General features: G+C 29.1%; 1 protein-coding gene across 1 annotated transcript; it reads right to left on the minus strand.

Annotated features, from left to right (window-relative positions):
* Positions 1 to 122,786: 122,786 nt before the first annotated feature.
* On the minus strand, positions 122,787 to 125,257 carry LOC143199878 (uncharacterized). The gene is made up of 3 exons (XM_076410001.1): positions 124,573 to 125,257; positions 123,793 to 124,288; positions 122,787 to 123,690 (listed from the first exon to the last, which is right to left on the minus strand). The coding sequence occupies exons 1-3, from the start codon at positions 125,071 to 125,073 to the stop codon at positions 122,825 to 122,827; spliced, it is 1,863 nt and encodes a 620-aa protein (XP_076266116.1). The 5' UTR covers positions 125,074 to 125,257; the 3' UTR covers positions 122,787 to 122,824.
* Positions 125,258 to 144,179: the final 18,922 nt, after the last annotated feature.

The raw sequence follows: 144,179 nt of genomic DNA on the forward strand, positions 1-144,179 counted from the left end.
TGACATTGCTTTATAGCGGTTGCCCTTTCGGTTTACAATATGAATTTAATTATTTTTGTCCCAAACAATGTATTCTCAGTGGACCTAAAGTGTAGTGAATACGTGTTTACGTGACCAGACAAAAGGACTGCATCTCATTTTTATTAGTGTTTAAAATTATTTCATCTTATTTTACAACAGTCCTTTTGAAATTCATTTATAGTATTTATAGTAAAAAACTAGTGCTAAAATAACGTAAGTGAAAAATGAAGTGCGTGAAATAAACAATGTATTTATTTTATTTTTTTTATCCTCTGGAAGTAAATTAAATAAAATATTAAAATATTAAAAAATGGCAAACCATAGCGATTCAACCAAATCACCTGCACACTTTGATATAAGATTAGAACAAACAGCAATAACGCAAACTCCACCATCAGAATGGACTACAGTCATTAACAAAAAACGATTGAGAAGTCCAGAAGAAGAAATCGCGAGGAAACAAACAAGAATCAGTGACTATTGGTTGCAGAAACCGATAGAGACAAAAACAGTTTTAGCAACCTGTCGGAAGAAATTGAAGAGAACATACAACCAAGCCCTGAAAAAGTTGTTCCCAAACCACCACCAATAACAGTCTATAAGGTAGGATTAATAAAAAACATCCATGACTTATTGAAAACCATTACTACGAACTACACAATTAAAACAGTGAGCTATGAAACAATTAAAATCCAATTGTTCGAAGCGGATCACTTTAAAGTTCTTATAAAAGAATTAGATGAAAGAAACACCCAATACCATACATTCAGGCCAAAATCCGAGAGAACATTTAAATTCGTATTAAAAGGATTACATCACGGGACGGACTTTAACACCATCAAGGTAGCACTAGCTGAAAAAGGCCACGAGGTCGTAAATATTCACAATATACGACATCACACGACAAAAAAACCTCTGCCTATGTTTTATATAGACATAAAACCTAATGGAAATAATAAGGCGGTGTATGAAATCACCAAACTGGAAAATAATATTATTAAATGCGAACCACCACATATAAAAAGAATAAAAAGAAGTATACCACAATGCACAAGGTGTCAAGCGCACGGGCACACAAAGACTTACTGTCGCAAATCATATAGATGCGTAAAATGTGCAGGAGAACATAAGACAGGAGATTGTACTCGTAAAGTTCGCGATGAAAAAGTGAAATGTGTTAACTGTAACGGAAATCATCCAGCGAACTACAAGGGTTGCGCAGTTCACAAGCAACTACAGCAGAAACTCTATCCTGCCTTAAGGGAAAAAAGGCATCAACAAAAACAATCCACTACTACCAATCTACCACTACCTACCAGAACAAGTCAACCAGACATAACTTATGCCCAAATAGTTGAAAATGGTTCAGCACAAAAACGAGAGACAATATCTCAACCTACTGAAACTAGCAACATCTCAAGATTAGAAAATATGATGGCCAAACTAATGGATCAAATGAGTACGATGCTTGGTCTACTCACAACCGTCGTAAGCAAACTTGCCTAATGCCTGAAACCAATAGTTACAAAATCGCCGTCTGGAATGCCAATGGGCTCCAACAACACGCCAGGGAACTAAAAATGTTCGTAAATGAACAAAATATTGACATTATGATGGTTTCCGAAACACACTTTACGGACAAGAATTATCTGAAAGTTCCTAAATATAAGCTTTATCATACAGATCACCCTGATGATAAAGCACATGGAGGTACAGCCATAATAATTCGAGATGATATAAAGCATTTCGAAAAAGAAAAATTCCGCAAAGACTACCTGCAAGCCACCAGTATAACCATAGAGGAAGCCCATGGACCATTAACAATTTCTGCGATTTATTGCCCACCCAAACATAACAACAAGGCAGAACAATTTCAAGAATTCTTCAGTACGTTAGGTAATAGATTTATAGCAGGAGGAGATTATAATGCAAAACATTTAATGTGGGGTTCAAGAATAATAACCTCAAAAGGTAAAGAACTGCTCAAAGCCATAAGGAAAGATAATTTACAACATATCTCCACTGGTGAACCAACATATTGGCCTTCAGACAGAAATAAAAAACCAGATACAATAGATTTCTGTATTACAAAAAATATTGATCCAAAAAAGTGTCAGGCAGAATCATGTTTCGACCTGTCTTCTGATCATTCACCAATAATAGTAACAATTTCTTCAAAAATTACCATCAAAGATAAACCCCCTTCTCTGTGCAATAATAGAACTAACTGGCCCTCATTTAGAGAAAACTTAGACCAAAATATCTCTCTAAACTTACCGTTACAAACTGAAATGGATATAGAAATAGCAGCAATAAATCTTACAAAAAATATACAGGAGGCAGCATATTCCGCGACTCCCAACAGTGAAACATTTCCAAGAAAAAATACACATATATCATGTACAATACAGAAAAAGATAGCAGAAAAAAGAAAGTTACGACGAAATTGGCAACAGCAAAGGACTGAAGAGAATAAAAGAAAATTTAATAGGGCCATAAAAGAGCTGAGAGATCTAATTCAAATTGAACAAAACCAAGGCATTCAAGAATACCTAGAAAACTTGACATCAACTGAGGCTACAGACTATTCGTTGTGGAAAGCAACAAAAAAGCTTAGGAGATCCCAGCAGCATAACCCACCTATTAAAACAAGCGAAAATAATTGGGCGAGAAGCAATAAAGAGAAGGCCGACATTTTCTCAAAACACTTAAAAAAAGTTTTTAAACCTTTCCAGTCTCAGCTACATAAAGATGACGAAAATAAAATTACTAGCTTTCTAGATTCGCCATTTCAAATGGATTTACCGCACGAGAAATTAACGGTCAAAAAAGTTAAACATACAATAATGAGAGAGATTAATATTAAAAAAGCTCCTGGTTATGACTTAATTACTGGCAAAATTTTAAAAGAATTATCAGAAAAGGCTATAAAACTATTAACATATATATTTAATGCTATGCTACGAATTAATTACTTCCCTAGTATCTGGAAAGTAGCTAAAATATTAATGATACTTAAACCAGGAAAAATACCAGAAGATGTGACCTCCTACCGACCTATAAGTTTATTACCAATAATCTCGAAAGTTTTCGAGAAATTATACATAAAAAAACTAAACTATATAATAGAAAAAAGAAAAATTATTCCAGAACATCAGTTTGGCTTTCGCAATAAGCATGGGACTATAGAACAAGTGCATAGACTTGTAAACCAAATAAACGCTGACCTAAATGCCAAAAGATATTGTTCGGCTGCTTTCCTAGACATATCTCAGGCTTTTGACAAAGTATGGCATACGGGCTTGCAGGTTAAACTAAAGAAACTTCTCCCTCATCCGGACTATCAGCTACTGAAATCGTATCTCACTGACAGACATTTTATTGTAAATCAAGGCGATGAACATACCGAATTAAATCCCATATATTCAGGAGTTCCGCAAGGTAGTGTACTGGGTCCAGTACTGTATCTTCTGTATACGGCTGATCTGCCCACCACAAAAATAACTACTGTGGCAACATATGCAGATGATACAGCAATCTTAGCATCCCATGAAGATCCAGTCACAGCATCAATAAACCTACAAACCCACCTGGAGCAAATAAAATTATGGTTGAAGACATGGCGCATTAAAGCCAATGAATCAAAATCCACGCATATAACGTTTACCCTGCGTAGAAGAACATGTCCACCAGTAAATATCAATCATCGTCAACTCCCCCAAGCAGAGCATGTTAAATATCTTGGTATGCATTTAGATCGACGCCTAACCTGGAAGAAGCACATACTCTCTAAACGGAAACAACTAGGACTAAAATTATATCAAATGTATTGGCTCATTGGGCGCAAATCCAAGTTAGCATTAGATAACAAGGTATTGCTGTATGAGTCTATACTCAAGCCCATTTGGACATATGGAATTCAACTATGGGGTACCGCTAGCAAATCTAATATATCCATCATTCAACGGTTCCAAAATAAGGTGTTGCGTGCCATTGTTGATGCTCCGTACTATATTTCAAATAAAGTGATACAACGCGATATTCCTCTAGAACATGTAACGAGTGTAATCCAACGTGTTTGTGTGAAGTACTTCGAAAGAGTGTCAGTGCATCCCAATGTACTCGCTAATCAGCTAAATATGCGACGTGATAGTGAAGTGCGTAGACTAAAACGTTTAACACCACCTGATCTGATTACTGGACATATGTAGAGTTTAGAATAAGCATTAGAATAAGTCTAATTAATTAAGTTAATATTTTATACAGAAGATTGCTTAATGAAGTGATTTTCTACATGCCGTGTATATATAATATAAACAGAAGAAATACTTATTGCCAATAGGGCAGATTGTGGACTCACGAAGAGTAATTAAAAAAAAAAAAACAATGTATTCTGCCATTTAATTTTATTAGGTAATGTTAATCACATATTTTGACGATGTCTTATTGTTATTATTACTACTGAGTTTAATTGACCGATTTGTATCTAAATATTAATAGGGATACCATTGTTTGATTGTCTTGTTTGAAGTTTAATAAAAGAAGAACGATTTAGATATAACAAAAAACTTTGCGCGGTGACGATAAAGTTTTATTTTGTCTACATTGTTCAGAGAAAATTCATAATCATATTGATATTATTGCATTTGTCTTTAGCTTGTTCTTTTATTTCCTGTATACAAATTTCTTGATAAAACTCGATTTTCTTACCGCATTTGCCCTATCTGCAAAATAGTTAATATTTCTTTATCTTCTCATATATTTTAATCAAATGTTAATATATATTCTGAACAATAACACATGCACATAAAGCTTTCACATTCTGTAACACAATTTATTACAATTAAAGTATATTAATCATACACTAGCCTATAATTGCCTCGTCTTTCACCACCCTGTCTTAATTATTGTCATCATTGAGTCATAAACCTACATTCATAAAGTTTTATTGAATAACTTTCACTTTCAGCATCACTACTCAAGTAAATAACTAAGCTGCATTTTTTTTTCAATATCTGAAAAACTGTTTATGATTCCAAAATGCCTATTTTCATAAATCAAGATAGTTCTGGTTTGAATATCCTTCTCAACTTACATGTTTATCGTAATAATTTTGTGCAATACATCATACCAACTCAGTTTTCTCAAGCTCTTGGGTTGCACACTGCATATTTGATAGTGAGGAAGGTATAATACCCTGTGGTCATAACTTTCAGCAATCGATTCTATTATTTATCTTTTCTCAGGTTAATTTCTGAACAAGTAAATTACATACAATTCAACTAAATATTTCATTAGTATTTACCAAGTAACAATTTCAAATAGTTTGTGTATAATAACATTGTGTCTTCCAAACTTAATTTGTGTATTTTAAGCCATTCCTTAATTGGGGCCTTTGTTGGTGCACTTGTCCTAACGGCCGTCCACAATGGCCTAACGCTATTGACAAGGCGGCACAATAGTGCAGAAGTCTAAAGGGAGAGCTTTAATATAGTCTTTTTTTAGAATTTAATATAGTCTTTTTTATTGTAATCGTATTGACAATAACATATAAATTTATATTAAATACAAGCATTGTTATAACCTAACAAATATAATAATAATTTATGGAATTATTTTTAATCATGTAATGATATATATACACCTACACGTACATTTATATCATCATCCTCAGATCAATTGTTGGATCGGTTAAAATTGAGATTTTTCCGTCAGTTATGGTTTTCCCAGAAAGATCACATATTTTATTTCATTAACGAACAACCATTTTGTTTACCTAATTGTTTACCTTGAATATCTAATATAATGACAGCGGCTCTTAACGCTAACTCATGAATGGTTAAACATCATGAATTTAGAGAGAATGCTTTCATAGATCTGAAATAAAATTTTCGAATCTAAGAGTGTAAACATAATTCGACTGATATCCTTTTTTGTATCGATTACCTTAAACATAAATAAGAATATATTTTAAGGAATTTTATATTACATGCATTTATTTATTTACTAATTTATATATATTTAAAATTTAGTAACAATTAAGCATTATTATATCAAAATCAGCTGACAGCACGAGACAATATACCAACGTTTTTAGATGTTTCTAAATTATATATTACTCTATCTATAGGCACTCAATTGCGAAAGCATCCATAGCCATTGAGCTAATTTTTTCATAAACAAATATTTTAATGTACTCTGTATACCGTAAAATGTCTTTGGGTTCATATAGTAATTACAATTATGCATATTTGTAAATATTTGTATTTATTGTCTGAGTGTGAAACGAACTTACAACTTTAGACAGACACATATTGACAATCATGTCACTGCTATTTTGAATTGACTACATGTTTCTTGCTGTAAATTTTCTTAGCCTTTTCTTCATACATATGGTAAAAAGTTTTATTTGGTAAAATTTTAATAAAATTTGGGTAACGCAAAAATTGTAATTTTGAAATTTATTTTAATAATAGTTTTGCAAATTTAAATGGCGTATAAAATTACAATACTTTATCGAGAATTTTTACCAAATCCTTACTTAGACATATTTTAACATATTTAATTATATTTACTGTCTATTTATCTTCGCAACATGCTTTCTTAAACTAGGTCTCTGTACTTTCTTTAATTTGGCTTCATTGAAAGTATTTGAGATCATATACTAAATGTATGTCAATATTATTTGAAAAGTTCCAAACTCCTGTATGCCATATCATTTTTATATATTATCATTTACAATACTATTTTCAGAATATCGTGTTTAAAACATTCTTTATACTTGGGGAATACTGTATATGTAGTTTTATTAATTTTTGTAGGAATATCAATATTTATGAGAAAGTTGAGCATATTAATATCATTCTGCTTTCTGCGATTTTCAATAATTTTATCAAATATATAGTTAAAAGCGTACGTAGTATTACACTAAAATTATATTAAAAATATGTAAAATTAGGTAATATAGATGCAATATATATCGATATTTTTGAAAAAGTTTAGCACATAAACCTCATTGTTCTCTGGTCGATTTTCGACAATTTCTGAGAATTTTAATAGTTTTTAGTTGCTTTTTCTGCGTCTGTTCAGTAAAACTACTTACACATTTAAATATTGCACTTATAATAGTGAAATAAATTATTTTGACTTTTCCTCGTTCAAGTCAATGCTTTGCCTAAGTGAATACCGACGTCTAATCATAATGGTGCGCGTTTTCCGCGTACTTATTATTTGTGTTCTCTGTGTCTTGTTAAAATATATATTTGGTGAAGCCTTATTTTATTGGGCGGCAATGGAATTATTCGTACTTTCAATAGCTAAAAGATTTTAAATATTACACGATGTCTATCATTTATTTTTTTGTTATTTGTATTTTGAGATTTGTAATTAAAGTAGTAAAAGTAAACTAAAAAAAGGTAGCTAGTACTAACAAAACACTTTAGGTACACAATTTTAAGATACAAATGGACGTGTATACAGTATATATGTATATACGAGCTACCAAAAGTTTAATTATGCCTAGCTAACAGTAATTACATAAAAAAAAATTAAATTATATAACATATACTCGCAATTTGATCTAAAATCCTGATTTGTTATGTCGCGTACTTATTTTTTTTTCCTTTTCAATAATTTTCATAAATATTTTTCCGACCACGTCCTTGAGGCTTATTTTCTTAATAACTTCTACTAATTTTACTATTCCCTTTCTACAACACCGGAGCAGCTGTTGTCTTCTTCTATCCTGACGGTATCCTCTTCGATAGGCAAAATTGCGTGAGCAGAACATGAAACCGTCGAAGTAATGTTCCCACAGGCCTTCATCATTTCTTCTATTGACTTATTAGTGTGTGTTTATTGTCAGCATATTTTTAATTGAGTTAGATTTCTGTATTTCGTTCCGTTAGGTTATTTATATCCAAAATTATTTACTCTTTTATAATAAATGGTTTTGTGATATACTCATTAAAAACAAATAACAATATATCCATCTTGGTCTAGTGCAGATGCCATTCTTATTAATATTCCATTAAAATTATATTAGTCCGACAAGTTTTGAAACATAAAAGGCCTCGAACTATTGTTTTCATTTTTAATGCATTTTTGCTGGAAAACCTTAAATAAATAACCCTAATATAAAAACTTATAAAACTTTCAATATTTACTGAAATCGACAGTTTTCTTTTTGTTGGATAACGCATTCAAAATAGGTATTGATTCGCTCTAATTGATTATTTATTCACTGATGACTACAGCAGACACAGAAATTAGTAATAATATTAATATTTCTATTATCTGTTCTTTATTATTTTGTATAATAATTTGTCAGGAATAGTGTAATGTAAATAATGTAAAACTTCTGAAACGCAAACGAGCTCTTTTTCCAGATTTATAGATTCTCTTGAAACTCTTGTATGTATTACATTTGAACATATGTTTTTGTCAGCTTTCGGAACAATTATTGAAATCAATTTCTGAGATGGCCTTCGAGCTATCTTTGATTTCTTCAATAAACTCAAAACTATACTCACAAAAATATTTTTTTGAACTTAGAGAAAGTCCAATAGTGTTCAAACAGAGAAAGTCGGTGATTACAAAATGATATGTATGGAATATTTAGAAAAGAGACTCGGTATTGTAATACTCTATATGGAACAGTGCACAAATAGTATTAATTGTTAATAGTTTAACTTAGTCTTAAGGAATTATTAATAAATACTATCGATAATTTAGTAGTGTAATAGAAATATTTGTTTAGTTCGTAAAGCATTGACTTGGCCGACGATAAGTCAAAATGATTTATTTCACTATTATAAGTGCAATATTTAAATGTGTAAGTAGTTTTACTTGACAAACTCAGAAAAAGCAACAAAAACAATCATTGAATCATAAACCTACTTTCATAAAGTCTTATTGAACTACTGTCACGTTCAGCATCACTACTCAAGTAAATAACTAAACTGTTCTTTGTCTAGTTGTTCTGCAATGTATCTGATCGAACTCGTTCGAATCAAATACGTTATTATCGACACTGCCTATTTTTGTAAATCTAGATAGTTCTGGTTTGAAGATCCTTCTCGACCTAAATTTTTATCGCAACAATCCTTTGCAATGCATTACACTAACTAAGTTTTCTCACGCTCTTGAGCATTATCACTGCATATTTGATAGTGCACAAGAATAGTTTCTCGTTGGTTAATTTAAAGGTTATTATATTGTTATTATTTTCTGAGATATTTTAGCAATCTCTCTAAATTCATGATGTTTAACCATTCATGAGTTAGTATTAAGAGCCGCTGTCATTATATTAGATATTCAAGGTAAACAATTCAAAGAAAATGGTTGTTCGTTAATGAAATAAAATATTTGATCTTTCTGGGAAAACCTAAGATAAATTATTATTATATTTGTTATTTTATAAAAATACTTGTATTTATTATAAATTTATATATTACTGTCAATACGATTACAATAAAAAATAAAGACTATATTAAAGCTCTCCCGTTAGACTTTTGCACCATTGTTCCGCCTTGTCCATAGCGTTAGGCCATTGGCTATTTGGATTTTGATTAGGATCATTCTTTGCCACTGATTGTTGATTACAACATAAATCTTGTAAGCTCGTCAGGTTCGCGCCCTCATTTCCTACAAAACAGTTATTGTGACAAATAATTTGGTTTACCTCATTTGTATTTGTTCCAGGTTGAACTTCTGGGTAGGTTATAAAATATCTACAAGTATCTTGTTGCTTCATTGTGTCGGCTTGTTTATTCCATTGGGCATTTGAACATCTGAAAAATGGATTTTTATTAGTGTCAACCTCACCTACTGTTTCTTGAGGGCTAGCAATCTTATCATTTGCAATGCCTGAACCTGAAATAAACTCATATGGGCTTGGAAATGTCTGCTGCTTCTGATAATTAACATATGTATTCTCAGAAATCATGATGTTGGTGCCATCATTTCCTACGAAATAATTTTTATTATCGCAAATATTTATATTTTCTATATTAGGTACTGGTCCATTTTGATATTGGTCTTGACTATGCATCATGTAGGGTTTCGCTGGAACACAAACTGATTTTATAAGGTTATTTTGTTCAATAGGAGATCTAGCCTGAAATCTGGCTTCATTTTTAGAGATTCTTCGTTTGTTTTGAAACCAAATTTTTATAGATTTCAGAGGCACATTGAATTCTCTAGCCAATTGTTCTTTTCTAATATCTCCTATATACTTATTCTTCCTAAATTCTTCTTCCAAGATCTGCGTTTGAAACTTCGTATACTTTGTGCGTGTTTTTTTTGCTTTCCTAAAAATCAAATAATCTTCCATCCTAAACTCTTCGTCTTCGGCCATATTCGTCGAATTATAACACAAATATATCAACTTGTATATTAGGCAAGGCGCTGTATCGAACTATATCCATTTCCATCTGAAGTCTCCTTTTATCGGTCTAATTGTGTACCATCGAAACCACACCCACAAAACCCAACACCGCCTACCCACCACCCTTAAACTGTAATTATTTTAACGGGTTATTAATATTTATTACTATTGACATTGCTTTATAGCGGTTGCCCTTTCGGTTTACAATATGAATTTAATTATTTTTGTCCCAAACAATGTATTCTGCCATTTAATTTTATTAGGTAATGTTAATCACATATTTTGACGATGTCTTATTGTTATTATTACTACTGAGTTTAATTGACCGATTTGTATCTAAATATTAATAGGGATACCATTGTTTGATTGTCTTGTTTGAAGTTTAATAAAAGAAGAACGATTTAGATATAACAAAAAGCTTTGCGCGGTGACGATAAAGTTTTATTTTGTTTACATTGTTCAGAGAAAATTCATAATCATATTGATATTATTGCATTTGTCTTTAGCTTGTTCTTTTATTTCCTGTATACAAATTTCTTGATAAAACTCGATTTTCTTACCGCATTTGCCCTATCTGCAAAATAGTTAATATTTCTTTATCTTCTCATATATTTTAATCAAATGTTAATATATATTCTGAACAATAACACATGCACATAAAGCTTTCACATTCTGTAACACAATTTATTACAATTAAAGTATATTAATCATACACTAGCCTATAATTGCCTCTTCTTTCACCACCCTGTGTTAATTATTGTCATCATTGAGTCATAAACCTACATTCATAAAGTTTTATTGAATAACTTTCACTTTCAGCATCACTACTCAAGTAAATAACTAAGCTGCATTTTTTTTTCAATATCTGAAAAACTGTTTATGATTCCAAAATGCCTATTTTCATAAATCAAGATAGTTCTGGTTTGAATATCCTTCTCAACTTACATGTTTATCGTAATAATTTTGTGCAATACATCATACCAACTCAGTTTTCTCACGCTCTTGGGTTGCACACTGCATATTTGATAGTGAGGAAGGTATAATACCCTGTGGTCATAACTTTCAGCAATCGATTCTATTATTTATCTTTTCTCAGGTTAATTTCTGAACAAGTAAATTACATACAATTCAACTAAATATTTCATTAGTATTTACCAAGTAACAATTTCAAATAGTTTGTGTATAATAACATTGTGTCTTCCAAACTTAATTTGTGTATTTTAAGCCATTCCTTAATTGGGGCCTTTGTTGGTGCACTTGTCCTAACGGCCGTCCACAATGGCCTAACGCTATTGACAAGGCGGCACAATAGTGCAGAAGTCTAAAGGGAGAGCTTTAATATAGTCTTTTTTTAGAATTTAATATAGTCTTTTTTATTGTAATCGTATTGACAATAACATATAAATTTATATTAAATACAAGCATTGTTATAACATAACAAATATAATAATAATTTATGGAATTATTTTTAATCATGTAATGATATATATACACCTACACGTACATTTATATCATCATCCTCAGATCAATTGTTGGATCGGTTAAAATATCAAAAATTGAGATTTTTCTGTCAGTTATGGTTTTCCCAGAAAGATCACATATTTTATTTCATTAACGAACAACCATTTTGTTTACCTAATTGTTTACCTTGAATATCTAATATAATGACAGCGGCTCTTAACACTAACTCATGAATGGTTAAACATCATGAATTTAGAGAGAATGCTTTCATAGATCTGAAATAAAATTTTCGAATCTAAGAGTGTAAACATAATTCGACTGATATCCTTTTATGTATCGATTACCTTAAACATAAATAAGAATATATTTTAAGGAATTTTATATTACATGCATTTATTTATTTACTAATTTATATATATTTAAAATTTGGTAACAATTATGCATTATTATATCAAAATCAGCTGACAGCACGAGACAATATACCAACGTTTTTAGATGTTTCTAAATTATATATTACTCTATCTATAGGCACTCAATTGCGAAAGCATCCATAGCCATTGAGCTAATTTTTTCATAAACAAATATTTTAATGTACTCTGTATACCGTAAAATGTCTTTGGGTTCATATAGTAATTACAATTATGCATATTTGTAAATATTTGTATTTATTGTCTGAGTGTGAAACGAACTTACAACTTTAGACAGACACATATTGACAATCATGTCACTGCTATTTTGAATTGACTACATGTTTCTTGCTGTAAATTTTCTTAGCCTTTTCTTCATATATATGGTAAAAAGTTTTATTTGGTAAAATTTTAATAAAATTTGGGTAACGCAAAAATTGTAATTTTGAAATTTATTTTAATAATAGTTTTGCAAATTTAAATGGCGTATAAAATTACAATACTTTATCGAGAATTTTTACCAAATCCTTACTTAGACATATTTTAACATATTTAATTATATTTACTGTCTATTTATCTTCGCAACATGCTTTCTTAAACTAGGTCTCTGTACTTTCTTTAATTTGGCTTCATTGAAAGTATTTGAGATCATATACTAAATGTATGTCAATATTATTTGAAAAGTTCCAAATTCCTGTATGCCATATCATTTTTATATATTATCGTTTACAATACTATTTTCAGAATATCGTGTTTAAAACATTCTTTATACTTGGGGAATACTGTATATGTAGTTTTATTAATTTTTGTAGGAATATCAATATTTATGAGAAAGTTGAGCATATTAATATCATTCTGCTTTCTGCGATTTTCAATAATTTTATCAAATATATAGTTAAAAGCGTACGTAGTATTACACTAAAATTATATTAAAAATATGTAAAATTAGGTAATATAGATGCAATATATATCGATATTTTTGAAAAAGTTTAGCACATAAACCTCATTGTTCTCTGGTCGATTTTCGACAATTTCTGAGAATTTTAATAGTTTTTAGTTGCTTTTTCCGCGTCTGTTCAGTAAAACTACTTACACATTTAAATATTGCACTTATAATAGTGAAATAAATTATTTTGACTTTTCCTCGTTCAAGTCAATGCTTTGCCTAAGTGAATACCGACGTCTAATCATAATGGTGCGCGTTTTCCGCGTACTTATTATTTGTGTTCTCTGTGTCTTGTTAAAATATATATTTGGAGAAGCCTTATTTTATTGGGCGGCAATGGAATTATTCGTACTTTCAATAGCTAAAACATTTTAAATATTACACGATGTCTATCATTTATTTTTTTGTTATTTGTATTTTGAGATTTGTAATTAAAGTAGTAAAAGTAAACTAAAAAAAGGTAACTAGTACTAACAAAACACTTTAGGTACACAATTTTAAGATACAAATGGACGTGTACACAGTATATATGTATATACGGGCTACCAAAAGTTTAATTATGCCTAGCTAACAGTAATTACATAAAAAAAATTATTAAATTATATAACATATACTCGCAATTTGATCTAAAATCCTGATTTGTTATGTCGCGTACTTATTTTTTTTTCCTTTTCAATAATTTTCATAAATATTTTTCCGACCACGTTCTTGAGGCTTATTTTCTTAATAACTTCTACTAATTTTACTATTCCCTTTCTACAACACCGGAGCAGCTGTTGTCTTCTTCTATCCTGACGGTATCCTCTTCGATAGGCAAAATTGCGTGAGCAGAACATGAAACCGTCGAAGTAATGTTCCCACAGGCCTTCATCATTTCTTCTATTGACTTATTAGTGTGTGTTTATTGTCAGCATATTTTTAATTGAGTTAGATTTCTGTATTTCGTTCCGTTAGGTTATTTATATCCAAAATTATTTACTCTTTTATAATAAATGGTTTTGTGATATACTCATTAAAAACAAATAACAATATATCCATCTTGGTCTAGTGCAGATGCCATTCTTATTAATATTAAATTAAAATTATATTAGTCCGACAAGTATTGAAACATAAAAGGCCTCGAACTATTGTTTTCATTTTTAATGCATTTTTGCTGGAAAACCTTAAATAAATAACCCTAATATAAAAACTTATAAAACTTTCAATATTTACTGAAATCGATTGTTTTCTTTTTGTTGGATAACGCATTCAAAATAGGTATTGATTCGCTCTAATTGATTATTTATTCACTGATGACTACAGCAGACACAGAAATTAGTAATAATATTAATATTTCTATTATCTGTTCTTTATTATTTTGTATAATAATTTGTCAGGAATAGTGTAATGTAAATAATGTAAAACTTCTGAAACGCAAACGAGCTCTTTTTCCAGATTTATAGATTCTCTTGAAACTCTTGTATGTATTACATTTGAACATATGTTTTTGTCAGCTTTCGGAAAAATTATTGAAATCAATTTCTGAGATGGCCTTCGAGCTATCTTTGATTTCTTCAATAAACTCAAAACTATACCCACAAAAATATTTTTTTGAACTTAGAGAAAGTCCAATAGTGTTCAAACAGAGAAAGTCGGTGATTACAAAATGATATGTATGGAATATTTAGAAAAGAGACTCGGTATTGTAATACTCTATATGGAACAGTGCACAAATAGTATTAATTGTTAATAGTTTAACTTAGTCTTAAGGAATTATTAATAAATACTATCGATAATTTAGTAGTGTAATAGAAATATTTGTTTAGTTCGTAAAGCATTGACTTGGCCGACGATAAGTCAAAATGATTTATTTCACTATTATAAGTGCAATATTTAAATGTGTAAGTAGTTTTACTTGACAAACTCAGAAAAAGCAACAAAAACAATCATTGAATCATAAACCTACTTTCATAAAGTCTTATTGAACTACTGTCACGTTCAGCATCACTACTCAAGTAAATAACTAAACTGTTCTTTGTCTAGTTGTTCTGCAATGTATCTGATCGAACTCGTTCGAATCAAATACGTTATTATCGACACTGCCTATTTTTGTAAATCTAGATAGTTCTGGTTTGAAGATCCTTCTCGACCTAAATTTTTATTGCAATAATCCTTTGCAATGCATTACACTAACTAAGTTTTCTCACGTTCTTGAGCATTATCACTGCATATTTGATAGTGCACAAGAATAGTTTCTCGTTGGTTAATTTAAAGGTTATTATATTGTTATTATTTTCTGAGATATTTTAGCAATCTCTCTAAATTCATGATGTTTAACCATTCATGAGTTAGTATTAAGAGCCGCTGTCATTATATTAGATATTCAAGGTAAACAATTCAAAGAAAATGGTTGTTCGTTAATGAAATAAAATATTTGATCTTTCTGGGAAAATCTAACATAAATTATTATTATATTTGTTATTTTATAAAAATACTTGTATTTAATATAAATTTATATATTACTGTCAATACGATTACAATAAAAAATAAAGACTATATTAAAGCTCTCCCGTTAGACTTTTGCACCATTGTTCCGCCTTGTCCATAGCGTTAGGCCATTGGCTATTTGGATTTTGATTAGGATCATTCTTTGCCACTGATTGTTGATTACAACATAATTCTTGTAAGCTCGTCAGGTTCGCGCCATCATTTCCTACAAAACAGTTATTGTGACTAATAATTTGGTTTACCTCATTTGTATTTGTTCCAGGTTGAACTTCTGGGTAGGTTATAAAATATCTACAAGTATCTTGTTGCTTCATTATGTCGGCTTGTTTATTCCATTGGGCATTTGAACATCTGAAAAATGGATTTTTATTAGTGTCAACCTCACCTACTGTTTCTTGAGGGCTAGCAATCTTATCATTTGCAATGCCTGAACCTGAAATAAACTCATATGGGCTTGGAAATGTCTGCTGCTTCTGATAATTAACATATGTATTCTCAGAAATCATGATGTTGGTGCCATCATTTCCTACGAAATAATTTTTATTATCGCAAATATTTATATTTTCTATATTAGGTACTGGTCCATTTTGATATTGGTCTTGACTATGAATCATGTAGGGTTTCGCTGGAACACAAACTGATTTTATAAGGTTATTTTGTTCAATAGGAGATCTAGCCTGAAATCTGGCTTCATTTTTAGAGATTCTTCGTTTGTTTTGAAACCAAATTTTTATAGATTTCAGAGGCACATTGAATTCTTTAGCCAATTGTTCTTTTCTAATATCTCCTATATACTTATTCTTCCTAAATTCTTCTTCCAAGATCTGCGTTTGAAACTTCGTATACTTTGTGCGTGTTTTTTTTGCTTTCCTAAAAATCAAATAATCTTCTATCCTAAACTCTTCGTCTTCGGCCATATTCGTCGAATTATAACACAAATATATCAACTTGTATATTAGGCAAGGCGCTGTATCGAACTATATCCATTTCCATCTGAAGTCTCCTTTTATCGGTCTAATTGTGTACCATCGAAACCACACCCACAAAACCCAACACCGCCTACCCACCACCCTTAAACTGTAATTATTTTAACGGGTTATTAATATTTATTACTATTGACATTGCTTTATAGCGGTTGCCCTTTCGGTTTACAATATGAATTTAATTATTTTTGTCCCAAACAATGTATTCTGCCATTTAATTTTATTAGGTAATGTTAATCACATATTTTGACGATGTCTTATTGTTATTATTACTACTGAGTTTAATTGACCGATTTGTATCTAAATATTAATAGGGATACCATTGTTTGATTGTCTTGTTTGAAGTTTAATAAAAGAAGAACGATTTAGATATAACAAAAAGCTTTGCGCGGTGACGATAAAGTTTTATTTTGTTTACATTGTTCAGAGAAAATTCATAATCATATTGATATTATTGCATTTGTCTTTAGCTTGTTCTTTTATTTCCTGTATACAAATTTCTTGATAAAACTCGATTTTCTTACCGCATTTGCCATATCTGCAAAATAGTTAATATTTCTTTATCTTCTCATATATTTTAATCAAATGTTAATATATATTCTGAACAATAACACATGCACATAAAGCTTTCACATTCTGTAACACAATTTATTACAATTAAAGTATATTAATCATACACTAGCCTATAATTGCCTCTTCTTTCACCACCCTGTGTTAATTATTGTCATCATTGAGTCATAAACCTACATTCATAAAGTTTTATTGAATAACTTTCACTTTCAGCATCACTACTCAAGTAAATAACTAAGCTGCATTTTTTTTTCAATATCTGAAAAACTGTTTATGATTCCAAAATGCCTATTTTCATAAATCAAGATAGTTCTGGTTTGAATATCCTTCTCAACTTACATGTTTATCGTAATAATTTTGCGCAATACATCATACCAACTCAGTTTTCTCACGCTCTTGGGTTGCACACTGCATATTTGATAGTGAGGAAGGTATAATACCCTGTGGTCATAACTTTCAGCAAGCGATTCTATTATTTATCTTTTCTCAGGCTAATTTCTGAACAAGTAAATTACATACAATTCAACTAAATATTTCATTAGTATTTACCAAGTACCAATTTCAAATAGTTTGTGTATAATAACATTGTGTCTTCCAAACTTAATTTGTGTATTTTAAGCCATTCCTTAATTGGGGCCTTTGTTGGTGCACTTGTCCTAACGGCCGTCCAAAATGGCCTAACGCTATGGACAAATCGGCACAATAGTGCAGAAGTCTAAAGGGAGAGCTTTAATATAGTCTTTTTTTAGAATTTAATATAGTCTTTTTTTATTGTAATCGTATTGACAATAACATATAAATTTATATTAAATACAAGCATTTTTATAACATAACAAATATAATAATAATTTATGGAATTATTTTTAATCATGTAATGATATATATACACCTACACGTACATTTATATCATCATCCTCAGATCAATTGTTGGATCGGTTAAAATATCAAAAATTGAGATTTTTCCGTCAGTTATGGTTTTCCCAGAATGATCACATATTTTATTTCATTAACGAACAACCATTTTGTTTACCTAATTGTTTACCTTGAATATCTAATATAATGACAGCGGCTCTTAACACTAACTCATGAATGGTTAAACATCATGAATTTAGAGAGAATGCTTTCATAGATCTGAAATGAAATTTTCGAATCTAAGAGTGTAAACATAATTCGACTGATATCCTTTTATGTATCGATTACCTTAAACATAAATAAGAATATATTTTAAGGAATTTTATATTACATGCATTTATTTATTTACTAATTTATATATATTTAAAATTTAGTAACAATTAAGCATTATTATATCAAAATCAGCTGACAGCACGAGACAATATACCAACGTTTTTAGATGTTTCTAAATTATATATTACTCTATCTATAGGCACTCAATTGCGAAAGCATCCATAGCCATTGAGCTAATTTTTTCATAAACAAATATTTTAATGTACTCTGTATACCGTAAAATGTCTTTGGGTTCATATAGTAATTACAATTATGCATATTTGTAAATATTTGTATTTATTGTCTGAGTGTGAAACGAACTTACAACTTTAGACAGACACATATTGACAATCATGTCACTGCTATTTTAAATTGACTACATGTTTCTTGCTGTAAATTTTCTTAGCCTTTTCTTCATACATATGGTAAAAAGTTTTATTTGGTAAAATTTTAATAAAATTTGGGTAACGCAAAAATTGTAATTTTGAAATTTATTTTAATAATAGTTTTGCAAATTTAAATGGCGTATAAAATTACAATACTTTATCGAGAATTTTTACCAAATACTTACTTAGACATATTTTAACATATTTAATTATATTTACTGTCTATTTATCTTCGCAACATGCTTTCTTAAAGTAGGTCTCTGTACTTTCTTTAATTTGGCTTCATTGAAAGTATTTGAGATCATATACTAAATGTATGTCAATATTATTTGAAAAGTTCCAAACTCCTGTATGCCATATCATTTTTATATATTATCATTTACAATACTATTTTCAGAATATCGTGTTTAAAGCATTCTTTATACTTGGGGAATACTGTATATGTAGTTTTATTAATTTTTGTAGGAATATCAATATTTATGAGAAAGTTGAGCATATTAATATCATTCTGCTTTCTGCGATTTTCAATAATTTTATCAAATATATAGTTAAAAGCGTACGTAGTATTACACTAAAATTATATTAAAAATATGTAAAATTAGGTAATATAGATGCAATATATATCGATATTTTTGAAAAAGTTTAGCACATAAACCTCATTGTTCTCTGGTCGATTTTCGACAATTTCTGAGAATTTTAATAGTTTTTAGTTGCTTTTTCTGCGTCTGTTCAGTAAAACTACTTACACATTTAAATATTGCACTTATAATAGTGAAATAAATTATTTTGACTTTTCCTCGTTCAAGTCAATGCTTTGCCTAAGTGAATACCGACGTCTAATCATAATGGTGCGCGTTTTCCGCGTACTTATTATTTGTGTTCTCTGTGTCTTGTTAAAATATATATTTGGTGAAGCCTTATTTTATTGGGCGGCAATGGAATTATTCGTACTTTCAATAGCTAAAACATTTTAAATATTACACGATGTCTATCATTTATTTTTTTGTTATTTGTATTTTGAGATTTGTAATTAAAGTAGTAAAAGTAAACTAAAAAAAGGTAGCTAGTACTAACAAAACACTTTAGGTACACAATTTTAAGATACAAATGGACGTGTATACAGTATATATGTATATACGAGCTACCAAAAGTTTAATTATGCCTAGCTAACAGTAATTACATAAAAAAAAAATTAAATTATATAACATATACTCGCAATTTGATCTAAAATCCTGATTTGTTATGTCGCGTACTTATTTTTTTTTCCTTTTCAATAATTTTCATAAATATTTTTCCGACCAGGTTCTTGAGGCTTATTTTCTTAATAACTTCTACTAATTTTACTATTCCCTTTCTACAACACCGGAGCAGCTGTTGTCTTCTTCTATCCTGACGGTATCCTCTTCGATAGGCAAAATTGCGTGAGCAGAACATGAAACCGTCGAAGTAATGTTCCCACAGGCCTTCATCATTTCTTCTATTGACTTATTAGTGTGTGTTTATTGTCAGCATATTTTTAATTGAGTTAGATTTCTGTATTTCGTTCCGTTAGGTTATTTATATCCAAAATTATTTACTCTTTTATAATAAATGGTTTTGTGATATACTCATTAAAAACAAATAACAATATATCCATCTTGGTCTAGTGCAGATGCCATTCTTATTAATATTCCATTAAAATTATATTAGTCCGACAAGTTTTGAAACATAAAAGGCCTCGAACTATTGTTTTCATTTTTAATGCATTTTTGCTGGAAAACCTTAAATAAATAACCCTAATATAAAAACTTATAAAACTTTCAATATTTACTGAAATCGACAGTTTTCTTTTTGTTGGATAACGCATTCAAAATAGGTATTGATTCGCTCTAATTGATTATTTATTCACTGATGACTACAGCAGACACAGAAATTAGTAATAATATTAATATTTCTATTATCTGTTCTTTATTATTTTGTATAATAATTTGTCAGGAATAGTGTAATGTAAATAATGTAAAACTTCTGAAACGCAAACGAGCTCTTTTTCCAGATTTATAGATTCTCTTGAAACTCTTGTATGTATTACATTTGAACATATGTTTTTGTCAGCTTTCGGAACAATTATTGAAATCAATTTCTGAGATGGCCTTCGAGCTATCTTTGATTTCTTCAATAAACTCAAAACTATACTCACAAAAATATTTTTTTGAACTTAGAGAAAGTCCAATAGTGTTCAAACAGAGAAAGTCGGTGATTACAAAATGATATGTATGGAATATTTAGAAAAGAGACTCGGTATTGTAATACTCTATATGGAACAGTGCACAAATAGTATTAATTGTTAATAGTTTAACTTAGTCTTAAGGAATTATTAATAAATACTATCGATAATTTAGTAGTGTAATAGAAATATTTGTTTAGTTCGTAAAGCATTGACTTGGCCGACGATAAGTCAAAATGATTTATTTCACTATTATAAGTGCAATATTTAAATGTGTAAGTAGTTTTACTTGACAAACTCAGAAAAAGCAACAAAAACAATCATTGAATCATAAACCTACTTTCATAAAGTCTTATTGAACTACTGTCACGTTCAGCATCACTACTCAAGTAAATAACTAAACTGTTCTTTGTCTAGTTGTTCTGCAATGTATCTGATCGAACTCGTTCGAATCAAATACGTTATTATCGACACTGCCTATTTTTGTAAATCTAGATAGTTCTGGTTTGAAGATCCTTCTCGACCTAAATTTTTATCGCAACAATCCTTTGCAATGCATTACACTAACTAAGTTTTCTCACGCTCTTGAGCATTATCACTGCATATTTGATAGTGCACAAGAATAGTTTCTCGTTGGTTAATTTAAAGGTTATTATATTGTTATTATTTTCTGAGATATTTTAGCAATCTCTCTAAATTCATGATGTTTAACCATTCATGAGTTAGTATTAAGAGCCGCTGTCATTATATTAGATATTCAAGGTAAACAATTCAAAGAAAATGGTTGTTCGTTAATGAAATAAAATATTTGATCTTTCTGGGAAAATCTAACATAAATTATTATTATATTTGTTATTTTATAAAAATACTTGTATTTAATATAAATTTATATATTACTGTCAATACGATTACAATAAAAAATAAAGACTATATTAAAGCTCTCCCGTTAGACTTTTGCACCATTGTTCCGCCTTGTCCATAGCGTTAGGCCATTGGCTATTTGGATTTTGATTAGGATCATTCTTTGCCACTGATTGTTGATTACAACATAATTCTTGTAAGCTCGTCAGGTTCGCGCCATCATTTCCTACAAAACAGTTATTGTGACTAATAATTTGGTTTACCTCATTTGTATTTGTTCCAGGTTGAACTTCTGGGTAGGTTATAAAATATCTACAAGTATCTTGTTGCTTCATTATGTCGGCTTGTTTATTCCATTGGGCATTTGAACATCTGAAAAATGGATTTTTATTAGTGTCAACCTCACCTACTGTTTCTTGAGGGCTAGCAATCTTATCATTTGCAATGCCTGAACCTGAAATAAACTCATATGGGCTTGGAAATGTCTGCTGCTTCTGATAATTAACATATGTATTCTCAGAAATCATGATGTTGGTGCCATCATTTCCTACGAAATAATTTTTATTATCGCAAATATTTATATTTTCTATATTAGGTACTGGTCCATTTTGATATTGGTCTTGACTATGCATCATGTAGGGTTTCGCTGGAACACAAACTGATTTTATAAGGTTATTTTGTTCAATAGGAGATCTAGCCTGAAATCTGGCTTCATTTTTAGAGATTCTTCGTTTGTTTTGAAACCAAATTTTTATAGATTTCAGAGGCACATTGAATTCTCTAGCCAATTGTTCTTTTCTAATATCTCCTATATACTTATTCTTCCTAAATTCTTCTTCCAAGATCTGCGTTTGAAACTTCGTATACTTTGTGCGTGTTTTTTTTGCTTTCCTAAAAATCAAATAATCTTCCATCCTAAACTCTTCGTCTTCGGCCATATTCGTCGAATTATAACACAAATATATCAACTTGTATATTAGGCAAGGCGCTGTATCGAACTATATCCATTTCCATCTGAAGTCTCCTTTTATCGGTCTAATTGTGTACCATCGAAACCACACCCACAAAACCCAACACCGCCTACCCACCACCCTTAAACTGTAATTATTTTAACGGGTTATTAATATTTATTACTATTGACATTGCTTTATAGCGGTTGCCCTTTCGGTTTACAATATGAATTTAATTATTTTTGTCCCAAACAATGTATTCTGCCATTTAATTTTATTAGGTAATGTTAATCACATATTTTGACGATGTCTTATTGTTATTATTACTACTGAGTTTAATTGACCGATTTGTATCTAAATATTAATAGGGATACCATTGTTTGATTGTCTTGTTTGAAGTTTAATAAAAGAAGAACGATTTAGATATAACAAAAAGCTTTGCGCGGTGACGATAAAGTTTTATTTTGTTTACATTGTTCAGAGAAAATTCATAATCATATTGATATTATTGCATTTGTCTTTAGCTTGTTCTTTTATTTCCTGTATACAAATTTCTTGATAAAACTCGATTTTCTTACCGCATTTGCCATATCTGCAAAATAGTTAATATTTCTTTATCTTCTCATATATTTTAATCAAATGTTAATATATATTCTGAACAATAACACATGCACATAAAGCTTTCACATTCTGTAACACAATTTATTACAATTAAAGTATATTAATCATACACTAGCCTATAATTGCCTCTTCTTTCACCACCCTGTGTTAATTATTGTCATCATTGAGTCATAAACCTACATTCATAAAGTTTTATTGAATAACTTTCACTTTCAGCATCACTACTCAAGTAAATAACTAAGCTGCATTTTTTTTTCAATATCTGAAAAACTGTTTATGATTCCAAAATGCCTATTTTCATAAATCAAGATAGTTCTGGTTTGAATATCCTTCTCAACTTACATGTTTATCGTAATAATTTTGCGCAATACATCATACCAACTCAGTTTTCTCACGCTCTTGGGTTGCACACTGCATATTTGATAGTGAGGAAGGTATAATACCCTGTGGTCATAACTTTCAGCAAGCGATTCTATTATTTATCTTTTCTCAGGCTAATTTCTGAACAAGTAAATTACATACAATTCAACTAAATATTTCATTAGTATTTACCAAGTACCAATTTCAAATAGTTTGTGTATAATAACATTGTGTCTTCCAAACTTAATTTGTGTATTTTAAGCCATTCCTTAATTGGGGCCTTTGTTGGTGCACTTGTCCTAACGGCCGTCCAAAATGGCCTAACGCTATGGACAAATCGGCACAATAGTGCAGAAGTCTAAAGGGAGAGCTTTAATATAGTCTTTTTTTAGAATTTAATATAGTCTTTTTTTATTGTAATCGTATTGACAATAACATATAAATTTATATTAAATACAAGCATTTTTATAACATAACAAATATAATAATAATTTATGGAATTATTTTTAATCATGTAATGATATATATACACCTACACGTACATTTATATCATCATCCTCAGATCAATTGTTGGATCGGTTAAAATATCAAAAATTGAGATTTTTCCGTCAGTTATGGTTTTCCCAGAATGATCACATATTTTATTTCATTAACGAACAACCATTTTGTTTACCTAATTGTTTACCTTGAATATCTAATATAATGACAGCGGCTCTTAACACTAACTCATGAATGGTTAAACATCATGAATTTAGAGAGAATGCTTTCATAGATCTGAAATAAAATTTTCGAATCTAAGAGTGTAAACATAATTCGACTGATATCCTTTTATGTATCGATTACCTTAAACATAAATAAGAATATATTTTAAGGAATTTTATATTACATGCATTTATTTATTTACTAATTTATATATATTTAAAATTTAGTAACAATTAAGCATTATTATATCAAAATCAGCTGACAGCACGAGACAATATACCAACGTTTTTAGATGTTTCTAAATTATATATTACTCTATCTATAGGCACTCAATTGCGAAAGCATCCATAGCCATTGAGCTAATTTTTTCATAAACAAATATTTTAATGTACTCTGTATACCGTAAAATGTCTTTGGGTTCATATAGTAATTACAATTATGCATATTTGTAAATATTTGTATTTATTGTCTGAGTGTGAAACGAACTTACAACTTTAGACAGACACATATTGACAATCATGTCACTGCTATTTTGAATTGACTACATGTTTCTTGCTGTAAATTTTCTTAGCCTTTTCTTCATATATATGGTAAAAAGTTTTATTTGGTAAAATTTTAATAAAATTTGGGTAACGCAAAAATTGTAATTTTGAAATTTATTTTAATAATAGTTTTGCAAATTTAAATGGCGTATAAAATTACAATACTTTATCGAGAATTTTTACCAAATCCTTACTTAGACATATTTTAACATATTTAATTATATTTACTGTCTATTTATCTTCGCAACATGCTTTCTTAAACTAGGTCTCTGTACTTTCTTTAATTTGGCTTCATTGAAAGTATTTGAGATCATATACTAAATGTATGTCAATATTATTTGAAAAGTTCCAAATTCCTGTATGCCATATCATTTTTATATATTATCGTTTACAATACTATTTTCAGAATATCGTGTTTAAAACATTCTTTATACTTGGGGAATACTGTATATGTAGTTTTATTAATTTTTGTAGGAATATCAATATTTATGAGAAAGTTGAGCATATTAATATCATTCTGCTTTCTGCGATTTTCAATAATTTTATCAAATATATAGTTAAAAGCGTACGTAGTATTACACTAAAATTATATTAAAAATATGTAAAATTAGGTAATATAGATGCAATATATATCGATATTTTTGAAAAAGTTTAGCACATAAACCTCATTGTTCTCTGGTCGATTTTCGACAATTTCTGAGAATTTTAATAGTTTTTAGTTGCTTTTTCTGCGTCTGTTCAGTAAAACTACTTACACATTTAAATATTGCACTTATAATAGTGAAATAAATTATTTTGACTTTTCCTCGTTCAAGTCAATGCTTTGCCTAAGTGAATACCGACGTCTAATCATAATGGTGCGCGTTTTCCGCGTACTTATTATTTGTGTTCTCTGTGTCTTGTTAAAATATATATTTGGTGAAGCCTTATTTTATTGGGCGGCAATGGAATTATTCGTACTTTCAATAGCTAAAACATTTTAAATATTACACGATGTCTATCATTTATTTTTTTGTTATTTGTATTTTGAGATTTGTAATTAAAGTAGTAAAAGTAAACTAAAAAAAGGTAGCTAGTACTAACAAAACACTTTAGGTACACAATTTTAAGATACAAATGGACGTGTATACAGTATATATGTATATACGAGCTACCAAAAGTTTAATTATGCCTAGCTAACAGTAATTACATAAAAAAAAAATTAAATTATATAACATATACTCGCAATTTGATCTAAAATCCTGATTTGTTATGTCGCGTACTTATTTTTTTTTCCTTTTCAATAATTTTCATAAATATTTTTCCGACCAGGTTCTTGAGGCTTATTTTCTTAATAACTTCTACTAATTTTACTATTCCCTTTCTACAACACCGGAGCAGCTGTTGTCTTCTTCTATCCTGACGGTATCCTCTTCGATAGGCAAAATTGCGTGAGCAGAACATGAAACCGTCGAAGTAATGTTCCCACAGGCCTTCATCATTTCTTCTATTGACTTATTAGTGTGTGTTTATTGTCAGCATATTTTTAATTGAGTTAGATTTCTGTATTTCGTTCCGTTAGGTTATTTATATCCAAAATTATTTACTCTTTTATAATAAATGGTTTTGTGATATACTCATTAAAAACAAATAACAATATATCCATCTTGGTCTAGTGCAGATGCCATTCTTATTAATATTCCATTAAAATTATATTAGTCCGACAAGTTTTGAAACATAAAAGGCCTCGAACTATTGTTTTCATTTTTAATGCATTTTTGCTGGAAAACCTTAAATAAATAACCCTAATATAAAAACTTATAAAACTTTCAATATTTACTGAAATCGACAGTTTTCTTTTTGTTGGATAACGCATTCAAAATAGGTATTGATTCGCTCTAATTGATTATTTATTCACTGATGACTACAGCAGACACAGAAATTAGTAATAATATTAATATTTCTATTATCTGTTCTTTATTATTTTGTATAATAATTTGTCAGGAATAGTGTAATGTAAATAATGTAAAACTTCTGAAACGCAAACGAGCTCTTTTTCCAGATTTATAGATTCTCTTGAAACTCTTGTATGTATTACATTTGAACATATGTTTTTGTCAGCTTTCGGAACAATTATTGAAATCAATTTCTGAGATGGCCTTCGAGCTATCTTTGATTTCTTCAATAAACTCAAAACTATACTCACAAAAATATTTTTTTGAACTTAGAGAAAGTCCAATAGTGTTCAAACAGAGAAAGTCGGTGATTACAAAATGATATGTATGGAATATTTAGAAAAGAGACTCGGTATTGTAATACTCTATATGGAACAGTGCACAAATAGTATTAATTGTTAATAGTTTAACTTAGTCTTAAGGAATTATTAATAAATACTATCGATAATTTAGTAGTGTAATAGAAATATTTGTTTAGTTCGTAAAGCATTGACTTGGCCGACGATAAGTCAAAATGATTTATTTCACTATTATAAGTGCAATATTTAAATGTGTAAGTAGTTTTACTTGACAAACTCAGAAAAAGCAACAAAAACAATCATTGAATCATAAACCTACTTTCATAAAGTCTTATTGAACTACTGTCACGTTCAGCATCACTACTCAAGTAAATAACTAAACTGTTCTTTGTCTAGTTGTTCTGCAATGTATCTGATCGAACTCGTTCGAATCAAATACGTTATTATCGACACTGCCTATTTTTGTAAATCTAGATAGTTCTGGTTTGAAGATCCTTCTCGACCTAAATTTTTATCGCAACAATCCTTTGCAATGCATTACACTAACTAAGTTTTCTCACGCTCTTGAGCATTATCACTGCATATTTGATAGTGCACAAGAATAGTTTCTCGTTGGTTAATTTAAAGGTTATTATATTGTTATTATTTTCTGAGATATTTTAGCAATCTCTCTAAATTCATGATGTTTAACCATTCATGAGTTAGTATTAAGAGCCGCTGTCATTATATTAGATATTCAAGGTAAACAATTCAAAGAAAATGGTTGTTCGTTAATGAAATAAAATATTTGATCTTTCTGGGAAAACCTAAGATAAATTATTATTATATTTGTTATTTTATAAAAATACTTGTATTTATTATAAATTTATATATTACTGTCAATACGATTACAATAAAAAATAAAGACTATATTAAAGCTCTCCCGTTAGACTTTTGCACCATTGTTCCGCCTTGTCCATAGCGTTAGGCCATTGGCTATTTGGATTTTGATTAGGATCATTCTTTGCCACTGATTGTTGATTACAACATAAATCTTGTAAGCTCGTCAGGTTCGCGCCCTCATTTCCTACAAAACAGTTATTGTGACAAATAATTTGGTTTACCTCATTTGTATTTGTTCCAGGTTGAACTTCTGGGTAGGTTATAAAATATCTACAAGTATCTTGTTGCTTCATTGTGTCGGCTTGTTTATTCCATTGGGCATTTGAACATCTGAAAAATGGATTTTTATTAGTGTCAACCTCACCTACTGTTTCTTGAGGGCTAGCAATCTTATCATTTGCAATGCCTGAACCTGAAATAAACTCATATGGGCTTGGAACTGTCTGCTGCTTCTGATAATTAACATATGTATTCTCAGAAATCATGATGTTGGTGCCATCATTTCCTACGAAATAATTTTTATTATCGCAAATATTTATATTTTCTATATTAGGTACTGGTCCATTTTGATATTGGTCTTGACTATGCATCATGTAGGGTTTCGCTGGAACACAAACTGATTTTATAAGGTTATTTTGTTCAATAGGAGATCTAGCCTGAAATCTGGCTTCATTTTTAGAGATTCTTCGTTTGTTTTGAAACCAAATTTTTATAGATTTCAGAGGCACATTGAATTCTCTAGCCAATTGTTCTTTTCTAATATCTCCTATATACTTATTCTTCCTAAATTCTTCTTCCAAGATCTGCGTTTGAAACTTCGTATACTTTGTGCGTGTTTTTTTTGCTTTCCTAAAAATCAAATAATCCTCCATCCTAAACTCTTCGTCTTCGGCCATATTCGTCGAATTATAACACAAATATATCAACTTGTATATTAGGCAAGGCGCTGTATCGAACTATATCCATTTCCATCTGAAGTCTCCTTTTATCGGTCTAATTGCGTACCATCGAAACCACACCCACAAAACCCAACACCGCCTACCCACCACCCTTAAACTGTAATTATTTTAACGGGTTATTAATATTTATTACTATTGACATTGCTTTATAGCGGTTGCCCTTTCGGTTTACAATATGAATTTAATTATTTTTGTCCCAAACAATGTATTCTGCCATTTAATTTTATTAGGTAATGTTAATCACATATTTTGACGATGTCTTATTGTTATTATTACTACTGAGTTTAATTGACCGATTTGTATCTAAATATTAATAGGGATACCATTGTTTGATTGTCTTGTTTGAAGTTTAATAAAAGAAGAACGATTTAGATATAACAAAAAACTTTGCGCGGTGACGATAAAGTTTTATTTTGTTTACATTGTTCAGAGAAAATTCATAATCATATTGATATTATTGCATTTGTCTTTAGCTTGTTCTTTTATTTCCTGTATACAAATTTCTTGATAAAACTCGATTTTCTTACCGCATTTGCCCTATCTGCAAAATAGTTAATATTTCTTTATCTTCTCATATATTTTAATCAAATGTTAATATATATTCTGAACAATAACACATGCACATAAAGCTTTCACATTCTGTAACACAATTTATTACAATTAAAGTATATTAATCATACACTAGCCTATAATTGCCTCGTCTTTCACCACCCTGTCTTAATTATTGTCATCATTGAGTCATAAACCTACATTCATAAAGTTTTATTGAATAACTTTCACTTTCAGCATCACTACTCAAGTAAATAACTAAGCTGCATTTTTTTTTTCAATATCTGAAAAACTGTTTATGATTCCAAAATGCCTATTTTCATAAATCAAGATAGTTCTGGTTTGAATATCCTTCTCAACTTACATGTTTATCGTAATAATTTTGTGCAATACATCATACCAACTCAGTTTTCTCACGCTCTTGGGTTGCACACTGCATATTTGATAGTGAGGAAGGTATAATACCCTGTGGTCATAACTTTCAGCAATCGATTCTATTATTTATCTTTTCTCAGGTTAATTTCTGACAAGTAAATTACATACAATTCAACTAAATATTTCATTAGTATTTACCAAGTAACAATTTCAAATAGTTTGTGTATAATAACATTGTGTCTTCCAAACTTAATTTGTGTATTTTAAGCCATTCCTTAATTGGGGCCTTTGTTGGTGCACTTGTCCTAACGGCCGTCCACAATGGCCTAACGCTATTGACAAGGCGGCACAATAGTGCAGAAGTCTAAAGGGAGAGCTTTAATATAGTCTTTTTTTAGAATTTAATATAGTCTTTTTTATTGTAATCGTATTGACAATAACATATAAATTTATATTAAATACAAGCATTGTTATAACATAACAAATATAATAATAATTTATGGAATTATTTTTAATCATGTAATGATATATATACACCTACACGTACATTTATATCATCATCCTCAGATCAATTGTTGGATCGGTTAAAATATCAAAAATTGAGATTTTTCCGTCAGTTATGGTTTTCCCAGAAAGATCACATATTTTATTTCATTAACGAACAACCATTTTGTTTACCTAATTGTTTACCTTGAATATCTAATATAATGACAGCGGCTCTTAACACTAACTCATGAATGGTTAAACATCATGAATTTAGAGAGAATGCTTTCATAGATCTGAAATAAAATTTTCGAATCTAAGAGTGTAAACATAATTCGACTGATATCCTTTTATGTATCGATTACCTTAAACATAAATAAGAATATATTTTAAGGAATTTTATATTACATGCATTTATTTATTTACTAATTTATATATATTTAAAATTTAGTAACAATTATGCATTATTATATCAAAATCAGCTGACAGCACGAGACAATATACCAACGTTTTTAGATGTTTCTAAATTATATATTACTCTATCTATAGGCACTCAATTGCGAAAGCATCCATAGCCATTGAGCTAATTTTTTCATAAACAAATATTTTAATGTACTCTGTATACCGTAAAATGTCTTTGGGTTCATATAGTAATTACAATTATGCATATTTGTAAATATTTGTATTTATTGTCTGAGTGTGAAACGAACTTACAACTTTAGACAGACACATATTGACAATCATGTCACTGCTATTTTGAATTGACTACATGTTTCTTGCTGTAAATTTTCTTAGCCTTTTCTTCATATATATGGTAAAAAGTTTTATTTGGTAAAATTTTAATAAAATTTGGGTAACGCAAAAATTGTAATTTTGAAATTTATTTTAATAATAGTTTTGCAAATTTAAATGGCGTATAAAATTACAATACTTTATCGAGAATTTTTACCAAATCCTTACTTAGACATATTTTAACATATTTAATTATATTTACTGTCTATTTATCTTCGCAACATGCTTTCTTAAACTAGGTCTCTGTACTTTCTTTAATTTGGCTTCATTGAAAGTATTTGAGATCATATACTAAATGTATGTCAATATTATTTGAAAAGTTCCAAATTCCTGTATGCCATATCATTTTTATATATTATCGTTTACAATACTATTTTCAGAATATCGTGTTTAAAACATTCTTTATACTTGGGGAATACTGTATATGTAGTTTTATTAATTTTTGTAGGAATATCAATATTTATGAGAAAGTTGAGCATATTAATATCATTCTGCTTTCTGCGATTTTCAATAATTTTATCAAATATATAGTTAAAAGCGTACGTAGTATTACACTAAAATTATATTAAAAATATGTAAAATTAGGTAATATAGATGCAATATATATCGATATTTTTGAAAAAGTTTAGCACATAAACCTCATTGTTCTCTGGTCGATTTTCGACAATTTCTGAGAATTTTAATAGTTTTTAGTTGCTTTTTCCGCGTCTGTTCAGTAAAACTACTTACACATTTAAATATTGCACTTATAATAGTGAAATAAATTATTTTGACTTTTCCTCGTTCAAGTCAATGCTTTGCCTAAGTGAATACCGACGTCTAATCATAATGGTGCGCGTTTTCCGCGTACTTATTATTTGTGTTCTCTGTGTCTTGTTAAAATATATATTTGGAGAAGCCTTATTTTATTGGGCGGCAATGGAATTATTCGTACTTTCAATAGCTAAAACATTTTAAATATTACACGATGTCTATCATTTATTTTTTTGTTATTTGTATTTTGAGATTTGTAATTAAAGTAGTAAAAGTAAACTAAAAAAAGGTAACTAGTACTAACAAAACACTTTAGGTACACAATTTTAAGATACAAATGGACGTGTACACAGTATATATGTATATACGGGCTACCAAAAGTTTAATTATGCCTAGCTAACAGTAATTACATAAAAAAAATTATTAAATTATATAACATATACTCGCAATTTGATCTAAAATCCTGATTTGTTATGTCGCGTACTTATTTTTTTTTCCTTTTCAATAATTTTCATAAATATTTTTCCGACCACGTTCTTGAGGCTTATTTTCTTAATAACTTCTACTAATTTTACTATTCCCTTTCTACAACACCGGAGCAGCTGTTGTCTTCTTCTATCCTGACGGTATCCTCTTCGATAGGCAAAATTGCGTGAGCAGAACATGAAACCGTCGAAGTAATGTTCCCACAGGCCTTCATCATTTCTTCTATTGACTTATTAGTGTGTGTTTATTGTCAGCATATTTTTAATTGAGTTAGATTTCTGTATTTCGTTCCGTTAGGTTATTTATATCCAAAATTATTTACTCTTTTATAATAAATGGTTTTGTGATATACTCATTAAAAACAAATAACAATATATCCATCTTGGTCTAGTGCAGATGCCATTCTTATTAATATTAAATTAAAATTATATTAGTCCGACAAGTATTGAAACATAAAAGGCCTCGAACTATTGTTTTCATTTTTAATGCATTTTTGCTGGAAAACCTTAAATAAATAACCCTAATATAAAAACTTATAAAACTTTCAATATTTACTGAAATCGATTGTTTTCTTTTTGTTGGATAACGCATTCAAAATAGGTATTGATTCGCTCTAATTGATTATTTATTCACTGATGACTACAGCAGACACAGAAATTAGTAATAATATTAATATTTCTATTATCTGTTCTTTATTATTTTGTATAATAATTTGTCAGGAATAGTGTAATGTAAATAATGTAAAACTTCTGAAACGCAAACGAGCTCTTTTTCCAGATTTATAGATTCTCTTGAAACTCTTGTATGTATTACATTTGAACATATGTTTTTGTCAGCTTTCGGAAAAATTATTGAAATCAATTTCTGAGATGGCCTTCGAGCTATCTTTGATTTCTTCAATAAACTCAAAACTATACCCACAAAAATATTTTTTTGAACTTAGAGAAAGTCCAATAGTGTTCAAACAGAGAAAGTCGGTGATTACAAAATGATATGTATGGAATATTTAGAAAGGAGACTCGGTATTGTAATACTCTATATGGAACAGTGCACAAATAGTATTAATTGTTAATAGTTTAACTTAGTCTTAAGGAATTATTAATAAATACTATCGATAATTTAGTAGTGTAATAGAAATATTTGTTTAGTTCGTAAAGCATTGACTTGGCCGACGAAAAGTCAAAATGATTTATTTCACTATTATAAGTGCAATATTTAAAGGTGTAAGTAGTTTTACTTAACAAACTCAGAAAAAGCAACAAAAACAATCATTGAATCATAAACCTACTTTCATAAAGTCTTATTGAACTACTGTCACGTTCAGCATCACTACTCAAGTAAATAACTAAACTGTTCTTTGTCTAGTTGTTCTGCAATGTATCTGATCGAACTCGTTCGAATCAAATACGTTATTATCGACATTGCCTATTTTCGTAAATCTAGATAGTTCTGGTTTGAAGATCCTTCTCGACCTAAATTTTTATTGCAATAATCCTTTGCAATGCATTACACTAACTAAGTTTTCTCACGTTCTTGAGCATTATCACTGCATATTTGATAGTGCACAAGAATAGTTGCTCGTTGGTTAATTTAAAGGTTATTATATTGTTATTATTTTCTGAGATATTTTAGCAATCTCTCTAAATTCATGATGTTTAACCATTCATGAGTTAGTATTAAGAGCCGCTGTCATTATATTAGATATTCAAGGTAAACAATTCAAAGAAAATGGTTGTTCGTTAATGAAATAAAATATTTGATCTTTCTGGGAAAATCTAACATAAATTATTATTATATTTGTTATTTTATAAAAATACTTGTATTTAATATAAATTTATATATTACTGTCAATACGATTACAATAAAAAATAAAGACTATATTAAAGCTCTCCCGTTAGACTTTTGCACCATTGTTCCGCCTTGTCCATAGCGTTAGGCCATTGGCTATTTGGATTTTGATTAGGATCATTCTTTGCCACTGATTGTTGATTACAACATAATTCTTGTAAGCTCGTCAGGTTCGCGCCATCATTTCCTACAAAACAGTTATTGTGACTAATAATTTGGTTTACCTCATTTGTATTTGTTCCAGGTTGAACTTCTGGGTAGGTTATAAAATATCTACAAGTATCTTGTTGCTTCATTATGTCGGCTTGTTTATTCCATTGGGCATTTGAACATCTGAAAAATGGATTTTTATTAGTGTCAACCTCACCTACTGTTTCTTGAGGGCTAGCAATCTTATCATTTGCAATGCCTGAACCTGAAATAAACTCATATGGGCTTGGAAATGTCTGCTGCTTCTGATAATTAACATATGTATTCTCAGAAATCATGATGTTGGTGCCATCATTTCCTACGAAATAATTTTTATTATCGCAAATATTTATATTTTCTATATTAGGTACTGGTCCATTTTGATATTGGTCTTGACTATGAATCATGTAGGGTTTCGCTGGAACACAAACTGATTTTATAAGGTTATTTTGTTCAATAGGAGATCTAGCCTGAAATCTGGCTTCATTTTTAGAGATTCTTCGTTTGTTTTGAAACCAAATTTTTATAGATTTCAGAGGCACATTGAATTCTTTAGCCAATTGTTCTTTTCTAATATCTCCTATATACTTATTCTTCCTAAATTCTTCTTCCAAGATCTGCGTTTGAAACTTCGTATACTTTGTGCGTGTTTTTTTTGCTTTCCTAAAAATCAAATAATCTTCTATCCTAAACTCTTCGTCTTCGGCCATATTCGTCGAATTATAACACAAATATATCAACTTGTATATTAGGCAAGGCGCTGTATCGAACTATATCCATTTCCATCTGAAGTCTCCTTTTATCGGTCTAATTGTGTACCATCGAAACCACACCCACAAAACCCAACACCGCCTACCCACCACCCTTAAACTGTAATTATTTTAACGGGTTATTAATATTTATTACTATTGACATTGCTTTATAGCGGTTGCCCTTTCGGTTTACAATATGAATTTAATTATTTTTGTCCCAAACAATGTATTCTGCCATTTAATTTTATTAGGTAATGTTAATCACATATTTTGACGATGTCTTATTGTTATTATTACTACTGAGTTTAATTGACCGATTTGTATCTAAATATTAATAGGGATACCATTGTTTGATTGTCTTGTTTGAAGTTTAATAAAAGAAGAACGATTTAGATATAACAAAAAGCTTTGCGCGGTGACGATAAAGTTTTATTTTGTTTACATTGTTCAGAGAAAATTCATAATCATATTGATATTATTGCATTTGTCTTTAGCTTGTTCTTTTATTTCCTGTATACAAATTTCTTGATAAAACTCGATTTTCTTACCGCATTTGCCATATCTGCAAAATAGTTAATATTTCTTTATCTTCTCATATATTTTAATCAAATGTTAATATATATTCTGAACAATAACACATGCACATAAAGCTTTCACATTCTGTAACACAATTTATTACAATTAAAGTATATTAATCATACACTAGCCTATAATTGCCTCGTCTTTCACCACCCTGTCTTAATTATTGTCATCATTGAGTCATAAACCTACATTCATAAAGTTTTATTGAATAACTTTCACTTTCAGCATCACTACTCAAGTAAATAACTAAGCTGCATTTTTTTTTTCAATATCTGAAAAACTGTTTATGATTCCAAAATGCCTATTTTCATAAATCAAGATAGTTCTGGTTTGAATATCCTTCTCAACTTACATGTTTATCGTAATAATTTTGTGCAATACATCATACCAACTCAGTTTTCTCACGCTCTTGGGTTGCACACTGCATATTTGATAGTGAGGAAGGTATAATACCCTGTGGTCATAACTTTCAGCAATCGATTCTATTATTTATCTTTTCTCAGGTTAATTTCTGACAAGTAAATTACATACAATTCAACTAAATATTTCATTAGTATTTACCAAGTAACAATTTCAAATAGTTTGTGTATAATAACATTGTGTCTTCCAAACTTAATTTGTGTATTTTAAGCCATTCCTTAATTGGGGCCTTTGTTGGTGCACTTGTCCTAACGGCCGTCCACAATGGCCTAACGCTATTGACAAGGCGGCACAATAGTGCAGAAGTCTAAAGGGAGAGCTTTAATATAGTCTTTTTTTAGAATTTAATATAGTCTTTTTTATTGTAATCGTATTGACAATAACATATAAATTTATATTAAATACAAGCATTGTTATAACATAACAAATATAATAATAATTTATGGAATTATTTTTAATCATGTAATGATATATATACACCTACACGTACATTTATATCATCATCCTCAGATCAATTGTTGGATCGGTTAAAATATCAAAAATTGAGATTTTTCCGTCAGTTATGGTTTTCCCAGAAAGATCACATATTTTATTTCATTAACGAACAACCATTTTGTTTACCTAATTGTTTACCTTGAATATCTAATATAATGACAGCGGCTCTTAACACTAACTCATGAATGGTTAAACATCATGAATTTAGAGAGAATGCTTTCATAGATCTGAAATAAAATTTTCGAATCTAAGAGTGTAAACATAATTCGACTGATATCCTTTTATGTATCGATTACCTTAAACATAAATAAGAATATATTTTAAGGAATTTTATATTACATGCATTTATTTATTTACTAATTTATATATATTTAAAATTTAGTAACAATTATGCATTATTATATCAAAATCAGCTGACAGCACGAGACAATATACCAACGTTTTTAGATGTTTCTAAATTATATATTACTCTATCTATAGGCACTCAATTGCGAAAGCATCCATAGCCATTGAGCTAATTTTTTCATAAACAAATATTTTAATGTACTCTGTATACCGTAAAATGTCTTTGGGTTCATATAGTAATTACAATTATGCATATTTGTAAATATTTGTATTTATTGTCTGAGTGTGAAACGAACTTACAACTTTAGACAGACACATATTGACAATCATGTCACTGCTATTTTGAATTGACTACATGTTTCTTGCTGTAAATTTTCTTAGCCTTTTCTTCATATATATGGTAAAAAGTTTTATTTGGTAAAATTTTAATAAAATTTGGGTAACGCAAAAATTGTAATTTTGAAATTTATTTTAATAATAGTTTTGCAAATTTAAATGGCGTATAAAATTACAATACTTTATCGAGAATTTTTACCAAATCCTTACTTAGACATATTTTAACATATTTAATTATATTTACTGTCTATTTATCTTCGCAACATGCTTTCTTAAACTAGGTCTCTGTACTTTCTTTAATTTGGCTTCATTGAAAGTATTTGAGATCATATACTAAATGTATGTCAATATTATTTGAAAAGTTCCAAATTCCTGTATGCCATATCATTTTTATATATTATCGTTTACAATACTATTTTCAGAATATCGTGTTTAAAACATTCTTTATACTTGGGGAATACTGTATATGTAGTTTTATTAATTTTTGTAGGAATATCAATATTTATGAGAAAGTTGAGCATATTAATATCATTCTGCTTTCTGCGATTTTCAATAATTTTATCAAATATATAGTTAAAAGCGTACGTAGTATTACACTAAAATTATATTAAAAATATGTAAAATTAGGTAATATAGATGCAATATATATCGATATTTTTGAAAAAGTTTAGCACATAAACCTCATTGTTCTCTGGTCGATTTTCGACAATTTCTGAGAATTTTAATAGTTTTTAGTTGCTTTTTCCGCGTCTGTTCAGTAAAACTACTTACACATTTAAATATTGCACTTATAATAGTGAAATAAATTATTTTGACTTTTCCTCGTTCAAGTCAATGCTTTGCCTAAGTGAATACCGACGTCTAATCATAATGGTGCGCGTTTTCCGCGTACTTATTATTTGTGTTCTCTGTGTCTTGTTAAAATATATATTTGGAGAAGCCTTATTTTATTGGGCGGCAATGGAATTATTCGTACTTTCAATAGCTAAAACATTTTAAATATTACACGATGTCTATCATTTATTTTTTTGTTATTTGTATTTTGAGATTTGTAATTAAAGTAGTAAAAGTAAACTAAAAAAAGGTAACTAGTACTAACAAAACACTTTAGGTACACAATTTTAAGATACAAATGGACGTGTACACAGTATATATGTATATACGGGCTACCAAAAGTTTAATTATGCCTAGCTAACAGTAATTACATAAAAAAAATTATTAAATTATATAACATATACTCGCAATTTGATCTAAAATCCTGATTTGTTATGTCGCGTACTTATTTTTTTTTCCTTTTCAATAATTTTCATAAATATTTTTCCGACCACGTTCTTGAGGCTTATTTTCTTAATAACTTCTACTAATTTTACTATTCCCTTTCTACAACACCGGAGCAGCTGTTGTCTTCTTCTATCCTGACGGTATCCTCTTCGATAGGCAAAATTGCGTGAGCAGAACATGAAACCGTCGAAGTAATGTTCCCACAGGCCTTCATCATTTCTTCTATTGACTTATTAGTGTGTGTTTATTGTCAGCATATTTTTAATTGAGTTAGATTTCTGTATTTCGTTCCGTTAGGTTATTTATATCCAAAATTATTTACTCTTTTATAATAAATGGTTTTGTGATATACTCATTAAAAACAAATAACAATATATCCATCTTGGTCTAGTGCAGATGCCATTCTTATTAATATTAAATTAAAATTATATTAGTCCGACAAGTATTGAAACATAAAAGGCCTCGAACTATTGTTTTCATTTTTAATGCATTTTTGCTGGAAAACCTTAAATAAATAACCCTAATATAAAAACTTATAAAACTTTCAATATTTACTGAAATCGATTGTTTTCTTTTTGTTGGATAACGCATTCAAAATAGGTATTGATTCGCTCTAATTGATTATTTATTCACTGATGACTACAGCAGACACAGAAATTAGTAATAATATTAATATTTCTATTATCTGTTCTTTATTATTTTGTATAATAATTTGTCAGGAATAGTGTAATGTAAATAATGTAAAACTTCTGAAACGCAAACGAGCTCTTTTTCCAGATTTATAGATTCTCTTGAAACTCTTGTATGTATTACATTTGAACATATGTTTTTGTCAGCTTTCGGAAAAATTATTGAAATCAATTTCTGAGATGGCCTTCGAGCTATCTTTGATTTCTTCAATAAACTCAAAACTATACCCACAAAAATATTTTTTTGAACTTAGAGAAAGTCCAATAGTGTTCAAACAGAGAAAGTCGGTGATTACAAAATGATATGTATGGAATATTTAGAAAGGAGACTCGGTATTGTAATACTCTATATGGAACAGTGCACAAATAGTATTAATTGTTAATAGTTTAACTTAGTCTTAAGGAATTATTAATAAATACTATCGATAATTTAGTAGTGTAATAGAAATATTTGTTTAGTTCGTAAAGCATTGACTTGGCCGACGAAAAGTCAAAATGATTTATTTCACTATTATAAGTGCAATATTTAAAGGTGTAAGTAGTTTTACTTAACAAACTCAGAAAAAGCAACAAAAACAATCATTGAATCATAAACCTACTTTCATAAAGTCTTATTGAACTACTGTCACGTTCAGCATCACTACTCAAGTAAATAACTAAACTGTTCTTTGTCTAGTTGTTCTGCAATGTATCTGATCGAACTCGTTCGAATCAAATACGTTATTATCGACATTGCCTATTTTCGTAAATCTAGATAGTTCTGGTTTGAAGATCCTTCTCGACCTAAATTTTTATTGCAATAATCCTTTGCAATGCATTACACTAACTAAGTTTTCTCACGTTCTTGAGCATTATCACTGCATATTTGATAGTGCACAAGAATAGTTTCTCGTTGGTTAATTTAAAGGTTATTATATTGTTATTATTTTCTGAGATATTTTAGCAATCTCTCTAAATTCATGATGTTTAACCATTCATGAGTTAGTATTAAGAGCCGCTGTCATTATATTAGATATTCAAGGTAAACAATTCAAAGAAAATGGTTGTTCGTTAATGAAATAAAATATTTGATCTTTCTGGGAAAATCTAACATAAATTATTATTATATTTGTTATTTTATAAAAATACTTGTATTTAATATAAATTTATATATTACTGTCAATACGATTACAATAAAAAATAAAGACTATATTAAAGCTCTCCCGTTAGACTTTTGCACCATTGTTCCGCCTTGTCCATAGCGTTAGGCCATTGGCTATTTGGATTTTGATTAGGATCATTCTTTGCCACTGATTGTTGATTACAACATAATTCTTGTAAGCTCGTCAGGTTCGCGCCATCATTTCCTACAAAACAGTTATTGTGACTAATAATTTGGTTTACCTCATTTGTATTTGTTCCAGGTTGAACTTCTGGGTAGGTTATAAAATATCTACAAGTATCTTGTTGCTTCATTATGTCGGCTTGTTTATTCCATTGGGCATTTGAACATCTGAAAAATGGATTTTTATTAGTGTCAACCTCACCTACTGTTTCTTGAGGGCTAGCAATCTTATCATTTGCAATGCCTGAACCTGAAATAAACTCATATGGGCTTGGAAATGTCTGCTGCTTCTGATAATTAACATATGTATTCTCAGAAATCATGATGTTGGTGCCATCATTTCCTACGAAATAATTTTTATTATCGCAAATATTTATATTTTCTATATTAGGTACTGGTCCATTTTGATATTGGTCTTGACTATGAATCATGTAGGGTTTCGCTGGAACACAAACTGATTTTATAAGGTTATTTTGTTCAATAGGAGATCTAGCCTGAAATCTGGCTTCATTTTTAGAGATTCTTCGTTTGTTTTGAAACCAAATTTTTATAGATTTCAGAGGCACATTGAATTCTTTAGCCAATTGTTCTTTTCTAATATCTCCTATATACTTATTCTTCCTAAATTCTTCTTCCAAGATCTGCGTTTGAAACTTCGTATACTTTGTGCGTGTTTTTTTTGCTTTCCTAAAAATCAAATAATCTTCTATCCTAAACTCTTCGTCTTCGGCCATATTCGTCGAATTATAACACAAATATATCAACTTGTATATTAGGCAAGGCGCTGTATCGAACTATATCCATTTCCATCTGAAGTCTCCTTTTATCGGTCTAATTGTGTACCATCGAAACCACACCCACAAAACCCAACACCGCCTACCCACCACCCTTAAACTGTAATTATTTTAACGGGTTATTAATATTTATTACTATTGACATTGCTTTATAGCGGTTGCCCTTTCGGTTTACAATATGAATTTAATTATTTTTGTCCCAAACAATGTATTCTGCCATTTAATTTTATTAGGTAATGTTAATCACATATTTTGACGATGTCTTATTGTTATTATTACTACTGAGTTTAATTGACCGATTTGTATCTAAATATTAATAGGGATACCATTGTTTGATTGTCTTGTTTGAAGTTTAATAAAAGAAGAACGATTTAGATATAACAAAAAGCTTTGCGCGGTGACGATAAAGTTTTATTTTGTTTACATTGTTCAGAGAAAATTCATAATCATATTGATATTATTGCATTTGTCTTTAGCTTGTTCTTTTATTTCCTGTATACAAATTTCTTGATAAAACTCGATTTTCTTACCGCATTTGCCATATCTGCAAAATAGTTAATATTTCTTTATCTTCTCATATATTTTAATCAAATGTTAATATATATTCTGAACAATAACACATGCACATAAAGCTTTCACATTCTGTAACACAATTTATTACAATTAAAGTATATTAATCATACACTAGCCTATAATTGCCTCTTCTTTCACCACCCTGTGTTAATTATTGTCATCATTGAGTCATAAACCTACATTCATAAAGTTTTATTGAATAACTTTCACTTTCAGCATCACTACTCAAGTAAATAACTAAGCTGCATTTTTTTTTCAATATCTGAAAAACTGTTTATGATTCCAAAATGCCTATTTTCATAAATCAAGATAGTTCTGGTTTGAATATCCTTCTCAACTTACATGTTTATCGTAATAATTTTGCGCAATACATCATACCAACTCAGTTTTCTCACGCTCTTGGGTTGCACACTGCATATTTGATAGTGAGGAAGGTATAATACCCTGTGGTCATAACTTTCAGCAAGCGATTCTATTATTTATCTTTTCTCAGGCTAATTTCTGAACAAGTAAATTACATACAATTCAACTAAATATTTCATTAGTATTTACCAAGTACCAATTTCAAATAGTTTGTGTATAATAACATTGTGTCTTCCAAACTTAATTTGTGTATTTTAAGCCATTCCTTAATTGGGGCCTTTGTTGGTGCACTTGTCCTAACGGCCGTCCAAAATGGCCTAACGCTATGGACAAATCGGCACAATAGTGCAGAAGTCTAAAGGGAGAGCTTTAATATAGTCTTTTTTTAGAATTTAATATAGTCTTTTTTTATTGTAATCGTATTGACAATAACATATAAATTTATATTAAATACAAGCATTTTTATAACATAACAAATATAATAATAATTTATGGAATTATTTTTAATCATGTAATGATATATATACACCTACACGTACATTTATATCATCATCCTCAGATCAATTGTTGGATCGGTTAAAATATCAAAAATTGAGATTTTTCCGTCAGTTATGGTTTTCCCAGAATGATCACATATTTTATTTCATTAACGAACAACCATTTTGTTTACCTAATTGTTTACCTTGAATATCTAATATAATGACAGCGGCTCTTAACACTAACTCATGAATGGTTAAACATCATGAATTTAGAGAGAATGCATTCATAGATCTGAAATAAAATTTTCGAATCTAAGAGTGTAAACATAATTCGACTGATACCCTTTTATGTATCGATTACCTTAAACATAAATAAGAATATATTTTAAGGAATTTTATATTACATGCATTTATTTATTTACTAATTTATATATATTTAAAATTTAGTAACAATTAAGCATTATTATATCAAAATCAGCTGACAGCACGAGACAATATACCAACGTTTTTAGATGTTTCTAAATTATATATTACTCTATCTATAGGCACTCAATTGCGAAAGCATCCATAGCCATTGAGCTAATTTTTTCATAAACAAATATTTTAATGTACTCTGTATACCGTAAAATGTCTTTGGGTTCATATAGTAATTACAATTATGCATATTTGTAAATATTTGTATTTATTGTCTGAGTGTGAAACGAACTTACAACTTTAGACAGACACATATTGACAATCATGTCACTGCTATTTTGAATTGACTACATGTTTCTTGCTGTAAATTTTCTTAGCCTTTTCTTCATACATATGGTAAAAAGTTTTATTTGGTAAAATTTTAATAAAATTTGGGTAACGCAAAAATTGTAATTTTGAAATTTATTTTAATAATAGTTTTGCAAATTTAAATGGCGTATAAAATTACAATACTTTATCGAGAATTTTTACCAAATCCTTACTTAGACATATTTTAACATATTTAATTATATTTACTGTCTATTTATCTTCGCAACATGCTTTCTTAAACTAGGTCTCTGTACTTTCTTTAATTTGGCTTCATTGAAAGTATTTGAGATCATATACTAAATGTATGTCAATATTATTTGAAAAGTTCCAAACTCCTGTATGCCATATCATTTTTATATATTATCATTTACAATACTATTTTCAGAATATCGTGTTTAAAACATTCTTTATACTTGGGGAATACTGTATATGTAGTTTTATTAATTTTTTTAGGAATATCAATATTTATGAGAAAGTTGAGCATATTAATATCATTCTGCTTTCTGCGATTTTCAATAATTTTATCAAATATATAGTTAAAAGCGTACGTAGTATTACACTAAAATTATATTAAAAATATGTAAAATTAGGTAATATAGATGCAATATATATCGATATTTTTGAAAAAGTTTAGCACATAAACCTCATTGTTCTCTGGTCGATTTTCGACAATTTCTGAGAATTTTAATAGTTTTTAGTTGCTTTTTCTGCGTCTGTTCAGTAAAACTACTTACACATTTAAATATTGCACTTATAATAGTGAAATAAATTATTTTGACTTTTCCTCGTTCAAGTCAATGCTTTGCCTAAGTGAATACCGACGTCTAATCATAATGGTGCGCGTTTTCCGCGTACTTATTATTTGTGTTCTCTGTGTCTTGTTAAAATATATATTTGGTGAAGCCTTATTTTATTGGGCGGCAATGGAATTATTCGTACTTTCAATAGCTAAAACATTTTAAATATTACACGATGTCTATCATTTATTTTTTTGTTATTTGTATTTTGAGATTTGTAATTAAAGTAGTAAAAGTAAACTAAAAAAAGGTAACTAGTACTAACAAAACACTTTAGGTACACAATTTTAAGATACAAATGGACGTGTACACAGTATATATGTATATACGGGCTACCAAAAGTTTAATTATGCCTAGCTAACAGTAATTACATAAAAAAAATTATTAAATTATATAACATATACTCGCAATTTGATCTAAAATCCTGATTTGTTATGTCGCGTACTTATTTTTTTTTCCTTTTCAATAATTTTCATAAATATTTTTCCGACCACGTTCTTGAGGCTTATTTTCTTAATAACTTCTACTAATTTTACTATTCCCTTTCTACAACACCGGAGCAGCTGTTGTCTTCTTCTATCCTGACGGTATCCTCTTCGATAGGCAAAATTGCGTGAGCAGAACATGAAACCGTCGAAGTAATGTTCCCACAGGCCTTCATCATTTCTTCTATTGACTTATTAGTGTGTGTTTATTGTCAGCATATTTTTAATTGAGTTAGATTTCTGTATTTCGTTCCGTTAGGTTATTTATATCCAAAATTATTTACTCTTTTATAATAAATGGTTTTGTGATATACTCATTAAAAACAAATAACAATATATCCATCTTGGTCTAGTGCAGATGCCATTCTTATTAATATTCCATTAAAATTATATTAGTCCGACAAGTTTTGAAACATAAAAGGCCTCGAACTATTGTTTTCATTTTTAATGCATTTTTGCTGGAAAACCTTAAATAAATAACCCTAATATAAAAACTTATAAAACTTTCAATATTTACTGAAATCGACAGTTTTCTTTTTGTTGGATAACGCATTCAAAATAGGTATTGATTCGCTCTAATTGATTATTTATTCACTGATGACTACAGCAGACACAGAAATTAGTAATAATATTAATATTTCTATTATCTGTTCTTTATTATTTTGTATAATAATTTGTCAGGAATAGTGTAATGTAAATAATGTAAAACTTCTGAAACGCAAACGAGCTCTTTTTCCAGATTTATAGATTCTCTTGAAACTCTTGTATGTATTACATTTGAACATATGTTTTTGTCAGCTTTCGGAACAATTATTGAAATCAATTTCTGAGATGGCCTTCGAGCTATCTTTGATTTCTTCAATAAACTCAAAACTATACTCACAAAAATATTTTTTTGAACTTAGAGAAAGTCCAATAGTGTTCAAACAGAGAAAGTCGGTGATTACAAAATGATATGTATGGAATATTTAGAAAAGAGACTCGGTATTGTAATACTCTATATGGAACAGTGCACAAATAGTATTAATTGTTAATAGTTTAACTTAGTCTTAAGGAATTATTAATAAATACTATCGATAATTTAGTAGTGTAATAGAAATATTTGTTTAGTTCGTAAAGCATTGACTTGGCCGACGATAAGTCAAAATGATTTATTTCACTATTATAAGTGCAATATTTAAATGTGTAAGTAGTTTTACTTGACAAACTCAGAAAAAGCAACAAAAACAATCATTGAATCATAAACCTACTTTCATAAAGTCTTATTGAACTACTGTCACGTTCAGCATCACTACTCAAGTAAATAACTAAACTGTTCTTTGTCTAGTTGTTCTGCAATGTATCTGATCGAACTCGTTCGAATCAAATACGTTATTATCGACACTGCCTATTTTTGTAAATCTAGATAGTTCTGGTTTGAAGATCCTTCTCGACCTAAATTTTTATCGCAACAATCCTTTGCAATGCATTACACTAACTAAGTTTTCTCACGCTCTTGAGCATTATCACTGCATATTTGATAGTGCACAAGAATAGTTTCTCGTTGGTTAATTTAAAGGTTATTATATTGTTATTATTTTCTGAGATATTTTAGCAATCTCTCTAAATTCATGATGTTTAACCATTCATGAGTTAGTATTAAGAGCCGCTGTCATTATATTAGATATTCAAGGTAAACAATTCAAAGAAAATGGTTGTTCGTTAATGAAATAAAATATTTGATCTTTCTGGGAAAACCTAAGATAAATTATTATTATATTTGTTATTTTATAAAAATACTTGTATTTATTATAAATTTATATATTACTGTCAATACGATTACAATAAAAAATAAAGACTATATTAAAGCTCTCCCGTTAGACTTTTGCACCATTGTTCCGCCTTGTCCATAGCGTTAGGCCATTGGCTATTTGGATTTTGATTAGGATCATTCTTTGCCACTGATTGTTGATTACAACATAAATCTTGTAAGCTCGTCAGGTTCGCGCCCTCATTTCCTACAAAACAGTTATTGTGACAAATAATTTGGTTTACCTCATTTGTATTTGTTCCAGGTTGAACTTCTGGGTAGGTTATAAAATATCTACAAGTATCTTGTTGCTTCATTGTGTCGGCTTGTTTATTCCATTGGGCATTTGAACATCTGAAAAATGGATTTTTATTAGTGTCAACCTCACCTACTGTTTCTTGAGGGCTAGCAATCTTATCATTTGCAATGCCTGAACCTGAAATAAACTCATATGGGCTTGGAAATGTCTGCTGCTTCTGATAATTAACATATGTATTCTCAGAAATCATGATGTTGGTGCCATCATTTCCTACGAAATAATTTTTATTATCGCAAATATTTATATTTTCTATATTAGGTACTGGTCCATTTTGATATTGGTCTTGACTATGCATCATGTAGGGTTTCGCTGGAACACAAACTGATTTTATAAGGTTATTTTGTTCAATAGGAGATCTAGCCTGAAATCTGGCTTCATTTTTAGAGATTCTTCGTTTGTTTTGAAACCAAATTTTTATAGATTTCAGAGGCACATTGAATTCTCTAGCCAATTGTTCTTTTCTAATATCTCCTATATACTTATTCTTCCTAAATTCTTCTTCCAAGATCTGCGTTTGAAACTTCGTATACTTTGTGCGTGTTTTTTTTGCTTTCCTAAAAATCAAATAATCTTCCATCCTAAACTCTTCGTCTTCGGCCATATTCGTCGAATTATAACACAAATATATCAACTTGTATATTAGGCAAGGCGCTGTATCGAACTATATCCATTTCCATCTGAAGTCTCCTTTTATCGGTCTAATTGTGTACCATCGAAACCACACCCACAAAACCCAACACCGCCTACCCACCACCCTTAAACTGTAATTATTTTAACGGGTTATTAATATTTATTACTATTGACATTGCTTTATAGCGGTTGCCCTTTCGGTTTACAATATGAATTTAATTATTTTTGTCCCAAACAATGTATTCTGCCATTTAATTTTATTAGGTAATGTTAATCACATATTTTGACGATGTCTTATTGTTATTATTACTACTGAGTTTAATTGACCGATTTGTATCTAAATATTAATAGGGATACCATTGTTTGATTGTCTTGTTTGAAGTTTAATAAAAGAAGAACGATTTAGATATAACAAAAAACTTTGCGCGGTGACGATAAAGTTTTATTTTGTTTACATTGTTCAGAGAAAATTCATAATCATATTGATATTATTGCATTTGTCTTTAGCTTGTTCTTTTATTTCCTGTATACAAATTTCTTGATAAAACTCGATTTTCTTACCGCATTTGCCCTATCTGCAAAATAGTTAATATTTCTTTATCTTCTCATATATTTTAATCAAATGTTAATATATATTCTGAACAATAACACATGCACATAAAGCTTTCACATTCTGTAACACAATTTATTACAATTAAAGTATATTAATCATACACTAGCCTATAATTGCCTCGTCTTTCACCACCCTGTCTTAATTATTGTCATCATTGAGTCATAAACCTACATTCATAAAGTTTTATTGAATAACTTTCACTTTCAGCATCACTACTCAAGTAAATAACTAAGCTGCATTTTTTTTTCAATATCTGAAAAACTGTTTATGATTCCAAAATGCCTATTTTCATAAATCAAGATAGTTCTGGTTTGAATATCCTTCTCAACTTACATGTTTATCGTAATAATTTTGTGCAATACATCATACCAACTCAGTTTTCTCACGCTCTTGGGTTGCACACTGCATATTTGATAGTGAGGAAGGTATAATACCCTGTGGTCATAACTTTCAGCAATCGATTCTATTATTTATCTTTTCTCAGGTTAATTTCTGAACAAGTAAATTACATAAAATTCAACTAAATATTTCATTAGTATTTACCAAGTAACAATTTCAAATAGTTTGTGTATAATAACATTGTGTCTTCCAAACTTAATTTGTGTATTTTAAGCCATTCCTTAATTGGGGCCTTTGTTGGTGCACTTGTCCTAACGGCCGTCCACAATGGCCTAACGCTATTGACAAGGCGGCACAATAGTGCAGAAGTCTAAAGGGAGAGCTTTAATATAGTCTTTTTTTAGAATTTAATATAGTCTTTTTTATTGTAATCGTATTGACAATAACATATAAATTTATATTAAATACAAGCATTGTTATAACCTAACAAATATAATAATAATTTATGGAATTATTTTTAATCATGTAATGATATATATACACCTACACGTACATTTATATCATCATCCTCAGATCAATTGTTGGATCGGTTAAAATTGAGATTTTTCCGTCAGTTATGGTTTTCCCAGAAAGATCACATATTTTATTTCATTAACGAACAACCATTTTGTTTACCTAATTGTTTACCTTGAATATCTAATATAATGACAGCGGCTCTTAACACTAACTCATGAATGGTTAAACATCATGAATTTAGAGAGAATGCTTTCATAGATCTGAAATAAAATTTTCGAATCTAAGAGTGTAAACATAATTCGACTGATATCCTTTTATGTATCGATTACCTTAAACATAAATAAGAATATATTTTAAGGAATTTTATATTACATGCATTTATTTATTTACTAATTTATATATATTTAAAATTTGGTAACAATTATGCATTATTATATCAAAATCAGCTGACAGCACGAGACAATATACCAACGTTTTTAGATGTTTCTAAATTATATATTACTCTATCTATAGGCACTCAATTGCGAAAGCATCCATAGCCATTGAGCTAATTTTTTCATAAACAAATATTTTAATGTACTCTGTATACCGTAAAATGTCTTTGGGTTCATATAGTAATTACAATTATGCATATTTGTAAATATTTGTATTTATTGTCTGAGTGTGAAACGAACTTACAACTTTAGACAGACACATATTGACAATCATGTCACTGCTATTTTGAATTGACTACATGTTTCTTGCTGTAAATTTTCTTAGCCTTTTCTTCATACATATGGTAAAAAGTTTTATTTGGTAAAATTTTAATAAAATTTGGGTAACGCAAAAATTGTAATTTTGAAATTTATTTTAATAATAGTTTTGCAAATTTAAATGGCGTATAAAATTACAATACTTTATCGAGAATTTTTACCAAATCCTTACTTAGACATATTTTAACATATTTAATTATATTTACTGTCTATTTATCTTCGCAACATGCTTTCTTAAACTAGGTCTCTGTACTTTCTTTAATTTGGCTTCATTGAAAGTATTTGAGATCATATACTAAATGTATGTCAATATTATTTGAAAAGTTCCAAACTCCTGTATGCCATATCATTTTTATATATTATCATTTACAATACTATTTTCAGAATATCGTGTTTAAAACATTCTTTATACTTGGGGAATACTGTATATGTAGTTTTATTAATTTTTGTAGGAATATCAATATTTATGAGAAAGTTGAGCATATTAATATCATTCTGCTTTCTGCGATTTTCAATAATTTTATCAAATATATAGTTAAAAGCGTACGTAGTATTACACTAAAATTATATTAAAAATATGTAAAATTAGGTAATATAGATGCAATATATATCGATATTTTTGAAAAAGTTTAGCACATAAACCTCATTGTTCTCTGGTCGATTTTCGACAATTTCTGAGAATTTTAATAGTTTTTAGTTGCTTTTTCTGCGTCTGTTCAGTAAAACTACTTACACATTTAAATATTGCACTTATAATAGTGAAATAAATTATTTTGACTTTTCCTCGTTCAAGTCAATGCTTTGCCTAAGTGAATACCGACGTCTAATCATAATGGTGCGCGTTTTCCGCGTACTTATTATTTGTGTTCTCTGTGTCTTGTTAAAATATATATTTGGTGAAGCCTTATTTTATTGGGCGGCAATGGAATTATTCGTACTTTCAATAGCTAAAAGATTTTAAATATTACACGATGTCTATCATTTATTTTTTTGTTATTTGTATTTTGAGATTTGTAATTAAAGTAGTAAAAGTAAACTAAAAAAAGGTAGCTAGTACTAACAAAACACTTTAGGTACACAATATTAAGATACAAATGGACGTGTATACAGTATATATGTATATACGAGCTACCAAAAGTTTAATTATGCCTAGCTAACAGTAATTACATAAAAAAAAAATTAAATTATATAACATATACTCGCAATTTGATCTAAAATCCTGATTTGTTATGTCGCGTACTTATTTTTTTTTCCTTTTCAATAATTTTCATAAATATTTTTCCGACCACGTTCTTGAGGCTTATTTTCTTAATAACTTCTACTAATTTTACTATTCCCTTTCTACAAGACCGGAGCAGCTGTTGTCTTCTTCTATCCTGACGGTATCCTCTTCGATAGGCAAAATTGCGTGAGCAGAACATGAAACCGTCGAAGTAATGTTCCCACAGGCCTTCATCATTTCTTCTATTGACTTATTAGTGTGTGTTTATTGTCAGCATATTTTTAATTGAGTTAGATTTCTGTATTTCGTTCCGTTAGGTTATTTATATCCAAAATTATTTACTCTTTTATAATAAATGGTTTTGTGATATACTCATTAAAAACAAATAACAATATATCCATCTTGGTCTAGTGCAGATGCCATTCTTATTAATATTCCATTAAAATTATATTAGTCCGACAAGTTTTGAAACATAAAAGGCCTCGAACTATTGTTTTCATTTTTAATGCATTTTTGCTGGAAAACCTTAAATAAATAACCCTAATATAAAAACTTATAAAACTTTCAATATTTACTGAAATCGACAGTTTTCTTTTTGTTGGATAACGCATTCAAAATAGGTATTGATTCGCTCTAATTGATTATTTATTCACTGATGACTACAGCAGACACAGAAATTAGTAATAATATTAATATTTCTATTATCTGTTCTTTATTATTTTGTATAATAATTTGTCAGGAATAGTGTAATGTAAATAATGTAAAACTTCTGAAACGCAAACGAGCTCTTTTTCCAGATTTATAGATTCTCTTGAAACTCTTGTATGTATTACATTTGAACATATGTTTTTGTCAGCTTTCGGAACAATTATTGAAATCAATTTCTGAGATGGCCTTCGAGCTATCTTTGATTTCTTCAATAAACTCAAAACTATACTCACAAAAATATTTTTTTGAACTTAGAGAAAGTCCAATAGTGTTCAAACAGAGAAAGTCGGTGATTACAAAATGATATGTATGGAATATTTAGAAAAGAGACTCGGTATTGTAATACTCTATATGGAACAGTGCACAAATAGTATTAATTGTTAATAGTTTAACTTAGTCTTAAGGAATTATTAATAAATACTATCGATAATTTAGTAGTGTAATAGAAATATTTGTTTAGTTCGTAAAGCATTGACTTGGCCGACGATAAGTCAAAATGATTTATTTCACTATTATAAGTGCAATATTTAAATGTGTAAGTAGTTTTACTTGACAAACTCAGAAAAAGCAACAAAAACAATCATTGAATCATAAACCTACTTTCATAAAGTCTTATTGAACTACTGTCACGTTCAGCATCACTACTCAAGTAAATAACTAAACTGTTCTTTGTCTAGTTGTTCTGCAATGTATCTGATCGAACTCGTTCGAATCAAATACGTTATTATCGACACTGCCTATTTTTGTAAATCTAGATAGTTCTGGTTTGAAGATCCTTCTCGACCTAAATTTTTATCGCAACAATCCTTTGCAATGCATTACACTAACTAAGTTTTCTCACGCTCTTGAGCATTATCACTGCATATTTGATAGTGCACAAGAATAGTTTCTCGTTGGTTAATTTAAAGGTTATTATATTGTTATTATTTTCTGAGATATTTTAGCAATCTCTCTAAATTCATGATGTTTAACCATTCATGAGTTAGTATTAAGAGCCGCTGTCATTATATTAGATATTCAAGGTAAACAATTCAAAGAAAATGGTTGTTCGTTAATGAAATAAAATATTTGATCTTTCTGGGAAAACCTAAGATAAATTATTATTATATTTGTTATTTTATAAAAATACTTGTATTTATTATAAATTTATATATTACTGTCAATACGATTACAATAAAAAATAAAGACTATATTAAAGCTCTCCCGTTAGACTTTTGCACCATTGTTCCGCCTTGTCCATAGCGTTAGGCCATTGGCTATTTGGATTTTGATTAGGATCATTCTTTGCCACTGATTGTTGATTACAACATAAATCTTGTAAGCTCGTCAGGTTCGCGCCCTCATTTCCTACAAAACTGTTATTGTGACAAATAATTTGGTTTACCTCATTTGTATTTGTTCCAGGTTGAACTTCTGGGTAGGTTATAAAATATCTACAAGTATCTTGTTGCTTCATTGTGTCGGCTTGTTTATTCCATTGGGCATTTGAACATCTGAAAAATGGATTTTTATTAGTGTCAACCTCACCTACTGTTTCTTGAGGTCTAGCAATCTTATCATTTGCAATGCCTGAACCTGAAATAAACTCATATGGGCTTGGAAATGTCTGCTGCTTCTGATAATTAACATATGTATTCTCAGAAATCATGATGTTGGTGCCATCATTTCCTACGAAATAATTTTTATTATCGCAAATATTTATATTTTCTATATTAGGTACTGGTCCATTTTGATATTGGTCTTGACTATGCATCATGTAGGGTTTCGCTGGAACACAAACTGATTTTATAAGGTTATTTTGTTCAATAGGAGATCTAGCCTGAAATCTGGCTTCATTTTTAGAGATTCTTCGTTTGTTTTGAAACCAAATTTTTATAGATTTCAGAGGCACATTGAATTCTCTAGCCAATTGTTCTTTTCTAATATCTCCTATATACTTATTCTTCCTAAATTCTTCTTCCAAGATCTGCGTTTGAAACTTCGTATACTTTGTGCGTGTTTTTTTTGCTTTCCTAAAAATCAAATAATCTTCCATCCTAAACTCTTCGTCTTCGGCCATATTCGTCGAATTATAACACAAATATATCAACTTGTATATTAGGCAAGGCGCTGTATCGAACTATATCCATTTCCATCTGAAGTCTCCTTTTATCGGTCTAATTGTGTACCATCGAAACCACACCCACAAAACCCAACACCGCCTACCCACCACCCTTAAACTGTAATTATTTTAACGGGTTATTAATATTTATTACTATTGACATTGCTTTATAGCGGTTGCCCTTTCGGTTTACAATATGAATTTAATTATTTTTGTCCCAAACAATGTATTCTGCCATTTAATTTTATTAGGTAATGTTAATCACATATTTTGACGATGTCTTATTGTTATTATTACTACTGAGTTTAATTGACCGATTTGTATCTAAATATTAATAGGGATACCATTGTTTGATTGTCTTGTTTGAAGTTTAATAAAAGAAGAACGATTTAGATATAACAAAAAACTTTGCGCGGTGACGATAAAGTTTTATTTTGTTTACATTGTTCAGAGAAAATTCATAATCATATTGATATTATTGCATTTGTCTTTAGCTTGTTCTTTTATTTCCTGTATACAAATTTCTTGATAAAACTCGATTTTCTTACCGCATTTGCCCTATCTGCAAAATAGTTAATATTTCTTTATCTTCTCATATATTTTAATCAAATGTTAATATATATTCTGAACAATAACACATGCACATAAAGCTTTCACATTCTGTAACACAATTTATTACAATTAAAGTATATTAATCATACACTAGCCTATAATTGCCTCGTCTTTCACCACCCTGTCTTAATTATTGTCATCATTGAGTCATAAACCTACATTCATAAAGTTTTATTGAATAACTTTCACTTTCAGCATCACTACTCAAGTAAATAACTAAGCTGCATTTTTTTTTCAATATCTGAAAAACTGTTTATGATTCCAAAATGCCTATTTTCATAAATCAAGATAGTTCTGGTTTGAATATCCTTCTCAACTTACATGTTTATCGTAATAATTTTGTGCAATACATCATACCAACTCAGTTTTCTCACGCTCTTGGGTTGCACACTGCATATTTGATAGTGAGGAAGGTATAATACCCTGTGGTCATAACTTTCAGCAATCGATTCTATTATTTATCTTTTCTCAGGTTAATTTCTGAACAAGTAAATTACATACAATTCAACTAAATATTTCATTAGTATTTACCAAGTAACAATTTCAAATAGTTTGTGTATAATAACATTGTGTCTTCCAAACTTAATTTGTGTATTTTAAGCCATTCCTTAATTGGGGCCTTTGTTGGTGCACTTGTCCTAACGGCCGTCCACAATGGCCTAACGCTATTGACAAGGCGGCACAATAGTGCAGAAGTCTAAAGGGAGAGCTTTAATATAGTCTTTTTTTAGAATTTAATATAGTCTTTTTTATTGTAATCGTATTGACAATAACATATAAATTTATATTAAATACAAGCATTGTTATAACATAACAAATATAATAATAATTTATGGAATTATTTTTAATCATGTAATGATATATATACACCTACACGTACATTTATATCATCATCCTCAGATCAATTGTTGGATCGGTTAAAATATCAAAAATTGAGATTTTTCCGTCAGTTATGGTTTTCCCAGAAAGATCACATATTTTATTTCATTAACGAACAACCATTTTGTTTACCTAATTGTTTACCTTGAATATCTAATATAATGACAGCGGCTCTTAACACTAACTCATGAATGGTTAAACATCATGAATTTAGAGAGAATGCTTTCATAGATCTGAAATAAAATTTTCGAATCTAAGAGTGTAAACATAATTCGACTGATATCCTTTTATGTATCGATTACCTTAAACATAAATAAGAATATATTTTAAGGAATTTTATATTACATGCATTTATTTATTTACTAATTTATATATATTTAAAATTTGGTAACAATTATGCATTATTATATCAAAATCAGCTGACAGCACGAGACAATATACCAACGTTTTTAGATGTTTCTAAATTATATATTACTCTATCTATAGGCACTCAATTGCGAAAGCATCCATAGCCATTGAGCTAATTTTTTCATAAACAAATATTTTAATGTACTCTGTATACCGTAAAATGTCTTTGGGTTCATATAGTAATTACAATTATGCATATTTGTAAATATTTGTATTTATTGTCTGAGTGTGAAACGAACTTACAACTTTAGACAGACACATATTGACAATCATGTCACTGCTATTTTGAATTGACTACATGTTTCTTGCTGTAAATTTTCTTAGCCTTTTCTTCATACATATGGTAAAAAGTTTTATTTGGTAAAATTTTAATAAAATTTGGGTAACGCAAAAATTGTAATTTTGAAATTTATTTTAATAATAGTTTTGCAAATTTAAATGGCATATAAAATTACAATACTTTATCGAGAATTTTTACCAAATCCTTACTTAGACATATTTTAACATATTTAATTATATTTACTGTCTATTTATCTTCGCAACATGCTTTCTTAAACTAGGTCTCTGTACTTTCTTTAATTTGGCTTCATTGAAAGTATTTGAGATCATATACTAAATGTATGTCAATATTATTTGAAAAGTTCCAAACTCCTGTATGCCATATCATTTTTATATATTATCATTTACAATACTATTTTCAGAATATCGTGTTTAAAACATTCTTTATACTTGGGGAATACTGTATATGTAGTTTTATTAATTTTTGTAGGAATATCAATATTTATGAGAAAGTTGAGCATATTAATATCATTCTGCTTTCTGCGATTTTCAATAATTTTATCAAATATATAGTTAAAAGCGTACGTAGTATTACACTAAAATTATATTAAAAATATGTAAAATTAGGTAATATAGATGCAATATATATCGATATTTTTGAAAAAGTTTAGCACATAAACCTCATTGTTCTCTGGTCGATTTTCGACAATTTCTGAGAATTTTAATAGTTTTTAGTTGCTTTTTCTGCGTCTGTTCAGTAAAACTACTTACACATTTAAATATTGCACTTATAATAGTGAAATAAATTATTTTGACTTTTCCTCGTTCAAGTCAATGCTTTGCCTAAGTGAATACCGACGTCTAATCATAATGGTGCGCGTTTTCCGCGTACTTATTATTTGTGTTCTCTGTGTCTTGTTAAAATATATATTTGGTGAAGCCTTATTTTATTGGGCGGCAATGGAATTATTCGTACTTTCAATAGCTAAAAGATTTTAAATATTACACGATGTCTATCATTTATTTTTTTGTTATTTGTATTTTGAGATTTGTAATTAAAGTAGTAAAAGTAAACTAAAAAAAGGTAGCTAGTACTAACAAAACACTTTAGGTACACAATTTTAAGATACAAATGGACGTGTATACAGTATATATGTATATACGGGCTACCAAAAGTTTAATTATGCCTAGCTAACAGTAATTACATAAAAAAAAAAATTAAATTATATAACATATACTCGCAATTTGATCTAAAATCCTGATTTGTTATGTCGCGTACTTATTTTTTTTTCCTTTTCAATAATTTTCATAAATATTTTTCCGACCACGTTCTTGAGGCTTATTTTCTTAATAACTTCTACTAATTTTACTATTCCCTTTCTACAACACCGGAGCAGCTGTTGTCTTCTTCTATCCTGACGGTATCCTCTTCGATAGGCAAAATTGCGTGAGCAGAACATGAAACCGTCGAAGTAATGTTCCCACAGGCCTTCATCATTTCTTCTATTGACTTATTAGTGTGTGTTTATTGTCAGCATATTTTTAATTGAGTTAGATTTCTGTATTTCGTTCCGTTAGGTTATTTATATCCAAAATTATTTACTCTTTTATAATAAATGGTTTTGTGATATACTCATTAAAAACAAATAACAATATATCCATCTTGGTCTAGTGCAGATGCCATTCTTATTAATATTCCATTAAAATTATATTAGTCCGACAAGTTTTGAAACATAAAAGGCCTCGAACTATTGTTTTCATTTTTAATGCATTTTTGCTGGAAAACCTTAAATAAATAACCCTAATATAAAAACTTATAAAACTTTCAATATTTACTGAAATCGACAGTTTTCTTTTTGTTGGATAACGCATTCAAAATAGGTATTGATTCGCTCTAATTGATTATTTATTCACTGATGACTACAGCAGACACAGAAATTAGTAATAATATTAATATTTCTATTATCTGTTCTTTATTATTTTGTATAATAATTTGTCAGGAATAGTGTAATGTAAATAATGTAAAACTTCTGAAACGCAAACGAGCTCTTTTTCCAGATTTATAGATTCTCTTGAAACTCTTGTATGTATTACATTTGAACATATGTTTTTGTCAGCTTTCGGAACAATTATTGAAATCAATTTCTGAGATGGCCTTCGAGCTATCTTTGATTTCTTCAATAAACTCAAAACTATACTCACAAAAATATTTTTTTGAACTTAGAGAAAGTCCAATAGTGTTCAAACAGAGAAAGTCGGTGATTACAAAATGATATGTATGGAATATTTAGAAAAGAGACTCGGTATTGTAATACTCTATATGGAACAGTGCACAAATAGTATTAATTGTTAATAGTTTAACTTAGTCTTAAGGAATTATTAATAAATACTATCGATAATTTAGTAGTGTAATAGAAATATTTGTTTAGTTCGTAAAGCATTGACTTGGCCGACGATAAGTCAAAATGATTTATTTCACTATTATAAGTGCAATATTTAAATGTGTAAGTAGTTTTACTTGACAAACTCAGAAAAAGCAACAAAAACAATCATTGAATCATAAACCTACTTTCATAAAGTCTTATTGAACTACTGTCACGTTCAGCATCACTACTCAAGTAAATAACTAAACTGTTCTTTGTCTAGTTGTTCTGCAATGTATCTGATCGAACTCGTTCGAATCAAATACGTTATTATCGACACTGCCTATTTTTGTAAATCTAGATAGTTCTGGTTTGAAGATCCTTCTCGACCTAAATTTTTATCGCAACAATCCTTTGCAATGCATTACACTAACTAAGTTTTCTCACGCTCTTGAGCATTATCACTGCATATTTGATAGTGCACAAGAATAGTTTCTCGTTGGTTAATTTAAAGGTTATTATATTGTTATTATTTTCTGAGATATTTTAGCAATCTTTCTAAATTCATGATGTTTAACCATTCATGAGTTAGTATTAAGAGCCGCTGTCATTATATTAGATATTCAAGGTAAACAATTCAAAGAAAATGGTTGTTCGTTAATGAAATAAAATATTTGATCTTTCTGGGAAAACCTAAGATAAATTATTATTATATTTGTTATTTTATAAAAATACTTGTATTTATTATAAATTTATATATTACTGTCAATACGATTACAATAAAAAATAAAGACTATATTAAAGCTCTCCCGTTAGACTTTTGCACCATTGTTCCGCCTTGTCCATAGCGTTAGGCCATTGGCTATTTGGATTTTGATTAGGATCATTCTTTGCCACTGATTGTTGATTACAACATAAATCTTGTAAGCTCGTCAGGTTCGCGCCCTCATTTCCTACAAAACTGTTATTGTGACAAATAATTTGGTTTACCTCATTTGTATTTGTTCCAGGTTGAACTTCTGGGTAGGTTATAAAATATCTACAAGTATCTTGTTGCTTCATTGTGTCGGCTTGTTTATTCCATTGGGCATTTGAACATCTGAAAAATGGATTTTTATTAGTGTCAACCTCACCTACTGTTTCTTGAGGTCTAGCAATCTTATCATTTGCAATGCCTGAACCTGAAATAAACTCATATGGGCTTGGAAATGACTGCTGCTTCTGATAATTAACATATGTATTCTCAGAAATCATGATGTTGGTGCCATCATTTCCTACGAAATAATTTTTATTATCGCAAATATTTATATTTTCTATATTAGGTACTGGTCCATTTTGATATTGGTCTTGACTATGCATCATGTAGGGTTTCGCTGGAACACAAACTGATTTTATAAGGTTATTTTGTTCAATAGGAGATCTAGCCTGAAATCTGGCTTCATTTTTAGAGATTCTTCGTTTGTTTTGAAACCAAATTTTTATAGATTTCAGAGGCACATTGAATTCTCTAGCCAATTGTTCTTTTCTAATATCTCCTATATACTTATTCTTCCTAAATTCTTCTTCCAAGATCTGCGTTTGAAACTTCGTATACTTTGTGCGTGTTTTTTTTGCTTTCCTAAAAATCAAATAATCTTCCATCCTAAACTCTTCGTCTTCGGCCATATTCGTCGAATTATAACACAAATATATCAACTTGTATATTAGGCAAGGCGCTGTATCGAACTATATCCATTTCCATCTGAAGTCTCCTTTTATCGGTCTAATTGTGTACCATCGAAACCACACCCACAAAACCCAACACCGCCTACCCACCACCCTTAAACTGTAATTATTTTAACGGGTTATTAATATTTATTACTATTGACATTGCTTTATAGCGGTTGCCCTTTCGGTTTACAATATGAATTTAATTATTTTTGTCCCAAACAATGTATTCTGCCATTTAATTTTATTAGGTAATGTTAATCACATATTTTGACGATGTCTTATTGTTATTATTACTACTGAGTTTAATTGACCGATTTGTATCTAAATATTAATAGGGATACCATTGTTTGATTGTCTTGTTTGAAGTTTAATAAAAGAAGAACGATTTAGATATAACAAAAAACTTTGCGCGGTGACGATAAAGTTTTATTTTGTTTACATTGTTCAGAGAAAATTCATAATCATATTGATATTATTGCATTTGTCTTTAGCTTGTTCTTTTATTTCCTGTATACAAATTTCTTGATAAAACTCGATTTTCTTACCGCATTTGCCCTATCTGCAAAATAGTTAATATTTCTTTATCTTCTCATATATTTTAATCAAATGTTAATATATATTCTGAACAATAACACATGCACATAAAGCTTTCACATTCTGTAACACAATTTATTACAATTAAAGTATATTAATCATACACTAGCCTATAATTGCCTCGTCTTTCACCACCCTGTCTTAATTATTGTCATCATTGAGTCATAAACCTACATTCATAAAGTTTTATTGAATAACTTTCACTTTCAGCATCACTACTCAAGTAAATAACTAAGCTGCATTTTTTTTTCAATATCTGAAAAACTGTTTATGATTCCAAAATACCTATTTTCATAAATCAAGATAGTTCTGGTTTGAATATCCTTCTCAACTTACATGTTTATCGTAATAATTTTGTGCAATACATCATACCAACTCAGTTTTCTCACGCTCTTGGGTTGCACACTGCATATTTGATAGTGAGGAAGGTATAATACCCTGTGGTCATAACTTTCAGCAATCGATTCTATTATTTATCTTTTCTCAGGTTAATTTCTGAACAAGTAAATTACATACAATTCAACTAAATATTTCATTAGTATTTACCAAGTAACAATTTCAAATAGTTTGTGTATAATAACATTGTGTCTTCCAAACTTAATTTGTGTATTTTAAGCCATTCCTTAATTGGGGCCTTTGTTGGTGCACTTGTCCTAACGGCCGTCCACAATGGCCTAACGCTATTGACAAGGCGGCACAATAGTGCAGAAGTCTAAAGGGAGAGCTTTAATATAGTCTTTTTTTAGAATTTAATATAGTCTTTTTTATTGTAATCGTATTGACAATAACATATAAATTTATATTAAATACAAGCATTGTTATAACATAACAAATATAATAATAATTTATGGAATTATTTTTAATCATGTAATGATATATATACACCTACACGTACATTTATATCATCATCCTCAGATCAATTGTTGGATCGGTTAAAATATCAAAAATTGAGATTTTTCCGTCAGTTATGGTTTTCCCAGAAAGATCACATATTTTATTTCATTAACGAACAACCATTTTGTTTACCTAATTGTTTACCTTGAATATCTAATATAATGACAGCGGCTCTTAACACTAACTCATGAATGGTTAAACATCATGAATTTAGAGAGAATGCTTTCATAGATCTGAAATAAAATTTTCGAATCTAAGAGTGTAAACATAATTCGACTGATATCCTTTTATGTATCGATTACCTTAAACATAAATAAGAATATATTTTAAGGAATTTTATATTACATGCATTTATTTATTTACTAATTTATATATATTTAAAATTTGGTAACAATTATGCATTATTATATCAAAATCAGCTGACAGCACGAGACAATATACCAACGTTTTTAGATGTTTCTAAATTATATATTACTCTATCTATAGGCACTCAATTGCGAAAGCATCCATAGCCATTGAGCTAATTTTTTCATAAACAAATATTTTAATGTACTCTGTATACCGTAAAATGTCTTTGGGTTCATATAGTAATTACAATTATGCATATTTGTAAATATTTGTATTTATTGTCTGAGTGTGAAACGAACTTACAACTTTAGACAGACACATATTGACAATCATGTCACTGCTATTTTGAATTGACTACATGTTTCTTGCTGTAAATTTTCTTAGCCTTTTCTTCATACATATGGTAAAAAGTTTTATTTGGTAAAATTTTAATAAAATTTGGGTAACGCAAAAATTGTAATTTTGAAATTTATTTTAATAATAGTTTTGCAAATTTAAATGACGTATAAAATTACAATACTTTATCGAGAATTTTTACCAAATCCTTACTTAGACATATTTTAACATATTTAATTATATTTACTGTCTATTTATCTTCGCAACATGCTTTCTTAAACTAGGTCTCTGTACTTTCTTTAATTTGGCTTCATTGAAAGTATTTGAGATCATATACTAAATGTATGTCAATATTATTTGAAAAGTTCCAAACTCCTGTATGCCATATCATTTTTATATATTATCATTTACAATACTATTTTCAGAATATCGTGTTTAAAACATTCTTTATACTTGGGGAATACTGTATATGTAGTTTTATTAATTTTTGTAGGAATATCAATATTTATGAGAAAGTTGAGCATATTAATATCATTCTGCTTTCTGCGATTTTCAATAATTTTATCAAATATATAGTTAAAAGCGTACGTAGTATTACACTAAAATTATATTAAAAATATGTAAAATTAGGTAATATAGATGCAATATATATCGATATTTTTGAAAAAGTTTAGCACATAAACCTCATTGTTCTCTGGTCGATTTTCGACAATTTCTGAGAATTTTAATAGTTTTTAGTTGCTTTTTCTGCGTCTGTTCAGTAAAACTACTTACACATTTAAATATTGCACTTATAATAGTGAAATAAATTATTTTGACTTTTCCTCGTTCAAGTCAATGCTTTGCCTAAGTGAATACCGACGTCTAATCATAATGGTGCGCGTTTTCCGCGTACTTATTATTTGTGTTCTCTGTGTCTTGTTAAAATATATATTTGGTGAAGCCTTATTTTATTGGGCGGCAATGGAATTATTCGTACTTTCAATAGCTAAAAGATTTTAAATATTACACGATGTCTATCATTTATTTTTTTGTTATTTGTATTTTGAGATTTGTAATTAAAGTAGTAAAAGTAAACTAAAAAAAGGTAGCTAGTACTAACAAAACACTTTAGGTACACAATTTTAAGATACAAATGGACGTGTATACAGTATATATGTATATACGAGCTACCAAAAGTTTAATTATGCCTAGCTAACAGTAATTACATAAAAAAAAAAATTAAATTATATAACATATACTCGCAATTTGATCTAAAATCCTGATTTGTTATGTCGCGTACTTATTTTTTTTTCCTTTTCAATAATTTTCATAAATATTTTTCCGACCACGTTCTTGAGGCTTATTTTCTTAATAACTTCTACTAATTTTACTATTCCCTTTCTACAACACCGGAGCAGCTGTTGTCTTCTTCTATCCTGACGGTATCCTCTTCGATAGGCAAAATTGCGTGAGCAGAACATGAAACCGTCGAAGTAATGTTCCCACAGGCCTTCATCATTTCTTCTATTGACTTATTAGTGTGTGTTTATTGTCAGCATATTTTTAATTGAGTTAGATTTCTGTATTTCGTTCCGTTAGGTTATTTATATCCAAAATTATTTACTCTTTTATAATAAATGGTTTTGTGATATACTCATTAAAAACAAATAACAATATATCCATCTTGGTCTAGTGCAGATGCCATTCTTATTAATATTCCATTAAAATTATATTAGTCCGACAAGTTTTGAAACATAAAAGGCCTCGAACTATTGTTTTCATTTTTAATGCATTTTTGCTGGAAAACCTTAAATAAATAACCCTAATATAAAAACTTATAAAACTTTCAATATTTACTGAAATCGATTGTTTTCTTTTTGTTGGATAACGCATTCAAAATAGGTATTGATTCGCTCTAATTGATTATTTATTCACTGATGACTACAGCAGACACAGAAATTAGTAATAATATTAATATTTCTATTATCTGTTCTTTATTATTTTGTATAATAATTTGTCAGGAATAGTGTAATGTAAATAATGTAAAACTTCTGAAACGCAAACGAGCTCTTTTTCCAGATTTATAGATTCTCTTGAAACTCTTGTATGTATTACATTTGAACATATGTTTTTGTCAGCTTTCGGAACAATTATTGAAATCAATTTCTGAGATGGCCTTCGAGCTATCTTTGATTTCTTCAATAAACTCAAAACTATACCCACAAAAATATTTTTTTGAACTTAGAGAAAGTCCAATAGTGTTCAAACAGAGAAAGTCGGTGATTACAAAATGATATGTATGGAATATTTAGAAAGGAGACTCGGTATTGTAATACTCTATATGGAACAGTGCACAAATAGTATTAATTGTTAATAGTTTAACTTAGTCTTAAGGAATTATTAATAAATACTATCGATAATTTAGTAGTGTAATAGAAATATTTGTTTAGTTCGTAAAGCATTGACTTGGCCGACGATAAGTCAAAATGATTTATTTCACTATTATAAGTGCAATATTTAAATGTGTAAGTAGTTTTACTTGACAAACTCAGAAAAAGCAACAAAAACAATCATTGAATCATAAACCTACTTTCATAAAGTCTTATTGAACTACTGTCACGTTCAGCATCACTACTCAAGTAAATAACTAAACTGTTCTTTGTCTAGTTGTTCTGCAATGTATCTGATCGAACTCGTTCGAATCAAATACGTTATTATCGACACTGCCTATTTTTGTAAATCTAGATAGTTCTGGTTTGAAGATCCTTCTCGACCTAAATTTTTATCGCAACAATCCTTTGCAATGCATTACACTAACTAAGTTTTCTCACGCTCTTGAGCATTATCACTGCATATTTGATAGTGCACAAGAATAGTTTCTCGTTGGTTAATTTAAAGGTTATTATATTGTTATTATTTTCTGAGATATTTTAGCAATCTCTCTAAATTCATGATGTTTAACCATTCATGAGTTAGTATTAAGAGCCGCTGTCATTATATTAGATATTCAAGGTAAACAATTCAAAGAAAATGGTTGTTCGTTAATGAAATAAAATATTTGATCTTTCTGGGAAAACCTAAGATAAATTATTATTATATTTGTTATTTTATAAAAATACTTGTATTTATTATAAATTTATATATTACTGTCAATACGATTACAATAAAAAATAAAGACTATATTAAAGCTCTCCCGTTAGACTTTTGCACCATTGTTCCGCCTTGTCCATAGCGTTAGGCCATTGGCTATTTGGATTTTGATTAGGATCATTCTTTGCCACTGATTGTTGATTACAACATAAATCTTGTAAGCTCGTCAGGTTCGCGCCCTCATTTCCTACAAAACAGTTATTGTGACAAATAATTTGGTTTACCTCATTTGTATTTGTTCCAGGTTGAACTTCTGGGTAGGTTATAAAATATCTACAAGTATCTTGTTGCTTCATTGTGTCGGCTTGTTTATTCCATTGGGCATTTGAACATCTGAAAAATGGATTTTTATTAGTGTCAACCTCACCTACTGTTTCTTGAGGGCTAGCAATCTTATCATTTGCAATGCCTGAACCTGAAATAAACTCATATGGGCTTGGAACTGTCTGCTGCTTCTGATAATTAACATATGTATTCTCAGAAATCATGATGTTGGTGCCATCATTTCCTACGAAATAATTTTTATTATCGCAAATATTTATATTTTCTATATTAGGTACTGGTCCATTTTGATATTGGTCTTGACTATGCATCATGTAGGGTTTCGCTGGAACACAAACTGATTTTATAAGGTTATTTTGTTCAATAGGAGATCTAGCCTGAAATCTGGCTTCATTTTTAGAGATTCTTCGTTTGTTTTGAAACCAAATTTTTATAGATTTCAGAGGCACATTGAATTCTCTAGCCAATTGTTCTTTTCTAATATCTCCTATATACTTATTCTTCCTAAATTCTTCTTCCAAGATCTGCGTTTGAAACTTCGTATACTTTGTGCGTGTTTTTTTTGCTTTCCTAAAAATCAAATAATCCTCCATCCTAAACTCTTCGTCTTCGGCCATATTCGTCGAATTATAACACAAATATATCAACTTGTATATTAGGCAAGGCGCTGTATCGAACTATATCCATTTCCATCTGAAGTCTCCTTTTATCGGTCTAATTGCGTACCATCGAAACCACACCCACAAAACCCAACACCGCCTACCCACCACCCTTAAACTGTAATTATTTTAACGGGTTATTAATATTTATTACTATTGACATTGCTTTATAGCGGTTGCCCTTTCGGTTTACAATATGAATTTAATTATTTTTGTCCCAAACAATGTATTCTGCCATTTAATTTTATTAGGTAATGTTAATCACATATTTTGACGATGTCTTATTGTTATTATTACTACTGAGTTTAATTGACCGATTTGTATCTAAATATTAATAGGGATACCATTGTTTGATTGTCTTGTTTGAAGTTTAATAAAAGAAGAACGATTTAGATATAACAAAAAACTTTGCGCGGTGACGATAAAGTTTTATTTTGTTTACATTGTTCAGAGAAAATTCATAATCATATTGATATTATTGCATTTGTCTTTAGCTTGTTCTTTTATTTCCTGTATACAAATTTCTTGATAAAACTCGATTTTCTTACCGCATTTGCCCTATCTGCAAAATAGTTAATATTTCTTTATCTTCTCATATATTTTAATCAAATGTTAATATATATTCTGAACAATAACACATGCACATAAAGCTTTCACATTCTGTAACACAATTTATTACAATTAAAGTATATTAATCATACACTAGCCTATAATTGCCTCGTCTTTCACCACCCTGTCTTAATTATTGTCATCATTGAGTCATAAACCTACATTCATAAAGTTTTATTGAATAACTTTCACTTTCAGCATCACTACTCAAGTAAATAACTAAGCTGCATTTTTTTTTTCAATATCTGAAAAACTGTTTATGATTCCAAAATGCCTATTTTCATAAATCAAGATAGTTCTGGTTTGAATATCCTTCTCAACTTACATGTTTATCGTAATAATTTTGTGCAATACATCATACCAACTCAGTTTTCTCACGCTCTTGGGTTGCACACTGCATATTTGATAGTGAGGAAGGTATAATACCCTGTGGTCATAACTTTCAGCAATCGATTCTATTATTTATCTTTTCTCAGGTTAATTTCTGACAAGTAAATTACATACAATTCAACTAAATATTTCATTAGTATTTACCAAGTAACAATTTCAAATAGTTTGTGTATAATAACATTGTGTCTTCCAAACTTAATTTGTGTATTTTAAGCCATTCCTTAATTGGGGCCTTTGTTGGTGCACTTGTCCTAACGGCCGTCCACAATGGAGTAACGCTATTGACAAGGCGGCACAATAGTGCAGAAGTCTAAAGGGAGAGCTTTAATATAGTCTTTTTTTAGAATTTAATATAGTCTTTTTTATTGTAATCGTATTGACAATAACATATAAATTTATATTAAATACAAGCATTGTTATAACATAACAAATATAATAATAATTTATGGAATTATTTTTAATCATGTAATGATATATATACACCTACACGTACATTTATATCATCATCCTCAGATCAATTGTTGGATCGGTTAAAATATCAAAAATTGAGATTTTTCCGTCAGTTATGGTTTTCCCAGAAAGATCACATATTTTATTTCATTAACGAACAACCATTTTGTTTACCTAATTGTTTACCTTGAATATCTAATATAATGACAGCGGCTCTTAACACTAACTCATGAATGGTTAAACATCATGAATTTAGAGAGAATGCTTTCATAGATCTGAAATAAAATTTTCGAATCTAAGAGTGTAAACATAATTCGACTGATATCCTTTTATGTATCGATTACCTTAAACATAAATAAGAATATATTTTAAGGAATTTTATATTACATGCATTTATTTATTTACTAATTTATATATATTTAAAATTTAGTAACAATTAAGCATTATTATATCAAAATCAGCTGACAGCACGAGACAATATACCAACGTTTTTAGATGTTTCTAAATTATATATTACTCTATCTATAGGCACTCAATTGCGAAAGCATCCATAGCCATTGAGCTAATTTTTTCATAAACAAATATTTTAATGTACTCTGTATACCGTAAAATGTCTTTGGGTTCATATAGTAATTACAATTATGCATATTTGTAAATATTTGTATTTATTGTCTGAGTGTGAAACGAACTTACAACTTTAGACAGACACATATTGACAATCATGTCACTGCTATTTTGAATTGACTACATGTTTCTTGCTGTAAATTTTCTTAGCCTTTTCTTCATACATATGGTAAAAAGTTTTATTTGGTAAAATTTTAATAAAATTTGGGTAACGCAAAAATTGTAATTTTGAAATTTATTTTAATAATAGTTTTGCAAATTTAAATGGCGTATAAAATTACAATACTTTATCGAGAATTTTTACCAAATCCTTACTTAGACATATTTTAACATATTTAATTATATTTACTGTCTATTTATCTTCGCAACATGCTTTCTTAAACTAGGTCTCTGTACTTTCTTTAATTTGGCTTCATTGAAAGTATTTGAGATCATATACTAAATGTATGTCAATATTATTTGAAAAGTTCCAAACTCCTGTATGCCATATCATTTTTATATATTATCATTTACAATACTATTTTCAGAATATCGTGTTTAAAACATTCTTTATACTTGGGGAATACTGTATATGTAGTTTTATTAATTTTTGTAGGAATATCAATATTTATGAGAAAGTTGAGCATATTAATATCATTCTGCTTTCTGCGATTTTCAATAATTTTATCAAATATATAGTTAAAAGCGTACGTAGTATTACACTAAAATTATATTAAAAATATGTAAAATTAGGTAATATAGATGCAATATATATCGATATTTTTGAAAAAGTTTAGCACATAAACCTCATTGTTCTCTGGTCGATTTTCGACAATTTCTGAGAATTTTAATAGTTTTTAGTTGCTTTTTCCGCGTCTGTTCAGTAAAACTACTTACACATTTAAATATTGCACTTATAATAGTGAAATAAATTATTTTGACTTTTCCTCGTTCAAGTCAATGCTTTGCCTAAGTGAATACCGACGTCTAATCATAATGGTGCGCGTTTTCCGCGTACTTATTATTTGTGTTCTCTGTGTCTTGTTAAAATATATATTTGGAGAAGCCTTATTTTATTGGGCGGCAATGGAATTATTCGTACTTTCAATAGCTAAAACATTTTAAATATTACACGATGTCTATCATTTATTTTTTTGTTATTTGTATTTTGAGATTTGTAATTAAAGTAGTAAAAGTAAACTAAAAAAAGGTAACTAGTACTAACAAAACACTTTAGGTACACAATTTTAAGATACAAATGGACGTGTATACAGTATATATGTATATACGGGCTACCAAAAGTTTAATTATGCCTAGCTAACAGTAATTACATAAAAAAAATTATTAAATTATATAACATATACTCGCAATTTGATCTAAAATCCTGATTTGTTATGTCGCGTACTTATTTTTTTTTCCTTTTCAATAATTTTCATAAATATTTTTCCGACCACGTTCTTGAGGCTTATTTTCTTAATAACTTCTACTAATTTTACTATTCCCTTTCTACAACACCGGAGCAGCTGTTGTCTTCTTCTATCCTGACGGTATCCTCTTCGATAGGCAAAATTGCGTGAGCAGAACATGAAACCGTCGAAGTAATGTTCCCACAGGCCTTCATCATTTCTTCTATTGACTTATTAGTGTGTGTTTATTGTCAGCATATTTTTAATTGAGTTAGATTTCTGTATTTCGTTCCGTTAGGTTATTTATATCCAAAATTATTTACTCTTTTATAATAAATGGTTTTGTGATATACTCATTAAAAACAAATAACAATATATCCATCTTGGTCTAGTGCAGATGCCATTCTTATTAATATTAAATTAAAATTATATTAGTCCGACAAGTATTGAAACATAAAAGGCCTCGAACTATTGTTTTCATTTTTAATGCATTTTTGCTGGAAAACCTTAAATAAATAACCCTAATATAAAAACTTATAAAACTTTCAATATTTACTGAAATCGATTGTTTTCTTTTTGTTGGATAACGCATTCAAAATAGGTATTGATTCGCTCTAATTGATTATTTATTCACTGATGACTACAGCAGACACAGAAATTAGTAATAATATTAATATTTCTATTATCTGTTCTTTATTATTTTGTATAATAATTTGTCAGGAATAGTGTAATGTAAATAATGTAAAACTTCTGAAACGCAAACGAGCTCTTTTTCCAGATTTATAGATTCTCTTGAAACTCTTGTATGTATTACATTTGAACATATGTTTTTGTCAGCTTTCGGAAAAATTATTGAAATCAATTTCTGAGATGGCCTTCGAGCTATCTTTGATTTCTTCAATAAACTCAAAACTATACCCACAAAAATATTTTTTTGAACTTAGAGAAAGTCCAATAGTGTTCAAACAGAGAAAGTCGGTGATTACAAAATGATATGTATGGAATATTTAGAAAGGAGACTCGGTATTGTAATACTCTATATGGAACAGTGCACAAATAGTATTAATTGTTAATAGTTTAACTTAGTCTTAAGGAATTATTAATAAATACTATCGATAATTTAGTAGTGTAATAGAAATATTTGTTTAGTTCGTAAAGCATTGACTTGGCCGACGAAAAGTCAAAATGATTTATTTCACTATTATAAGTGCAATATTTAAAGGTGTAAGTAGTTTTACTTAACAAACTCAGAAAAAGCAACAAAAACAATCATTGAATCATAAAAGTACTTTCATAAAGTCTTATTGAACTACTGTCACGTTCAGCATCACTACTCAAGTAAATAACTAAACTGTTCTTTGTCTAGTTGTTCTGCAATGTATCTGATCGAACTCGTTCGAATCAAATACGTTATTATCGACATTGCCTATTTTCGTAAATCTAGATAGTTCTGGTTTGAAGATCCTTCTCGACCTAAATTTTTATTGCAATAATCCTTTGCAATGCATTACACTAACTAAGTTTTCTCACGTTCTTGAGCATTATCACTGCATATTTGATAGTGCACAAGAATAGTTTCTCGTTGGTTAATTTAAAGGTTATTATATTGTTATTATTTTCTGAGATATTTTAGCAATCTCTCTAAATTCATGATGTTTAACCATTCATGAGTTAGTATTAAGAGCCGCTGTCATTATATTAGATATTCAAGGTAAACAATTCAAAGAAAATGGTTGTTCGTTAATGAAATAAAATATTTGATCTTTCTGGGAAAATCTAACATAAATTATTATTATATTTGTTATTTTATAAAAATACTTGTATTTAATATAAATTTATATATTACTGTCAATACGATTACAATAAAAAATAAAGACTATATTAAAGCTCTCCCGTTAGACTTTTGCACCATTGTTCCGCCTTGTCCATAGCGTTAGGCCATTGGCTATTTGGATTTTGATTAGGATCATTCTTTGCCACTGATTGTTGATTACAACATAATTCTTGTAAGCTCGTCAGGTTCGCGCCATCATTTCCTACAAAACAGTTATTGTGACTAATAATTTGGTTTACCTCATTTGTATTTGTTCCAGGTTGAACTTCTGGGTAGGTTATAAAATATCTACAAGTATCTTGTTGCTTCATTATGTCGGCTTGTTTATTCCATTGGGCATTTGAACATCTGAAAAATGGATTTTTATTAGTGTCAACCTCACCTACTGTTTCTTGAGGGCTAGCAATCTTATCATTTGCAATGCCTGAACCTGAAATAAACTCATATGGGCTTGGAAATGTCTGCTGCTTCTGATAATTAACATATGTATTCTCAGAAATCATGATGTTGGTGCCATCATTTCCTACGAAATAATTTTTATTATCGCAAATATTTATATTTTCTATATTAGGTACTGGTCCATTTTGATATTGGTCTTGACTATGAATCATGTAGGGTTTCGCTGGAACACAAACTGATTTTATAAGGTTATTTTGTTCAATAGGAGATCTAGCCTGAAATCTGGCTTCATTTTTAGAGATTCTTCGTTTGTTTTGAAACCAAATTTTTATAGATTTCAGAGGCACATTGAATTCTTTAGCCAATTGTTCTTTTCTAATATCTCCTATATACTTATTCTTCCTAAATTCTTCTTCCAAGATCTGCGTTTGAAACTTCGTATACTTTGTGCGTGTTTTTTTTGCTTTCCTAAAAATCAAATAATCTTCCATCCTAAACTCTTCGTCTTCGGCCATATTCGTCGAATTATAACACAAATATATCAACTTGTATATTAGGCAAGGCGCTGTATCGAACTATATCCATTTCCATCTGAAGTCTCCTTTTATCGGTCTAATTGTGTACCATCGAAACCACACCCACAAAACCCAACACCGCCTACCCACCACCCTTAAACTGTAATTATTTTAACGGGTTATTAATATTTATTACTATTGACATTGCTTTATAGCGGTTGCCCTTTCGGTTTACAATATGAATTTAATTATTTTTGTCCCAAACAATGTATTCTGCCATTTAATTTTATTAGGTAATGTTAATCACATATTTTGACGATGTCTTATTGTTATTATTACTACTGAGTTTAATTGACCGATTTGTATCTAAATATTAATAGGGATACCATTGTTTGATTGTCTTGTTTGAAGTTTAATAAAAGAAGAACGATTTAGATATAACAAAAAGCTTTGCGCGGTGACGATAAAGTTTTATTTTGTTTACATTGTTCAGAGAAAATTCATAATCATATTGATATTATTGCATTTGTCTTTAGCTTGTTCTTTTATTTCCTGTATACAAATTTCTTGATAAAACTCGATTTTCTTACCGCATTTGCCATATCTGCAAAATAGTTAATATTTCTTTATCTTCTCATATATTTTAATCAAATGTTAATATATATTCTGAACAATAACACATGCACATAAAGCTTTCACATTCTGTAACACAATTTATTACAATTAAAGTATATTAATCATACACTAGCCTATAATTGCCTCTTCTTTCACCACCCTGTGTTAATTATTGTCATCATTGAGTCATAAACCTACATTCATAAAGTTTTATTGAATAACTTTCACTTTCAGCATCACTACTCAAGTAAATAACTAAGCTGCATCTTTTTTTCAATATCTGAAAAACTGTTTATGATTCCAAAATGCCTATTTTCATAAATCAAGATAGTTCTGGTTTGAATATCCTTCTCAACTTACATGTTTATCGTAATAATTTTGCGCAATACATCATACCAACTCAGTTTTCTCACGCTCTTGGGTTGCACACTGCATATTTGATAGTGAGGAAGGTATAATACCCTGTGGTCATAACTTTCAGCAAGCGATTCTATTATTTATCTTTTCTCAGGCTAATTTCTGAACAAGTAAATTACATACAATTCAACTAAATATTTCATTAGTATTTACCAAGTACCAATTTCAAATAGTTTGTGTATAATAACATTGTGTCTTCCAAACTTAATTTGTGTATTTTAAGCCATTCCTTAATTGGGGCCTTTGTTGGTGCACTTGTCCTAACGGCCGTCCAAAATGGCCTAACGCTATGGACAAATCGGCACAATAGTGCAGAAGTCTAAAGGGAGAGCTTTAATATAGTCTTTTTTTAGAATTTAATATAGTCTTTTTTTATTGTAATCGTATTGACAATAACATATAAATTTATATTAAATACAAGCATTTTTATAATGGAATATAATAATTTATGGAATTATTTTTAATCATGTAATGATATATATACACCTACACGTACATTTATATCATCATCCTCAGATCAATTGTTGGATCGGTTAAAATATCAAAAATTGAGATTTCTCCGTCAGTTATGGTTTTCCCAGAATGATCACATATTTTATTTCATTAACGAACAACCATTTTGTTTACCTAATTGTTTACCTTGAATATCTAATATAATGACAGCGGCTCTTAACACTAACTCATGAATGGTTAAACATCATGAATTTAGAGAGAATGCTTTCATAGATCTGAAATAAAATTTTCGAATCTAAGAGTGTAAACATAATTCGACTGATATCCTTTTATGTATCGATTACCTTAAACATAAATAAGAATATATTTTAAGGAATTTTATATTACATGCATTTATTTATTTACTAATTTATATATATTTAAAATTTAGTAACAATTAAGCATTATTATATCAAAATCAGCTGACAGCACGAGACAATATACCAACGTTTTTAGATGTTTCTAAATTATATATTACTCTATCTATAGGCACTCAATTGCGAAAGCATCCATAGCCATTGAGCTAATTTTTTCATAAACAAATATTTTAATGTACTCTGTATACCGTAAAATGTCTTTGGGTTCATATAGTAATTACAATTATGCATATTTGTAAATATTTGTATTTATTGTCTGAGTGTGAAACGAACTTACAACTTTAGACAGACACATATTGACAATCATGTCACTGCTATTTTGAATTGACTACATGTTTCTTGCTGTAAATTTTCTTAGCCTTTTCTTCATACATATGGTAAAAAGTTTTATTTGGTAAAATTTTAATAAAATTTGGGTAACGCAAAAATTGTAATTTTGAAATTTATTTTAATAATAGTTTTGCAAATTTAAATGGCGTATAAAATTACAATACTTTATCGAGAATTTTTACCAAATCCTTACTTAGACATATTTTAACATATTTAATTATATTTACTGTCTATTTATCTTCGCAACATGCTTTCTTAAACTAGGTCTCTGTACTTTCTTTAATTTGGCTTCATTGAAAGTATTTGAGATCATATACTAAATGTATGTCAATATTATTTGAAAAGTTCCAAACTCCTGTATGCCATATCATTTTTATATATTATCATTTACAATACTATTTTCAGAATATCGTGTTTAAAACATTCTTTATACTTGGGGAATACTGTATATGTAGTTTTATTAATTTTTTTAGGAATATCAATATTTATGAGAAAGTTGAGCATATTAATATCATTCTGCTTTCTGCGATTTTCAATAATTTTATCAAATATATAGTTAAAAGCGTACGTAGTATTACACTAAAATTATATTAAAAATATGTAAAATTAGGTAATATAGATGCAATATATATCGATATTTTTGAAAAAGTTTAGCACATAAACCTCTTTGTTCTCTGGTCGATTTTCGACAATTTCTGAGAATTTTAATAGTTTTTAGTTGCTTTTTCTGCGTCTGTTCAGTAAAACTACTTACACATTTAAATATTGCACTTATAATAGTGAAATAAATTATTTTGACTTTTCCTCGTTCAAGTCAATGCTTTGCCTAAGTGAATACCGACGTCTAATCATAATGGTGCGCGTTTTCCGCGTACTTATTATTTGTGTTCTCTGTGTCTTGTTAAAATATATATTTGGTGAAGCCTTATTTTATTGGGCGGCAATGGAATTATTCGTACTTTCAATAGCTAAAACATTTTAAATATTACACGATGTCTATCATTTATTTTTTTGTTATTTGTATTTTGAGATTTGTAATTAAAGTAGTAAAAGTAAACTAAAAAAAGGTAGCTAGTACTAACAAAACACTTTAGGTACACAATTTTAAGATACAAATGGACGTGTATACAGTATATATGTATATACGAGCTACCAAAAGTTTAATTATGCCTAGCTAACAGTAATTACATAAAAAAAAAATTAAATTATATAACATATACTCGCAATTTGATCTAAAATCCTGATTTGTTATGTCGCGTACTTATTTTTTTTTCCTTTTCAATAATTTTCATAAATATTTTTCCGACCACGTTCTTGAGGCTTATTTTCTTAATAACTTCTACTAATTTTACTATTCCCTTTCTACAACACCGGAGCAGCTGTTGTCTTCTTCTATCCTGACGGTATCCTCTTCGATAGGCAAAATTGCGTGAGCAGAACATGAAACCGTCGAAGTAATGTTCCCACAGGCCTTCATCATTTCTTCTATTGACTTATTAGTGTGTGTTTATTGTCAGCATATTTTTAATTGAGTTAGATTTCTGTATTTCGTTCCGTTAGGTTATTTATATCCAAAATTATTTACTCTTTTATAATAAATGGTTTTGTGATATACTCATTAAAAACAAATAACAATATATCCATCTTGGTCTAGTGCAGATGCCATTCTTATTAATATTAAATTAAAATTATATTAGTCCGACAAGTATTGAAACATAAAAGGCCTCGAACTATTGTTTTCATTTTTAATGCATTTTTGCTGGAAAACCTTAAATAAATAACCCTAATATAAAAACTTATAAAACTTTCAATATTTACTGAAATCGATTGTTTTCTTTTTGTTGGATAACGCATTCAAAATAGGTATTGATTCGCTCTAATTGATTATTTATTCACTGATGACTACAGCAGACACAGAAATTAGTAATAATATTAATATTTCTATTATCTGTTCTTTATTATTTTGTATAATAATTTGTCAGGAATAGTGTAATGTAAATAATGTAAAACTTCTGAAACGCAAACGAGCTCTTTTTCCAGATTTATAGATTCTCTTGAAACTCTTGTATGTATTACATTTGAACATATGTTTTTGTCAGCTTTCGGAACAATTATTGAAATCAATTTCTGAGATGGCCTTCGAGCTATCTTTGATTTCTTCAATAAACTCAAAACTATACCCACAAAAATATTTTTTTGAACTTAGAGAAAGTCCAATAGTGTTCAAACAGAGAAAGTCGGTGATTACAAAATGATATGTATGGAATATTTAGAAAAGAGACTCGGTATTGTAATACTCTATATGGAACAGTGCACAAATAGTATTAATTGTTAATAGTTTAACTTAGTCTTAAGGAATTATTAATAAATACTATCGATAATTTAGTAGTGTAATAGAAATATTTGTTTAGTTCGTAAAGCATTGACTTGGCCGACGATAAGTCAAAATGATTTATTTCACTATTATAAGTGCAATATTTAAATGTGTAAGTAGTTTTACTTGACAAACTCAGAAAAAGCAACAAAAACAATCATTGAATCATAAACCTACTTTCATAAAGTCTTATTGAACTACTGTCACGTTCAGCATCACTACTCAAGTAAATAACTAAACTGTTCTTTGTCTAGTTGTTCTGCAATGTATCTGATCGAACTCGTTCGAATCAAATACGTTATTATCGACACTGCCTATTTTTGTAAATCTAGATAGTTCTGGTTTGAAGATCCTTCTCGACCTAAATTTTTATCGCAACAATCCTTTGCAATGCATTACACTAACTAAGTTTTCTCACGCTCTTGAGCATTATCACTGCATATTTGATAGTGCACAAGAATAGTTTCTCGTTGGTTAATTTAAAGGTTATTATATTGTTATTATTTTCTGAGATATTTTAGCAATCTCTCTAAATTCATGATGTTTAACCATTCATGAGTTAGTATTAAGAGCCGCTGTCATTATATTAGATATTCAAGGTAAACAATTCAAAGAAAATGGTTGTTCGTTAATGAAATAAAATATTTGATCTTTCTGGGAAAACCTAAGATAAATTATTATTATATTTGTTATTTTATAAAAATACTTGTATTTATTATAAATTTATATATTACTGTCAATACGATTACAATAAAAAATAAAGACTATATTAAAGCTCTCCCGTTAGACTTTTGCACCATTGTTCCGCCTTGTCCATAGCGTTAGGCCATTGGCTATTTGGATTTTGATTAGGATCATTCTTTGCCACTGATTGTTGATTACAACATAATTCTTGTAAGCTCGTCAGGTTCGCGCCATCATTTCCTACAAAACAGTTATTGTGACTAATAATTTGGTTTACCTCATTTGTATTTGTTCCAGGTTGAACTTCTGGGTAGGTTATAAAATATCTACAAGTATCTTGTTGCTTCATTGTGTCGGCTTGTTTATTCCATTGGGCATTTGAACATCTGAAAAATGGATTTTTATTAGTGTCAACCTCACCTACTGTTTCTTGAGGGCTAGCAATCTTATCATTTGCAATGCCTGAACCTGAAATAAACTCATATGGGCTTGGAAATGTCTGCTGCTTCTGATAATTAACATATGTATTCTCAGAAATCATGATGTTGGTGCCATCATTTCCTACGAAATAATTTTTATTATCGCAAATATTTATATTTTCTATATTAGGTACTGGTCCATTTTGATATTGGTCTTGACTATGCATCATGTAGGGTTTCGCTGGAACACAAACTGATTTTATAAGGTTATTTTGTTCAATAGGAGATCTAGCCTGAAATCTGGCTTCATTTTTAGAGATTCTTCGTTTGTTTTGAAACCAAATTTTTATAGATTTCAGAGGCACATTGAATTCTCTAGCCAATTGTTCTTTTCTAATATCTCCTATATACTTATTCTTCCTAAATTCTTCTTCCAAGATCTGCGTTTGAAACTTCGTATACTTTGTGCGTGTTTTTTTTGCTTTCCTAAAAATCAAATAATCTTCCATCCTAAACTCTTCGTCTTCGGCCATATTCGTCGAATTATAACACAAATATATCAACTTGTATATTAGGCAAGGCGCTGTATCGAACTATATCCATTTCCATCTGAAGTCTCCTTTTATCGGTCTAATTGTGTACCATCGAAACCACACCCACAAAACCCAACACCGCCTACCCACCACCCTTAAACTGTAATTATTTTAACGGGTTATTAATATTTATTACTATTGACATTGCTTTATAGCGGTTGCCCTTTCGGTTTACAATATGAATTTAATTATTTTTGTCCCAAACAATGTATTCTGCCATTTAATTTTATTAGGTAATGTTAATCACATATTTTGACGATGTCTTATTGTTATTATTACTACTGAGTTTAATTGACCGATTTGTATCTAAATATTAATAGGGATACCATTGTTTGATTGTCTTGTTTGAAGTTTAATAAAAGAAGAACGATTTAGATATAACAAAAAGCTTTGCGCGGTGACGATAAAGTTTTATTTTGTTTACATTGTTCAGAGAAAATTCATAATCATATTGATATTATTGCATTTGTCTTTAGCTTGTTCTTTTATTTCCTGTATACAAATTTCTTGATAAAACTCGATTTTCTTACCGCATTTGCCATATCTGCAAAATAGTTAATATTTCTTTATCTTCTCATATATTTTAATCAAATGTTAATATATATTCTGAACAATAAAACATGCACATAAAGCTTTCACATTCTGTAACACAATTTATTACAATTAAAGTATATTAATCATACACTAGCCTATAATTGCCTCTTCTTTCACCACCCTGTGTTAATTATTGTCATCATTGAGTCATAAACCTACATTCATAAAGTTTTATTGAATAACTTTCACTTTCAGCATCACTACTCAAGTAAATAACTAAGCTGCATCTTTTTTTCAATATCTGAAAAACTGTTTATGATTCCAAAATGCCTATTTTCATAAATCAAGATAGTTCTGGTTTGAATATCCTTCTCAACTTACATGTTTATCGTAATAATTTTGCGCAATACATCATACCAACTCAGTTTTCTCACGCTCTTGGGTTGCACACTGCATATTTGATAGTGAGGAAGGTATAATACCCTGTGGTCATAACTTTCAGCAAGCGATTCTATTATTTATCTTTTCTCAGGCTAATTTCTGAACAAGTAAATTACATACAATTCAACTAAATATTTCATTAGTATTTACCAAGTAACAATTTCAAATAGTTTGTGTATAATAACATTGTGTCTTCCAAACTTAATTTGTGTATTTTAAGCCATTCCTTAATTGGGGCCTTTGTTGGTGCACTTGTCCTAACGGCCGTCCAAAATGGCCTAACGCTATGGACAAATCGGCACAATAGTGCAGAAGTCTAAAGGGAGAGCTTTAATATAGTCTTTTTTTAGAATTTAATATAGTCTTTTTTTATTGTAATCGTATTGACAATAACATATAAATTTATATTAAATACAAGCATTTTTATAACATAACAAATATAATAATAATTTATGGAATTATTTTTAATCATGTAATGATATATATACACCTACACGTACATTTATATCATCATCCTCAGATCAATTGTTGGATCGGTTAAAATATCAAAAATTGAGATTTTTCCGTCAGTTATGGTTTTCCCAGAATGATCACATATTTTATTTCATTAACGAACAACCATTTTGTTTACCTAATTGTTTACCTTGAATATCTAATATAATGACAGCGGCTCTTAACACTAACTCATGAATGGTTAAACATCATGAATTTAGAGAGAATGCTTTCATAGATCTGAAATAAAATTTTCGAATCTAAGAGTGTAAACATAATTCGACTGATATCCTTTTATGTATCGATTACCTTAAACATAAATAAGAATATATTTTAAGGAATTTTATATTACATGCATTTATTTATTTACTAATTTATATATATTTAAAATTTAGTAACAATTAAGCATTATTATATCAAAATCAGCTGACAGCACGAGACAATATACCAACGTTTTTAGATGTTTCTAAATTATATATTACTCTATCTATAGGCACTCAATTGCGAAAGCATCCATAGCCATTGAGCTAATTTTTTCATAAACAAATATTTTAATGTACTCTGTATACCGTAAAATGTCTTTGGGTTCATATAGTAATTACAATTATGCATATTTGTAAATATTTGTATTTATTGTCTGAGTGTGAAACGAACTTACAACTTTAGACAGACACATATTGACAATCATGTCACTGCTATTTTGAATTGATTACATGTTTCTTGCTGCAAATTTTCTTAGCCATTTCTTCATATATATGGTAAAAAGTTTTATTTGGTAAAATTTTAATAAAATTTGGGTAACGCAAAAATTGTAATTTTGAAATTTATTTTAATAATAGTTTTGCAAATTTAAATGGCGTATAAAATTACAATACTTTATCGAGAATTTTTACCAAATCCTTACTTAGACATATTTTAACATATTTAATTATATTTACTGTCTATTTATCTTCGCAACATGCTTTCTTAAACTAGGTCTCTGTACTTTCTTTAATTTGGCTTCATTGAAAGTATTTGAGATCATATACTAAATGTATGTCAATATTATTTGAAAAGTTCCAAACTCCTGTATGCCATATCATTTTTATATATTATCATTTACAATACTATTTTCAGAATATCGTGTTTAAAACATTCTTTATACTTGGGGAATACTGTATATGTAGTTTTATTAATTTTTGTAGGAATATCAATATTTATGAGAAAGTTGAGCATATTAATATCATTCTGCTTTCTGCGATTTTCAATAATTTTATCAAATATATAGTTAAAAGCGTACGTAGTATTACACTAAAATTATATTAAAAATATGTAAAATTAGGTAATATAGATGCAATATATATCGATATTTTTGAAAAAGTTTAGCACATAAACCTCATTGTTCTCTGGTCGATTTTCGACAATTTCTGAGAATTTTAATAGTTTTTAGTTGCTTTTTCTGCGTCTGTTCAGTAAAACTACTTACACATTTAAATATTGCACTTATAATAGTGAAATAAATTATTTTGACTTTTCCTCGTTCAAGTCAATGCTTTGCCTAAGTGAATACCGACGTCTAATCATAATGGTGCGCGTTTTCCGCGTACTTATTATTTGTGTTCTCTGTGTCTTGTTAAAATATATATTTGGTGAAGCCTTATTTTATTGGGCGGCAATGGAATTATTCGTACTTTCAATAGCTAAAACATTTTAAATATTACACGATGTCTATCATTTATTTTTTTGTTATTTGTATTTTGAGATTTGTAATTAAAGTAGTAAAAGTAAACTAAAAAAAGGTAGCTAGTACTAACAAAACACTTTAGGTACACAATTTTAAGATACAAATGGACGTGTATACAGTATATATGTATATACGAGCTACCAAAAGTTTAATTATGCCTAGCTAACAGTAATTACATAAAAAAAAAATTAAATTATATAACATATACTCGCAATTTGATCTAAAATCCTGATTTGTTATGTCGCGTACTTATTTTTTTTCCTTTTCAATAATTTTCATAAATATTTTTCCGACCACGTTCTTGAGGCTTATTTTCTTAATAACTTCTACTAATTTTACTATTCCCTTTCTACAACACCGGAGCAGCTGTTGTCTTCTTCTATCCTGACGGTATCCTCTTCGATAGGCAAAATTGCGTGAGCAGAACATGAAACCGTCGAAGTAATGTTCCCACAGGCCTTCATCATTTCTTCTATTGACTTATTAGTGTGTGTTTATTGTCAGCATATTTTTAATTGAGTTAGATTTCTGTATTTCGTTCCGTTAGGTTATTTATATCCAAAATTATTTACTCTTTTATAATAAATGGTTTTGTGATATACTCATTAAAAACAAATAACAATATATCCATCTTGGTCTAGTGCAGATGCCATTCTTATTAATATTCCATTAAAATTATATTAGTCCGACAAGTTTTGAAACATAAAAGGCCTCGAACTATTGTTTTCATTTTTAATGCATTTTTGCTGGAAAACCTTAAATAAATAACCCTAATATAAAAACTTATAAAACTTTCAATATTTACTGAAATCGACAGTTTTCTTTTTGTTGGATAACGCATTCAAAATAGGTATTGATTCGCTCTAATTGATTATTTATTCACTGATGACTACAGCAGACACAGAAATTAGTAATAATATTAATATTTCTATTATCTGTTCTTTATTATTTTGTATAATAATTTGTCAGGAATAGTGTAATGTAAATAATGTAAAACTTCTGAAACGCAAACGAGCTCTTTTTCCAGATTTATAGATTCTCTTGAAACTCTTGTATGTATTACATTTGAACATATGTTTTTGTCAGCTTTCGGAACAATTATTGAAATCAATTTCTGAGATGGCCTTCGAGCTATCTTTGATTTCTTCAATAAACTCAAAACTATACTCACAAAAATATTTTTTTGAACTTAGAGAAAGTCCAATAGTGTTCAAACAGAGAAAGTCGGTGATTACAAAATGATATGTATGGAATATTTAGAAAAGAGACTCGGTATTGTAATACTCTATATGGAACAGTGCACAAATAGTATTAATTGTTAATAGTTTAACTTAGTCTTAAGGAATTATTAATAAATACTATCGATAATTTAGTAGTGTAATAGAAATATTTGTTTAGTTCGTAAAGCATTGACTTGGCCGACGATAAGTCAAAATGATTTATTTCACTATTATAAGTGCAATATTTAAATGTGTAAGTAGTTTTACTTGACAAACTCAGAAAAAGCAACAAAAACAATCATTGAATCATAAACCTACTTTCATAAAGTCTTATTGAACTACTGTCACGTTCAGCATCACTACTCAAGTAAATAACTAAACTGTTCTTTGTCTAGTTGTTCTGCAATGTATCTGATCGAACTCGTTCGAATCAAATACGTTATTATCGACACTGCCTATTTTTGTAAATCTAGATAGTTCTGGTTTGAAGATCCTTCTCGACCTAAAGTTTTATCGCAACAATCCTTTGCAATGCATTACACTAACTAAGTTTTCTCACGCTCTTGAGCATTATCACTGCATATTTGATAGTGCACAAGAATAGTTTCTCGTTGGTTAATTTAAAGGTTATTATATTGTTATTATTTTCTGAGATATTTTAGCAATCTCTCTAAATTCATGATGTTTAACCATTCATGAGTTAGTATTAAGAGCCGCTGTCATTATATTAGATATTCAAGGTAAACAATTCAAAGAAAATGGTTGTTCGTTAATGAAATAAAATATTTGATCTTTCTGGGAAAACCTAAGATAAATTATTATTATATTTGTTATTTTATAAAAATACTTGTATTTATTATAAATTTATATATTACTGTCAATACGATTACAATAAAAAATAAAGACTATATTAAAGCTCTCCCGTTAGACTTTTGCACCATTGTTCCGCCTTGTCCATAGCGTTAGGCCATTGGCTATTTGGATTTTGATTAGGATCATTCTTTGCCACTGATTGTTGATTACAACATAATTCTTGTAAGCTCGTCAGGTTCGCGCCATCATTTCCTACAAAACAGTTATTGTGACTAATAATTTGGTTTACCTCATTTGTATTTGTTCCAGGTTGAACTTCTGGGTAGGTTATAAAATATCTACAAGTATCTTGTTGCTTCATTATGTCGGCTTGTTTATTCCATTGGGCATTTGAACATCTGAAAAATGGATTTTTATTAGTGTCAACCTCACCTACTGTTTCTTGAGGGCTAGCAATCTTATCATTTGCAATGCCTGAACCTGAAATAAACTCATATGGGCTTGGAACTGTCTGCTGCTTCTGATAATTAACATATGTATTCTCAGAAATCATGATGTTGGTGCCATCATTTCCTACGAAATAATTTTTATTATCGCAAATATTTATATTTTCTATATTAGGTACTGGTCCATTTTGATATTGGTCTTGACTATGCATCATGTAGGGTTTCGCTGGAACACAAACTGATTTTATAAGGTTATTTTGTTCAATAGGAGATCTAGCCTGAAATCTGGCTTCATTTTTAGAGATTCTTCGTTTGTTTTGAAACCAAATTTTTATAGATTTCAGAGGCACATTGAATTCTCTAGCCAATTGTTCTTTTCTAATATCTCCTATATACTTATTCTTCCTAAATTCTTCTTCCAAGATCTGCGTTTGAAACTTCGTATACTTTGTGCGTGTTTTTTTTGCTTTCCTAAAAATCAAATAATCCTCCATCCTAAACTCTTCGTCTTCGGCCATATTCGTCGAATTATAACACAAATATATCAACTTGTATATTAGGCAAGGCGCTGTATCGAACTATATCCATTTCCATCTGAAGTCTCCTTTTATCGGTCTAATTGTGTACCATCGAAACCACACCCACAAAACCCAACACCGCCTACCCACCACCCTTAAACTGTAATTATTTTAACGGGTTATTAATATTTATTACTATTGACATTGCTTTATAGCGGTTGCCCTTTCGGTTTACAATATGAATTTAATTATTTTTGTCCCAAACAATGTATTCTGCCATTTAATTTTATTAGGTAATGTTAATCACATATTTTGACGATGTCTTATTGTTATTATTACTACTGAGTTTAATTGACCGATTTGTATCTAAATATTAATAGGGATACCATTGTTTGATTGTCTTGTTTGAAGTTTAATAAAAGAAGAACGATTTAGATATAACAAAAAGCTTTGCGCGGTGACGATAAAGTTTTATTTTGTTTACATTGTTCAGAGAAAATTCATAATCATATTGATATTATTGCATTTGTCTTTAGCTTGTTCTTTTATTTCCTGTATACAAATTTCTTGATAAAACTCGATTTTCTTACCGCATTTGCCATATCTGCAAAATAGTTAATATTTCTTTATCTTCTCATATATTTTAATCAAATGTTAATATATATTCTGAACAATAACACATGCACATAAAGCTTTCACATTCGGTAACACAATTTATTACAATTAAAGTATATTAATCATACACTAGCCTATAATTGCCTCTTCTTTCACCACCCTGTGTTAATTATTGTCATCATTGAGTCATAAACCTACATTCATAAAGTTTTATTGAATAACTTTCACTTTCAGCATCACTACTCAAGTAAATAACTAAGCTGCATCTTTTTTTCAATATCTGAAAAACTGTTTATGATTCCAAAATGCCTATTTTCATAAATCAAGATAGTTCTGGTTTGAATATCCTTCTCAACTTACATGTTTATCGTAATAATTTTGCGCAATACATCATACCAACTCAGTTTTCTCACGCTCTTGGGTTGCACACTGCATATTTGATAGTGAGGAAGGTATAATACCCTGTGGTCATAACTTTCAGCAAGCGATTCTATTATTTATCTTTTCTCAGGCTAATTTCTGAACAAGTAAATTACATACAATTCAACTAAATATTTCATTAGTATTTACCAAGTAACAATTTCAAATAGTTTGTGTATAATAACATTGTGTCTTCCAAACTTAATTTGTGTATTTTAAGCCATTCCTTAATTGGGGCCTTTGTTGGTGCACTTGTCCTAACGGCCGTCCACAATGGCCTAACGCTATTGACAAGGCGGCACAATAGTGCAGAAGTCTAAAGGGAGAGCTTTAATATAGTCTTTTTTTAGAATTTAATATAGTCTTTTTTATTGTAATCGTATTGACAATAACATATAAATTTATATTAAATACAAGCATTGTTATAACCTAACAAATATAATAATAATTTATGGAATTATTTTTAATCATGTAATGATATATATACACCTACACGTACATTTATATCATCATCCTCAGATCAATTGTTGGATCGGTTAAAATTGAGATTTTTCCGTCAGTTATGGTTTTCCCAGAAAGATCACATATTTTATTTCATTAACGAACAACCATTTTGTTTACCTAATTGTTTACCTTGAATATCTAATATAATGACAGCGGCTCTTAACGCTAACTCATGAATGGTTAAACATCATGAATTTAGAGAGAATGCTTTCATAGATCTGAAATAAAATTTTCGAATCTAAGAGTGTAAACATAATTCGACTGATATCCTTTTATGTATCGATTACCTTAAACATAAATAAGAATATATTTTAAGGAATTTTATATTACATGCATTTATTTATTTACTAATTTATATATATTTAAAATTTAGTAACAATTAAGCATTATTATATCAAAATCAGCTGACAGCACGAGACAATATACCAACGTTTTTAGATGTTTCTAAATTATATATTACTCTATCTATAGGCACTCAATTGCGAAAGCATCCATAGCCATTGAGCTAATTTTTTCATAAACAAATATTTTAATGTACTCTGTATACCGTAAATTGTCTTTGGGTTCATATAGTAATTACAATTATGCATATTTGTAAATATTTGTATTTATTGTCTGAGTGTGAAACGAACTTACAACTTTAGACAGACACATATTGACAATCATGTCACTGCTATTTTGAATTGACTACATGTTTCTTGCTGTAAATTTTCTTAGCCTTTTCTTCATACATATGGTAAAAAGTTTTATTTGGTAAAATTTTAATAAAATTTGGGTAACGCAAAAATTGTAATTTTGAAATTTATTTTAATAATAGTTTTGCAAATTTAAATGGCATATAAAATTACAATACTTTATCGAGAATTTTTACCAAATCCTTACTTAGACATATTTTAACATATTTAATTATATTTACTGTCTATTTATCTTCGCAACATGCTTTCTTAAACTAGGTCTCTGTACTTTCTTTAATTTGGCTTCATTGAAAGTATTTGAGATCATATACTAAATGTATGTCAATATTATTTGAAAAGTTCCAAACTCCTGTATGCCATATCATTTTTATATATTATCATTTACAATACTATTTTCAGAATATCGTGTTTAAAACATTCTTTATACTTGGGGAATACTGTATATGTAGTTTTATTAATTTTTGTAGGAATATCAATATTTATGAGAAAGTTGAGCATATTAATATCATTCTGCTTTCTGCGATTTTCAATAATTTTATCAAATATATAGTTAAAAGCGTACGTAGTATTACACTAAAATTATATTAAAAATATGTAAAATTAGGTAATATAGATGCAATATATATCGATATTTTTGAAAAAGTTTAGCACATAAACCTCATTGTTCTCTGGTCGATTTTCGACAATTTCTGAGAATTTTAATAGTTTTTAGTTGCTTTTTCTGCGTCTGTTCAGTAAAACTACTTACACATTTAAATATTGCACTTATAATAGTGAAATAAATTATTTTGACTTTTCCTCGTTCAAGTCAATGCTTTGCCTAAGTGAATACCGACGTCTAATCATAATGGTGCGCGTTTTCCGCGTACTTATTATTTGTGTTCTCTGTGTCTTGTTAAAATATATATTTGGTGAAGCCTTATTTTATTGGGCGGCAATGGAATTATTCGTACTTTCAATAGCTAAAAGATTTTAAATATTACACGATGTCTATCATTTATTTTTTTGTTATTTGTATTTTGAGATTTGTAATTAAAGTAGTAAAAGTAAACTAAAAAAAGGTAGCTAGTACTAACAAAACACTTTAGGTACACAATTTTAAGATACAAATGGACGTGTATACAGTATATATGTATATACGAGCTACCAAAAGTTTAATTATGCCTAGCTAACAGTAATTACATAAAAAAAAAATTAAATTATATAACATATACTCGCAATTTGATCTAAAATCCTGATTTGTTATGTCGCGTACTTATTTTTTTTTCCTTTTCAATAATTTTCATAAATATTTTTCCGACCACGTTCTTGAGGCTTATTTTCTTAATAACTTCTACTAATTTTACTATTCCCTTTCTACAACACCGGAGCAGCTGTTGTCTTCTTCTATCCTGACGGTATCCTCTTCGATAGGCAAAATTGCGTGAGCAGAACATGAAACCGTCGAAGTAATGTTCCCACAGGCCTTCATCATTTCTTCTATTGACTTATTAGTGTGTGTTTATTTTCAGCATATTTTTAATTGAGTTAGATTTCTGTATTTCGTTCCGTTAGGTTATTTATATCCAAAATTATTTACTCTTTTATAATAAATGGTTTTGTGATATACTCATTAAAAACAAATAACAATATATCCATCTTGGTCTAGTGCAGATGCCATTCTTATTAATATTCCATTAAAATTATATTAGTCCGACAAGTTTTGAAACATAAAAGACCTCGAACTATTGTTTTCATTTTTAATGCATTTTTGCTGGAAAACCTTAAATAAATAACCCTAATATAAAAACTTATAAAACTTTCAATATTTACTGAAATCGACAGTTTTCTTTTTGTTGGATAACGCATTCAAAATAGGTATTGATTCGCTCTAATTGATTATTTATTCACTGATGACTACAGCAGACACAGAAATTAGTAATAATATTAATATTTCTATTATCTGTTCTTTATTATTTTGTATAATAATTTGTCAGGAATAGTGTAATGTAAATAATGTAAAACTTCTGAAACGCAAACGAGCTCTTTTTCCAGATTTATAGATTCTCTTGAAACTCTTGTATGTATTACATTTGAACATATGTTTTTGTCAGCTTTCGGAACAATTATTGAAATCAATTTCTGAGATGGCCTTCGAGCTATCTTTGATTTCTTCAATAAACTCAAAACTATACTCACAAAAATATTTTTTGAACTTAGAGAAAGTCCAATAGTGTTCAAACAGAGAAAGTCGGTGATTACAAAATGATATGTATGGAATATTTAGAAAAGAGACTCGGTATTGTAATACTCTATATGGAACAGTGCACAAATAGTATTAATTGTTAATAGTTTAACTTAGTCTTAAGGAATTATTAATAAATACTATCGATAATCTTGGCCGACGATAAGTCAAAATGATTTATTTCACTATTATAAGTGCAATATTTAAATGTGTAAGTAGTTTTACTTGACAAACTCAGAAAAAGCAACAAAAACAATCATTGAATCATAAACCTACTTTCATAAAGTCTTATTGAACTACTGTCACGTTCAGCATCACTACTCAAGTAAATAACTAAACTGTTCTTTGTCTAGTTGTTCTGCAATGTATCTGATCGAACTCGTTCGAATCAAATACGTTATTATCGACACTGCCTATTTTTGTAAATCTAGATAGTTCTGGTTTGAAGATCCTTCTCGACCTAAATTTTTATCGCAACAATCTTTTGCAATGCATTACACTAACTAAGTTTTCTCACGCTCTTGAGCATTATCACTGCATATTTGATAGTGCACAAGAATAGTTTCTCGTTGGTTAATTTAAAGGTTATTATATTGTTATTATTTTCTGAGATATTTTAGCAATCTCTCTAAATTCATGATGTTTAACCATTCATGAGTTAGTATTAAGAGCCGCTGTCATTATATTAGATATTCAAGGTAAACAATTCAAAGAAAATGGTTGTTCGTTAATGAAATAAAATATTTGATCTTTCTGGGAAAACCTAAGATAAATTATTATTATATTTGTTATTTTATAAAAATACTTGTATTTATTATAAATTTATATATTACTGTCAATACGATTACAATAAAAAATAAAGACTATATTAAAGCTCTCCCGTTAGACTTTTGCACCATTGTTCCGCCTTGTCCATAGCGTTAGGCCATTGGCTATTTGGATTTTGATTAGGATCATTCTTTGCCACTGATTGTTGATTACAACATAATTCTTGTAAGCTCGTCAGGTTCGCGCCATCATTTCCTACAAAACAGTTATTGTGACTAATAATTTGGTTTACCTCATTTGTATTTGTTCCAGGTTGAACTTCTGGGTAGGTTATAAAATATCTACAAGTATCTTGTTGCTTCATTATGTCGGCTTGTTTATTCCATTGGGCATTTGAACATCTGAAAAATGGATTTTTATTAGTGTCAACCTCACCTACTGTTTCTTGAGGGCTAGCAATCTTATCATTTGCAATGCCTGAACCTGAAATAAACTCATATGGGCTTGGAACTGTCTGCTGCTTCTGATAATTAACATATGTATTCTCAGAAATCATGATGTTGGTGCCATCATTTCCTACGAAATAATTTTTATTATCGCAAATATTTATATTTTCTATATTAGGTACTGGTCCATTTTGATATTGGTCTTGACTATGCATCATGTAGGGTTTCGCTGGAACACAAACTGATTTTATAAGGTTATTTTGTTCAATAGGAGATCTAGCCTGAAATCTGGCTTCATTTTTAGAGATTCTTCGTTTGTTTTGAAACCAAATTTTTATAGATTTCAGAGGCACATTGAATTCTCTAGCCAATTGTTCTTTTCTAATATCTCCTATATACTTATTCTTCCTAAATTCTTCTTCCAAGATCTGCGTTTGAAACTTCGTATACTTTGTGCGTGTTTTTTTTGCTTTCCTAAAAATCAAATAATCCTCCATCCTAAACTCTTCGTCTTCGGCCATATTCGTCGAATTATAACACAAATATATCAACTTGTATATTAGGCAAGGCGCTGTATCGAACTATATCCATTTCCATCTGAAGTCTCCTTTTATCGGTCTAATTGTGTACCATCGAAACCACACCCACAAAACCCAACACCGCCTACCCACCACCCTTAAACTGTAATTATTTTAACGGGTTATTAATATTTATTACTATTGACATTGCTTTATAGCGGTTGCCCTTTCGGTTTACAATATGAATTTAATTATTTTTGTCCCAAACAATGTATTCTGCCATTTAATTTTATTAGGTAATGTTAATCACATATTTTGACGATGTCTTATTGTTATTATTACTACTGAGTTTAATTGACCGATTTGTATCTAAATATTAATAGGGATACCATTGTTTGATTGTCTTGTTTGAAGTTTAATAAAAGAAGAACGATTTAGATATAACAAAAAACTTTGCGCGGTGACGATAAAGTTTTATTTTGTTTACATTGTTCAGAGAAAATTCATAATCATATTGATATTATTGCATTTGTCTTTAGCTTGTTCTTTTATTTCCTGTATACAAATTTCTTGATAAAACTCGATTTTCTTACCGCATTTGCCCTATCTGCAAAATAGTTAATATTTCTTTATCTTCTCATATATTTTAGTCAAATGTTAATATATATTCTGAGCAATAACACATGCACATAAAGCTTTCACATTCTGTAACACAATTTATTACAATTAAAGTATATTAATCATACACTAGCCTATAATTGCCTCGTCTTTCACCACCCTGTCTTAATTATTGTCATCATTGAGTCATAAACCTACATTCATAAAGTTTTATTGAATAACTTTCACTTTCAGCATCACTACTCAAGTAAATAACTAAGCTGCATTTTTTTTTCAATATCTGAAAAACTGTTTATGATTCCAAAATGCCTATTTTCATAAATCAAGATAGTTCTGGTTTGAATATCCTTCTCAACTTACATGTTTATCGTAATAATTTTGTGCAATACATCATACCAACTCAGTTTTCTCACGCTCTTGGGTTGCACACTGCATATTTGATAGTGAGGAAGGTATAATACCCTGTGGTCATAACTTTCAGCAATCGATTCTATTATTTATCTTTTCTCAGGTTAATTTCTGAACAAGTAAATTACATACAATTCAACTAAATATTTCATTAGTATTTACCAAGTAACAATTTCAAATAGTTTGTGTATAATAACATTGTGTCTTCCAAACTTAATTTGTGTATTTTAAGCCATTCCTTAATTGGGGCCTTTGTTGGTGCACTTGTCCTAACGGCCGTCCACAATGGCCTAACGCTATTGACAAGGCGGCACAATAGTGCAGAAGTCTAAAGGGAGAGCTTTAATATAGTCTTTTTTTAGAATTTAATATAGTCTTTTTTATTGTAATCGTATTGACAATAACATATAAATTTATATTAAATACAAGCATTGTTATAACATAACAAATATAATAATAATTTATGGAATTATTTTTAATCATGTAATGATATATATACACCTACACGTACATTTATATCATCATCCTCAGATCAATTGTTGGATCGGTTAAAATATCAAAAATTGAGATTTTTCCGTCAGTTATGGTTTTCCCAGAATGATCACATATTTTATTTCATTAACGAACAACCATTTTGTTTACCTAATTGTTTACCTTGAATATCTAATATAATGACAGCGGCTCTTAACACTAACTCATGAATGGTTAAACATCATGAATTTAGAGAGAATGCTTTCATAGATCTGAAATAAAATTTTCGAATCTAAGAGTGTAAACATAATTCGACTGATATCCTTTTATGTATCGATTACCTTAAACATAAATAAGAATATATTTTAAGGAATTTTATATTACATGCATTTATTTATTTACTAATTTATATATATTTAAAATTTAGTAACAATTAAGCATTATTATATCAAAATCAGCTGACAGCACGAGACAATATACCAACGTTTTTAGATGTTTCTAAATTATATATTACTCTATCTATAGGCACTCAATTGCGAAAGCATCCATAGCCATTGAGCTAATTTTTTCATAAACAAATATTTTAATGTACTCTGTATACCGTAAATTGTCTTTGGGTTCATATAGTAATTACAATTATGCATATTTGTAAATATTTGTATTTATTGTCTGAGTGTGAAACGAACTTACAACTTTAGACAGACACATATTGACAATCATGTCACTGCTATTTTGAATTGACTACATGTTTCTTGCTGTAAATTTTCTTAGCCTTTTCTTCATACATATGGTAAAAAGTTTTATTTGGTAAAATTTTAATAAAATTTGGGTAACGCAAAAATTGTAATTTTGAAATTTATTTTAATAATAGTTTTGCAAATTTAAATGGCATATAAAATTACAATACTTTATCGAGAATTTTTACCAAATCCTTACTTAGACATATTTTAACATATTTAATTATATTTACTGTCTATTTATCTTCGCAACATGCTTTCTTAAACTAGGTCTCTGTAATTTCTTTAATTTGGCTTCATTGAAAGTATTTGAGATCATATACTAAATGTATGTCAATATTATTTGAAAAGTTCCAAATTCCTGTATGCCATATCATTTTTATATATTCTCGTTTACAATACTATTTTCAGAATATCGTGTTTAAAACATTCTTTATACTTGGGGAATACTGTATATGTAGTTTTATTAATTTTTGTAGGAATATCAATATTTATGAGAAAGTTGAGCATATTAATATCATTCTGCTTTCTGCGATTTTCAATAATTTTATCAAATATATAGTTAAAAGCGTACGTAGTATTACACTAAAATTATATTAAAAATATGTAAAATTAGGATATAGATGCAATATATATCGATATTTTTGAAAAAGTTTAGCACATAAACCTCATTGTTCTCTGGTCGATTTTCGACAATTTCTGAGAATTTTAATAGTTTTTAGTTGCTTTTTCTGCGTCTGTTCAGTAAAACTACTTACACATTTAAATATTGCACTTATAATAGTGAAATAAATTATTTTGACTTTTCCTCGTTCAAGTCAATGCTTTGCCTAAGTGAATACCGACGTCTAATCATAATGGTGCGCGTTTTCCGCGTACTTATTATTTGTGTTCTCTGTGTCTTGTTAAAATATATATTTGGAGAAGCCTTATTTTATTGGGCGGCAATGGAATTATTCGTACTTTCAACAGCTAAAACATTTTAAATATTACACGATGTCTATCATTTATTTTTTTGTTATTTGTATTTTGAGATTTGTAATTAAAGTAGTAAAAGTAAACTAAAAAAAGGTAACTAGTACTAACAAAACACTTTAGGTACACAATTTTAAGATACAAATGGACGTGTACACAGTATATATGTATATACGGGCTACCAAAAGTTTAATTATGCCTAGCTAACAGTAATTACATAAAAAAAATTATTAAATTATATAACATATACTCGCAATTTGATCTAAAATCTTGATTTGTTATGTCGCGTACTTATTTTTTTTTTCCTTTTCAATAATTTTCATAAATATTTTTCCGACCACGTTCTTGAGGCTTATTTTCTTAATAACTTCTACTAATTTTACTATTCCCTTTCTACAACACCGGAGCAGCTGTTGTCTTCTTCTATCCTGACGGTATCCTCTTCGATAGGCAAAATTGCGTGAGCAGAACATGAAACGGTCGAAGTAATGTTCCCACAGGCCTTCATCATTTCTTCTATTGACTTATTAGTGTGTGTTTATTGTCAGCATATTTTTAATTGAGTTAGATTTCTGTATTTCGTTCCGTTAGGTTATTTATATCCAAAATTATTTACTCTTTTATAATAAATGGTTTTGTGATATACTCATTAAAAACAAATAACAATATATCCATCTTGGTCTAGTGCAGATGCCATTCTTATTAATATTAAATTAAAATTATATTAGTCCGACAAGTATTGAAACATAAAAGGCCTCGAACTATTGTTTTCATTTTTAATGCATTTTTGCTGGAAAACCTTAAATAAATAACCCTAATATAAAAACTATAAACCTAAATAATAACTTTCAATATTTACTGAAATCGATTGTTTTCTTTTTGTTGGATAACGCATTCAAAATAGGTACTGATTCGCTCTAATTGATTATTTATTCACTGATGACTACAGCAGACACAGAAATTAGTAATAATATTAATATTTCTATTATCTGTTCTTTATTATTTTGTATAATAATTTGTCAGGAATAGTGTAATGTAAATAATGTAAAACTTCTGAAACGCAAACGAGCTCTTTTTCCAGATTTATAGATTCTCTTGAAACTCTTGTATGTATTACATTTGAACATATGTTTTTGTCAGCTTTCGGAAAAATTATTGAAATCAATTTCTGATATGGCCTTCGAGCTATCTTTGATTTCTTCAATAAACTCAAAACTATACCCACAAAAATATTTTTTTGAACTTAGAGAAAGTCCAATAGTGTTCAAACAGAGAAAGTCGGTGATTACAAAATGATATGTATGGAATATTTAGAAAGGAGACTCGGTATTGTAATACTCTATATGGAACAGTGCACAAATAGTATTAATTGTTAATAGTTTAACTTAGTCTTAAGGAATTATTAATAAATACTATCGATAATTTAGTAGTGTAATAGAAATATTTGTTTAGTTCGTAAAGCATTGACTTGGCCGACGAAAAGTCAAAATGATTTATTTCACTATTATAAGTGCAATATTTAAATGTGTAAGTAGTTTTACTTAACAAACTCAGAAAAAGCAACAAAAACAATCATTGAATCATAAACCTACTTTCATAAAGTCTTATTGAACTACTGTCACGTTCAGCATCACTACTCAAGTAAATAACTAAACTGTTCTTTGTCTAGTTGTTCTGCAATGTATCTGATCGAACTCGTTCGAATCAAATACGTTATTATCGACATTGCCTATTTTCGTAAATCTAGATAGTTCTGGTTTGAAGATCCTTCTCGACCTAAATTTTTATTGCAATAATCCTTTGCAATGCATTACACTAACTAAGTTTTCTCACGCTCTTGAGCATTATCACTGCATATTTGATAGTGCACAAGAATAGTTTCTCGTTGGTTAATTTAAAGGTTATTATATTGTTATTATTTTCTGAGATATTTTAGCAATCTCTCTAAATTCATGATGTTTAACCATTCATGAGTTAGTATTAAGAGCCGCTGTCATTATATTAGATATTCAAGGTAAACAATTCAAAGAAAATGGTTGTTCGTTAATGAAATAAAATATTTGATCTTTCTGGGAAAATCTAACATAAATTATTATTATATTTGTTATTTTATAAAAATACTTGTATTTAATATAAATTTATATATTACTGTCAATACGATTACAATAAAAAATAAAGACTATATTAAAGCTCTCCCGTTAGACTTTTGCACCATTGTTCCGCCTTGTCCATAGCGTTAGGCCATTGGCTATTTGGATTTTGATTAGGATCATTCTTTGCCACTGATTGTTGATTACAACATAATTCTTGTAAGCTCGTCAGGTTCGCGCCATCATTTCCTACAAAACAGTTATTGTGACTAATAATTTGGTTTACCTCATTTGTATTTGTTCCAGGTTGAACTTCTGGGTAGGTTATAAAATATCTACAAGTATCTTGTTGCTTCATTATGTCGGCTTGTTTATTCCATTGGGCATTTGAACATCTGAAAAATGGATTTTTATTAGTGTCAACCTCACCTACTGTTTCTTGAGGGCTAGCAATCTTATCATTTGCAATGCCTGAACCTGAAATAAACTCATATGGGCTTGGAAATGTCTGCTGCTTCTGATAATTAACATATGTATTCTCAGAAATCATGATGTTGGTGCCATCATTTCCTACGAAATAATTTTTATTATCGCAAATATTTATATTTTCTATATTAGGTACTGGTCCATTTTGATATTGGTCTTGACTATGAATCATGTAGGGTTTCGCTGGAACACAAACTGATTTTATAAGGTTATTTTGTTCAATAGGAGATCTAGCCTGAAATCTGGCTTCATTTTTAGAGATTCTTCGTTTGTTTTGAAACCAAATTTTTATAGATTTCAGAGGCACATTGAATTCTTTAGCCAATTGTTCTTTTCTAATATCTCCTATATACTTATTCTTCCTAAATTCTTCTTCCAAGATCTGCGTTTGAAACTTCGTATACTTTGTGCGTGTTTTTTTTGCTTTCCTAAAAATCAAATAATCTTCTATCCTAAACTCTTCGTCTTCGGCCATATTCGTCGAATTATAACACAAATATATCAACTTGTATATTAGGCAAGGCGCTGTATCGAACTATATCCATTTCCATCTGAAGTCTCCTTTTATCGGTCTAATTGTGTACCATCGAAACCACACCCACAAAACCCAACACCGCCTACCCACCACCCTTAAACTGTAATTATTTTAACGGGTTATTAATATTTATTACTATTGACATTGCTTTATAGCGGTTGCCCTTTCGGTTTACAATATGAATTTAATTATTTTTGTCCCAAACAATGTATTCTGCCATTTAATTTTATTAGGTAATGTTAATCACATATTTTGACGATGTCTTATTGTTATTATTACTACTGAGTTTAATTGACCGATTTGTATCTAAATATTAATAGGGATACCATTGTTTGATTGTCTTGTTTGAAGTTTAATAAAAGAAGAACGATTTAGATATAACAAAAAGCTTTGCGCGGTGACGATAAAGTTTTATTTTGTTTACATTGTTCAGAGAAAATTCATAATCATATTGATATTATTGCATTTGTCTTTAGCTTGTTCTTTCATTTCCTGTATACAAATTTCTTGATAAAACTCGATTCTCTTACCGCATTTGCCATATCTGCAAAATAGTTAATATTTCTTTATCTTCTCATATATTTTAATCAAATGTTAATATATATTCTGAACAATAACACATGCACATAAAGCTTTCACATTCTGTAACACAATTTATTACAATTAAAGTATATTAATCATACACTAGCCTATAATTGCCTCTTCTTTCACCACCCTGTGTTAATTATTGTCATCATTGAGTCATAAACCTACATTCATAAAGTTTTATTGAATAACTTTCACTTTCAGCATCACTACTCAAGTAAATAACTAAGCTGCATTTTTTTTCAATATCTGAAAAACTGTTTATGATTCCAAAATGCCTATTTTCATAAATCAAGATAGTTCTGGTTTGAATATCCTTCTCAACTTACATGTTTATCGTAATAATTTTGCGCAATACATCATACCAACTCAGTTTTCTCACGCTCTTGGGTTGCACACTGCATATTTGATAGTGAGGAAGGTATAATACCCTGTGGTCATAACTTTCAGCAAGCGATTCTATTATTTATCTTTTCTCAGGCTAATTTCTGAACAAGTAAATTACATACAATTCAACTAAATATTTCATTAGTATTTACCAAGTAACAATTTCAAATAGTTTGTGTATAATAACATTGTGTCTTCCAAACTTAATTTGTGTATTTTAAGCCATTCCTTAATTGGGGCCTTTGTTGGTGCACTTGTCCTAACGGCCGTCCAAAATGGCCTAACGCTATGGACAAATCGGCACAATAGTGCAGAAGTCTAAAGGGAGAGCTTTAATATAGTCTTTTTTAGAATTTAATATAGTCTTTTTTTATTGTAATCGTATTGACAATAACATATAAATTTATATTAAATACAAGCATTTTTATAACATAACAAATATAATAATAATTTATGGAATTATTTTTAATCATGTAATGATATATATACACCTACACGTACATTTATATCATCATCCTCAGATCAATTGTTGGATCGGTTAAAATATCAAAAATTGAGATTTTTCCGTCAGTTATGGTTTTCCCAGAATGATCACATATTTTATTTCATTAACGAACAACCATTTTGTTTACCTAATTGTTTACCTTGAATATCTAATATAATGACAGCGGCTCTTAACACTAACTCATGAATGGTTAAACATCATGAATTTAGAGAGAATGCTTTCATAGATCTGAAATAAAATTTTCGAATCTAAGAGTGTAAACATAATTCGACTGATATCCTTTTATGTATCGATTACCTTAAACATAAATAAGAATATATTTTAAGGAATTTTATATTACATGCATTTATTTATTTACTAATTTATATATATTTAAAATTTAGTAACAATTAAGCATTATTATATCAAAATCAGCTGACAGCACGAGACAATATACCAACGTTTTTAGATGTTTCTAAATTATATATTACTCTATCTATAGGCACTCAATTGCGAAAGCATCCATAGCCATTGAGCTAATTTTTTCATAAACAAATATTTTAATGTACTCTGTATACCGTAAAATGTCTTTGGGTTCATATAGTAATTACAATTATGCATATTTGTAAATATTTGTATTTATTGTCTGAGTGTGAAACGAACTTACAACTTTAGACAGACACATATTGACAATCATGTCACTGCTATTTTGAATTGACTACATGTTTCTTGCTGTAAATTTTCTTAGCCTTTTCTTCATATATATGGTAAAAAGTTTTATTTGGTAAAATTTTAATAAAATTTGGGTAACGCAAAAATTGTAATTTTGAAATTTATTTTAATAATAGTTTTGCAAATTTAAATGGCGTATAAAATTACAATACTTTATCGAGAATTTTTACCAAATCCTTACTTAGACATATTTTAACATATTTAATTATATTTACTGTCTATTTATCTTCGCAACATGCTTTCTTAAACTAGGTCTCTGTACTTTCTTTAATTTGGCTTCATTGAAAGTATTTGAGATCATATACTAAATGTATGTCAATATTATTTGAAAAGTTCCAAATTCCTGTATGCCATATCATTTTTATATATTCTCGTTTACAATACTATTTTCAGAATATCGTGTTTAAAACATTCTTTATACTTGGGGAATACTGTATATGTAGTTTTATTAATTTTTGTAGGAATATCAATATTTATGAGAAAGTTGAGCATATTAATATCATTCTGCTTTCTGCGATTTTCAATAATTTTATCAAATATATAGTTAAAAGCGTACGTAGTATTACACTAAAATTATATTAAAAATATGTAAAATTAGGATATAGATGCAATATATATCGATATTTTTGAAAAAGTTTAGCACATAAACCTCATTGTTCTCTGGTCGATTTTCGACAATTTCTGAGAATTTTAATAGTTTTTAGTTGCTTTTTCTGCGTCTGTTCAGTAAAACTACTTACACATTTAAATATTGCACTTATAATAGTGAAATAAATTATTTTGACTTTTCCTCGTTCAAGTCAATGCTTTGCCTAAGTGAATACCGACGTCTAATCATAATGGTGCGCGTTTTCCGCGTACTTATTATTTGTGTTCTCTGTGTCTTGTTAAAATATATATTTGGTGAAGGCTTATTTTATTGGGCGGCAATGGAATTATTCGTACTTTCAATAGCTAAAACATTTTAAATATTACACGATGTCTATCATTTATTTTTTGTTATTTGTATTTTGAGATTTGTAATTAAAGTAGTAAAAGTAAACTAAAAAAAGGTAACTAGTACTAACAAAACACTTTAGGTACACAATTTTAAGATACAAATGGATGTGTATACAGTATATATGTATATACGGGCTACCAAAAGTTTAATTATGCCTAGCTGACAGTAATTACATAAAAAAAATTATTAAATTATATAACATATACTCGCAATTTGATCTAAAATCCTGATTTGTTATGTCGCGTACTTATTTTTTTTTCCTTTTCAATAATTTTCATAAATATTTTTCCGACCACGTTCTTGAGGCTTATTTTCTTAATAACTTCTACTAATTTTACTATTCCCTTTCTACAACACCGGAGCAGCTGTTCTCTTCTTCTATCCTGACGGTATCCTCTTCGATCGGCAAAATTGCGTGAGCAGAACATGAAACCGTCGAAGTAATGTTCCCACAGGCCTTCATCATTTCTTCTATTGACTTATTAGTATGTGTTTATTGTTAGCATATTTTTAATTGAGTTAGATTTCTGTATTTCGTTCCGTTAGGTTATTTATATCCAAAATAATTTACTCTTTTATAATAAATGGTTTTGTGATATACTCATTAAAAACAAATAACAATATATCCATCTTGGTCTAGTGCAGATGCCATTCTTCTTAATATTCCATTAAAATTATATTAGTCCGACAAGTTTTGAAACATAAAAGGCCTCGAACTATCGTTTTCATTTTTAATGCATTTTTACTGGAAAACCTTAAATAAATAACCCTAATATAAAAACTTATAAAACTTTCAATATTTACTGAAATCGATTGTTTTTTTTTGTTGGATAACGCATTCAAAATAGGTATTGATTCGCTATAATTGATTATTTATTCACTGATGACTACAGCAGACACAGAAATTAGTAATAATATTAATATTTCTATTATCTGTTCTTTATTATTTTGTATAATAATTTGTCAGGAATAGTGTAATGTAAATAATGTAAAACTTCTGAAACGCAAACGAGCTCTTTTTCCAGACTTATAAATTCTCTTGAAACTCTTGTATGTATTACATTTGAACATATGTTTTTGTCAGCTTTCGGAACAATTATTGAAATCAATTTCTGAGATGGCCTTCGAGCTATCTTTGATTTCTTCAATAAACTCAAAACTATACCCACAAAAATATTTTTTTGAACTTAGAGAAAGTCCAATAGTGTTCAAACAGAGAAAGTCGGTGATTACAAAATGATATGTATGGAATATTTAGAAAGGAGACTCGGTATTGTAATACTCTATATGGAACAGTGCACAAATAGTATTAATTGTTAATAGTTTAACTTAGTCTTAAGGAATTATTAATAAATACTATCGATAATTTAGTAGTGCAATAGAAATATTTGTTTAGTTCGTAAAGCATTGACTTGGCCGACGAAAAGTCAAAATGATTTATTTCACTATTATAAGTGCAATATTTAAATGTGTAAGTAGTTTTACTTGACAAACTCAGAAAAAGCAACAAAAACAATCATTGAATCATAAACCTACTTTCATAAAGTCTTATTGAACTACTGTCACGTTCAGCATCACTACTCAAGTAAATAACTAAACTGTTCTTTGTCTAGTTGTTCTGCAATGTATCTGATCGAACTCGTTCGAATCAAATACGTTATTATCGACATTGCCTATTTTTGTAAATCTAGATAGTTCTGGTTTGAAGATCCTTCTCGACCTAAATTTTTATTGCAATAATCCTTTGCAATGCATTACACTAACTAAATTTTCTCACGCTCTTGAGCATTATCACTGCATATTTGATAGTGCACAAGAATAGTTTCTCGTTGGTTAATTTAAAGGTTATTATATTGTTATTATTTTCTGAGATATTTTAGCAATCTCTCTAAATTCATGATGTTTAACCATTCATGAGTTAGTATTAAGAGCCGCTGTCATTATATTAAATATTAAAGGTAAACAATTCAAAGAAAATTGTTGTTCGTTAATGAAATAAAATATTTGATCTTTCTAGGAAAACCTAACATAAATTATTATTATATTTGTTATTTTATAAAAATACTTGTATTTAATATAAATTTATATATTACTGTCAATACGATTACAATAAAAAATAAAGACTATATTAAAGCTCTCCCGTTAGACTTTTGCACCATTGTTCCGCCTTGTCCATAGCGTTAGGCCATTGGCTATTTGGATTTTGATTAGGATCATTCTTTGCCACTGATTGTTGATTACAACATAATTCTTGTAAGCTCGTCAGGTTCGCGCCATCATTTCCTACAAAACAGTTATTGTGACTAATAATTTGGTTTACCTCATTTGTATTTGTTCCAGGTTGAACTTCTGGGTAGGTTATAAAATATCTACAAGTATCTTGTTGCTTCATTATGTCGGCTTGTTTATTCCATTGGGCATTTGAACATCTGAAAAATGGATTTTTATTAGTGTCAACCTCACCTACTGTTTCTTGAGGGCTAGCAATCTTATCATTTGCAATGCCTGAACCTGAAATAAACTCATATGGGCTTGGAAATGTCTGCTGCTTCTGATAATTAACATATGTATTCTCAGAAATCATGATGTTGGTGCCATCATTTCCTACGAAATAATTTTTATTATCGCAAATATTTATATTTTCTATATTAGGTACTGGTCCATTTTGATATTGGTCTTGACTATGCATCATGTAGGGTTTCGCTGGAACACAAACTGATTTTATAAGGTTATTTTGTTCAATAGGAGATCTAGCCTGAAATCTGGCTTCATTTTTAGAGATTCTTCGTTTGTTTTGAAACCAAATTTTTATAGATTTCAGAGGCACATTGAATTCTTTAGCCAATTGTTCTTTTCTAATATCTCCTATATACTTATTCTTCCTAAATTCTTCTTCCAAGATCTGCGTTTGAAACTTCGTATACTTTGTGCGTGTTTTTTTTGCTTTCCTAAAAATCAAATAATCTTCCATCCTAAACTCTTCGTCTTCGGCCATATTCGTCGAATTATAACACAAATATATCAACTTGTATATTAGGCAAGGCGCTGTATCGAACTATATCCATTTCCATCTGAAGTCTCCTTTTATCGGTCTAATTGTGTACCATCGAAACCACACCCACAAAACCCAACACCGCCTACCCACCACCCTTAAACTGTAATTATTTTAACGGGTTATTAATATTTATTACTATTGACATTGCTTTATAGCGGTTGCCCTTTCGGTTTACAATATGAATTTAATTATTTTTGTCCCAAATAATGTATTCTGCCATTTAATTTTATTAGGTATTAATCACATATTCTGACGATGTCTTATTGTTATTATTACTACTGAGTTTAATTGACCGATTTGTATCTAAATATTAATAGGGATACCATTGTTTGATTGTCTTGTTTGAAGTTTAATAAAAGAAGAACGATTTAGATATAACAAAAAGCTTTGCGCGGTGACGATAAAGTTTTATTTTGTTTACATTGTTCAGAGAAAATTCATAATCATATTGATATTATTGCATTTGTCTTTAGCTTGTTCTTTTATTTCCTGTATACAAATTTCTTGATAAAACTCGATTTTCTTACCGCATTTGCCATATCTGCAAAATAGTTAATATTTCTTTATCTTCTCATATATTTTAATCAAATGTTAATATATATTCTGAACAATAACACATGCACATAAAGCTTTCACATTCTGTAACACAATTTCCTACAATTAAAGTATATTAATCATACACTAGCCTATAATTGCCTCGTCTTTCACCACCCTGTCTTAATTATTGTCATCATTGAGTCATAAACCTACATTCATAAAGTTTTATTGAATAACTTTCACTTTCAGCATCACTACTCAAGTAAATAACTAAGCTGCATTTTTTTTTCAATATCTGAAAAACTGTTTATGATTCCAAAATGCCTATTTTCATAAATCAAGATAGTTCTGGTTTGAATATCCTTCTCAACTTACATGTTTATCGTAATAATTTTGTGCAATACATCATACCAACTCAGTTTTCTCACGCTCTTGGGTTGCACACTGCATATTTGATAGTGAGGAAGGTATAATACCCTGTGGTCATAACTTTCAGCAATCGATTCTATTATTTATCTTTTCTCAGGCTAATTTCTGAACAAGTAAATTACATACAATTCAACTAAATATTTCATTAGTATTTACCAAGTAACAATTTCAAATAGTTTGTATATAATAACATTGTGTCTTCCAAACTTAATTTGTGTATTTTAAGCCATTCCTTAATTGGGGCCTTTGTTGGTGCACTTGTCCTAACGGCCGTCCACAATGGCCTAACGCTACGGACAAGGCGGCACAATAGTGCAGAAGTCTAAAGGGAGAGCTTTAATATAGTCTTTTTTTAGAATTTAATATAGTCTTTTTTATTGTAATCGTATTGACAATAACATATAAATTTATATTAAATACAAGCATTTTTATAACATAACAAATATAATAATAATTTATGGAATTATTTTTAATCATGTAATGATATATATACACCTACACGTACATTTATATCATCATCCTCAGATCAATTGTTGGATCGGTTAAAATATCAAAAATTGAGATTTTTCCGTCAGTTATGGTTTTCCCAGAAAGATCACATATTTTATTTCATTAACGAACAACCATTTTGTTTACCTAATTGTTTACCTTGAATATCTAATATAATGACAGCGGCTCTTAACGCTAACTCATGAATGGTTAAACATCATGAATTTAGAGAGAATGCTTTCATAGATCTGAAATAAAATTTTCGAATCTAAGAGTGTAAACATAATTCGACTGATATCCTTTTATGTATCGATTACCTTAAACATAAATAAGAATATATTTTAAGGAATTTTATATTACATGCATTTATTTATTTACTGATTTATATATATTTAAAATTTAGTAACAATTAAGCATTATTATATCAAAATCAACTGACAGCACGAGACAATATACCAACGTTTTTAGATGTTTCTAAATTATATATTACTCTATCTATAGGCACTCAATTGCGAAAGCATCCATAGCCATTGAGCTAATTTTTTCATAAACAAATATTTTAATGTACTCTGTATACCGTAAAATGTCTTTGGGTTCATATAGTAATTACAATTATGCATATTTGTAAATATTTGTATTTATTGTCTGAGTGTGAAACGAACTTACAACTTTAGACAGACACATATTGACAATCATGTCACTGCTATTTTGAATTGACTACATGTTTCTTGCTGTAAATTTTCTTAGCCTTTTCTTCATATATATGGTAAAAAGTTTTATTTGGTAAAATTTTAATAAAATTTGGGTAACGCAAAAATTGTAATTTTGAAATTTATTTTAATAATAGTTTTGCAAATTTAAATGGCGTATAAAATTACAATACTTTATCGAGAATTTTTACCAAATCCGTACTTAGACATATTTTAACATATTTAATTATATTTACTGTCTATTTATCTTCGCAACATGCTTTCTTAAACTAGGTCTCTGTACTTTCTTTAATTTGGCTTCATTGAAAGTATTTGAGATCATATACTAAATGTATGTCAATATTATTTGAAAAGTTCCAAACTCCTGTATGCCATATCATTTTTATATATTATCATTTACAATACTATTTTCAGAATATCGTGTTTAAAACATTCTTTATACTTGGGGAATACTGTATATGTAGTTTTATTAATTTTTGTAGGAATATCAATATTTATGAGAAAGTTGAGCATATTAATATCATTCTGCTTTCTGCGATTTTCAATAATTTTATCAAATATATAGTTAAAAGCGTACGTAGTATTACACTAAAATTATATTAAAAATATGTAAAATTAGGTAATATAGATGCAATATATATCGATATTTTTGAAAAAGTTTAGCACATAAACCTCATTGTTCTCTGGTCGATTTTCGACAATTTCTGAGAATTTTAATAGTTTTTAGTTGCTTTTTCTGCGTCTGTTCAGTAAAACTACTTACACATTTAAATATTGCACTTATAATAGTGAAATAAATTATTTTGACTTTTCCTCGTTCAAGTCAATGCTTTGCCTAAGTGAATACCGACGTCTAATCATAATGGTGCGCGTTTTCCGCGTACTTATTATTTGTGTTCTCTGTGTCTTGTTAAAATATATATTTGGTGAAGGCTTATTTTATTGGGCGGCAATGGAATTATTCGTACTTTCAATAGCTAAAACATTTTAAATATTACACGATGTCTATCATTTATTTTTTTGTTATTTGTATTTTGAGATTTGTAATTAAAGTAGTAAAAGTAAACTAAAAAAAGGTAACTAGTACTAACAAAACACTTTAGGTACACAATTTTAAGATACAAATGGACGTGTATACAGTATATATGTATATACGGGCTACCAAAAGTTTAATTATGCCTAGCTAACAGTAATTACATAAAAAAAAATATTAAATTATATAACATATACTCGCAATTTGATCTAAAATCCTGATTTGTTATGTCGCGTACTTATTTTTTTTTTTTTTCAATAATTTTCATAAATATGTTTCCGACCACGTTCTTGAGGCTTATTTTCTTAATAACTTCTACTAATTTTACTATTCCCTTTCTACAACACCGGAGCAGCTGTTGTCTTCTTCTATCCTGACGGTATCCTCTTCGATAGGCAAAATTGCGTGAGCAGAACATGAAACCGTCGAAGTAATATTCCCACAGGCCTTCATCATTTCTTCTATTGACTTATTAGTGTGTGTTTATTGTCAGCATATTTTTAATTGAGTTAGATTTCTGTATTTCGTTCCGTTAGGTTATTTATATCCAAAATTATTTACTCTTTTATAATAAATGGTTTTGTGATATACTCATTAGAAACAAATAACAATATATCCATCTTGGTCTAGTGCAGATGCCATTCTTATTAATATTCCATTAAAATTATATTAGTCCGACAAGTTTTGAAACATAAAAGGCCTCGAATTATTGTTTTCATTTTTAATGCATTTTTGCTGGAAAACCTTAAATAAATAACCCTAATATAAAAACTTATAAAACTTTCAATATTTACTGAAATCGACTGTTTTCTTTTTGTTGGATAACGCATTCAAAATAGGTATTGATTCGCTCTAATTGATTATTTATTCACTGATGACTACAGCAGACACAGAAATTAGTAATAATATTAATATTTCTATTATCTGTTCTTTATTATTTTGTATAATAATTTGTCAGGAATAGTGTAATGTAAATAATGTAAAACTTCTGAAACGCAAACGAGCTCTTTTTCCAGATTTATAGATTCTCTTGAAACTCTTGTATGTATTACATTTGAACATATGTTTTTGTCATCTTTCGGAACAATTATTGAAATCAATTTCTGAGATGGCCTTCGAGCTATCTTTGATTTCTTCAATAAACTCAAAACTATACTCACAAAAATATTTTTTTGAACTTAGAGAAAGTCCAATAGTGTTCAAACAGAGAAAGTCGGTGATTACAAAATGATATGTATGGAATATTTAGAAAAGAGACTCGGTATTGTAATACTCTATATGGAACAGTGCACAAATAGTATTAATTGTTAATAGTTTAACTTAGTCTTAAGGAATTATTAATAAATACTATCGATAATCTTGGCCGACGATAAGTCAAAATGATTTATTTCACTATTATAAGTGCAATATTTAAATGTGTAAGTAGTTTTACTTGACAAACTCAGAAAAAGCAACAAAAACAATCATTGAATCATAAACCTACTTTCATAAAGTCTTATTGAACTACTGTCACGTTCAGCATCACTACTCAAGTAAATAACTAAACTGTTCTTTGTCTAGTTGTTCTGCAATGTATCTGATCGAACTCGTTCGAATCAAATACGTTATTATCGACATTGCCTATTTTTGTAAATCTAGATAGTTCTGGTTTGAAGATCCTTCTCGACCTAAATTTTTATTGCAATAATCCTTTGCAATGCATTACACTAACTAAATTTTCTCACGCTCTTGAGCATTATCACTGCATATTTGATAGTGCACAAGAATAGTTTCTCGTTGGTTAATTTAAAGGTTATTATATTGTTATTATTTTCTGAGATATTTTAGCAATCTCTCTAAATTCATGAGGTTTAACCATTCATGAGTTAGTATTAAGAGCCGCTGTCATTATATTAAATATTAAAGGTAAACAATTCAAAGAAAATTGTTGTTCGTTAATGAAATAAAATATTTGATCTTTCTAGGAAAACCTAACATAAATTATTATTATATTTGTTATTTTATAAAAATACTTGTATTTAATATAAATTTATATATTACTGTCAATACGATTACAATAAAAAATAAAGACTATATTAAAGCTCTCCCGTTAGACTTTTGCACCATTGTTCCGCCTTGTCCATAGCGTTAGGCCATTGGCTATTTGGATTTTGATTAGGATCATTCTTTGCCACTGATTGTTGATTACAACATAATTCTTGTAAGCTCGTCAGGTTCGCGCCATCATTTCCTACAAAACAGTTATTGTGACAAATAATTTGGTTTACCTCATTTGTATTTGTTCCAGGTTGAACTTCTGGGTAGGTTATAAAATATCTACAAGTATCTTGTTGCTTCATTGTGTCGGCTTGTTTATTCCATTGGGCATTTGAACATCTGAAAAATGGATTTTTATTAGTGTCAACCTCACCTACTGTTTCTTGAGGGCTAGCAATCTTATCATTTGCAATGCCTGAACCTGAAATAAACTCATATGGGCTTGGAAATGTCTGCTGCTTCTGATAATTAACATATGTATTCTCAGAAATCATGATGTTGGTGCCATCATTTCCTACGAAATAATTTTTATTATCGCAAATATTTATATTTTCTATATTAGGTACTGGTCCATTTTGATATTGGTCTTGACTATGCATCATGTAGGGTTTCGCTGGAACACAAACTGATTTTATAAGGTTATTTTGTTCAATAGGAGATCTAGCCTGAAATCTGGCTTCATTTTTAGAGATTCTTCGTTTGTTTTGAAACCAAATTTTTATAGATTTCAGAGGCACATTGAATTCTTTAGCCAATTGTTCTTTTCTAATATCTCCTATATACTTATTCTTCCTAAATTCTTCTTCCAAGATCTGCGTTTGAAACTTCGTATTCTTTGTGCGTGTTTTTTTTGCTTTCCTAAAAATCAAATAATCTTCCATCCTAAACTCTTCGTCTTCGGCCATATTCGTCGAATTATAACACAAATATATCAACTTGTATATTAGGCAAGGCGCTGTATCGAACTATATCCATTTCCATCTGAAGTCTCCTTTTATCGGTCTAATTGTGTACCATCGAAACCACACCCACAAAACCCAACACCGCCTACCCACCACCGTTAAACTGTAATTATTTTAACGGGTTATTAATATTTATTACTATTGACATTTCTTTATAGCGGTTGCCCTTTCGGTTTACAATATGAATTTAATTATTTTTGTCCCAAACAATGTATTCTGCCATTTAATTTTATTAGGTATTAATCACATATTTTGACGATGTCTTATTGTTATTATTACTACTGAGTTTAATTGACCGATTTGTATCTAAATATTAATAGGGATACCATTGTTTGATTGTCTTGTTTGAAGTTTAATAAAAGAAGAACGATTTAGATATAACAAAAAGCTTTGCGCGGTGACGATAAAGTTTTATTTTGTTTACATTGTTCAGAGAAAATTCATAATCATATTGATATTATTGCATTTGTCTTTAGCTTGTTCTTTTATTTCCTGTATACAAATTTCTTGATAAAACTCGATTTTCTTACCGCATTTGCCATATCTGCAAAATAGTTAATATTTCTTTATCTTCTCATATATTTTAATCAAATGTTAATAAATATTCTGAACAATAACACATGCACATAAAGCTTTCACATTCTGTAACACAATTTCCTACAATTAAAGTATATTAATCATACACTAGCCTATAATTGCCTCGTCTTTCACCACCCTGTCTTAATTATTGTCATCATTGAGTCATAAACCTACATTCATAAAGTTTTATTGAATAACTTTCACTTTCAGCATCACTACTCAAGTAAATAACTAAGCTGCATTTTTTTTTCAATATCTGAAAAACTGTTTATGATTCCAAAATGTCTCTTTTCATAAATCAAGATAGTTCTGGTTTGAATATCCTTCTCAACTTACATGTTTATCGTAATAATTTTGTGCAATACATCATACCAACTCAGTTTTCTCACGCTCTTGGGTTGCACACTGCATATTTGATAGTGAGGAAGGTATAAAACCCTGTGGTCATAACTTTCAGCAATCGATTCTATTATTTATCTTTTCTCAGGCTAATTTCTGAACAAGTAAATTACATACAATTCAACTAAATATTTCATTAGTATTTACCAAGTAACAATTTCAAATAGTTTGTATATAATAACATTGTGTCTTCCAAACTTAATTTGTGTATTTTAAGCCATTCCTTAATTGGGGCCTTTGTTGGTGCACTTGTCCTAACGGCCGTCCACAATGGCCTAACGCTATGGACAAGGCGGCACAATGGTGCAGAAGTCTAAAGGGAGAGCTTTAATATAGTCTTCTTTTTTTTATTGTAATTGTATTGACAATAACATATAAATTTATATTAAATACAAGCATTTTTATAACATAACAAATATAATAATAATTTATGGAATTATTTTTAATCATGTAATGATATATATACACCTACACGTACATTTATATCATCATCCTCAGATCAATTGTTGGATCGGTTAAAATATCAAAAATTGAGATTTTTCCGTCAGTTATAGTTTTCGCAGAAAGATCACATATTTTATTTCATTAACGAACAACCATTTTGTTTGAATTGTTTACCTTGAATATCTAATATAATGACAGCGACTCTTAACACTAACTCATGAATGGTTAAACATCATGAATTTAGAGAGAATGCTTTCATAGATCTGAAATAAAATTTTCGAATCTAAGAGTGTAAACATAATTCGACTGATATCCTTTTATGTATCGATTACCTTAAACATAAATAAGAATATATTTTAAGGAATTTTATATTACATGCATTTATTTATTTACTAACTTATATACATTTAAAATTTAGTAACAATTAAGCATTATTTTATCAAAATCAGCTGACAGCACGAGACAATATACCAACGTTTTTAGATATTTCTAAATTATATATTACTCTATCTATAGGCACTCAATTGCGAAAGCATCCATAGCCATTGAGCTAATTTTTTCATAAACAAATATTTTAATGTACTCTGTATACCGTAAAATGTCTTTGGGTTCATATAGTAATTACAATTATGTATATTTGTAAATATTTGTATTTATTGTCTGAGTGTAAAACGAACTTACAACTTTAGACAGACACATATTGACAATCATGTCACTGCTATTTTGAATTGACTACATGATTCTTGCTGTAAATTTTCTTAGCCTTTTCTTCATATATATGGTAAAAAGTTTTATTTGGTAAAATTTTAATAAAATTTGGGTAACGCAAAAATTGTAATTTTGAAATTTATTTTAATAATAGTTTTGCAAATTTAAATGGCGTATAAAATTACCATTCTTTATCGAGAATTTTTACCAAATCCTTACTTAGACATATTTTAACATATTTAATTATATTATATTAATATTTACTGTCTATTTATCTTCGCAACATGCTTTCTTAAACTAGGTCTCTGTACTTTCTTTAATTTGGCTTCATTGAAAGTATTTGAGATCATATACTAAATGTATGTCAATATTATTTGAAAGGTTCCAAACTCCTGTATGCCATATAATTTTGATATATTACCATTTACAATACTATTTTCAGAATATCGTGTTTAAAACATTCTTTATATTTGGGGAATACTGTATATGTAGTTTCATTAATTTTTGTAGGAATATCAATATTTATGAGAAAGTTGAGCATATTAATATCATTCTGCTTTCTGCGATTTTCAATTTTTTTATCAAATATATAGTTAAAAGCGTACGTAGTATTACACTAAAATTATATTAAAAATATATAAAATTAGGTAATATAGATGCAATATATATCGATATTTTTGAAAAAGTTTAGCACATAAACATCATTGTTCTCTGGTCGATTTTCAACAATTTCTGAGAATTTTAATAGTTTTTAGTTGCTTTTTCTGCGTCTGTTCAGTAAAACTACTTACACATTTAAATATTGCACTTATAATAGTGAAATAAATTATTTTGACTTTTCCTCGTTCAAGTCAATGCTTTGCCAACTAAGTGAATACCGACGTCTAAGCATAATGGTGCGCGTTTTCCGCGTACTTATTATTTGTGTTCTCTGTGTCTTGTTGAAATATATATTTGGTGAAGCCTTGTTTTATTGGGCGGCAATGGAATTATTCGTACTTTCAATAGCTAAAACATTTTAAATATTACACGATGTCTATCATTTATTTTTTTGTTATTTGTATTTTGAGATTTGTAATTAAAGTAGTAAAAGTAAACTAAAAAAAGGTAACTAGTACTAACAAAACACTTTAGGTACACAATTTTAAGATACAAATGGATGTGTATACAGTATATATGTATATACGGGCTACCAAAAGTTTAATTATGCCTAGCTGACAGTAATTACATAAAAAAAATTATTAAATTATATAACATATATTCCCAATTTGATCTAAAATCCTGATTTGTTATGTCGCGTACTTATTTTTTTTTTTCCTTTTCAATAATTTTCATAAATATTTTTCCGACCACGTTCTTGAGGCTTATTTTCTTAATAACTTCTACTAATTTTACTATTCCCTTTCTACAACACCGGAGCAGCTGTTCTCTTCTTCTATCCTGACGGTATCCTCTTCGATCGGCAAAATTGCGTGAGCAGAACATGAAACCGTCGAAGTAATGTTCCCACAGGCCTTCATCATTTCTTCTATTGACTTATTAGTATGTGTTTATTGTTAGCATATTTTTAATTGAGTTAAATTTCTGTATTTCGTTCCGTTAGGTTATTTATATCCAAAATTATTTACTCTTTTATAATAAATGGTTTTGTGATATACTCATTAAAAACAAATAACAATATATCCATCTTGGTCTAGTGCAGATGCCATTCTTATTAATATTCCATTAAAATTATATTAGTCCGACAAGTTTCGAAACATAAAAGGCCTCGAACTATCGTTTTCATTTTTAATGCATTTTTGCTGGAAAACCTTAAATAAATAACCCTAATATAAAAACTTATAAAACTTTCAATATTTACTGAAATCGATTGTTTTCTTTTTGTTGGATAACGCATTCAAAATAGGTATTGATTCGCTCTAATTGATTATTTATTCACTGATGACTACAGCAGACACAGAAATTAGTAATAATATTAATATTTCTATTATCTGTTCTTTATTATTTTGTATAATAATTTGTCAGGAATAGTGTAATGTAAATAATGTAAAACTTCTGAAACGCAAACGAGCTCTTTTTCCAGATTTATAGATTCTCTTGAAACTCTTGTATGTATTACATTTGAACATATGTTTTTGTCAGCTTTCGGAACAATTATTGAAATCAATTTCTGAGATGGCCTTCGAGCTATCTTTGATTTCTTCAATAAACTCAAAACTATACCCACAAAAATATTTTTTTGAACTTAGAGAAAGTCCAATAGTGTTCAAACAGAGAAAGTCGGTGATTACAAAATGATATGTATGGAATATTTAGAAAGGAGACTCGGTATTGTAATACTCTATATGGAACAGTGCACAAATAGTATTAATTGTTAATAGTTTAACTTAGTCTTAAGGAATTATTAATAAATACTATCGATAATTTAGTAGTGTAATAGAAATATTTGTTTAGTTCGTAAAGCATTGACTTGGCCGACGAAAAGTCAAAATGATTTATTTCACTATTATAAGTGCAATATTTAAATGTGTAAGTAGTTTTACTTGACAAACTCAGAAAAAGCAACAAAAACAATCATTGAATCATAAACCTACTTTCATAAAGTCTTATTGAACTACTGTCACGTTCAGCATCACTACTCAAGTAAATAACTAAACTGTTCTTTGTCTAGTTGTTCTGCAATGTATCTGATCGAACTCGTTCGAATCAAATACGTTATTATCGACATTGCCTATTTTTGTAAATCTAGATAGTTCTGGTTTGAAGATCCTTCTCGACCTAAATTTTTATTGCAATAATCCTTTGCAATGCATTACACTAACTAAGTTTTCTCACGCTCTTGAGCATTATCACTGCATATTTGATAGTGCACAAGAATAGTTTCTCGTTGGTTAATTTAAAGGTTATTATATTGTTATTATTTTCTGAGATATTTTAGCAATCTCTCTAAATTCATGATGTTTAACCATTTATGAGTTAGTATTAAGAGCCGCTGTCATTATATTAAATATTAAAGGTAAACAATTCAAAGAAAATGGTTGTTCGTTAATGAAATAAAATATTTGATCTTTCTGGGAAAACCTAACATAAATTATTATTATATTTGTTATTTTATAAAAATACTTGTATTTAATATAAATTTATATATTACTGTCAATACGATTACAATAAAAAATAAAGACTATATTAAAGCTCTCCCGTTAGACTTTTGCACCATTGTTCCGCCTTGTCCATAGCGTTAGGCCATTGGCTATTTGGATTTTGATTATGATCATTCTTTGCCATTGATTGTTGATTACAACATAATTCTTGTAAGCTCGTCAGGTTCGCGCCATCATTTCCTACAAAACAGTTATTGTGACAAATAATTTGGTTTACCTCATTTGTATTTGTTCCAGGTTGAACTTCTGGGTAGGTTATAAAATATCTACAAGTATCTTGTTGCTTCATTGTGTCGGCTTGTTTATTCCATTGGGCATTTGAACATCTGAAAAATGGATTTTTATTAGTGTCAACCTCACCTACTGTTTCTTGAGGGCTAGCAATCTTATCATTTGCAATGCCTGAACCTGAAATAAACTCATATGGGCTTGGAAATGTCTGCTGCTTCTGATAATTAACATATGTATTCTCAGAAATCATGATGTTGGTGCCATCATTTCCTACGAAATAATTTTTATTATCGCAAATATTTATATTTTCTATATTAGGTACTGGTCCATTTTGATATTGGTCTTGACTATGCATCATGTAGGGTTTCGCTGGAACACAAACTGATTTTATAAGGTTATTTTGTTCAATAGGAGATCTAGCCTGAAATCTGGCTTCATTTTTAGAGATTCTTCGTTTGTTTTGAAACCAAATTTTTATAGATTTCAGAGGCACATTGAATTCTTTAGCCAATTGTTCTTTTCTAATATCTCCTATATACTTATTCTTCCTAAATTCTTCTTCCAAGATCTGCGTTTGAAACTTCGTATACTTTGTGCGTGTTTTTTTTGCTTTCCTAAAAATCAAATAATCTTCCATCCTAAACTCTTCGTCTTCGGCCATATTCGTCGAATTATAACACAAATATATCAACTTGTATATTAGGCAAGGCGCTGTATCGAACTATATCCATTTCCATCTGAAGTCTCCTTTTATCGGTCTAATTGTGTACCATCGAAACCACACCCACAAAACCCAACACCGCCTACCCACCACCCTTAAACTGTAATTATTTTAACGGGTTATTAATATTTATTACTATTGACATTGCTTTATAGCGGTTGCCCTTTCGGTTTACAATATGAATTTAATTATTTTTGTCCCAAATAATGTATTCTGCCATTTAATTTTATTAGGTATTAATCACATATTTTGACGATGTCTTATTGTTATTATTACTACTGAGTTTAATTGACCGATTTGTATCTAAATATTAATAGGGATACCATTGTTTGATTGTCTTGTTTGAAGTTTAATAAAAGAAGAACGATTTAGATATAACAAAAAGCTTTGCGCGGTGACGATAAAGTTTTATTTTGTTTACATTGTTCAGAGAAAATTCATAATCATATTGATATTATTGCATTTGTCTTTAGCTTGTTCTTTTATTTCCTGTATACAAATTTCTTGATAAAACTCGATTTTCTTACCGCATTTGCCATATCTGCAAAATAGTTAATATTTCTTTATCTTCTCATATATTTTAATCAAATGTTAATATATATTCTGAACAATAACACATGCACATAAAGCTTTCACATTCTGTAACACAATTTCCTACAATTAAAGTATATTAATCATACACTAGCCTATAATTGCCTCGTCTTTCACCACCCTGTCTTAATTATTGTCATCATTGAGTCATAAACCTACATTCATAAAGTTTTATTGAATAACTTTCACTTTCAGCATCACTACTCAAGTAAATAACTAAGCTGCATTTTTTTTTCAATATCTGAAAAACTGTTTATGATATCATTTGCAATGCCTGAACCTGAAATAAACTCATATGGGCTTGGAAATGTCTGCTGCTTCTGATAATTAACATATGTATTCTCAGAAATCATGATGTTGGTGCCATCATTTCCTACGAAATAATTTTTATTATCGCAAATATTTATATTTTCTATATTAGGTACTGGTCCATTTTGATATTGGTCTTGACTATGCATCATGTAGGGTTTCGCTGGAACACAAACTGATTTTATAAGGTTATTTTGTTCAATAGGAGATCTAGCCTGAAATCTGGCTTCATTTTTAGAGATTCTTCGTTTGTTTTGAAACCAAATTTTTATAGATTTCAGAGGCACATTGAATTCTTTAGCCAATTGTTCTTTTCTAATATCTCCTATATACTTATTCTTCCTAAATTCTTCTTCCAAGATCTGCGTTTGAAACTTCGTATACTTTGTGCGTGTTTTTTTTGCTTTCCTAAAAATCAAATAATCTTCCATCCTAAACTCTTCGTCTTCGGCCATATTCGTCGAATTATAACACAAATATATCAACTTGTATATTAGGCAAGGCACTGTATCGAACTATATCCATTTCCATCTGAAGTCTCCTTTTATCGGTCTAATTGTGTACCATCGAAACCACACCCACAAAACCCAACACCGCCTACCCACCACCCTTAAACTGTAATTATTTTAACGGGTTATTAATATTTATTACTATTGACATTGCTTTATAGCGGTTGCCCTTTCGGTTTACAATATGAATTTAATTATTTTTGTCCCAAACAATGTATTCTGCCATTTAATTTTATTAGGTAATGTTAATCACATATTTTGACGATGTCTTATTGTTATTATTACTACTGAGTTTAATTGACCGATTTGTATCTAAATATTAATAGGGATACCATTGTTTGATTGTCTTGTTTGAAGTTTAATAAAAGAAGAACGATTTAGATATAACAAAAAGCTTTGCGCGGTGACGATAAAGTTTTATTTTGTTTACATTGTTCAGAGACAATTCATAATCATATTGATATTATTGCATTTGTCTTTAGCTTGTTCTTTTATTTCCTGTATACAAATTTCTTGATAAAACTCGATTTTCTTACCGCATTTGCCATATCTGCAAAATAGTTAATATTTCTTTATCTTCTCATATATTTTAATCAAATGTTAATATACATTCCGAACAATAACACATGCACATAAAGCTTTCATATTCTGTAACACAATTTCCTACAATTAAAGTATATTAATCATACACTAGCCTATAATTGCCTCGTCTTTCACCACCCTGTCTTAATTATTGTCATCATTTAGTCATAAACCTACATTCATAAAGTTTTATTGAATAACTTTCACTTTCAGCATCACTACTCAAGTAAATAACTAAGCTGCATTTTTTTTTCAATATCTGAAAAACTGTTTATGATTCCACAATGCCTATTTTCAGAAATCAAGATAGTTCTGGTTTGAATATCCGTCTCAACTTACATGTTTATCGTAATAATTATGTGCAATACATCATACCAACTCAGTTTTCTCACGCTCATATTTGATAGTGAGGAAGGTATAATACCCTGTGGTCATAACTTTCAGCAATCGATTCTATTATTTATCTTTTCTCAGGCTAATTTCTGAACAAGTAAATTACATACAATTCAACTAAATATTTCATTAGTATTTACCAAGTAACAATTTCAAATAGTTTGTATATAATAACATTGTGTCTTCCAAACTTAATTTGTGTATTTTAAGCCATTCCTTAATTGGGGCCTTTGTTGGTGCACTTGTCCTAACGGCCGTCCACAATGGCCTAACGCTATGGACAAGGCGGCACAATGGTGCAGAAGTCTAAAGGGAGAGCTTTAATATAGTCTTCTTTTTTTTATTGTAATTGTATTGACAATAACATATAAATTTATATTAAATACAAGCATTTTTATAACATAACAAATATAATAATAATTTATGGAATTATTTTTAATCATGTAATGATATATATACACCTACACGTACATTTATATCATCATCCTCAGATCAATTGTTGGATCGGTTAAAATATCAAAAATTGAGATTTTTCCGTCAGTTATAGTTTTCGCAGAAAGATCACATATTTTATTTCATTAACGAACAACCATTTTGTTTGAATTGTTTACCTTGAATATCTAATATAATGACAGCGACTCTTAACACTAACTCATGAATGGTTAAACATCATGAATTTAGAGAGAATGCTTTCATAGATCTGAAATAAAATTTTCGAATCTAAGAGTGTAAACATAATTCGACTGATATCCTTTTATGTATCGATTACCTTAAACATAAATAAGAATATATTTTAAGGAATTTTATATTACATGCATTTATTTATTTACTAACTTATATACATTTAAAATTTAGTAACAATTAAGCATTATTTTATCAAAATCAGCTGACAGCACGAGACAATATACCAACGTTTTTAGATATTTCTAAATTATATATTACTCTATCTATAGGCACTCAATTGCAAAAGCATCCATAGCCATTGAGCTAATTTTTTCATAAACAAATATTTTAATGTACTCTGTATACCGTAAAATGTCTTTGGGTTCATATAGTAATTACAATTATGTATATTTGTAAATATTTGTATTTATTGTCTGAGTGTAAAACGAACTTACAACTTTAGACAGACACATATTGACAATCATGTCACTGCTATTTTGAATTGACTACATGATTCTTGCTGTAAATTTTCTTAGCCTTTTCTTCATATATATGGTAAAAAGTTTTATTTGGTAAAATTTTAATAAAATTTGGGTAACGCAAAAATTGTAATTTTGAAATTTATTTTAATAATAGTTTTGCAAATTTAAATGGCGTATAAAATTACCATTCTTTATCGAGAATTTTTACCAAATCCTTACTTAGACATATTTTAACATATTTAATTATATTATATTAATATTTACTGTCTATTTATCTTCGCAACATGCTTTCTTAAACTAGGTCTCTGTACTTTCTTTAATTTGGCTTCATTGAAAGTATTTGAGATCATATACTAAATGTATGTCAATATTATTTGAAAGGTTCCAAACTCCTGTATGCCATATAATTTTGATATATTACCATTTACAATACTATTTTCAGAATATCGTGTTTAAAACATTCTTTATACTTGGGGAATACTGTATATGTAGTTTCATTAATTTTTGTAGGAATATCAATATTTATGAGAAAGTTGAGCATATTAATATCATTCTGCTTTCTGCGATTTTCAATTTTTTTATCAAATATATAGTTAAAAGCGTACGTAGTATTACACTAAAATTATATTAAAAACTAGCTGACCCGACAGACTTCGTCCTGTCAAAAAGATTTGTAATGTGGCAGTTTTTGTGCCTACGTATTTTAAAAAATTCTCCTGAACAGAACCATCACCCTGGTGATAGGGCGTTGTGAATAAAAAATAATTAAATAAAACATATATAAGGATTGAAAAGTAAGTAATCGCTTTATTGTTAATCATGTGAATCATAATTATTATTATTATTATCATTATATTGCTTTGTGGTATACGATGTTTTTTGTTTGATTACCTGGCGCATAGATAAACAAATCTGATGGTTTTCCAACACGGGAACAGGCAACATACAATTGACCATGTGAGAAACATGGGTTTTCTAGATTAATACCACAAACACTTAATGATTGCCCCTGGGACTTGTTTATAGTCATAGCAAAAGCAAGCCGTCAACATGTCTATAGGAAATTTGCCATTACCAATGTCAATGAGTTGTTTAGAGAATATGTTTCCAGATTGGTCATTTTGCAACTCGACACGCATATTCTTGCTTAAATGAAGTACTTTAACATGTTTCCACAAATTGGAGGACTTTAGACATGCATTGAGTTCATCAGCTGGCGTTGATCGTGGAATCACTGGCAATGTTTGACGAAAATCTCCTGCTAATAAAATCATTGCACCACCAAATCGGTTATTATTGCTACGTAGATCTTTTAAGGTTCTGTCTAAAGCCTCCAAAGATTTTTTATGTGCCATCGTGCATTCATCCCAAACAATCAATTTACATTGCTGCAAAACCTTTGCCATTGCAGAGTTCTTCGAAACGTTGCAGGTTGGAGTTTCATTGCTTTGCATATTTAATGGCAATTTTAGTGCTGAATGGGCTGTTCGACCACCTTCAAGCAAAGTTGCTGCGATTCCCGACGAAGCGAGTGCAAGTGCAATTTTATTTTGTGAGCGAATTGTTGCTAATATTAATGAAATAAAAAAAGTTTTTCCTGTACCACCAGGTGCATCTAAGAAATAAATCCCTCCAGTTTCATCATTTGTTACTTTCATAAGAGTTTCAAATACATACTTCTGTTGTTCATTTAACAGTGGAAGATTTGTTTGAATTTATTCTTTCAAAGCGTTGAGATCATACAGTCTTTCTCGATGCAACTCTTGGTTAAAAGCGTCATGCATTGGACGATTGGGCGCGGTCAGGCCTAATTGAATTAATAGTTTGTTTGACATTATCAAGCACATGTCCTCAATTGAAATCAATACTTCATTGTAAATTTCTTCACTGATTTGTATATTTGGATTTCCCATTCTATTCCGTATTTGATACAAAATATCATCACACATATAATCTTTGTACTTCATCCACAAATCAATTGGGTTTGATGGGAAGCATGTAGATATGATTATAGAAAACAATGTTCGTATTTGATGAGTGTGTGATGATATTACAGCATCATTGAGAGTTTGATCCCAATGAGCGTCATTTTCAAGCAATTGCAAACGTTGACAGGCTTCTCTGTAGGATCCACACAATTCACCATCAACAGTTCGTAACTGTTGGAATGATGTTGGGCCACGTACATTGACTAATAGCAGTCGTAAATAAAAACATTCATCATTGCTTGGATGTACTGAATAAATCCGTCCAATCGCATCGGTGGAATATACATCTGTATATCCTGGAACTGGTTTTCCTTGTTTCCGTCGTATAAATCTCCTTGAGGATTGATTCCAGGTATAATATTTTGGCATTTCAGAATATAGCAATGTTTGTGCGAAATCATCGTTTTGGCATGTCTCAAAAAAACTGGTTAATGTAGTAGATGGTGGCTGAGCAGCTCTTTGTACTGCGTTCTGTGCTGTAAAATACACTCTTTGTCCATTTTCTAAATGCACAGCTAAGTGAACAACAGAAGGGTGTCTCTCATGAATAGGAAAAGAAAATATTCGCCAAACTGCTTCATTACTGCTAACATAGCGGCCCATTTGGTATTGGGTAACTTCATCATTAGAATTCTCTGCACCAATTCCAATCACAGCCATATCACTCCCTCATATTAATCGATTTCACTGAATGGCAAGATTCAACGTTGATGTGTGCTTTGAATGTCTTTGGGGTGAATATGGAACAATCCAACGATTATCTATTTCAATATCTTGTTAATTTAATTTGACAATTGTTGATTTTCCGTTGTCTGCTGTCGATCTGCGACGATACAATGGATAACCGTCATTACCAGTAATTGTTTCCGATATTAATGTCCGTGGATATCGTTTTGAACATTTACCATCCATCATACACGGTGAATTTTGATTAAGAGTTCCACAGGGACCATGTATCATGTTTTTGATAACTACCTCATGCAATCCAGGATCTACTTGTACATTAGGGATTTCAGCTGATATCACTGCATCAACTTCATTTGGCCTTATCTTTTCAACCAACCAAATCAAAATGTGTGCATGTGGCAATCCTCGTTTCTGCCACTCCACAGAATACATCCAGCAGCGTGTCCCACCAAATACATTATGTTTTACGATGAAATTCATTAAAGATTTCAACTTTTGTCTAAAGACTCTGGCTGTAATATCATGACGATCAATGGATGATTTCCCAGGTAATAACTCCTGCTTAATTTCTATCCATTGCGGATTGCATGTAAATGTGATGAACAAATCTGCTGTACCATAATGACGAACATACGACATGGCATCTTGAGCATATTCGTGCATATGCCGAGGGCTTCCGATGTATGTTGCTGGAAGAATAGTCATCCGACCGACATTCTGTGCATTTCCATCAGTATTAATCGCATCTCGAAGGTGAATATACTCTTCAGATCGGAGTTTGGTTTGATTCAACCTGATGAATGTTAATCTCTCCGTTTCAATTTTAACATACATGTCAACAACATATTTGTGATATAATCGCCGACATTTCAATATGTGATTATCTGCATTTTCCCGAATCATTAGGCGGTATGAATAATAGTTCATTGAACTGACTTTTTTGTTGGTTTCAGAACCTGTAAACAGATTTTGTTTTAATAACATTCAAATATAAAATTAAAATACATAATATAGTGACTGAGATATTATCGCCATAGCTAAACTAATATTTTAGTTACCTGTAATGGGATTTATCATTTTTATTGATAAATCGTAGCCATCTTCACCTTGCCAAAATATAATGGGATATTGCAGTGCATCATATGAGCGGTGTGTTTCCTTTATAGGTTGTAATTGAAAATTCCGACGATGTAAAACAATATCACGGGATTCCAAGTTTTCTCCAACTACAACGATAGCAACTTCATCAATAGTTGGTGCATTAAAACGTCTTGTATGTTGACCTGCAGGTGTTTTATCAGCTCTGATTACAATTTTGTGATTATCGGATGGCATCAGATCCAGGGCAGTTTTAAACAATATAATCAATTGATTGTGTTGATGAAATAAAGTTTGTAATTGTTCTACAATAGACCTTTTTACTAAATTGTTATGTGCACAACGCAGATCAATTTCTTGTGGTGAATTGCCCATAAAATAAATTTGCAGGAATTTGTTGTCGCTATCTGACACTGGTAACAGTGAACCTGCTCTGTGATATATTTGCCCTTGTATCTGTAAATAAAAAAAATATTATGGTGTGGTATAAATTAATGGATTGTCAATGATCAAACTTAAATAATATTTGATCTTAAAAAGTATATATTTAGTTTTAACTAATATCTATCAAATATAAAATATAATAAAAGTGTCACTGAAACTGAATCACCATATAATATGATGACTAAGTGATATATTTCGTAATGATTAAGAAATTGAAGATTAGTAACACATCTTAACTTTGGTGACAGAAAATTTTGTTCGCTAAAATAATTATGAGTAACTGCTATAATACATACCTTGAAAGTTGGCATAAAATTTTCCCGAACTGCATTTGTTGCCCCAAATGAAGTCATTTGAAAGCAATTGTTATATTGTTGAATATGTGTCAAAAAGTGTATAGAATCTGTTCCTATTCCTGAAACCAATGAGTACAATGGATCTGGTGGTGGATCCAATTGTATCAATTTCACTTTACCATTTGCGCAACACAATCCATTGGCATCGTTTTTGTATTTTAATGCCTTACAGTGTGAGCAAACCAAGTTCATAGAACCAATAACAACACATTGGTAGTTACTGTAGTCAATTGACACATCGTAACTGAAAGCAGCTGGATTCAAACTTGCGCGATTATTAGTTGAATGTCGCGCTCGCGCTTCACGCGTTTGTGATATCCGAATTCTTTCACGTTCATTTCCGTCGTCACGTTCTTGTGCAGTACGATTAGATCGGTAATTAGCTTGGTTTATAGCATTTCTGGTTCTTCTACCTAAATTGCTTCGTCTTATAGGAGGCATATCAAATATAAATTATTTTTTCACTAATCACGAACTAAACAAACACTAACTAACTAAACACTCTGCACAAAACACGATATACGAATTTGTTTCGTGTATCACTTGACAATTCATCTGTCATCTGTCAAAAGTCATCTGTAACAGACAACTTTTTTTTTTTAAATTTGATATGACTTGAACTCAAATCCTTTTAATCCGTACGAATTGTTTTATTTATTTAAAATTTTTTATTTGTTTAAAATTTAATTCAAATTTTAAATAAATAAAACAATTCGTACGGCTTAAAAGGATTTGAGTTCAAGTCATATCAAATTTAAAAAAAAAAGTTGTCTGTTACAGATGACTTTTGACAGATGACAGATGAATTGTCAACTGATACACGAAACAAATTCAAACAAAAAGGGCTATTTTTAGGGTTTTTCCAGCAATAATTCTAATTTTTCTCGCCGTAAAAACCATCCCTGAACTTCAACGAACATTTTAAAAAAAGATTTGGCCAAATTGGTCCAGGCGTTGTTGAGTTATGCGCTTAGGAACATATTTTGCGATTCATTTTTATATATAAGATATGTAAAATTAGGTAATATAGATGCAATATATATCGATATTTTTGAAAAAGTTTAGCACATAAACCTCATTGTTCTCTGGTCGATTTTCGACAATTTCTGAGAATTTTAATAGTTTTTAGTTGCTTTTTCTGCGTCTGTTCAGTAAAACTACTTACACATTTAAATATTGCACTTATAATAGTGAAATAAATTATTTTGACTTTTCCTCGTTCAAGTCAATGCTTTGCCTAAGTGAATACCGACGTCTAATCATAATGGTGCGCGTTTTCCGCGTACTTATTATTTGTGTTCTCTGTGTCTTGTTAAAATATATATTTGGTGAAGGCTTATTTTATTGGGCGGCAATGGAATTATTCGTACTTTCAATAGCTAAAACATTTTAAATATTACACGATGTCTATCATTTATTTTTTTGTTATTTGTATTTTGAGATTTGTAATTAAAGTAGTAAAAGTAAACTAAAAAAAGGTAACTAGTACTAACAAAACACTTTAGGTACACAATTTTAAGATACAAATGGACGTGTATACAGTATATATGTATATACGGGCTACCAAAAGTTTAATTATGCCTAGCTGACAGTAATTACATAAAAAAATTATTAAATTATATAACATATACTCGCAATTTGATCTAAAATCCTGATTTGTTATGTCGCGTACTTATTTTTTTTTCCTTTTTAATAATTTTCATAAATATTTTTCCGACCACGTTCTTGAGGCTTATTTTCTTAATAACTTCTACTAATTTTACTATTCCCTTTCTACAACACCGGAGCAGCTGTTCTCTTCTTCTATCCTGACGGTATCCTCTTCGATCGGCAAAATTGCGTGAGCAGAACATGAAACCGTCGAAGTAATGTTCCCACAGGCCTTCATCATTTCTTCTATTGACTTATTAGTATGTGTTTATTGTTAGCATATTTTTAATTGAGTTAGATTTCTGTATTTCGTTCCGTTAGGTTATTTATATCCAAAATAATTTACTCTTTTATAATAAATGGTTTTGTGATATACTCATTAAAAACAAATAACAATATATCCATCTTGGTCTAGTGCAGGTGCCATTCTTATTAATATTCCATTAAAATTATATTAGTCCGACAAGTTTTGAAACATAAAAGGCCTCGAACTATCGTTTTCATTTTTAATGCATTTTTACTGGAAAACCTTAAATAAATAACCCTAATATAAAAACTTATAAAACTTTCAATATTTACTGAAATCGATTGTTTTTTTTTGTTGGATAACGCATTCAAAATAGGTATTGATTCGCTCTAATTGATTATTTATTCACTGATGACTACAGCAGACACAGAAATTAGTAATAATATTAATATTTCTATTATCTGTTCTTTATTATTTTGTATAATAATTTGTCAGGAATAGTGTAATGTAAATAATGTAAAACTTCTGAAACGCAAACGAGCTCTTTTTCCAGATTTATAGATTCTCTTGAAACTCTTGTATGTATTACATTTGAACATATGTTTTTGTCAGCTTTCGGAACAATTATTGAAATCAATTTCTGAGATGGCCTTCGAGCTATCTTTGATTTCTTCAATAAACTCAAAACTATACTCACAAAAATATTTTTTTGAACTTAGAGAAAGTCCAATAGTGTTCAAACAGAGAAAGTCGGTGATTACAAAATGATATGTATGGAATATTTAGAAAGGAGACTCGGTATTGTAATACTCTATATGGAACAGTGCACAAATAGTATTAATTGTTAATAGTTTAACTTAGTCTTAAGGAATTATTAATAAATACTATCGATAATTTAGTAGTGCAATAGAAATATTTGTTTAGTTCGTAAAGCATTGACTTGGCCGACGAAAAGTCAAAATGATTTATTTCACTATTATAAGTGCAATATTTAAATGTGTAAGTAGTTTTACTGAACAGACGCAGAAAAAGCAACTAAAAACTATTAAAATTCTCAGAAATTGTCGAAAATCGACCAGAGAACAATGAGGTTTATGTGCTAAACTTTTTCAAAAATATCGATATATATTGCATCTATATTACCTAATTTTACATATCTTATATATAAAAATGAATCGCAAAATATGTTCCTAAGCGCATAACTCAACAACGCCTGGACCAATTTGGCCAAATCTTTTTTTAAAATGTTCGTTGAAGTTCAGGGATGGTTTTTACGGCGAGAAAAATTAGAATTATTGCTGGAAAAACCCTAAAAATAGCCCTTTTTGTTTGAATTTGTTTCGTGTATCAGTTGACAATTCATCTGTCATCTGTCAAAAGTCATCTGTAACAGACAACTTTTTTTTTTAAATTTGATATGACTTGAACTCAAATCCTTTTAAGCCGTACGAATTGTTTTATTTATTTAAAATTTGAATTAAATTTTAAACAAATAAAAAATTTTAAATAAATAAAACAATTCGTACGGATTAAAAGGATTTGAGTTCAAGTCATATCAAATTTAAAAAAAAAAAGTTGTCTGTTACAGATGACTTTTGACAGATGACAGATGAATTGTCAACTGATACACGAAACAAATTCAAACAAAAAGGGCTATTTTTAGGGTTTTTCCAGCAATAATTCTAATTTTTCTCGCCGTAAAAACCATCCCTGAACTTCAACGAACATTTTAAAAAAAGATTTGGCCAAATTGGTCCAGGCGTTGTTGAGTTATGCGCTTAGGAACATATTTTGCGATTCATTTTTATATATAAGATATGTAAAATTAGGTAATATAGATGCAATATATATCGATATTTTTGAAAAAGTTTAGCACATAAACCTCATTGTTCTCTGGTCGATTTTCGACAATTTCTGAGAATTTTAATAGTTTTTAGTTGCTTTTTCTGCGTCTGTTCAGTAAAACTACTTACACATTTAAATATTGCACTTATAATAGTGAAATAAATTATTTTGACTTTTCCTCGTTCAAGTCAATGCTTTGCCTAAGTGAATACCGACGTCTAATCATAATGGTGCGCGTTTTCCGCGTACTTATTATTTGTGTTCTCTGTGTCTTGTTAAAATATATATTTGGTGAAGGCTTATTTTATTGGGCGGCAATGGAATTATTCGTACTTTCAATAGCTAAAACATTTTAAATATTACACGATGTCTATCATTTATTTTTTTGTTATTTGTATTTTGAGATTTGTAATTAAAGTAGTAAAAGTAAACTAAAAAAAGGTAACTAGTACTAACAAAATACTTTAGGTACACAATTTTAAGATACAAATGGATGTGTATACAGTATATATGTATATACGGGCTACCAAAAGTTTAATTATGCCTAGCTGACAGTAATTACATAAAAAAATTATTAAATTATATAACATATACTCGCAATTTGATCTAAAATCCTGATTTGTTATGTCGCGTACTTATTTTTTTTTCCTTTTTAATAATTTTCATAAATATTTTTCCGACCACGTTCTTGAGGCTTATTTTCTTAATAACTTCTACTAATTTTACTATTCCCTTTCTACAACACCGGAGCAGCTGTTCTCTTCTTCTATCCTGACGGTATCCTCTTCGATCGGCAAAATTGCGTGAGCAGAACATGAAACCGTCGAAGTAATGTTCCCACAGGCCTTCATCATTTCTTCTATTGACTTATTAGTATGTGTTTATTGTTAGCATATTTTTAATTGAGTTAGATTTCTGTATTTCGTTCCGTTAGGTTATTTATATCCAAAATAATTTACTCTTTTATAATAAATGGTTTTGTGATATACTCATTAAAAACAAATAACAATATATCCATCTTGGTCTAGTGCAGATGCCATTCTTATTAATATTCCATTAAAATTATATTAGTCCGACAAGTTTTGAAACATAAAAGGCCTCGAACTATCGTTTTCATTTTTAATGCATTTTTACTGGAAAACCTTAAATAAATAACCCTAATATAAAAACTTATAAAACTTTCAATATTTACTGAAATCGATTGTTTTTTTTTGTTGGATAACGCATTCAAAATAGGTATTGATTCGCTATAATTGATTATTTATTCACTGATGACTACAGCAGACACAGAAATTAGTAATAATATTAATATTTCTATTATCTGTTCTTTATTATTTTGTATAATAATTTGTCAGGAATAGTGTAATGTAAATAATGTAAAACTTCTGAAACGCAAACGAGCTCTTTTTCCAGACTTATAGATTCTCTTGAAACTCTTGTATGTATTACATTTGAACATATGTTTTTGTCAGCTTTCGGAACAATTATTGAAATCAATTTCTGAGATGGCCTTCGAGCTATCTTTGATTTCTTCAATAAACTCAAAACTATACCCACAAAAATATTTTTTTGAACTTAGAGAAAGTCCTATAGTGTTCAAACAGAGAAAGTCGGTGATTACAAAATGATATGTATGGAATATTTAGAAAGGAGACTCGGTATTGTAATACTCTATATGGAACAGTGCACAAATAGTATTAATTGTTAATAGTTTAACTTAGTCTTAAGGAATTATTAATAAATACTATCGATAATTTAGTAGTGCAATAGAAATATTTGTTTAGTTCGTAAAGCATTGACTTGGCCGACGAAAAGTCAAAATGATTTATTTCACTATTATAAGTGCAATATTTAAATGTGTAAGTAGTTTTACTTGACAAACTCAGAAAAAGCAACAAAAACAATCATTGAATCATAAACCTACTTTCATAAAGTCTTATTGAACTACTGTCACGTTCAGCATCACTACTCAAGTAAATAACTAAACTGTTCTTTGTCTAGTTGTTCTGCAATGTATCTGATCGAACTCGTTCGAATCAAATACGTTATTATCGACATTGCCTATTTTTGTAAATCTAGATAGTTCTGGTTTGAAGATCCTTCTCGACCTAAATTTTTATTGCAATAATCCTTTGCAATGCATTACACTAACTAAGTTTTCTCACGCTCTTGAGCATTATCACTGCATATTTGATAGTGCACAAGAATAGTTTCTCGTTGGTTAATTTAAAGGTTATTATATTGTTATTATTTTCTGAGATATTTTAGCAATCTCTCTAAATTCATGATGTTTAACCATTCATGAGTTAGTATTAAGAGCCGCTGTCATTATATTAAATATTAAAGGTAAACAATTCAAAGAAAATGGTTGTTCGTTAATGAAATAAAATATTTGATCTTTCTGGGAAAACCTAACATAAATTATTATTATATTTGTTATTTTATAAAAATACTTGTATTTAATATAAATTTATATATTACTGTCAATACGATTACAATAAAAAATAAAGACTATATTAAAGCTCTCCCGTTAGACTTTTGCACCATTGTTCCGCCTTGTCCATAGCGTTAGGCCATTGGCTATTTGGATTTTGATTAGGATCATTCTTTGCCACTGATTGTTGATTACAACATAATTCTTGTAAGCTCGTCAGGTTCGCGCCATCATTTCCTACAAAACAGTTATTGTGACAAATAATTTGGTTTACCTCATTTGTATTTGTTCCAGGTTGAACTTCTGGGTAGGTTATAAAATATCTACAAGTATCTTGTTGCTTCATTGTGTCGGCTTGTTTATTCCATTGGGCATTTGAACATCTGAAAAATGGATTTTTATTAGTGTCAACCTCACCTACTGTTTCTTGAGGGCTAGCAATCTTATCATTTGCAATGCCTGAACCTGAAATAAACTCATATGGGCTTGGAAATGTCTGCTGCTTCTGATAATTAACATATGTATTCTCAGAAATCATGATGTTGGTGCCATCATTTCCTACGAAATAATTTTTATTATCGCAAATATTTATATTTTCTATATTAGGTACTGGTCCATTTTGATATTGGTCTTGACTATGCATCATGTAGGGTTTCGCTGGAACACAAACTGATTTTATAAGGTTATTTTGTTCAATAGGAGATCTAGCCTGAAATCTGGCTTCATTTTTAGAGATTCTTCGTTTGTTTTGAAACCAAATTTTTATAGATTTCAGAGGCACATTGAATTCTTTAGCCAATTGTTCTTTTCTAATATCTCCTATATACTTATTCTTCCTAAATTCTTCTTCCAAGATCTGCGTTTGAAACTTCGTATACTTTGTGCGTGTTTTTTTTTGCTTTCCTAAAAATCAAATAATCTTCCATCCTAAACTCTTCGTCTTCGGCCATATTCGTCGAATTATAACACAAATATATCAACTTGTATATTAGGCAAGGCGCTGTATCGAACTATATCCTTTTCCATCTGAAGTCTCCTTTTATCGGTCTAATTGTGTACCATCGAAACCACACCCACAAAACCCAACACCGCCTACCCACCACCCTTAAACTGTAATTATTTTAACGGGTTATTAATATTTATTACTATTGACATTGCTTTATAGCGGTTGCCCTTTCGGTTTACAATATGAATTTAATTATTTTTGTCCCAAACAATGTATTCTGCCATTTAATTTTATTAGGTAATGTTAATCACATATTTTGACGATGTCTTATTGTTATTATTACTACTGAGTTTAATTGACCGATTTGTATCTAAATATTAATAGGGATACCATTGTTTGATTGTCTTGTTTGAAGTTTAATAAAAGAAGAACGATTTAGATATAACAAAAAGCTTTGCGCGGTGACGATAAAGTTTTATTTTGTTTACATTGTTCAGAGAAAATTCATAATCATATTGATATTATTGCATTTGTCTTTAGCTTGTTCTTTTATTTCCTGTATACAAATTTCTTGATAAAACTCGATTTTCTTACCGCATTTGCCATATCTGCAAAATAGTTAATATTTCTTTATCTTCTCATATATTTTAATCAAATGTTAATATATATTCTGAACAATAACACATGCACATAAAGCTTTCACATTCTGTAACACAATTTATTACAATTAAAGTATATTAATCATACACTAGCCTATAATTGCCTCGTCTTTCACCACCCTGTCTTAATTATTGTCATCATTGAGTCATAAACCTACATTCATAAAGTTTTATTGAATAACTTTCACTTTCAGCATCACTACTCAAGTAAATAACTAAGCTGCATTTTTTTTTCAATATCTGAAAAACTGTTTATGATTCCAAAATGCCTATTTTCATAAATCAAGATTGTTCTGGTTTGAATATCCTTCTCAACTTACATGTTTATCGTAATAATTTTGTGCAATACATCATACCAACTCAGTTTTCTCACGCTCTTGGGTTGCACACTGCATATTTGATAGTGAGGAAGGTATAATACCCTGTGGTCATAACTTTCAGCAATCGATTCCATTATTTATCTTTTCTCAGGTTAATTTCTGAACAAGTAAATTACATACAATTCAACTAAATATTTCATTAGTATTTACCAAGTAACAATTTCAAATAGTTTGTGTATAATAACATTGTGTCTTCCAAACTTAATTTGTGTATTTTAAGCCATTCCTTAATTGGGGCCTTTGTTGGTGCACTTGTCCTAACGGCCGTCCACAATGGCCTAACGCTATGGACAAGGCGGCACAATAGTGCAGAAGTCTAAAGGGAGAGCTTTAATATAGTCTTTTTTTAGAATTTAATATAGTCTTTTTTATTGTAATCGTATTGACAATAACATATAAATTTATATTAAATACAAGCATTTTTATAACATAACAAATATAATAATAATTTATGGAATTATTTTTAATCATGTAATGATATATATACACCTACACGTACATTTATATCATCATCCTCAGATCAATTGTTGGATCGGTTAAAATATCAAAAATTGAGATTTTTCCGTCAGTTATGGTTTTCCCAGAAAGATCACATATTTTATTTCATTAACGAACAACCATTTTGTTTACCTAATTGTTTACCTTGAATATCTAATATAATGACAGCGGCTCTTAACACTAACTCATGAATGGTTAAACATCATGAATTTAGAGAGAATGCTTTCATAGATCTGAAATAAAATTTTCGAATCTAAGAGTGTAAACATAATTCGACTGATATCCTTTTATGTATCGATTACCTTAAACATAAATAAGAATATATTTTAAGGAATTTTATATTACATGCATTTATTTATTTACTAATTTATATATATTTAAAATTTAGTAACAATTATGCATTATTATATCAAAATCATCTGACAGCACGAGACAATATACCAACGTTTTTAGATGTTTCTAAATTATATATTACTCTATCTATAGGCACTCAATTGCGAAAGCATCCATAGCCATTGAGCTAATTTCTTCATAAACAAATATTTTAATGTACTCTGTATACCGTAAAATGTCTTTGGGTTCATATAGTAATTACAATTATGCATATTTGTAAATATTTGTATTTATTGTCTGAGTGTGAAACGAACTTACAACTTTAGACAGACACATATTGACAATCATGTCACTGCTATTTTGAATTGACTACATGTTTCTTGCTGTAAATTTTCTTAGCCTTTTCTTCATATATATGGTAAAAAGTTTTATTTGGTAAAATTTTAATAAAATTTGGGTAACGCAAAAATTGTAATTTTGAAATTTATTTTAATAATAGTTTTGCAAATTTAAATGGCGTATAAAATTACAATACTTTATCGAGAATTTTTACCAAATCCTTACTTAGACATATTTTAACATATTTAATTATATTTACTGTCTATTTATCTTCGCAACATGCTTTCTTAAACTAGGTCTCTGTACTTTCTTTAATTTGGCTTCATTGAAAGTATTTGAGATCATATACTAAATGTATGTCAATATTATTTGAAAAGTTCCAAACTCCTGTATGCCATATCATTTTTATATATTATCATTTACAATACTATTTTTAGAATATCGTGTTTAAAACATTCTTTATACTTGGGGAATACTGTATATGTAGTTTTATTAATTTTTGTAGGAATATCAATATTTATGAGAAAGTTGAGCATATTAATATCATTCTGCTTTCTGCGATTTTCAATAATTTTATCAAATATATAGTTAAAAGCGTACGTAGTATTACACTAAAATTATATTAAAAATATGTAAAATTAGGTAATATAGATGCAATATATATCGATATTTTTGAAAAAGTTTAGCACATAAACCTCATTGTTCTCTGGTCGATTTTCGACAATTTCTGAGAATTTTAATAGTTTTTAGTTGCTTTTTCTGCGTCTGTTCAGTAAAACTACTTACACATTTAAATATTGCACTTATAATAGTGAAATAAATTATTTTGACTTTTCCTCGTTCAAGTCAATGCTTTGCTTAAGTGAATACCGACGTCTAATCATAATGGTGCGCGTTTTCCGCGTACTTATTATTTGTGTTCTCTGTGTCTTGTTAAAATATATATTTGGTGAAGCCTTATTTTATTGGGCGGCAATGGAATTATTCGTACTTTCAATAGCTAAAACATTTTAAATATTACACGATGTCTATCATTTATTTTTTTGTTATTTGTATTTTGAGATTTGTAATTAAAGTAGTAAAAGTAAACTAAAAAAAGGTAACTAGTACTAACAAAACACTTTAGGTACACAATTTTAAGATACAAATGGACGTGTATACAGTATATATGTATATACGGGCTACCAAAAGTTTAATTATGCCTAGCTGACAGTAATTACATAAAAAAAATTATTAAATTATATAACATATACTCGCAATTTGATCTAAAATCCTGATTTGTTATGTCGCGTACTTATTTTTTTTTCCTTTTCAATACTTTTCATAAATATTTTTCCGACCACGTTCTTGAGGCTTATTTTCTTAATAACTTCTACTAATTTTACTATTCCCTTTCTACAACACCGGAGCAGCTGTTCTCTTCTTCTATCCTGACGGTATCCTCTTCGATCGGCAAAATTGCGTGAGCAGAACATGAAACCGTCGAAGTAATGTTCCCACAGGCCTTCATCATTTCTTCTATTGACTTATTAGTATGTGTTTATTGTTAGCATATTTTTAATTGAGTTAGATTTCTGTATTTCGTTCCGTTAGGTTATTTATATCCAAAATAATTTACTCTTTTATAATAAATGGTTTTGTGATATACTCATTAAAAACAAATAACAATATATCCATCTTGGTCTAGTGCAGGTGCCATTCTTATTAATATTCCATTAAAATTATATTAGTCCGACAAGTTTTGAAACATAAAAGGCCTCGAACTATCGTTTTCATTTTTAATGCATTTTTACTGGAAAACCTTAAATAAATAACCCTAATATAAAAACTTATAAAACTTTCAATATTTACTGAAATCGATTGTTTTTTTTTGTTGGATAACGCATTCAAAATAGGTATTGATTCGCTCTAATTGATTATTTATTCACTGATGACTACAGCAGACACAGAAATTAGTAATAATATTAATATTTCTATTATCTGTTCTTTATTATTTTGTATAATAATTTGTCAGGAATAGTGTAATGTAAATAATGTAAAACTTCTGAAACGCAAACGAGCTCTTTTTCCAGATTTATAGATTCTCTTGAAACTCTTGTATGTATTACATTTGAACATATGTTTTTGTCAGCTTTCGGAACAATTATTGAAATCAATTTCTGAGATGGCCTTCGAGCTATCTTTGATTTCTTCAATAAACTCAAAACTATACTCACAAAAATATTTTTTTGAACTTAGAGAAAGTCCAATAGTGTTCAAACAGAGAAAGTCGGTGATTACAAAATGATATGTATGGAATATTTAGAAAAGAGACTCGGTATTGTAATACTCTATATGGAACAGTGCACAAATAGTATTAATTGTTAATAGTTTAACTTAGTCTTAAGGAATTATTAATAAATACTATCGATAATTTAGTAGTGCAATAGAAATATTTGTTTAGTTCGTAAAGCATTGACTTGGCCGACGAAAAGTCAAAATGATTTATTTCACTATTATAAGTGCAATATTTAAATGTGTAAGTAGTTTTACTTGACAAACTCAGAAAAAGCAACAAAAACAATCATTGAATCATAAACCTACTTTCATAAAGTCTTATTGAACTACTGTCACGTTCAGCATCACTACTCAAGTAAATAACTAAACTGTTCTTTGTCTAGTTGTTCTGCAATGTATCTGATCGAACTCGTTCGAATCAAATACGTTATTATCGACATTGCCTATTTTTGTAAATCTAGATAGTTCTGGTTTGAAGATCCTTCTCGACCTAAATTTTTATTGCAATAATCCTTTGCAATGCATTACACTAACTAAGTTTTCTCACGCTCTTGAGCATTATCACTGCATATTTGATAGTGCACAAGAATAGTTTCTCGTTGGTTAATTTAAAGGTTATTATATTGTTATTATTTTCTGAGATATTTTAGCAATCTCTCTAAATTCATGATGTTTAACCATTAATGAGTTAGTATTAAAAGCCGCTGTCATTATATTAGATATTCAAGGTAAACAATTCAAAGAAAATGGTTGTTCGTTAATGAAATAAAATATTTGATCTTTCTGGGAAAACCTAACATAAATTATTATTGTATTTGTTATTTTATAAAAATACTTGTATTTAATATAAATTTATATATTACTGTCAATACGATTACAATAAAAAATAAAGACTATATTAAAGCTCTCCCGTTAGACTTTTGCACCATTGTTCCGCCTTGTCCATAGCGTTAGGCCATTGGCTATTTGGATTTTGATTAGGATCATTCTTTGCCACTGATTGTTGATTACAACATAAATCTTGTAAGCTCGTCAGGTTCGCGCCCTCATTTCCTACAAAACAGTTATTGTGACAAATAATTTGGTTTACCTCATTTGTATTTGTTCCAGGTTGAACTTCTGGGTAGGTTATAAAATATCTACAAGTATCTTGTTGCTTCATTGTGTCGGCTTGTTTATTCCATTGGGCATTTGAACATCTGAAAAATGGATTTTTATTAGTGTCAACCTCACCTACTGTTTCTTGAGGGCTAGCAATCTTATCATTTGCAATGCCTGAACCTGAAATAAACTCATATGGGCTTGGAAATGTCTGCTGCTTCTGATAATTAACATATGTATTCTCAGAAATCATGATGTTGGTGCCATCATTTCCTACGAAATAATTTTTATTATCGCAAATATTTATATTTTCTATATTAGGTACTGGTCCATTTTGATATTGGTCTTGACTATGCATCATGTAGGGTTTCGCTGGAACACAAACTGATTTTATAAGGTTATTTTGTTCAACAGGAGATCTAGCCTGAAATCTGGCTTCATTTTTAGAGATTCTTCGTTTGTTTTGAAACCAAATTTTTATAGATTTCAGAGGCACATTGAATTCTTTAGCCAATTGTTCTTTTCTAATATCTCCTATATACTTATTCTTCCTAAATTCTTCTTCCAAGATCTGCGTTTGAAACTTCGTATACTTTGTGCGTGTTTTTTTTGCTTTCCTAAAAATCAAATAATCTTCCATCCTAAACTCTTCGTCTTCGGCCATAGTCGTCGAATTATAACACAAATATATCAACTTGTATATTAGGCAAGGCGCTGTATCGAACTATATCCATTTCCATCTGAAGTCTCCTTTTATCGGTCTAATTGTGTACCATCGAAACCACACCCACAAAACCCAACACCGCCTACCCACCACCCTTAAACTGTAATTATTTTAACGGGTTATTAATATTTATTACTATTGACATTGCTTTATAGCGGTTGCCCTTTCGGTTTACAATATGAATTTAATTATTTTTGTCCGAAACAATGTATTCTGCCATTTAATTTTATTAGGTAATGTTAATCACATCTTTTGACGATGTCTTATTGTTATTATTACTACTGAGTTTAATTGACCGATTTGTATCTAAATATTAATAGGGATACCATTGTTTGATTGTCTTGTTTGAAGTTTAATAAAAGAAGAACGATTTAGATATAACAAAAAGCTTTGCGCGGTGACGATAAAGTTTTATTTTGTTTACATTGTTCAGAGAAAATTCATAATCATATTGATATTATTGCATTTGTCTTTAGCTTGTTCTTTTATTTCCTGTATACAAATTTCTTGATAAAACTCGATTTTCTTACCGCATTTGCCATATCTGCAAAATAGTTAATATTTCTTTATCTTCTCATATATTTTAATCAAATGTTAATATATATTCTGAACAATAACACATGCACATAAAGCTTTCACATTCTGTAACACAATTTCCTACAATTAAAGTATATTAATCATACACTAGCCTATAATTGCCTCGTCTTTCACCACCCTGTCTTAATTATTGTCATCATTGAGTCATAAACCTACATTCATAAAGTTTTATTGAATAACTTTCACTTTCAGCATCACTACTCAAGTAAATAACTAAGCTGCATTTTTTTTTCAATATCTGAAAAACTGTTTATGATTCCAAAATGCCTATTTTCATAAATCAAGATAGTTCTGGTTTGAATATCCTTCTCAACTTACATGTTTATCGTAATAATTTTGTGCAATACATCATACCAACTCAGTTTTCTCACGCTCTTGGGTTGCACACTGCATATTTGATAGTGAGGAAGGTATAATACCCTGTGGTCATAACTTTCAGCAATCGATTCTATTATTTATCTTTTCTCAGGCTAATTTCTGAACAAGTAAATTACATACAATTCAACTAAATATTTCATGAGTATTTACCAAGTAACAATTTCAAATAGTTTGTATATAATAACATTGTGTCTTCCAAACTTAATTTGTGTATTTTAAGCCATTCCTTAATTGGGGCCTTTGTTGGTGCACTTGTCCTAACGGCCGTCCACAATGGCCTAACGCTACGGACAAGGCGGCACAATAGTGCAGAAGTCTAAAGGGAGAGCTTTAATATAGTCTTTTTTTAGAATTTAATATAGTCTTTTTTTATTGTAATCGTATTGACAATAACATATAAATTTATATTAAATATAAGCATTTTTATAACATAACAAATATAATAATAATTTATGGAATTATTTTTAATCATGTAATGATATATATACAACTACACGTACATTTATATCATCATCCTCAGATCAATTGTTGGATCGGTTAAAATATCAAAAATTGAGATTTTTCCGTCAGTTATGGTTTTCCCAGAAAGATCACATATTTTATTTCATTAACGAACAACCATTTTGTTTACCTAATTGTTTACCTTGAATATCTAATATAATGACAGCGGCTCTTAACGCTAACTCATGAATGGTTAAACATCATGAATTTAGAGAGAATGCTTTCATAGATCTGAAATAAAATTTTCGAATCTAAGAGTGTAAACATAATTCGACTGATATCCTTTTATGTATCGATTACCTTAAACATAAATAAGAATATATTTTAAGGAATTTTATATTACATGCATTTATTTATTTACTAATTTATATATATTTAAAATTTAGTAACAATTAAGCATTATTATATCAAAATCAGCTGACACCACGAGACAATATACCAACGTTTTTAGATGTTTCTAAATTATATATTACTCTATCTATAGGCACTCAATTGCGAAAGCATCCATAGCCATTGAGCTAATTTCTTCATAAACAAATATTTTAATGTACTCTGTATACCGTAAAATGTCTTTGGGTTCATATAGTAATTACAATTATGCATATTTGTAAATATTTGTATTTATTGTCTGAGTGTGAAACGAACTTACAACTTTAGACAGACACATATTGACAATCATGTCACTGCTATTTTGAATTGACTACATGTTTCTTGCTGTAAATTTTCTTAGCCTTTTCTTCATATATATGGTAAAAAGTTTTATTTGGTAAAATTTTAATAAAATTTGGGTAACGCAAAAATTGTAATTTTGAAATTTATTTTAATAATAGTTTTGCAAATTTAAATGGCGTATAAAATTACAATACTTTATCGAGAATTTTTACCAAATCCTTACTTAGACATATTTTAACATATTTAATTATATTTACTGTCTATTTATCTTCGCAACATGCTTTCTTAAACTAGGTCTCTGTACTTTCTTTAATTTGGCTTCATTGAAAGTATTTGAGATTATATACTAAATGTATGTCAATATTATTTGAAAAGTTCCAAACTCCTGTATGCCACATCATTTTTATATATTATCATTTACAATACTATTTTCAGAATATCGTGTTTAAAACATTCTTTATACTTGGGGAATACTGTATATGTAGTTTTATTAATTTTTGTAGGAATATCAATATTTATGAGAAAGTTGAGCATATTAATATCATTCTGCTTTCTGCGATTTTCAATAATTTTATCAAATATATAGTTAAAAGCGTACGTAGTATTATACTAAAATTATATTAAAAATATGTAAAATTAGGTAATATAGATGCAATATATATCGATATTTTTGAAATAGTTTAGCACATAAACCTCATTGTTCTCTGGTCGATTTTCGACAATTTCTGAGAATTTTAATAGTTTTTAGTTGCTTTTTCTGCGTCTGTTCAGTAAAACTACTTATACATTTAAATATTGCACTTATAATAGTGAAATAAATTATTTTGACTTTTCCTCGTTCAAGTCAATGCTTTGCCTAACTGAATACCGACGTCTAATCATAATGGTGCGCGTTTTCCGCGTACTTATTATTTGTGTTCTCTGTGTCTTGTTAAAATATATATTTGGTGAAGCCTTATTTTATTGGGCCGCAATGGAATTATTCGTACTTTCAATAGCTAAAACATTTTAAATATTACACGATGTCTATCATTTATTTTTTTGTTATTTGTATTTTGAGATTTGTAATTAAAGTAGTAAAAGTAAACTAAAAAAAGGTAACTAGTACTAACAAAACACTTTAGGTACACAATTTTAAGATACAAATGGACGTGTATACAGTATATATGTATATACGGGCTACCAAAAGTTTTATTATGCCTAGCTGACAGTAATTACATAAAAAAAATTATTAAATTATATAACATATACTCGCAATTTGATCTAAAATCCTGATTTGTTATGTCGCGTACTTATTTTTTTTTCCTTTTCAATAATTTTCATAAATATTTTTCCGACCACGTTCTTGAATATTTTTCACAAAAATATTTTTTTGAACTTAGAGAAAGTCCAATAGTGTTCAAACAGAGAAAGTCGGTGATTACAAAATGATATGTATGGAATATTTAGAAAAGAGACTCGGTATTGTAATACTCTATATGGAACAGTGCACAAATAGTATTAATTGTTAATAGTTTAACTTAGTCTTAAGGAATTATTAATAAATACTATCGATAATTTAGTAGTGCAATAGAAATATTTGTTTAGTTCGTAAAGCATTGACTTGGCCGACGATAAGTCAAAATGATTTATATCACTATTATAAGTGCAATATTTAAATGTGTAAGTAGTTTTACTTGACAAACTCAGAAAAAGCAACAAAAACAATCATTGAATCATAAACCTACTTTCATAAAGTCTTATTGAACTACTGTCACGTTCAGCATCACTACTCAAGTAAATAACTAAACTGTTCTTTGTCTAGTTGTTCTGCAATGTATCTGATCGAACTCGTTCGAATCAAATACGTTATTATCGACACTGCCTATTTTTGTAAATCTAGATAGTTCTGGTTTGAAGATCCTTCTCGACCTAAATTTTTATCGCAATAATCCTTTGCAATGCATTACACTAACTAAGTTTTCTCACGCTCTTGAGCATTATCACTGCATATTTGATAGTGCACAAGAATAGTTTCTCGTTGGTTAATTTAAAGGTTATTATATTGTTATTATTTTCTGAGATATTTTAGCAATCTCTCTAAATTCATGATGTTTAACCATTCATGAGTTAGTATTAAAAGCCGCTGTCATTATATTAGATATTCAAGGTAAACAATTCAAAGAAAATGGTTGTTCGTTAATGAAATAAAATATTTGATCTTTCTGGGAAAACCTAACATAAATTATTATTATATTTGTTATTTTATAAAAATACTTGTATTTAATATAAATTTATATATTACTGTCAATACGATTACAATAAAAAATAAAGACTATATTAAAGCTCTCCCGTTAGACTTTTGCACCATTGTTCCGCCTTGTCCATAGCGTTAGGCCATTGGCTATTTGGATTTTGATTAGGATCATTCTTTGCCACTGATTGTTGATTACAACATAAATCTTGTAAGCTCGTCAGGTTCGCGCCCTCATTTCCTACAAAACAGTTATTGTGACAAATAATTTGGTTTACCTCATTTGTATTTGTTCCAGGTTGAACTTCTGGGTAGGTTATAAAATATCTACAAGTATCTTGTTGCTTCATTGTGTCGGCTTGTTTATTCCATTGGGCATTTGAACATCTGAAAAATGGATTTTTATTAGTGTCAACCTCACCTACTGTTTCTTGAGGGCTAGCAATCTTATCATTTGCAATGCCTGAACCTGAAATAAACTCATATGGGCTTGGAAATGTCTGCTGCTTCTGATAATTAACATATGTATTCTCAGAAATCATGATGTTGGTGCCATCATTTCCTACGAAATAATTTTTATTATCGCAAATATTTATATTTTCTATATTAGGTACTGGTCCATTTTGATATTGGTCTTGACTATGCATCATGTAGGGTTTCGCTGGAACACAAACTGATTTTATAAGGTTATTTTGTTCAACAGGAGATCTAGCCTGAAATCTGGCTTCATTTTTAGAGATTCTTCGTTTGTTTTGAAACCAAATTTTTATAGATTTCAGAGGCACATTGAATTCTTTAGCCAATTGTTCTTTTCTAATATCTCCTATATACTTATTCTTCCTAAATTCTTCTTCCAAGATCTGCGTTTGAAACTTCGTATACTTTGTGCGTGTTTTTTTTGCTTTCCTAAAAATCAAATAATCTTCCATCCTAAACTCTTCGTCTTCGGCCATATTCGTCGAATTATAACACAAATATATCAACTTGTATATTAGGCAAGGCGCTGTATCGAACTATATCCATTTCCATCTGAAGTCTCCTTTTATCGGTCTAATTGTGTACCATCGAAACCACACCCACAAAACCCAACACCGCCTACCCACCACCCTTAAACTGTAATTATTTTAACGGGTTATTAATATTTATTACTATTGACATTGCTTTATAGCGGTTGCCCTTTCGGTTTACAATATGAATTTAATTATTTTTGTCCCAAACAATGTATTCTGCCATTTAATTTTATTAGGTAATGTTAATCACATATTTTGACGATGTCTTATTGTTATTATTACTACTGAGTTTAATTGACCGATTTGTATCTAAATATTAATAGGGATACCATTGTTTGATTGTCTTGTTTGAAGTTTAATAAAAGAAGAACGATTTAGATATAACAAAAAGCTTTGCGCGGTGACGATAAAGTTTTATTTTGTTTACATTGTTCAGAGAAAATTCATAATCATATTGATATTATTGCATTTGTCTTTAGCTTGTTCTTTTATTTCCTGTATACAAATTTCTTGATAAAACTCGATTTTCTTACCGCATTTGCCATATCTGCAAAATAGTTAATATTTCTTTATCTTCTCATATATTTTAATCAAATGTTAATATATACTCTGAACAATAACACATGCACATAAACTTTCACATTCAGTAACACAATTTCCTACAATTAAAGTATATTAATCATACACTAGCCTATAATTGCCTCGTCTTTCACCACCCTGTGT

The sequence above is a fragment of the Rhynchophorus ferrugineus genome, unplaced genomic scaffold (assembly GCF_030347505.1).
Source record: "Rhynchophorus ferrugineus isolate W39M unplaced genomic scaffold, kcgeb_rfMv2 rfM1, whole genome shotgun sequence".
NCBI classification, from domain to species: domain Eukaryota; kingdom Metazoa; phylum Arthropoda; class Insecta; order Coleoptera; family Curculionidae; genus Rhynchophorus; species Rhynchophorus ferrugineus.

Bases quoted from the DNA above. Each gene is read 5' to 3' on its own strand.
- LOC143199878 (XM_076410001.1), bottom strand. From the start codon at position 125,073: ATGCCTCCTATAAGACGAAGCAATTTAGGTAGAAGAACCAGAAATGCT. The intron at 124,289-124,572 runs GTATGTATTATA...TTTTATTTACAG, and splicing joins ATTTTATGCCAACTTTCAAG to ATACAAGGGCAAATATATCA. The intron at 123,691-123,792 runs GTAACTAAAATA...ATCTGTTTACAG, and splicing joins AATGATAAATCCCATTACAG to GTTCTGAAACCAACAAAAAA.